We start from the raw sequence: 144,179 nt of genomic DNA, 5'->3' as shown, positions 1-144,179 counted from the left end.
AGTTTCTGTTTCTTACTATGGAAAAAACCTCACTAATATACCCACACATATAGCTACCAAAATGTCAGCTCTGAGAGGGCACGGGATTTTGTACATCGCTGAATCCCCCGTGCCCAGAACAATACCTGGCATGTAGTAGGTTCTCAATACATATTTCTTGAATAAGCAGACAAACAAATGAACAAAGGAACAGTTGTAGAGGAAGGGAGGTATAGAGGGAGAGATCTGTAAACACAGACATTTTTCAATACAGCCTGGACAATATTTTCACATGGATATGGACAGAATGCTATGGGGGGCGGGCAGAGGGTGAAATAATGCCTCCTGGGGAATGTCAGGAAAATGTGGCAGGGGAGGACACATGGGAGCTGGGTCTTGAAGGATGAGTAAGAGTTTGCCAGAGAAAGAATGCAAGGAAGTGGGATAGATAGAGATAAACACAGACAAAAGCACATTGTTCTGAAAGAGCCTGGCATTCTTGGGGACCCGGAGAAGGCTCATGTGGAGGTTCATACCCAGAAGTGCAGGGTTCAAGGTGAGAGAAGAGGCCAGAGAGGTAAGTTAGGGGCAAATGGAAAAGGGTCATCTATACCCAGCCAAGACATTTGAACTGACTCCTGTGGGAATCACAGCCAAGAGAGAATTGTTAAGCAGGGGTCAGATGTGCTTTTTAGGGAACTCATTTTGGCTGGAGAAAGAAGAGTTTCTCTTAGTTCACAAGCCATCTATTCTGTCGGTATCTACATTTCTTTACGTCTATGTCTCTCTCTCTGTGCGTTCGTCTCTTCCTTCTATCTCTCTCCATATGTTTTCATGTCTCGCAGTCTCTCTTCCCTGTCTATGTATTTCTTTCCATTTTTTTCTCAAGACACCACCCCTTGAAGATGTCCCTCAACTGCCTCCATCTTATCTGTCCCCAGACACCTTTCGGATTCCATCTCCGGGACTCATTTTCTCCAGGACACCATCCCCACCCAGGCTTGGGTGCTTCACAAACAAGAGGATTGCCTTTTGCACAGCTAGCTCTTCAGGGGCTTTCCAGTGTATGGACAAGGCATCTGGAAGAAGGGGAAGGGCCTGAGCCACCCTCTACTGGGCCCAGAGGGGTTGCCCCCAGGCCTGCATGGAACCAACAGGCTGGGAGCACTACACTCCCCTCTCAGGCATCCTGTTACTGCTTATGACACGGTTGGGGCCAACGGCTCCCAGTGCCAATCCAGCCTCAGCCAGGAAAGCCTACTGCCCAGTTGCTCAGACCTCTGACCTTCTGCTCTGCAGTATTTCCTAGCATCTGCTCACCTTCCCCAGGGACTGGACAAGGAGGTGAAGGAGGAACAGCCCCTCCCCCCAAGCTGAGGCTGGGACTCCTCTCCCGGACAATCCCATCCCCTGGGACATGAGGGTCAAGCTGCTCTTGGAGATATGACCTCAGAGATGTGCAGCAAGGGCCCTGGCCGAATTTATCACCACGGGGCTATAATTAGGTTTGTTAACATACAGTGGAGTGTAGTCTTGTTGACTAGGAACTTAATCACGTTACTATTGAGTTCCTGGACGCATTGCTCGGGGGTGACTGTTTTACTTGTAGAGTTGTAGCCAAGCCCAACGGGAGGAAATTAGCTTTGGACACAAGTTTGGAGGGGGGTTCTTTTTCCTCCTGACTCTGTCTCCCTCTCCCCGCTTCCATGTGAAAATATTTAGCAAACAGTGACAATGATGAAAAACAGTAGGAAACAAAATGTTCTACATTAGTATAAAACATGAAAAATGCAGCAAGGACCCTTAGCGGTACAACATGTGTTATGCTGGCTGGCAGTCCATTAGCTCTGATAGACATTTCACTTACCTAAGTCAAATATAACAGTCTAGTATTCATTAATATAAGAAGGGGCTGTGGAATCAGAGCTACCATCTGGCTGGGCCGACAGAATAATCTACAACTCATGATTAGGTCTAAGGAGTGGGGTTTCACTTTAATCTTTCTCATTGCTCGAAATTTCCATCTGCGCAGTTCGGCACATCATTTTTCTTCAAGACAAATGTGCTGTTTTTCATGTTCCAAAATTAGATCAGAAGAAAACGATTAATCATGTCACGGCCTGGGAAAGGAAACAAAGCTCCGATATTCTGCTCTCCCCTCACCCCTCCCCACCCGCCCCTCCCCAGGCCCCCGGACCGTTGAAAGTTTCTCTTTTTTCCCCCAACCTCTGGGTTTTCAGCACAACTTTTGGAGACGCCACCGCCAGCCGAGAGGAGGAGGGTAGGATTGAAGGGAAAGGGCGCCGGCTGGGCTTAAGGGGAGAGTCAGTGCCGGGGGGCGGGGGGGGGGGGGCCCTGGGTCCGGGCCCCCCCCCCGCCCCGCCCCGGGGAGTCACCCCGGCCCGTCTGCACCGCCCGCCCCTGGGAGCCGCCGAGTCCGGGCACTGGGCGCTGCCGCGGGCCCAGAGTGACAAAAAGGGCTGCGCGCCTCCCTCCCGCGTCCCTCCCACGGCCGCCACAGCCCTGTCTGTCAGCCGGCTCGCAAGTCATAACAAATCCCTGGCGCGGAGCTGAAGCTGAGCATTTGCCGGAGCGTCATGGGGATGATGAATGACCCGCAGGCCTTTGAAGTGCTCTGCCAGTTCAGCTGGGTCCGCGGTGCTGACAGAGAAATATACACAACAGCGTAACCAATAATGAGAACATTAAACATTCCTGCGCCGTGACAGGCTGACAGAAAAACCCAGGCTCGCATCAATCATCGCGCAGATAGAACCTTGACAATTGGCCCCTCGCTGATACCTGCGGTCACCTTGCCCTCTCCCCGGCCTGCCCTCGCCCTCTCCTCTTCCTCCCTCACGTTTTCCTCTTTCTTTCCCTCCTGACTCCCCCACGCCTCTTCTCCAGGCTCTGGCCGGCTTCTCTCCCCTCTCTTTCCCCACTCTCTCTCCCCCACCTCCCCTCCCCCGCCCCTCCTCCTCCCTGTTCCCTGCCCTCCCGTGACTGCCTTCTGGGCCTCCCAGAGGTCAAGTGAGGTTTGAGCCACTTCCATTTGGTTAGGTCGCCCCTGCCTGAAACCATGAAGAGATGCCGCTTCTGGGTAAGAAGTGTGAAGTCTTCAAGTTTATATTTAACAATCTGTCAGTTTTAACCAGATGCAAAAAATAATAATACAATCACTGTACATAAAACCTCATTTGGAAATATTAAAAGTCTAAAGCAAGGTCCTTGGGGAAAGTGAGGACCACATGAACCCCCTTCTCCCTCCCCTGCAGGGGGAGGGTCTCTCTGGGTTCTTCCTGTGTGACCTCTGCCAGGGAACCTTCTCTTTGGGCCAGCCTCTGCCACTTTCTTTTCATCTGGGCTTATCTGACAGGATCTGATTTCTGATCTGTCTGAAAGGGAAAAAACAGCAGAGAAACACAAAGATCTCTTCCTTTTCCTCCAACGGGAAATGAAATCTGCCCAGATAAAGCATATTGGATGGACCTTCACCCAGCTGCCTGACGAGCCGCTGGAGACCTCTTAGCCACTCTCTGAACCCTCCAGGGCTCCCAACAGAACTTGGTTTGGGCCACACTTTCCTGGGCTGAGCCTCTATTCCTGCCTTGTGAAGGTGGAGCATCCCCCCACTCCACACATACAGATTCCCCTGCCAGACCCACTCCCCACTGGTCAGCAGGGGCCCATGGTGAGAGGCCAGGGTCCCAGTCCCACCACAAGAACTTGGGCAAGTCCGGAATGTTCCTGGACCTCTATTTCTTCATCCAAACATGGGAGTAGAAGTCTCTATTTCAGGGCTCTTACGGGTCTCTCTACCTTCTCCAGATGCAAAATGTTATTTTCCTCCTTTTACTCTTGGAGGATATTTTTGTGGGGTTTTTTGTATTTTGTTTTCATTCTTAGCTTTGGGGGAGAGAAGACATTCCCTGACTTTCCAGAAAGTCATGAAAAACTCCCTACAACCTCCACACACAGGTCCAGAGATGGTGAGCAGCAGAGGGGACAGGTCACTTCATGGTCAGCCAGGGACCAAGGGTGTTAGGAGGAGGCTGGTGGGAACCTGGGGGTGGAGGTAGGAAGGCCTATACACTTCAAGTACATTTGCAAATTGGTTCAGGTGAGCCAGCTCAGGTGCGAAGAAGGCCACCTCTGTTCCCACCACCTGTTCTACTTGCTCTGCTTACCCTGGCCTACAATGACCTTGCCCTCCTTGAAATCCTGTGACCCCTGGCTCAGATGAGCATCTTGCCTGCCCAACTAGACTTGAAGCTACTTGAGGCCTGGGATGGCGCCATGCTCTGCTCTTCTCTGGGTCACCTGGGAACAGGATGATGTCTTGTTCTGAAATGCCTGCCCCACCCATAGCCCCCCTTCCCTAAGGTACCGCTCCTACTAGGTCTGCTCAAGGCGAAGGCCTCACAGGAATGTCTGCACTATATAACCCTACCCTTTGCTACCTTTGATCATTCCAGTAGTGAATGCCTATCCCTGCAACCAATCAGATTCTCTTTTCCTTGAAAATCTGAACTCAGCCACCGGTGGTGCTGGGCTCCTGAAAGTCAGGTAGTGTTTGGGTCTGAGGAAGCCACTATGAGCCATGTATGTGCTGGGAGAAGCCAGCTGGGGGGGGGTGGGGGGAGCTGATCTTCAAAGTGAAGTAAGAGAATGAGCAGGTGAGCAAAAAGAAGCAGGTGAGAAATGCCAGGTAGACCCAGAAGACAGTATAGCTTCAATTCCTGACTTGCCTATTCCTGTCCCCTGAGTCCTGGTTGTACTGCTTCCTGCCCTGGGATGCCTATGAGATAGCTGACCGCTGGAAAAGACATGTGACCCAGGCCTGGCCAGTCATTCTATCCCATCATTCTGCCTATACAGATGGGCCCAGAGATAGGCATGGGACCCATGTCAGGCCAGTCAGAGTCCTTCCCTGGGATTTCATATCTTGATTCTGAAAGAGAGATGTTCTCCATTCCTTTTGTTTATTTATTTATTTTTGGCTGCATTGGGTCTTTGTTGCTGTGTGCGGGCTTTTCTCTAGTTGTGGCGAGCGGGGGCTACTCTTCGTTGTAGTGCATGAACTTCTCATTGTGGTGGCTTCTCTTGTTGTGGAGCACGGACTCTAGGCGCGCAGGCTTCAGTAGTTGTGGCACGTGGGCTTAGTTGCTCCGTGGCATGTGGGATCTTCCTGGACCAGGGATCGAACGCGTGTCCCCTGCATTGGCAGGCGGGTTCTCAACCACTGCACCACCAGGGAAGCCCTCCATTCCTTTTGGATTGGGAGTGGTAAGGTTAGGACCCCAGAGCTGCCAGCACCAGGGCTGCTGCTGCCTGGAGGAAACCAGCTGACTGCAGGAGCGAATGAGGCCAACCAGGGCAGTGGGGCCCACTGAAGACAAGTCTGATGACTTCTTCAGGTCCCTGTATTTAGTCAAGCCTGAAGCCCACTCTACCCTTGACCATCGCAGCAGGTGAGCCAACACATTCCCTTTCTTGCTTAAACTAGGTTTAGATTTGTTTTTGTCACTTGCGACCCAGAGAGAGCCCTCATACTGGGGAGGTGTCAATTCAGGAGGACTCACCTAAAATCAATAAATGCTTCTACTCTTTCTTTACATATATGTCCATGAATAAGAGTCTGCCAAGGCCCAGAACAAGGAGGGCTGCAGTGAGCCTTTTCTGACCTTTTATACCCCTTCAGTCCTCCCTGTGACCTTGGCCCTCATGCCAGGCGGCCAGCCTATTCCCAGGCCAAGCTCAAGCAACTTGCACTTCTAAGTCTGTCAGGAATGGCACTGCCCTAACACTGTGGAATGGTGGCAGATCATCACCACCTGCAGTAGAGGCACGCTTCCATGCTAGCATAGCTTCCCCTTTCTTCTGGACAATACTTCATCTAAGCACGAACAAGAGAGGGCAGGGGCCCCATCTCTGGCCCATCCTAGAACCCCATCTGCTCAGCACGGTGATGCGTCCAGAGGTGAGCACAGGTCCCAAGCTTGGACAACAGAGTCCTTCCCAGGATTTTTTAACTAGACCAGGGATAGATAGCCTTTGTCCTCCAAGGGTATGGATGCGAGGCCACAGCTTTGGCAGCTGTGCCCCTGCTGTGAGGAGAAGCTGGGTAGGAGAAGCTTCTCTGTGCCTTGGTAGAGAACCAAAGCACAGAGAAGATAAGCAACTTGTTCAAGGTCACATAGGTGGGAAGAGGTGGCTTCCGGCCCTGGTCTGTCTGGCTCCAGAAATGGTAAATAAAGAAAGAGGAAGCAGAAGGAATATCCGCCACGCCCTACAGTTCATAGAGCAGCACGTGTTTTGCACATACGCCCGCGGCCCTAGCCCCCTGTGTACACGTTTGATGGACCTGCCTTATATTTATGAGCAAAAACTTAAGTTTAACTTTGTAGCACTAGGCTCTTTGTGAAGGTATTTTTGTACCAAATCCTATGACTATGGTGGCACCTAAGAGGCCAACTGACACAAATGAAGACAAAGAACTCAAGTCAGGATCCCTCAGGGGCAAAACCAGGTCTAGAACTCGGGTCTCTTGACTCCCTCTCCAGTGCTCTCTGCACTTCCGTCTGATGCAGAGAACTTACCAAGCGGTTACCATGTGCTACAGCATCATGTTTTCCCCTTTCCCTTGGGTCCTTCCCAGTGGTGTGCTGGTAAATGTTTAATAACCGTCTCTTCAGAAAACAAACAAACCAACAAAAAACCTGACTTGTAGCAACTGCCATTTTCCATAGTGTAAATACTCTACTATGGTCAATTTCAGTGTTCCAACATGATGTCCCTGAATGCAGTTGGGAGGACTCCAGCACACCACTGAACCTCCCACAGTCAAGGAAAGTTTCCAGAGCAGCTGGTGCTAACTGCAAGGACTTTCCAGTCAACCTAATAGTCTTCCTGCGATTTAGCCTGAAATCAATGTGTCTGCCATCCACGGAGGCTCAGAGTGAAAGGGTTGCTGATGGCAGAAGAGGAAAGTCTGTCTGTAAGGGCTTTTGATGCCAAACAGACCAATACACCAAAGTCATTAGCTAGAAATGTAAATGGTTCAGAATGAATTAAGGAAAATACGTTGCCATGGTTTAGGGAATGGAATCTGGAACCTGGAGCCAGATGGTATGTTTTCAATCCTAACTAGCTGTGTGACTTTGGATACGTAACTTAACCTATCTGTAAAATGGGGATGGCACCAGGGCCAACCACATACGGTTATGAGGATTCGATGAGAAATGTGAACACAAAGATCTCAACACGGCACCTGGCACATAATAAACTCTAAACAGATGTTAGCTGCTATTACCATTTAAGTTGGGTAGAAAACAAATCATGATCAATAAGTAGGGATTGATTGCTGGACTAGAAGCTCCTTGAGAGCAAGGACCTGGTCTATCATGATCTCTGCTGTATCCCCATACTTAGAACAATACCTGATACATTTACTGAGGAAGCACTCAATTAATATTAACTGCATGTTGAGTACAGCATCTAACAGTCTTTAAATATTTGTATTTCTTTAGTTCTTGCTTTAATCGCACCCTCTGTTTTAAAACAACCATCAAAAAAAAAAAAAACCATCAGTAACCTGGCTAATGTTTATGTTCAGTTTCTCTAAAAAGTCATTACACTTTTTAAGTCTATTTGAGTGGAAATAAGGGCCTACCTTCCCCTTCGTTAATCACACTCACGGAAATCTGTTGGTTTGGATTACAATCCAGACGGTAAATTCACTTGGTTGCAGGACAACTAAATAAAGGCAAAGGGGCTCCGACTTCCAGCATTAGCCTTCCACACGCCAGGCCCTGAAGTGACAGACATAGCTCATCCCAGCCCGGGTCCTGACCCTCACCCCCGCCATCCACCTGGCAGGCCCAGGGATGACAGGCGGAATGTTCTGGACATGGATGGGGGCTGGGTGGATTCTGTCTTCCACTTCCGCTCTGGTCTCTTCCTGTGCTCTCCTCCCCAGGGCCCTGTCTCTGTCCCCTTCCCCGCCCTCCTGAGCAGACCCCAGCCACGCCCTCCACAGGCCTCCCCTCCCCACTCTCGGCTCTCTCCTCTCTAGCAGGCTGGTTTGTTAGGGCATGAAAAATGGCTCCGTGGAATAAAGATGTTTCCCCCCTGATGAGCACATTTGCAGAAGGTATGTCACAGATCCCAGGCTGGGGTTGGGCGGTCTCTCAAGAAAGTTGCTTGTGCCCCCTTCTTTCCCTCCCTCCCTCTCCCCCTTCTCCCCTCAGCACCCTCCCCCTCTTTGCTTACTTATTGGAAGAGTAATAAATATTGGGCCGACGGGCCCTTCTCACAGCTACAAAGCCTACCTGTAAGCGAGCTCAATAATTAGCAGTCTTGAAGATGATATATGACTTTCATTACCCTTTGGGACTGGAGACTAAATGAGGACAGAGCTAATTGCCGTGCAAAGCAGTTTGGCATGAATGAGAAAAATGCAGGCCCTGTCTCCTGCCAAAAAAAGGGCCCTATTGCTGCTCTGATCTCAAGGCTGGTTTCTGCCGCAGGAGTTCACTCGGTGTCCATAAATCATGGGCCGCTCACAGCTCAGCTGCCCTTAGTCGTCAGCGGGCTGTGCGGTGAGTGACAGATCCCAGCCCACTGCACTGGAACTTCAACTCTCTCCTTTCTTCTCCTCCTCCTCGTCCTCTTCCGCCTCCTTTTTGCACTGACCAGAAAATTAAACCCAGACTCCTCAGCTTGGGGAGGCCTGGGCTGGGGGTGGCGGCTGCTGACTTGCTTTGGGTTCTGGATGCCCGGGCCCAGCTGCTCACTCCCTACACACTGTTTCCCCCTCCTCAAAACGTGCCCTAGACCCCGAGGCCAGCAGAGGATGGCTCTCTCCATCCTCAGGAGGAGGCAGGCCCCTCCTGCAATGCTCCAGGCTGAGCCTCTGTCCTTGGTTTGCCATCGAGACAAATGTGGCCTCTCTGCTGGCCGCATGTCTCCCTCTCCCCCCACCACCCTTTCAGGAAGTGCTTCCCTTCCCTTAAAGGGGAAGGACTGACAGCAGCCACATGTGTGTCTGCAGCTGACAGATGCGCACAAGCCATGGAGGGCGGAGCTACCCAAGGCAGGGCCACTGTGATGGGGGGATGGGACGCCTCCTAGAAACAGTCTCTTCTCTACCCCTCAGCCCCACTCCTTGGTCACTTCTCAAGGAGCCCTGCTGCTGAGGGTCCAGGTGGGAAATGCTGAGTGTGCAAAGCACCATGCCTGTGTCCCCTTCCATTCACTTCCCTGGGGTGGGGGGAGGGTGTCCCTCCCTTGTGGGCAGACACCAATTTCACCGTCAGAGTCGTGGTCCCTGGATTTTCTAGGGCAGTCACATAATTAATTCTTAGTGTGGCCAAATTATATTTGACACTTAATTTATAACTCAAGGTTCCATAATGCAAAATCCTCTCCTGGCAAGAAGGGTGACGTGCACAGTGAGTGTGTGTGTGACTTGACAGCCAGGGTTGGAGGGGTGGCTCTCTGTAACTCCCAGAGGGGAGGGGGCTGACTTTTATTGAACAGCTACTTTACATCCAGGGATTCCAGAATTACTTTCTTGATTCCTCATTATCCCATTTATTTCCTCATTCCCTTCACAACAACTCTATGAGGAAAGTACTACTTATTGCCTCTAAAGTGCAGACAAGGAAACCAAGACCCAGCAAGGTTAATTCACCCAAGGTCATCCTGTTAGGGAAGAGGCCAAGCTGGGGTTCATGATCTTGGGAGTCTCTCAATTCTTTGTGCCATTCAATTCCTCCTTTAAGGATAGGGACAGGGGTTCCCCAAACTGGAAGCCTCAGCTGCTTCACAGAGGTGGGAGTCAAGGCCAGACTTTAGCTGCGTGTCACAGAATGCCCTCTACAGCAGCTTAAACAAGTACAGGTTAATTGTCTCCTATAACAAGAAGGCCAAGGCAGGTCATCCAGGACTGGTGCAGCTCAACAAGGACTTCAAGAACCCAGACTCTTTGTATCTCCCCATTCCATCATCCCTGCATTCTAGCTTCTCGCCTTCTGGTTACAAAGTGGCTGCTGTACCACCAAACATCATGTCTTCAGTCCAGGGAGGGAAAAGGGGTTAGAGAGAGGGAAAAAATGAATTCTCCAGTCAAAACTTTGTCTTTTCACTTGGGAAGAGGAGCCCTTCCCAGCAGACTTCCCCACGGGAAGGTGGAAACCAATGTGCTAGAGACCAATGGCACCAAAATGGAAGCCTTATCATCTTATTCATACATCCCACACTCTTGCCTGATAAAATCTTTGACAGTCAAATTGATTTAGGCTATTATAAGGGGGTTGTTCCTTTCCCATCTCCACCTGCAGCTGGGGCAGGACAGGGTGTCCCCCCGACAGTGCCCCAAGCCTGTAGCACCCATGAGAAAGTTCTCATCACTGTCTCCTTATCCAATTAGGGGCAGATTCACTTGCTGGGAGCTGCATCTGTCAGTAAGCAGGCAGGAGACAGTTAGAACCTAAATCAGGGCCACTGGGGTTGGCGGGTTGCTACACAGTAACAGTAACCAGCTTACTGCCCATCCCACCGGATTCCACAGGCCATTTCTGTGCTCCTGGCGGCTGCTGTCACTTGCAGATTTCTGATATCTCCCAAACCTTTCTCAAGAGGCTCCTCCATGTGGATGGGAAGGATGGTGGGAGGTTTCTGAGTGCTAGGGTCCCACCTCAGGCCCTCCAGGTGCAAACTGGGTCACATCTCCCTTTCCTCCAGACCCCAATGGCTTCTCATAACCTTGAGAATAAAACTCAAACTCTTTACCTTGACCTACAAGTAGGGTGACCTGTTATCCCAACATTATTATTAGTAGCACCCCTTTCGGTCTCAAATGTGTCTTAGTCTGGATGATAAATTATGTGGTCACCTTATCAAGCAGTAGGCTCTGCACGTTCCCTGTCTTTGTCCCCAGGCTCCTCTCCTCCGCTCCCTCTGGCTCACACACCTCCCTCCAGCCAGGCAGAGGGTTCACTGAAGGGGCCAATGCCTCAGGACCCCACCGGGAACACACTGTCCCTGCTCCCTCTCTAGCCTAGTTCTACTCAGCTCTCAGGTCTCATTTCAGTGTTCCTTTTTCAGAGGTGTCTTCCTTTACTTATCCCCCAGGAACCTTAATTCTATTATACCAATGCTGTTATTTTTCTTTATTGATAGAATCATCCATTTGAATGACATGTTTGTTTAATATCTGTTTCCTCACTAGACTGTAAGCAGAGACCCCTGCATCTCCAAACCCTAGCAGAGGCTGTTGACCCACAACTGTCAAATGAATGAATGAATGAATGAATGAATACATGATGTTTCTCCCAAATGCATACCTCCACCAGGTTCACTGCGATCGTCTGCAGTGAGAAGTAATTCTGGCACAACTGGAGCTTCCCAGCAACATAACACATCACTCTGAGCTGCCCGTCACAGGAGGAGCTTAAACAAAGGCCATCATAGAGTGAGAGATACTGCACTGTAAGGCTTTCCCTGCACCTGGTTCTCATACCCCCTCAGGCAGGATATCAGCCAGATTGCCGCCAACTCCACAGCGCTATCTACAATGCCTCAGTGAACATGTCCATGCCCCTTATGGATCTGTGAGAAAATTTCCCTGGAATACAGATTTCTCAGGTCATTAGGGATTTTTTACCTAATATACTTAATTGGATTAAATCCCCCCCACCCCTTTTCTTGGTCTGTACAAGTTCTAGAATTTTAGGGCCAATTATCTGTCCTGACAAGTGGGGCCTTAAACCAAATTTAATTTGATTTTAAAAATACACCTTTCTTCTATTCCAAGTATCACGGAAACTTTGCCACCTGCTATGGACACAGCTTTATGTGCTACTGTCCACCCTTAGAAAAAAAGGCCTCAGAATGAGCTGGATGCTGTGGAGGTGGCCTGGGCAATGTCAGCCCTTGCTTACCTCCTGGCATGAGTGACAAGAGCAAAAGAGGAAAAGCAGAGAGTTCTGGGAAAGGCCGGATGGCCTGGAAGTGTGATGGTACTGGCTCTCCTGGAGGCCCATGGAAAAATTCACAGTGCAAAACACCAGGTCGTGCTCCTCCAAGGCCTGGCCTGGGCTGGGCTGATAGCAACAACCAGACCCATCCTATGCCCAGAGAGACCAGCACTCGAGCCAGGAACCACAGAAGGGTCAGCCTGGGGCCTATGGGATTTCTGTGTAAGGGAAAGGAGAGACAGGGCCCCTAGATCAGCCCCAGCTGACTCAACACAGGAAAACCATTCTGCTCCCCACCCCGTCTTCCCAACCTGACTACAAAAGGCAACGTCTGCTGACCTCATCTTCAGGCTGTACCCAGGCCAGCGCAGGCCTAATGGACTCTGGTGTGGGACATCCAGAAATTTGGCAGAGTGATTGTATGAGCAGCCTGGAGTCTCACCTGAGCAGACAAAAGGAGGGACCCTGTTCCAGGGGGCCAGCCACAGACAGCTTCCCAGACTCCAGCAGAATGCATTCAGACGTGCAGACAGACGTGCAGACAGACGTGCAGTCAGGGATAGCAGATACATAGCTACGGGCACAGAGATGCTCACCCTTTCATATAAACTGACCCTTCTTCTTCCAGCCAACCCCATAACACACCTCAGACTCCTCCAGAACTGCTAGCCTCCCGGTTTGACGGCACTATTGCTGAAAGCCAAAGGGCACTGAGCGCCCTCCACTTCCAGCCAAGATAGAACAACAGGGAATGGATTTACCCTCCCACGTGAAACAACTAAAACACTGTACAAAGTATATGAGACAATTTTCGAGCCACTGAACATACAGCAACCGAGATGGGAAATCAGCGAGGTGAGCCATGCACTTTCCCCAAATTACTGCCTTGAGAGAGCTTCCAGGATACCACAAAGGGAGGAGGAATCCCAGACAGAGCTTAGTTAATATGATGAGTTAAGGAGATGGAGCTAAGATGGTCTCTGAGGAAACCCGGGCACCTGGCGTTTGCAGGATAGAGCCCTGGAGAGGAGAGGGTTGCACAGAGAGCAACCCAAGAGATGAGCACCTCCCCCTCAGGTACTCAGCAGAGTACTGAGCAGTGCATGGTGTATAAGGATGCTACCCGAGGCCAGGGAAAGAACTACCAGAAAAGATTAGAAGGCCAAGAATATTTTTGGTTTCCAATAGGCATTGGGTACTTAGACGGGTCTAGTCTCAGCAGTGAGACAAGATTAGCCCTAGATTAACACTACTCTGGTTCTACCTATCAAATCTTAAAAGCAAGACTCAGAATGATCAAACTGTTTCCAAGTAACATAATGGCATCTAGAACAAAGCTCAAGAAGACTTATAAGAACACAAAGCACGCGAGAAACTAAAATTCAAAATGTCTGGCATCGGGCTTCCCTGGTGGCGCAGTGGTTGAGAGTCCGCCTGCCAATGCAGGGAACACGGGTTCGTGCCCCGGTCCGGGAAGGTCCCACATGCCGCGGAGCGCCTGGGCCCATGAGCCATGGCCGCTGGGCCTGCGCGTCCGGAGCCTCTGCTCCGCAACTGGAGAGGCCACAACAGTGAGAGGCCCGCGTACCGCAAAAAAAAAAAAAAAAAAAGTCTGGCATCCATCAAAAGTTACCACACATGCAAAAAAGTAGGAAGTGCAACCGATGAAGATAAAAATCAATCAGTAAAACCTGGAAATGATGCAGATATTAGAAGTAGCAGACAAGAGCACTAAAACAGTTATTATAACTGTATCCATATATTCAAAAGCTAGAGGAAAGAGCAAACATGTTGAGAAGAGACACAGAAGACATAAAAAAAGACCCAAATCAACTCTAGAGAAATAAAATTGAACTAATCATCAATAAACTGTGGAAAAACTCAAGCAGCCTTATATATATATATATATATATATATATATATATATACACACACACACACACATATATATGTATATGTACACATACATACATATAATATATATTATGTGAATATGTATATGAATATTATATGAATATATCCCTAAAGGAAAGGAGAAGGGAAAGAAGAAATAATGGCCAAAATTCTTCATCAACTTACTAAAGCTTACTCAAGAAGAAACAGATATCCTGAATATTCCTATATCTATTATAGATACGTATTGAACTGGCATTTTGTAGTTATAAACTTCCCAGGCACAGAGACTGCACTGGTGAATTCTTTTTTTTTTTTTAAATAGATCTTTATTGGCATATAATTGCTTCACAATACTGTGTTAGTTTCTGTTGTACAACAAAGCGAATCAGCCATATGCATACACATGTGCCCATATCCCCTCCCTCTTGAGCCTCCCTCCCACCCTCCCTATCCCACGTCTCTAGGTCATCACAAAGCACCGAGCTGATCTCCCTGTGCTATGCTGCTGCTTCCCACTAGCTAACTATTTTACTTTCGGTTTCACTGGTGAATTCTATCAAACATTTAAGTAAGAAATAATACCAATTCTACACACTCTTCCAGACAACTGAAGAGGACAGAATACTTCTGAACTCATTCTATGAAGCTAGCATTACTCTGATACCAAAGACATTACTAAAAAAGAAAACGATTGACTAATATCCCTTGTAAAACTTGATACAAAAATTCTTAACAAAATTTTAGCAAATTGGATCCATCAATACGTAAAATATTGATCCATCAATATGTAAAGATAAACCCAGGAAGGATGCAAGGTTGATTTAACATCCAAAAATCAATTAATGTGATACACCACATTAACAGAAAGAAGGGGCTAAAAACCAGTTGATTATCTCAATAGATGCAGAAAAAGAATTTGACAAAATCCAACACCCACTCATGATGAAAATTCTCAAGAAACCAGAAACAGAAGGAAACATCTTTGACTTGATAAAGGGCACTATGGAAAGTTCACAGCCAGCATCATAATTAACGGTGAGAGGCTGAATGCTTTTCCCTTAAGATCAGGAACAAGGTAAGGATGTTAGATTATGTCACTCCAATTCAACATTGTACTAGAGATTCTAGACAATCCAATAAGGCAAGGAAAGATTTCTAAGAAGACATCTTGGAAAAGAAGAAGCAAATTGTCTTTATTTGTATATGACGCGATAATCTATATAGGAAATCCCTTGGAATCTACAAAAACCTACTACAACTAATAGGTAAGTTTACCAATATTACAGGATACAAGATCAATTTCAAAAAAAAATTGTGTTTCTATATACTAGCAATAAACAATTGGAAATTAAAATTGAAAAATATCATTTACAATAGCAGCAAAAATATGAACTACCTAGGGATAAATCTAACAAAAGATGTGTAAGCCCTGTGTACTAGAAACTACAAACCACTACTGAAAGAAAAATAAACAAGATCCAAATAAATATAGAGAAATACCATGTTCATAGGTCAGAGATGGTTAGGATGTCACTTCTCCGCAAATTGATGTACAGAATCAAAGCAATCCCAATCAAAATCCTTGCAGGCTTTTTTCTAGAAATTGACAAGCTGATTCTAAAATCCATATGGAAATACAAAGACTTAGAGTAGCCCAGAAAACTTGGAAAAAGAACAAAGTTGGAGGTCTAACACTACCTGATTTCAAGACCTATTATAAAGCTACAGTTATCAAGATAGTGTGATGGTGACATCAAGGTAGACAAATAAATCAATGGAACAGAAAAAGACCCACAATAAGTGAATAATTAATCTTCAACAAAGATGTAAATGTAACTTAGTGGAGAAAAGATAGTCTTTTCAACAAATGATGCTGAAACAACTGAATATATGTAAAAAATGAAATTCTTTTACATTTTTTTACATATATGTAAAAAATGAAATTCAATCAATACCTCAAACCATGTGCAAAAAATCAGATCAATTAACACCCATCCTTCTGAAACTATTTCAAAAAATTGCAGAGAAAGGAACACTTCCAAACTCATTCCATGAGGTCACCATCACCCTGATACCAAAACCAGACAAAGATACCACAAAAAAAGAACATTACAGGCCAATATCACTGATGAACATAGACGCAAAAATCCTCAACAAAATACTAGCAAACCAAATCCAACAATACATAAAAAGGATCATACACCATGATCAAGGAGGATTTATCCCAGGGATGCAAGGATTTTTCTGTATCTGCAAATCAATCAGTGTGATATATCACATTAACAAATGAAAGAATAAAAACCATATGATCATCTCAATAGGTGCAGAAAAAGCTTTTGATAAAATTCAACATCAATTTATGACAAAAAAAAAAAAACTCTCCAGGCTCTTCCTAGAATAATTCATATGCACACATTTTTCATCTACAGACCTCACATTAAGAGCTTATGTTGGGTGGGATGAATTGGGAAGTTGGGATTGACATATACGCACTATTGATACTATGTATAAAATAGATAATTAATGAGAACCTACTGTATAGCACAGGGAAATCTACTCAATGTTTTGTGGTGACCTAAATGGAAAACAAATCCAAAAAAGAGGGGATATATGTATATGTATAGCTGATTCACTTTGCTGTACACTAGAAACTAACACCACATTGTAAATCAACTATATTTCGATTAAAAAAAAAAAAGAACTTATGTTGGACGCATTAAGGGAATCCATGAAAAAAAAAAAAAAAAAACCTCTCCAGAAAGTGGGCATAGAGGGAACCTACCTCAACATAATAAAGACCATATAGGACAAACCCACAGCTAACATCATACTCAACAGTGAAAAGCTGAAAGCATTTCCTCTAAGTTCAGGAACAAGACAAGGATGTCTACTCTCACCACTATTATTCAACATAGTTTTGGATGTCCTAGCCATAGCAATCAGAGAAGAAAAAGAAATAAAAGGAATACAAATGGAAAAAGAAGAAGTAAGACGGTCACTGTTTGCAGATGACATGATACTATACACAGAAAATCCTAAAGATGTTGCCAGAAAACTACTAGAGTTCATCAGTGAATCTGGTAAAGTTGCAGGATACAAAATTAATATACAGAAATCTGTTGCATTTCTATACACTAACAATGGAAGGTCAGAAAAAGAAATTAAGGAAACAATCCCATTTACCATCACATCAAAAAGAATAAAATACCTAGGAATAAACCTACCTAAGGAGGCAAAAGACCTGTACTCCGAAAACTATAAGACACTGATGAAAGAAATCAAAAGTGACACAAACAAATGGAAAGAGATACCGTGTTATTGGATTGGAAGAATCAATATCGTCAAAATGACTATACTATCCAAAGCAATCTATGGATTTAATCCAGTTCCTATCAAATTACCAATTGTATTCTTCACAGAACTAGAACAAAAAAATTTTTAATTTGTATGGAAACATGAAAGACCCCAAATAGCCAAAGCAATTTTGAGAAAGCAGACCAGAGCTGCAGGAATCAGGCTCCCTGACTGCAGACTATACTACAAAGCTACAGTCATCAAAACAGTATGGTACTGGCACAAAAACAGAAATATAGATCAATGGAACAGGATAGAAAGCCCAGAAATAAAGCCACACACATATGGTCAATTAATCTACAACAAAGGAGAAAAGAATATAACATGGACAAAAGACAGTCTCTTCAATAAGTGCTGCTGGGAAAACTGGATAGCTACATGTAAAAGAATGAAAATAGAACATTCTCTAACACCATAACAAAAATAAACTCAAAATGGATTAAAGACCTAAATGTAAGACTGGATACTATAAAACTCCTAGAGGAAAACATAAGCAGAACACTCTTTGACATAAATAGCAGCATTATCTTTTTGGATCTGTCTCCTAGAGTAATGGAAATGAAAACAAAAATAAACAAATGGGACCTAGTTTAACTTAAAAGCTTTTGCACAGAAAAGGAAACCATACACAAAATGAAAAGACAACCCACAAAATGGGAGAAAATATTTGCAAACAATGCAACTGACAAGAGATTAATCTCCAAAATATACAAACAGCTCATGCAGTTCAATTAAAAAAAAAAAACAATCAAAAAATGGGCAGAAGATCTAAAAAGACATTTCTCCAAAGAAGACATACAGATGGCCAAAAGGCACATGAAAGGATGCTCAACATCACTAATTATCAGAGAAATGCAAATCAAAACTGCAATGAGGTACCACTTCACACCAGTCAGAATGGCCATCATCAGAAAGTCTACAAATAACAAATGCTAGACAGGATGTGGAGAAAAAGGAACACACACACATTGTTGGTGGGAATGTAAATTAGTACAACCACTATGGAGAACAGTATGGAGGTTCTTTTAAAAAATCAAAAATAGAACTACCATATGATTCTGCAATCCTACTCCTAGGCATATATCTGGAGAAAACCATATTTCGAAAAGATACATGCACCCCAATGCTCACTGCAGTGCTATTTACAATAACCAAGACATGGATGCAACCTAAATGTCCTTCGACAGAGGAATGGATAAAGAAGATGTGGTACATATATACAATGGAATATTACACAGCCATAAAAAAGAATGAAATAATGCCATTTGCAGCAACATGGGTGGACCTATAGATTATCATACTAAGTGAAGTAAGCCAGACAAAGACAAATATCATACAATATTGCTTATATGTGGAATCTAAAAAAAGGATACAAGTGAACTTATTTACAAAACAGAAGTAGACTCACAGACATAGAAAACCAACTTGCAGTTACTAATAGGGAAGAAGGGAGAGGGATAAATTAGGAGTTTGGGATTAAAATATACACACTACCATATATAAAATAGATAACTAACAAGGACCTACTGTATAACACAGGGAACTATACTCAATATCTTGTAATGACCTATAATGGAAAAGAATGTAAAAAAAGAATATATATACTTACGTATACGTATGTAAAAAAATTAGATCAAAATAGATCATGACTTACATGTAAAATCTAAAACTATAAAAATTCTAGTGGGGGAGGGCGTCCACGCTGGGCTCACTGCCCACTGACCAGCAGGGCGGAAGCTGTCAGGGAAGGACGTGGAGAGCCACGGTCACCCGCACTCAGGTTCAGCAGTCGCTGCCTCCCACCTCCGGGAGTCGGGACCCAGAGGGAGACAGTCTGACCCTGTCCACCCGTGGATGGATGGCTGCCAAAAAGAAAAAAAAAAAGACATTAACACATCCCCTCACCCAGGCTGGCAGTTCCAGGGGATATTTGCAAAACGTATGGCCTTTTTACTTTCCTTCCTCGTCTCTAACTCCTTTCTGTGCTATAAAAGAAACTGGCATCCAAACCCCGATAAGGTGGTTTATCAGAGACACTAGTCTGCCATCTTCTCGGTCTGCCGGTACTGACTTCTTTTCTCTCTTATTCTCTACCTTGCTAAGGAGAGATGAGAAACTAGGGTTTCCTGTACAGTGTGAATTCCAGAGAATCCTGGAGTTTTCCATAAATACACTCCTCCAAGGCTATCAAGTGATATGTTTTGCTTTCCAGTTTGGTGTGATCGTGATGAAATGCCTACTGTTTTGTTTTATTACATCACCTACTCCATTCCTTCCCTAAAATGTGACAATTAAAAGGTGGAGCCCCAAAGAAAAAAAAAATTCTAGAAATTTTTGTCACTTTGGGTAGGCAAAAATTTCTTAGATATGACATTGAAAGCATATACATAAAGAAAAAAATAATAAATAGGACTTCAACAAAGTTAAATTTTTCTACTCTTCAAAAGATACTGTTAAGAGAATAAAAAGACAAGTCATAGATTGGGAGAAATGTTTACAAATCACATATGATAGAGGTCTTATATCCAGAACATACAAAGAACTCTCAAAACTCAATAAGAAAACAAACAGCCTAATAAAAAAATAATCAGCAAAAGATTTGAACACTTTCCCAAAGAAGTGAAAAATAATGAGAAATGAGAAATAATGGTCAATAGGGAAATGCAAATTAAAACCACAATGAGACACCACTACACACCTATTAAAATAGTTCAAATAAAAAAGATTTGTCATACCAAGTGTTGGTGAGGATATGAAGGAACAGGAACTCTCGTACATTGCTACTAGGAATGTAAATTGGTATGACCACTTTGGAAAACAGTTTGACAGTCTCTTTAGAAAGTTAAATATACACCTAGCATATCCAGCCCACTCCCAGATATCTGCCCAAGAGAAATGAAAGCATAGGTCCATATAAAGACTTGTAGACAAACATTTATAGCAGCTTTATTTGTAATAGTCAAACCTGGAAAATAGTCAAATATCCATCAACAAATGAATGGACAAACAAGTGCTGTGTTAAAAGAACAAAGTACCAAAGAGATATATACCCATGTTCATGGCAGCATTACTCACAATAGCAAAAAGGCAGAAGCAACCCAAGTGTCCATTGATGGATGAATGGATAAAAAAAAATGTGGTATATACATGCAATGGAATATTATTCAGCCTTTAAAAAGGAAGGAAATTCTGATGTGTGCTACAACATGGATAAACACTGGGGACATTATGCTAAGTAAAATAAATCAGTCACACACACACACACACACACACACACACACACAATACTGTATGATTCCATTGATATGAGGTACAAAGAGCTGTCAGATTCACAGAGACAGAGTGTAGAATGGTAGTTGCAGGGGCTGGGGAGACGGGTGAATGGAGAGGTACTGTTTAGTGGGGACTGAGTTTCAGTTTTGCAAGATAAAGAGTTCCGTCGATGGATGGTGGTGATGGTTGCACATCAGTGTGAATGTACTTAACACTATTGAACTGTACACTTAAAAATGACTAAGATGGTAAATTTTATGTGTATTTTACCACAATTAAAATTTAACTTTTTTTTCAGTGCCAAGAAAAGGAAGAGATTCCTTATACCTTGAAAGAATCCTACAAAGCTTCCTGGAGGAAATGTCATTTGAGTTAGACCCAGGAAGGAGAGTAGGATTTACCTAGAAAAGAGGAATTGGCCATCCCAGGCAAAGGACAGCTCAAACAAAGGAAGGGGGGCTGGAGTGGGCTGAAGGGTGTGGGGTCAGAGAGCCAGCAGCCAGGAACCTGGGGTTGGAGGGATGAGGTTGAAAAGTAAGACGGGACCCACCCCACGAGGGCCTCCCAGCCTCTGTTAGAGAAGAGAGACATTTGTAAACATCAGCTCTGAACAAGCCAGACCCACAGCACCATGGCTCCATCAAGACGGCCATTCGGAAGGAAAAGACTTGGGGTCGGCTCTGGCTAGTCGTCGAAAAATAAACATGTCCCTGGACATTCAGGAAACGCTCTGCGAGGCTGTGTCCAGGCAGGGCTGTTTGCTTATTTGTGACTTTCCTGCTTTCCATCACCCTGTCAGCGGCCACCCTGCCCCCATCCTGACCCTGACACCCGGCTGGCCGGGCCTCCGCCATTGGCTTCAGAAGAAAACTGGTCCCTAGGAGGGGAAGGAAGGCAGGAGGGGCAGCAGGAGCGCACGTGTAGGGTCAGCAGTAAGTGTGTGTGTCAGAGTGCATTTGCACACAAACTGGTAGCACTGTGAGTGGCACAATGTGTGTGTGTACATGCATATGTGTCACACCAGAGTAGATGGGGGCCTGGGTGAAGCAGTGTGGACTCTAGGCCCAGATGGGCTGGGTTCAAATCCAACTCAGGCAAGTGACTTAGTCTCTTTGTGCCTCAGTTTCTACATCTGTTAAATGGGAAAAATAATATTACCTACCTTACAAGGTTGTGGTAATGACTGAAACCAATTCATGAGTGAAAAGCACTTGATCAAATGGTGCCAGTACACAGGAAGTACCTAATAAGTGCTAGCAAGTATTATTCAAAAATAGACGTGTGTGTGTGTGTGTGTGTGTGCGCGCGCGCGCGCGCACCAGTGCGTGTCGATATGGGTTCTGAGTATGGAAACGTGTGCAGCTTTGCAGTGAATGGGCATGAGTGCCCTTGAGGGCGCACATGATAGGATTCGGGGAAAAGCAGCCACACCCAGTCAGGGGCTGGTCCCCTGGGTACTGCTTCCCAGCCTGGCCCCCAGCTCTGAAGAGCCTGGAACCAGCCTCCCCATGGAGGCAAGCAAGGCCTTTGGGCAGCTCCCTTCTCCACAGCCCCCTGCCCTGGGGAGCAGCTCCCACGCTGGGCTGCCTTCTTCCTGCCTTGAGCTGCTCAAGCCTCCTTTGTCTTTCCACTTCCTCAGCCTGCAGGAGTGAGGGTATTTTTTTTCTATCAAAGGCCACTGACCCTAAAAAGGAATCAAGCAAGGGTCAGCTACAAAGTCAACTTAATCTGGGGGCTGTTTTTCCTTAAAAATACCGAAGGATCTCAACTCTTCTGCTTTTTAAATCAAGAACAATAAGTAGCACCAATTCTAAAAAGAAAAGTCCTCAACTTTATATTATATGAAATTGCTTTATAAAGGGTAAATCACTTTACAGATGTGAGGAATTCTTCTCTTTTAGAGGCACAGCACAACCCACCAGCGCAGTGAAGGAACTAGTAAGAGGGGGAAGAGAGACAGAGAAGAAAACCCCTGATCCTGGCTGGAGCTGAGAAGTTCAACCGGGATGAGAACTTCAGATCCAGCCTTCAGCGTGAATCTAACCAGTGTTGAGCCAACCACAGCTATCTGTTCTTGAACTGCTCTAACTCTCAAACCTTTAGAGGCTAAATTCTAGATGGAAACAGTGGGCTTTGGAATCAGGCTGGCCTGGATTCAAATCCCAGCTCTGCTGTCACCAATAGGGCCACCACGTTAAACACCATGTGTCGTCAATTGTGTAACCCAGGGACCTACTTACCAGGTTTGTGAGTTGGGTTGTAGTGGGATAAAGGCTGACCCCCAAAAGGATATGTCTATGTCCTTTCTGAGCACCTGAGAGTATTCCCTTATATGGCAAAAGATGCAACTAAGTTAAGGACCTTAAAAAGAGGAGCTTATCCTGTATTATCCAGGTGGGCCCTAAATCCAATGCCGAGTGCCCTTATGAGAGAGCAGCAGAGGGAGATTCGAGACAGACACGAAGAGGTGATGTGAAGATGGAGGCTGAGATTTGGAGATGGAATAGTGATAGTTCTTTCCTCCTAGAATTTTTTTTGAGGATTAAATAATGAAATGACCATACAGCTAGCTGTGGAACTTGGGGATCCTGTCGTAAGATTTGGGGTGGCAATATTAACCCCTCAGTTGTGCCCCAGGAGACACAGAGTGAGCAAGATACAGGATCAGCAACACAGTGAGAATTTTGAGATTTATGTCTGCCTTGGAGGTCTCAAAACCTAATTCTCTGCTGTCCATACCTCCTGGCAACAGTCTAAAGCTACCCAGTTTCCTTGTCTCTAATTGTCCACCAATATCTATTCTCCCTCTTCTTCCTTTTAGTAGCAGCAACTGCTCTCCAGCTAGAGACTTCATTTCCCAGACTCCCTTGCAGCAAAGCCTGACCCTCTAAGTTCTGGCCAATGGGAAGGGACAGGAACTGATGTGTGTCCTCAGAAGGAAGCTGCTTGCCCCTCCTCCTTCTTCCCATCCTGAAATCTACAAGGTAGATTGGTAGAGTCTCTTTCACAGCCAGGCAGATGAGGACAACTTCTAGACATATGCTGTCTGACCCTGGAGCCATTAGCCACATGAGCCTAAAGTAATTTAAATTTATTAAGATAAAATAAAATTTAAAGCTCAGTTCCTCAGACGCTCTAATCACGTTCAAGTGTTCAATATACACATGTGGCCAGTAGCTACTGTACTGGACAGCACAGGAAAAGAACATCTCCATCATCACCAAAAATTCTACTGGACAGCACTGTCATGGAGGATACAGAGCAACAAGACAGAAGGAACCTGGACCCTTGGACAACTCTGAGGAGCAGAGTCACCCTGCAGCCTCCCCTGCTCCAACTGCCTATCATCTTACATTTTTACAAGAGAGAAATAAATGCTCTATCTTTATCTGTCACTACAGGCAAACCAACATCCTAATACATACTTCTTAAAAAATCAATCCTTTTTCTATTTAAGTCAGTAGAGATAGTTTCTGTTGCTTGCAACCAAGAATGTTGACTGTTGCCAAAATGAGTAAAATAAGAAATGTAAAAGAGGGGCTGTTGATGTGGTCTGGGGGAGCACTGAGGGCTTTCTTGAGAAAGTGCTATTTACGCTGAGACCTCGGCCACTTGCTCTGTCCGCACTAATGGGACCAGATTGAGCTCTTTGAGTCATGCAGTGCCCAAGCCAAAATGGTACACAGGATGTAAGAGAGGATGCTCCTCTCCACAAACGTACCTAGGTTTATTCACCCACAGGAAATGGCTGATCCCCATTCTGAGGCAGGGAATGGACAAGATGAGCCATATCATATCAGCCAGCAAGGACTCTTCAAAGACCACTAGGGTGGCGTCAAAAGGACTCGGGAACCAACTGAAGTGTTCCCATTGGACAAAGATGGGACAAGTAAGACATCAATAATAAAACTAACTGCAGTGGATTGAAATTCACCAAATATATTTAAATCTATGAGTTCATAATGATACTGAAAGCAAACAAACAAACAAACTCAGGAGGATGATAGGAAACTAACTCATTCTTTTAAAGACTGGTAGATAAAAGGATAAATCCAGCTTTATCCTGCCTTTCCTATATGAATTGTACCACTGGGAAACCAAATAGTAGATGAGGAGAAGTTTCTCTTTGCAACAAATGCAGAAGGAATAATGATAGTTTTTGCAGCCCCTTATGAATTTATGGATCTAGACATTGAGTATCACAAAAAGAAAGACAACCAGACACTATGTGTCTCCTGATGGAATAACACACCATCACCGACATAGCCTTGCCAAAAACAGAAAAAAACAAACAAACAAAAAAACTGAACCTGATCAAACCTCGAGACCCAACTTTCAGTTTACAGGAAATTCAGAGTCCAGAGGAGCTTGCTAAACATATAGTTGGAAAATTCAGCCTGTGAGAAACTTTTCTGAACAAAAATCCAGTTTCTTCAACAAACCAACTTCAAGGAAAAAAAAAAAAAAGAGGAGGAACTTACGGATTAAAAAAAGACTCAGATGGGGCTTCCCTGCTGGCACAGTGGTTGGGAGTCCGCCTGCGAATGCAGGGGCCACAGGTTCGAGCCCTGGTCCGGGAAGATCCCACATGCCGTGGAGCAACTAAGCCCGTGCACCACAACTATTTATCTTGCGCTCTAGAGCCCATGAGCCACAACTACTGAGCCCACATGCCACAACTACTGAAGGCCGCGCGCCTAGAGCCCATGCTTCTCAACAAGAGAAGCCACTGCAATGAGAAACCCACGCACTGCAACAAAGAGTAGCCCCCACTCGCTGCAACTAGAGAAAGCCTGTGCACAGCAACCAAGACCCAACACAGCCATAAATAAATAAATAAATAAATAAATAAATTGATTTATTTTAAAATATATATATATCAACTAATCACAATGTGTGGCCTTATTTAGATCCTGACTCAGACAAACTAAAACTTTTAAAAATAAGACATTAATGGAGCATTTGGAAATCTGGATAATAACTGGATATTTGATGATCTTAAGGAATTACTATTCATTCTTTTAGGTATAATAATGTTATTTTCAGATGAAATACGATGTGTGGGATTTGCTTCAATATAAGCTGGAAAGGGCAGAAGTGAACGGGGATGTGAATGAAAAAAAAATGGCCATGAGTTGATAATTGTTGATGTCGGATGATGGGTACGCAGGAGTTCATTATACTATTCTCTTTTGGGATATTTAAAACGTTCCATTTGACATTTTCTTAATGAATCCTTTGGTATCATCATCTGTTTGAAATTTTCTAAAAGTATATTAAAAAAAATAATTTGCTACACACAAAATCCCAGGACACAAACCAGAACAACTGGACGGAGGCAGATTTTCATCTCTGCTGCCTTCTCTGCCCCACGCAGAGCCACCAGCCAAACCACCGGTCCCAAGCCTGTCCCATGATGATTTTTATCTCAGGGACCTCAATAGCCTTCCCTGCCACTGGGTCTTTTTGGTGTTGTTTTAATAATTACTTTACTGAGATACAACTCACACATCCCACAATTCATCCGTTGTAAGTGTTCAATTCAATGGTTTTTGGTCAAGTCACAAAAATGTACAACCGTCACCAAGTTAGTTTCAGAACATTCACAGCATTTCACATACACGTTCCCAAAGCTCTGAATACCGTCAAGTCTTGGTCCTTTCTCTCCCAGAAGGTTTCTGCAACTTTCATGCCAGTTTTCCTGCCATGATGCCAGTTCTCTGTCTCATTTATCCCCCGACACACACACAGTAAGTGTCACGTCACTGGCCGCCCCACCACAGAATGGTGGCCTTCCAAGCCCAGGCTCAGCATGAGAAGAGACCTGGAGGCATGAAGCTGTGAGCACTTGGGGTCAACAGGAGACCCGAAGTCATTCAGAAGTGAAAGAGGAAGCAGAGGATGGAGAAATCCAGGCGGGGCTGAGGAGACTGCACCCGAGTGGACCCCTAGCACTGCACGGGATGCAGGTGCCCCTGCCCAGAAGGAGGGGCGCCTCCCCCTCTGCCCTCCTCCCAGGTGGGAAAGCCATCACCACCCCTTTCCTGTCCTCCCGCCCCACTCCTGAGGCCTGCAAATCACACGAGCCACTAAGCCCGTCCAGTCACACCTTTCAAAGCAGTAGTTTCCTTTATTCAAAGACAAGAGACATTTCCACTGGGAGCAGACAGGCCAGGAGCCCTTTCTCCTTCCTGTCCTCCCTTCCCAGGGAATCAATCTTCTTAAACCTTATTCTCCCAGAGACCATCTGGATGAAAACTGCTCAGGAAATTCAGTCGGGTACTAAGCCCAGTGCTCTCATCCATCTTGCCCTGTCACAGCCCAGCGCTTCGGCCTTAAAGAATCCTTACAGCTCGGGCTGCCATGGGCCTCCTGGCCACAGGAGCAAGCCCTGCCTGCACGCAGAGCCACACCTTCCAGACATCTCAGGAACTGTAAACCACCTTGCAGTTTTCTCCAGCTCTCACCCTCTCTCTGGACCCTTGGTCCCACTCTGCAGTGCCACCCAATTGTAATGTCCAGAGAAGTAAAGTGGTACAGCGGGAAAAGTTCACAGAGGCACAGGGCTGGAAGCTTTCTCTGCTGTGTGACTTTGGCCAAGTGACCTGACCTCTCTGAGTCTCAGTATTCCCATCAGTAAAACTATGGTTAATGACGCCCACCTTGGGGAACTGTGGTAGGGTTCAAATGAGATAATGGACTTTAAAATCACTTTCCTCCTCATTTATTCTGCTCTGGCTTTCTTGCTTTTTCCCAGACTCTCCAACCATCCTCCCACCTCAGGGCCTTTGCCCTTGCTATTCTCTATACCTGGAAAGTCTCTTCCTGAATATCTATATGCATAGCTCACTTCCTTCCGGTCTCAGCTCAAAATGTTACCACAGGGCTTCCCTGGTGGCACAGTGGTTAAGAATCTGCCTGCCAATGCAGGGGACATGGGTTCGAGCCCTGGTCCAGGAGGATCCCACATGCCATGGAGCAATTAATCCCGTGAGCCACACCTACTGAGCCTGCGCCCTAGAGCCCACGAGCCACAACTACGAGCCCGCGTACTACAACTACTGAAGCCCGCACACCTAGAGCCCATGGTCCGCAACAAGAGAAGCCACCACAACGAGAAGCCCACACACTGCAAGGAAGAGTAGCTCCCGCTCACCGCAACTAGAGAAAGCCCCTGCGCCGCAACGGAGACCCAACGCAGCCAAAAATAAATAAATAAATAAAATTACATATTAAAAAAATGTTACCATGTCAGAGAGGCCTTCCTAAACCAGCCTATCTAAAACAGACACCAGGGAAGTGGGTAGGGCGAGGGCGGCCCACAGACCCCCGGCTCATGGTCCTGTTCTCCCCACAGTTCACCATGGATGACGATATTGCTGCACTCCTGATCGACAACGGCTCTGGCATGTGCGAGGCCAGCTTCACGTGCGACGATGCTCCCCGGACTGTCTTCCCCTCCATCGTGGGGGAACCCCGGCACCAGGGCGTGATGGTGGGCATGAGCCAGAAGGACTCCTATGTGGGTGATGAGGCCCAGAGCAAGAGAGGCATCCTGACCCTCAAGTACACCACCGAGCAGGGCATCATCACCAACTGGGAGGACACGGAGAAGATACGGCACCACACCTTCTACAACGAGCTGTGTGTGGCCCCCAAGGAGCACCCCGTGCTGCTGACTGAGGCCCCCCTGAACCCCAGGACCTACCGTGAGAAGATGGCCCAGATCATGTTCAAGACCTTCAACACCCCGGCCATGTACGTGGCCATCCAGGCTGTGCTATCCCTGTACACCTCTGGCCGCACCACTGGCATCGTGATGGACTCCAGTGACAGGGTCACCCACACGGTGCCCATCTACTAGGGGTACGCCCTCCCCCACGCCATCCTGCGACTGGACCTGATTGGCGGGGACCTGATGCACTACCTCATGAAGATCCTCACGGAGCATGGCTACAGCTTCACCAACACGGCCGAGCGGGAAATCGTTCATGACATCAAGGAGAAGTTGTGCTACATCGCCCTGGACTTCAAGCAGGAGATGGCCACCGCGGCTTCCAGCTCCTCCCTGGAGAACAGCTGCGAGCTGCCCGATGGGCAGGTCATCACCATTGGCAATGGGCGGTTCCACTGCCCTGAGGGTCTCTTCCAGCCTTCCTTCCTGGGCATGGAATCCTGTGACATCCACGAAACTACCTTCAATTCCATCATGAAGTGTGACGTCGACATCTGCAAGGACCTCTATGCCAACACGGTGCTGTCTGGCGGGACCACCACATACCCAGGCATCGCCGACAGGATGCAGAAGGAAGTCACCGCCCTGGCTCCCAGCACAATGAAGATCAAGATCACTATTGCCCCTGAGTGCGAGTACTCCGTGTGGATCGGCGGCCCCATCCTGGCCTCGCTGTCCACCTTCCAGCAGATGTGGATCAGCAAGCAGGAGTACACTGAGTCTGGCCCCTCCATCGTCCACCGCAAATGCTTCCAGGTGGACTGTTAGTTGCGTTACACCCTTTTCTTGACAAAACCTAACTCGTGCAGAAAACGAGATGAGACTGGCATGGCTTTATCTGGTGTGGTTTTTTTGGTCTTTTTTGATTTGTGTGTGTGTGTGTGTGTGTGTGTGTGTGTGTGTGCGCTTGACTCAGGATTTAAAAACTGGAACGGTGAAGGTGGCAGCAGTTGGTTGGATGGAGCATCCCCAAAGTTCTACAAGGTAGCCGAGGGCTTTTTGCGGAACGCGGGTCTCTCACTGTTGTGGCCTCTCCCGTTGCGGAGCACAGGCTCCGGACACGCAGGCTCAGCGGCCATGGCTCACGGGCCCAGCCGCTCCGTGCTATGTGGGATCTTCCCGGACCTGGGCATGAACCCCGTGTCCCGTGCATCGGCAAGCGGACTCTCAACCACTGCGCCACCAGGGAAGCCCCCATTAGGCATTTCTATTCTCACTTTACAGAGAAGGAAAGAAGTTCAGAGAGGGTAGTAACCAGCCCAAAGCCACCCAGCTGGGAAGAATCAGATCGAAACTGGACCCAAATCTGCTGGTTGTAAAGCCCTATTTTAACCACCATCTAGAGGATGCACGTAAGCCCCCAGCATGCAGCCAGGCACACAGATTCCCAATTTGTGAATTTTCTTCTCCTTCCTTGAGCTTCAGGTCTAGAGACAGATGAGCCCAGCTATGGGGGCTGAAGGGACAGGAAGCCAGGTGGCCCTTGCGCTGGGCTGAAGCAGCAGCAACAGCCCTCACCTCACTCCCGGCCAAGCACAAGCAGCCCGGGCTGGCTTCCTGCTCCCCACAGTTTGTAAGAAACCCCTTCCGAACACCTCCTCCCCAGCCCGGGCAGGCTGGGGTCATCCCTGCAGAGGAAGTTCAGCCAGGTCAGGCCTACCCCTTTCCCACAGCCCCTCCATGGCTTTTCCACTCACCTCTGGGCTCAGAATCCCCCAAGGCCCCCCACCCAGGGCCTGTGGGGTTACGCTGCCATTGGCGTTGCTCCCTTGATAGGGGACAGCCTAATTCATGTCTGACCCACGCCAATAAATCAGGAAGGGGTGCGGGGGTGGGGACATTCATAAATCTATATCAAACAGCCCCCAAATTATGACAGATGACATGGCAGTCATAAAATTGCACAAGCAAAACTCACCAAGTCATTAATTTCATGGCCGTAGAAAATAAACAGACACATTTTTTCGCGGCCCTAATAAATTTTTAAAAACTCAAAGAATGGTCCATCTGCTTCGAATAATTTTTAATTTCCTATTCTGTCTCATTCCCATTAGCTATTCCACTGAGATATTTGCTAAATTCTTTCATTTACCTCCTCCCATCTGTATTCAATTACCCTATTCCCAAATAGAGTGAGTTTTTGTTTCTCCTAAGCACAGGACAAAATACCCCTGCCTGTACCTTAAAGCAAATGTTATGTGTGTTTTATTATCTGTTAGACCGTACGAGTCATTCTAACTCGATTGCCTGTGCGGAAAGTCTTGGAGAGCAATCTGATTTTGATGTTTTCTGGCTTGGGTGGAAAACACCTGCCCGATTCTCAAAGCTAATCTATTAACGTGGTAAATGCTGTAGCAGATGTTCCTGAGTGAGCGAGGGGCCGTAATGGGCTGTGACCAGACCCAGAGTATCGGGCACAGAGTGGAGATCAGAGGCCAGCAACACCACTGGGGGCCGAGCTGTCACATTTTCCGGCCGGCCCCCAGGCTCTGGCTGCCTGGTGACTCCCCACCGCCTCCCAGGGCTCTCAGCAGCCACTTGAGATGGAAGGACATTTCAAGGTCATCTGGTCCACCCCCAGCAGGCCCGTGTTTTTTTTTTTTTTTTTTTTTAGGCCTGTGTTTTTTATAGGAGGAAGACTGAGGCCCAGAGAGGAGGTGTGATTGCCCAAAGTCACACAGCATACTGAAAAAGGAGAACATCCTTAGCGTCTCTAGTGGGTGCAAGGAGCTGATAAGGGAAGAGGAGGGGAATTCTGTGAGCAACTTTCCCACCAGTGCCTTCCACCTGGGGAAACAACATCACTTAGGTCTTTTCTGTCTATCAGTCTTCGCAAGTCATCTTTCCTCATCCTGCAGGAGCAGTGACAGATGCAGAGAGTAGGAAGTGAGCTGAGGGGCTAAAGCCTTGCTCGGGGGTGGGTTGGTTTCAACACAGTGATGCAGTGGAACCTGCAAAGCCCCAGGAACGTGGAAGTCCAGGCCAAGCTGCAGATCTGGGAAGGAGCTGGGGTCTCCAAAGCCTCACACAGCATAATCCAGGTAGCCGCACTATGGGGGCCCACATCCCTGCAGCCCTCATTATTTCCACGCATGCTGGTGGCTTCTTACTATGGGTAGTTTCTCTGCTGCCTGAGAGCTTTCTCTGGCCTAGGATTCGGGAGACCCTCAGGACAGGCCAGAAGTGCAGGGATTTGACACCTTCAGAAGCAGCCTTAACGATGATTGGGAGTTGGTGTATATATCCCCCCCACCTTCTCCCCTCTTGGATGGGACAATTCTGAGACAAACCTATACCAGTGATTCTCAACCAGGTACAATTTTGCACCCCCAGGGGACATGGAGCAATATCTGGAGACATTTTGGTTGGATGGTTGCTACTGGCATCTGGTAGAGGCCAGGAGGCTGCTAAACATCCAACAACACCCAGGACAGCACCCCACAACCAATAATTATTCAGTCCAAAATGTCAATAGTACTGAGGTTGAGAAACTCTGTTCTCTACGCTCTCACAGAGGTCCTCAATGGGATTGAGCCCCAGATGCCCATAGCAATGACCTGCTCATTTAGACACACACTCCTGACTTCTCTCCCCTCCTTGGACCCCTTCCTCACTCCCCTTCCAGAACTTCCTGAGACCACCTCCCACAAAACTACTTTCACGCGAATCCTCACCTCAAGGTCTGCTTCTTGGGGGACCCAACCTAAGATCATCCATTACTACAGTCATGAGGACAACCTTGGAAAGGTCTTGAAGAGTTGGGTTCCTATTTCAGTCATTTACACACTTACTGCACACATTCAGTCCCAGGGATACCCACACTGAACGTAGCTTCTTGAGGACATGTACATGGGGGCACACCAGACCAGCTTGGTCAGGATCGTCCTTTGGCCTTACTCTCGTGGACCAGCTGATTGGAGATACGCTCACTTCGCAAAGAGATGTGAGACTTGAATACAGATTCAATGCAATCCCTGTCAGAATCCCAGCTACTTCTTTGTAAAACTGGCAGGCTGATTCTAAAATTTACATGGAATTACAAGGGACCAGGAATAGCCAAAACAATCTTGAAAAAGAAGAATGAAGTAGGACGACTCATACTTCCTGATTTCAAAATTTGCTACAAAGCAACAGTAATCAAGATAGTGTGGTACTGGCACTAGGATAGATATATAGATCAGTGAACTAAAATTGAAAGTACAGATATACCCATATATCTATGGTCAACTGACTTTTGACAAGGGTGTAAAGACTATTCAATGGAGAAAAGATAGTCTTTTCAACAAATGATGCCAGGACAACTGGATATCCACATGCAAAAGAATGAAGTTGAACCCTACCTCACACCATACACAAAAATTAACTCAAAATGGATCAAAGACCTAAATGTAAGAGTTAAAACTATAAAACTCTTACAAGAAAACATAGGGTTAAATCTTCGTGATCTTGGATTTGGCAAAGTATTCTTAGATATGACCCTAAAAGCATGAGAAAAAAGAGAAAAAAAAAATGATAAATTGAACTTAAAATTGAAAACTTTGGTGCTTCTATGGACACCATCAATAAAGTGAAAAGACAACCCACAGAATGGGAAAAAAATATTTTCAAGTCATATATCTGATAAGGGACTTACATTATTAGGTATCCATGAATTTAGAACTACTATTTTCTCCTGGTAAATTTAAATTTCATACATTGACCCTCTATATCTCTAATGATGCCTTTTTGCCTTAAATTCTATTTTGTGTGATAGTGATATAACTATGCTAATTTTCTTTTGGTTAGCATTTTTCTGATTTTTTTTCACTGTTTTACTTACAATTTTTTATCGCTTTTAGACGTGTCTCATGTAAGCAGCATTTGGCTATTCTTTTTTCAATCCAATCTGAGAGTATATAATTTTAACTGGAGAGTTCAGTCTATTTATATTTATAGAGCTTACAAATATATTTGACTTTATTTCTAGGATCTTGTTTTTGTTTTGTTTTTATTTTAATTTGTCCTGCTTCCTAAGGATTTATTTTCATCTTCTTTGTTGCATTGTTTTGAAGTTTTTTACTCATCCCATTTCTCCCCCTTCTACTGTGTAGAGGATAGGCATTCTATTATTTTTTTTTTTATTGGTGACTTAGTATTTTGAAATTATTACCTAACTTAACTTAGTCTAAAGTTAATCAATATCTTACCCTTCTCCTGAACAATGCAAACTGCTTTGAAAGCTTTAATTCCATTTATTATACTTATGGTCCAGGATTTTAGTTCCATCTCCTGTTTAACCCCACAGAATAGACATTGTTTTGGACAATCAGTGTGTTTGTTTAGATTTACCCATATTTTTATTATTTTCTCAATTCATCATCACTTCTGGTATCTGAGACGTTTTTCCTCAGATCATTTTTCTTCTCAAGCTCATTCTTCAGAAACTCCTTGAATGGGGGTCTGTTGTTTATAAATTCTCTCAGTTATAGTAAACGGACATACCTTTTATTGAGTTTCATTTTATTGTGCTTCATTACTGTGTTTTTTTTTTACAAATTGAAGGTTTGTGTCAACCCTGCATCAAGCAAGTCTATGTGTGCCATTTTTCCAACAGCATTTGCTCACTTCATTGCTCTGTGTCACATTTTGGTAATTCTCACAATATTTTAAACTTTTTCACTATTATTATATTTGCTATGGTTATCTGTGATCAGTGATCTCTGATGTTACTACTACAACACATTGGAAGGCTCAGAAGATGGTTAGCATTTTTTAGCAATAAATATTTTTAAATTAATAAATTTAATAAATTATGTACACTTTTTTGACATAATGCTATTACACACTTAACAGAACATAGTATAGTGTAAACTTTTTTTTTTTTTTTTTTTTTGGCCACGACACGCAGCTTGTGGGATCTTAGTTGCCCAACCAGGGATTGAACCTGGGCCCTCATCAGTGAAAGTGCCGAGCCCTAACCACTGGACCACCAGGGAATTCCCAAAACATAACTTTTATATGCACTGGGAAACAAAAATCTTTCTGTGACTTTCTTTAATGCAATATTCGCTTTATCGTAGTGGCCTGGAACTGAACCTGCAACATCTCCAAGGTATGCCTGTAAGTGAAAATGTCCTTATTTCTACCCTTATTCTTATTTTTTGCATTTTTATTGAGATATGATTCACATACTATAAAATTCACCCTTTGAAAGTGTACAATTCAGTGGTTTTAGTGTACTTATAAAATTTAACAAACATCGCCACCATCTAATTCCAGAACTTATCATCACCCAAAAAGAAAGCCCATGCCCGTTACCTGTCACTCCACATTCCCCTCCAGCCTCTGGCAACCACGAATCTACCTTCTGTCTCTATCGATATGCCTATGTTTTCAAGGTTCATCCATGTTGTTGCATGGATCAGAACTTCATTCCTTTTCATGGCAAGTAACACTCTACTGTATGGATATACCACATTTTGTTTATCCATTCATAAGTTGGTGGATATTTAGGTTGTTTCCACTTTTTCACTATTATAAATAATGCTGCAATAAACATTTGTGTACAAGTTTTTGTATGAATATACGTTTTCAATTTTCTTTAGCACATACTTAGGATCTACATTTATCCTTAAAAGATAAATTATCTTTTAAGAAATTATTTCAGTCTTATTAGGGGCTGGGGTATACAGTCCCTAGTTGGTGTGAATTTTAAAAGCCCTTTAAAGTCATCATTATTCTGTTTTTCATTGTTACTATTCATACTATTATAACTAGTCACCATTAGTCTAATTTCTTCTAATTAGAGAAGTTGTGAACAACGAAGTTTTTTCCTGTTGGGTATTTTTAAGATCTTCTACTTCTCTTTTTTTTTTTTTTTTCTATTTGTCTTTGATATTCTTTAATTTGATTATGACGTATCTGTGTATGGACTTCTTTTTATTTACCCTTTTTGGGATTCACTGGAATTCCTGAATCTGAAGATTCATATTTTTTAATAATCATAGAAAATTCTCAGCTGCTATCTCTTTGAATAATACCTCTCCCATTATTCCTATAATCACTTTCCAAATATCTGATTAGACATATATTAGAGCTTTTCACTGCACTCTCCATGTCTCTTAACCTCTTCTTCATAGTTTCATTTTTCTTTCTGTACTGCATTATGTATAATTTTTCAAATCTATCTTCCTGTTTACTAATTCCCTCTCCAGCAGTGTCTATTCTATTTAACTGTTCCATTGAGTTTTAAATTTTGTATGTGATATATTTAAATTCCTAGAACCTCTGTCTGGTTCTTTTTCAAATCTTCCTGGTCATGTTTATCATCCCTTGCTTCATCCTTGTCTTTCTTGTGCCACAGAAGCTCAAGGTGTGGAAGTTGTAGGCTGCCCAACAAGGTAGAAGTCCTCAGGGTGTCCAGCAGTCTTTACTTCCCTGGACTGATGTTTCCAATTTGTTCCTGGCCTCTTATGATTCCCTTATTTGCTTACAGGCTCTTCCATTAACAGAAAAGAATTTCAAATTTCAAAAATATTTTTTTCTAGCATCCTTAGATGTTCTGTAGCTGATATATTTATACACCTTTCATCATCATATAGATTTTAAGTCCCTTTGTTCCTTTTCCAACATCCATGCTTTCAGAGACTAACTATTAAGCACCTACTATGTGCCAAGAATTGTGCTGGGGATTCAGGAGAGAACAAGACATAGCCTGTCCCTGCTCTTAGGGTTGCTTCCAGTCTATGGAGAAACCAGACACTTAACCAGGCAACTGTAGCCCACAGTTAATCAGTGCTCTGACAGGGTAGGTGTTAGTAAACAAGGCCATGCTGAGATATATGGAGGCCAGGAACACTCTAATAATCATATTGATTCTCTTTAAGTAAATATTCAACATTTATTTAAGGGGGAGGAATACAAAGCAAAACTCAAGCTCTTTTCCCACATTAGAAGGCTTTAGCGAAGCCGTCTGTTTTTATTCAAGCACATGTTGTTGCTGGAACATCCATCTTTTGTGGGGAGGATCCAGACCCGACCCCAAGCTACTCAGAAAATCAATTATCCCAACCACATACAGTAGCCTCCTAGAAGGATGTTCTGGTAAATTACATTTCCACTGATGTTTTAGTTGCTTCCCTAGCCATCCTTTAATTCTCATGTTCTGAGTAACTACTGCTACATAACGAATCACTTCAAAATAGCGGCTTAAAATGATAATGATATGTCATGGGTTGAATTATGTCCCCCCAAAAGATATGTTAAAGTCTTAACCCTCAGTACTTCAGAATGTCATCTTATTTGAGAAATAGGGTCATTGCAGATGTAATTAGTCAAGATGAGATAATACAGAGTACAGGTGCCCCTAATTAAATGTGACGGTGTCCTTTATAAGAAGAGGGAGATTTGGACACAGAGACACAGCAGGAACACAATGCGAAGATGGAGGCAGAGGCCAGGGTGATGCACCTACAGGCCAAGGAAAGCCAAGCACTGCCTACAACCACCAGAAGCTAGGAGAAACACAGGGAACAGATTCTCCCTCAGAGCTCTCACAAGGAACAAGCCAATACCTCGATTTTGGACCCTAGCCTCCAGAACTCTGAGAGAATAAATTTTTGTTGTTTTGCCTAGTTTGTGGCCATTTGGTATCTAGGCAGCCCTAGGAAACCCATATATGGTCTTGTCTTCCACTCATGAATCCGGAGGTCACCTGGACTGCAGGCAGCTCTCACTCTGGGTCTGTCATGCATTGCAGGCATTTGGTGGCTGAGACTAGGGTCATCTCAAAGGCTTCCTTATGCACATGTCTGATATCTGGGGCATGGGAGACTCAAACAGCTGGGGATGGATGAGTTGGGGCCCCTCAGGCATCTCTCTCACTCTTTGTGATCCCTGCACAAGGCGGCTTCCGCAGAGATGGACTTCTCACAGGGCAGCTGACAGCTCCCAGAGCAAGTTTCCAAGAGAACCTGGGAGATGCTACCTGGCCTTTTCTAACCAGCCTCAGAAGTCAGAGAACATCGCTTCCATCACATTCTGTTCAAGGAGGCTCGCCCCAGTTCAGGGCGAGGGGACACAGACCCCACCTCCTGATGAGAGGAGGGTCTAAGGATTCAGTCACATTTTTAAGCCACTGCACCAGCTCAGTCAGGGGCACATCAGGCCTGGGGGAGACAGCACTGTCTGCCTCCCTGACAGGCATGAGGAGTTAGCCAGGTGAGCAGGGCATGAGCCAGGGAGAGGAGCCACCCCTCCTGCCCCAGCCCGGAGCTCCCAGCTGATGCTGGAGTACCGCTGCCTTCATCCTGCTCACAGCCTCCAGGCCTGGTGGAGCCCAGGGCTCCCTCATTCAGCTGAGGCTCCACGCCAGGCCCTGGAGGTCAGACTCTGCCCAGAGAGCACCCAAGGCAAAGGCGATCCCTGGGCTCCTTGCTGCCCACCACCCACAGGTGCTTTGTTTTCCTGACAGAGATCCTTCATTTTTTTTTTTTATGAATACTTTGGTTTTTGAGTTTTATTTTTTTTACAGTAGGTTCTTATTAGTTATCTTATACATATTAGTGTATACATGTCGATCCCAATCTCCCAATTCATCCCCCCTCCACCCCGCCACTCAGAGATCCTTCTTTTCATCCTTAGTCTGGGGCCATTTCTGTCCCTGCCATCCTCACTAATCTGGGGCAGACAGGAGGCCCCTCAGAGAGGGCTCCCCACACACACATCAACCCCCGAGGTTTGGGAGCTCAGTCTCGGGGTCTGGAACAGTGACTCCCTCCCCAGCTAACCCCAGCTGTGGCTCCCCAGTTCCCTTCCTTCTGACGGCTCCTTAAAAATCTTCCCCCACCCCACCCTCTTGGTCAGGAGACAAATGTGTCCCTCGTATTGCTGTTAGTCCAGGAGGCCACTTTCCCGTCAAGCAAAATACCCAGCCTTCTGATGACTTGAAAGCACCTAGTCTGGGACACACATACACATACACACTAACGCTGCTCCCCTTTCTCCAAAAGGCCACTGATCTCCAGAATAGGTGAGACAAAGGTTCACCTGAGGTCACATCATCTTCCCTCCACCTTCAGAGCCGCAACCAAACCGTCAGACCAGTCTGGGTGGGGCAGAAGCACCCACTGGCGGAGCGCCTGCTCCGGGTCCGTGCTGAGCCATCCGTCCCTGCCGACCGCCCTGCGAGGCAGGTGCCCCAGTCTACTCCATTACACAGTGAAGAGGCTGCAACTGCGGCATGGGGGCGGGGGCAGGGTGATGGACTAGCTTGTGTCTGACTTGAGGTTCACTGTCACGTTTACCTCAACGTTTATCTCTAAAACCTGTCCTCCTTCTCTTCTCCCTTCCTCTCGCCCTCCTCCTCCTCGACTTCTGCCTCTCTCTCCCTCTCCTTCCATCCCTCTGTCTGTCTACTTCTGTCTGCGTTCTCTCTCTCTTTCACTGTAACCCACACACAGGAGTCTAGGGCTGCTTAGAGGCCAGAATCACTCCAAAATGGCCTGAGCCTTCCACTCGTCCTTGGTACCAGAATATGGCCACACTTGTTTGGAAAACTCCATGAAGGAATGGACAGTGGCTACCTGTCCAAATACGAAGAAGGGAAGGGAAATATTAATAATAAGCACCTCTTCAGGTGATAGATTCAGGTGACCCAAGGATCCCACCTTAAGAGAGTCTGCCCTGCAGCATGATCATCTAACGTGAAACTCATTCTCATCTCAGATGCTTTTGCATTTTGAAAAAGCCTTCAGAGAAAAGTTCCCAATGGTAGGACTCAAGGGTAGTCCCCAATAGTGGCCTTTTTGCACCACATCAGCCGGTCATTGGCTACAGTCTGCCCAAGTCAGGGAAGGCAGGGTGGGCCGGCCTTCCAGGGGATGCCTCTCGTTTGGCTGAGGGCTCGTCTCCAGCAAAGGGGCAGCTGGGAGTCATTAGCAGCAATCCTCCAGCAGCTGGGGGATGGGGAAACTAGCAAGTTAGAAGGTAAACAAGCAGGTCTCCTCCTCAGAGCCCGGAGGCATCCCCAGCATTCTCAGCCACAGAACACAGTGTGCAGGAGCAGAGGCCCGTCCCTGCCACAACCTCAGTTTCCCGGTTCGTAAAATGGGTATGCAGGACCAAGGGGTCCTTTCCAGCTCTGCATGTCCAAGCTTCTGTGATTCCAGTTCCACCTCGCCCCAAAGTTCCAACCAGGCAGTCCCCTTCAGGTGATGGATTCAGGTGACCCAAGGATCCCACCTTGAGAGAGTCTGCCCTGCAGTGTGATCACCTAACGTGAAACTCATTCTCATCTCAGATGATTTTGCATTTTGAAAAAGCCTTCAGAGAAAAGTCCCCGATGGTAGGACTCCATGCACATGTGGCGCTAGTTAAGAAAGCAGAAGGCTTCCTGGCACCTCAGGTCATATCACAGACCTTCAGAGCTGGAAGGGACCTGAGAGAGGCTCCCTCAACCCCAGCCATACAAAAGGGGAAACTGAGGCTCAGGGTGGAGAAGTGATTTCCTCACCATCACACAGCAGAGCCAGCGGCAAGAATTCCCGGCCCTGAGCCTTTCTTAGTGCTCTGGGAGGAGTCCTCAGAAAGGAGGGCTCAGACCAGGAAACGCAGCTGCCTCAGGAGGGTTCCCCAGAAGCAGAACCTGAGTCAGAGATTCCCATTCAGATGATTTATGGGGTGGGGGGGAGGCCCTGGGGAGAAAGGGAGTGAGGGAAGCAGGATAGGGAAGGGGTAAAAGCTAAGCCAGAACACAGTCTCAGCTGGGGTCAAGCCGCAGTCCCACCAAGGATATTGGACCCCTAATAGCATCACAGAGTTTGTCCTACCTTGAGGCTTGGGGTGGCCTTTTGCACCACATCAGCCGGTCATCAGCCATCGTCTGCCCAGGTTGGGAAAGGAAGGCAGGGTGGGCCGGCCTTCCCGGGGACGCCTCTCGTTTGGCTGAGGGCTCATCTCCAGCGAAGGGGCAGCTGGGAGTCATTAGCAGCAACCCTTCAGCAGCTGGGGGACGGGGACAACAGCAGGTTAGAAGGAAAACAAGCAGGGCTCCTCCCCGGAGTCCCGAGGCATCCCCGGTGTCCCCAGCCACAGAACACAGTGTGCAGGAGCAGAGGCCCGTCCCTGCCACAACCTCAGCTTCCCGGTTCATAAAATGGGTATGCAGGACCAAGGGGTCCTTTCCAGCTCTGCATGTCCAAGCTTCTGTGATTCCAGTTCCACCTCGCCCCAAAGTCCCAACCAGGCAGTCCCCCTACCCCCAGGCTCCCCACTAGGCAAAGCAGTTTAAGACTCAGTGAGACCAAAGTAGGGTCTCCATTCAGTCAAGCCTGAACCCCACGAGGCAAGTAAAGGCAACAGTTTCTTTGCACGTGTACGTCTCCAGCCTGCAGAGCAGGCCTAGGGAGTCAGTATTTCTTGAAATGTAAGTACCGAGACCACACTGGGTTGTCAGTAAATTCATTATCCCATTACGCAGAACTGAATTATTCAGCGCTCTTGAGGCCGCCTCAGGAACATGCCCCAGCACAGTCAATGCGGCATTAGACGGATGGATGGAGTCAGGCCCAGGGCATGGTTGGTGCCGGGGTGATGGATCTGGGCCCAGACAGGCTGCCAGGGCTTGCAGGCACAAGGCTGCCTGGCTGGCAGGACCTGGGCACTGGGTGTTCCTGGGGTCTGTAGAGGGGGTTATGCACGTATCCACAGTCCTCCTCACCCCTTAAGAAATCGGCAGAGTATATCTTTGGAGCCCACCTGCTCCAAAGGGCCCAGGGACAGAAGATCCAGGCTCCACCTCTTCCTGGCTGTGTGACCGCCAGAAGGTCATTCACCTCTCTGAGCTTCAGTTTCTTTATCTGTAAAAAACACAGTGATGATGCTGAATGTTCCCAGTATCCATTCTCCCTTTTAAAGATAGAACTGATTTTTTCATTGAACATATAACCCTCTAGAATAAAGACTATTTCCAGGCCAAAGTGTGGTCACGTGACTAAGTGCTGCTCAAAGGGATGCAAGTAGAATATCTTACGAAACTTTCAAGAAGTGTCCTTAAAGGAACGAGGTTAGTTCTATTTTGTCCCTTTCTGCTTCCTAAAAACTGGGTTGAAGGTGTGATGGCTGGAACTCAAGCAGTCATCCTGTTTCATGAGAAGACACCACATGATGAGGATGGCAACACAGCAGAGGAGAAGCCTGAGTCTCAGTTGACCCTGGAGGCTCCGTACAACCTCCAAGTTACATCTGTATAAAATAGAAACCAACTTCTTTTTTGGACTTTTCTGTCTCTCACAGCCAAACTCAACCTTACCTTGTTGGGCAAGTCCAAGGGTGAAATGAGTTATTACAGGAAAAGTGGCCACCTTAGTAGGTATTTCCTCTAGGATATGTCAGTGGTTAAGAACTATTAAGCCCTGAAACCAGAGAACCTGGGTTCAAATCCCAACTTTACCACTTATAAGCTGTGCAAATTTAGGAATGTTGCTTAACCTCTCTGTGCTGCAGCTTCTTCACCTGTAAAATGGGGATAAAAATGGTACCTTTCCCCTCACAAGGTTTATGTGAAGATTAAGTGAGTTAATATGAAGTTTAACTGACACACAGTAATTGCTATACTGACACAGTAATTGAAGTGACTGACACACAGTAATTGCTATATAAATATCAGCCGTTAGTATTTCATTTTTGTAGATCTAGGGGGATTCCCTATGTAACTCAGAGACCTGGGTCCCTGTAACATCTCCCAAAGCTCATCTCAGTCTAGATTTTCCCCTCAAAGTGGCTGTGCTCTCAGGGTAGCAACGCCAGAGGTGTTCTGAGTTTCAACCATGACATGAACAGTTTTGCTTGGGGTGGGCGGCAAAGTCTGGGATCCTTGTTTGGAGCCCACAAGAGGGATTGCTCTTTGGAATCCAGGTGAAGTTCTTACTCAGGAAGCGAGAAAGAGAAACAAAAGCCTGAGATGGGCTGTGTACCCTGGGCAGGTGTCTCTCCTCTCTGGGCCTCTGGGGAGTGGATTAAACCAGAGGTTACAGCTCATGCACCAGCAGCTCAAAGACCAATGTGGAATATGAGGGAACCTCTTTGGGTTTGAGGCAGCAGGGAGCGGTGGGGATTGGGGCAAGGGCACATGACCCGTGGGGGATGGGGGGGAGCCACACAGCACCAGCCAACCTGCCCTGCAGCAAAATGGGCCCAGTGGGGGCTTCCCTGGTGGCGCAGTGGTTGAGAGTCCGCCGCCAATGCAGGGGACACGGGTTCGTGCCCTGGTCCGGGAAGATCCCACACGCCGCGGAGCGGCTAGGCCCGTGAGCCATGGCCGCTGGGCCTGCGCATCCGGAGCCTGTGCTCCACAACGGGGAGAGGCCACAACAGTGAGAGGCCTGTGTACCGCAAAAAAAAAAAAAAAAAAAAAATGGGCCCAGTGTTGTCAAATCTGCTGCTCTTTCAAAAGAAATGGAAATCAAATCTGAATTCTTTGTGAAATTTTCTGATGGTTTAGTGTTGGCTCCATTCAAATAAACAAAATACTGATCGAGGCAAACAAAATATGTCCCCAGGCCAGCTCAGGGGCCACCAGAAGTAAACAAGCACTGAGAAGTCTCCCATGCAATGCAACTGGAATCCTTGAGTTCCAGGCTCCATGTCCTGGTGTCTCCGGGGAAAATGGGCATATGCTGAGTGTGGGGATAAAAGAAAGGGGCTTGTCCTCCCTGGGGAGGTAGGCGCCCTGGGCTGAACCCAGGGAAGGTGAGCCTGACCCCTTGCTCCCTCCCCGCTGGGTTCAGGATGGCAGTGAGGTGGACAGAGGCAGGAGGTTGCCCTGCGACCTCAGGTGACACTCTGACTCCCAGAGCTCCACATTCCTCCTCTGAGAAACAGACTGGGGAATCTTCAGCTCAGGCACAAGGCAGGGGCCCTGGCCCTCCTGCCCCTGCTGAGGCCCTGCCCTGTGGGGATCTCTGCACCCACGGCTTTGGGGACACCCAGGGGCCCTTGGGATCTGTGTGTAGATTGAACTGCTGATCTTGACTCTTCTCTCCCTGACCCATAATAGGGCTACACAGCCACATCCTTTGCCACGTGAGCTCACAGTGCCACCCCATAGAGAGGGCAGAGTACACACACTTGCCCCCTATGCAGAGCTTGGCCGAGTGATTTGTTGGGGCCGCTGGAACGTGAGCAGACCTGACTGAGGCAGAGGCTTTCAAAGTACCTGTGTGGTTGGCCTCTTGCCCCCATGCTGTCCCCTGGGAAAGAGCACCCCCAGGTAGCTGCTGGTCTCAGAATGATCTGGACCCACAACCCCAAGCAGAAATAGCCCAGCTGATCCACTGACCCAGCAGTGAGAAAAGTAGGTGTTTATTTTGGAAGTTGCTGAGACTTGGGGCTGCCACACAGCAATGTTGCAGCAGAAACCTGACCGCTATGCTGGGAGGTCGTGGGCTTCCCCAACCTGGACCCAGCTTGCTGCACAGAAGCTCCCACCCTGTCTGGTCATCCACTGTCCCAGAAGCCCCTGCACCCCTGGCTCTGATGCAAATAGAGAGACTCTCCTTGGAGTTGGGAGACCCCAGGCTTTGTGCCATACAGAACTGGAGACAATCCCCACATCCTGCCTATGAGACCCCAGATGTCCCCTGTCTGTAAAGAGTGGGTGATCATGCCTGCCTCACCAGGGACTGGGGAGGCTTGATAAGACACAAGTCTGCAGCAGGGCAAGGGTGGGGTGCACGGTACTGGCATTTCCACTTGTCAGGCGTGGGAGGGATAGGGCATCTCCTGGGAGAAAACTGATCCCTGAGGAAAACGAGGCCTTACCTTTGGAGAGCGTGATTTTGAGTTCAGTGTGGAATCTGTCACTCAACCTGAAAAAAAGCAAAAGGGGTTATCTCAGCACCAACTCTCAATCACCCCTGGGCACAGACCACACTGCTAGAGTGCCTGTATCAGTTAGGAATGCTATGAACTTCAATAAAGAATAAATAGCTAATCATTGCTTAAACACAAAGGGCTCCATTTTCTCACATAACAAGGAGGCTAGAGGTAAACAGTTGTTGGGAGTGGTTTAATGTCTAGATAATGTCTTCAAGGACCATCATCATCCTCACTGTTTGTTTTTTTTTTTAATTCTTAACCTTGTTGCCTCAGGGCCACAAGATGGCTGCTAAAGTTCCAAGCATTTCATCTTTACACAACCCTATTCAGGGTAAGAAAAGGCTAAGCAAGAAGAGGGGATTTCTTATTATCAGGGAATAAAAAGTCCTGAGAAGCACCTCTTTTTCCCTGGCAAGATATCCCTGGATATCTTGAAAAAGGGACTGGGGTGGGGAGGGGGGTTGTGACAGCCTGAGAGGGATCACAGTCCATCCCCCAGAGCTGGGCACATTGTCGCCTGAACAATATTGGGCTCCTGTTGGCAAAGCAGAAGGAGGGGGTTGGCTCTGCAGTGGATGGTAACACTGTGTGCTGGAGGTGGGAGAATCGGTCCCACAGAGGCAGCACTCCTAACTGCAAATCTAGAAGCTGCTTTGTGGCAAACAGCAGACTTCACTTTGCTGCAAATAACAGAATCCACTTTGTTGCAAATAGCCAAGTCTACTCTGTGGCAAACAGCTGACTCTGGGAGGGCCAGAGCGTGGGTGCAACACAGCATCACTCTCCTTCCAACCATGGACTCACATGCCGCATCAGGTCTGGTACCTGCAGGGGAGGCTGGGACGTGTGTGTTTGTCTTCTTTTGGGGAAGGAAGGATTCACAATGTAGGCCAGTGTCTCAAGAAGGAGAGAGAAGAGATGCAGGGGAACTTTCTTTGCTATTTCTCAAAAGGACGCCCATGAAGTCTTGACCATTTGATGGCTCCTGAGTGTCAGCTGAGGTGTCTGGCAAAAGCGATGATGCCCAGGAGTGGCTTTGACAGTGGCACCCTGCCCATCCCATCAAGAAGAAATGAGCAGGGCTTCCCTGGTGGTGCTGTGGTTAAGAATTTGAAAGCCTCTGCCAGCCAATTCAGGGAACACGGGTTCGAGCCCTGATCCGGGAAGATCCCACATGCCGCGGAGCAACTAAGCCCGTGCGCCACAACTACTGAGCACGTGCACCACAACTACTGAAGCCCATGCACCTAGAGCCCGTGCTCCTCAACAAGAGAAGCCACCGCGATGAGAAGCCCATGCACCGCAACGAAGAGTAGGCCCCGCTCACTGCAATCAGAGAAAGCCCACGCGGCAGCAACGAAGACCCAGCACAGCCAAAAATAAAAACAAATAAATAAATTTATTTAAAAAAAAAAAAGAAGAAGAAGAAGAAAGGAGCAGGTGACACCATGAAACACACACCTAAGTCATCCACTGGGGAATCCCAGAGACACCCAAATGCCAGGACCTGAGTTGAACCAGAGAAATTGGATCACAGGTAAATCTCTGGCGCATGGTGGAAGCCTCTCAAGAGAACTCGATGAACTTCCAGGGGATATAGGAGCTCTGGACTTGGGCCAGTGGTGAGATGACAAACTCTTATGTGAAGCTGAGACAGGGACAGGTTCACACCTGGCTCTGCCACTTATATGTCACCTGACATCTGGGAACCTCAGTTTGCACATCTGGAAAACGGGGGCAATGCTAGCTTCTTGAGAGGGTGGCTGTGAGGAACATGCCCACTGCCCATTCTGTCTATGCAGTAGCAGGGAATCCTCTGTATTTAAATACCTAATGTGACTTCCCTGGTGGTCCAGTGGTTAAGACTCCTCGTTCCCAATGCAGGGGGCCCAGGCTCAATCCCTGGTCGGGGAACTAAGATCCCGCATGCCGCGTGGCGCGGCCAAAAATAAAAACAAACCAAAAACCTCACAGCGTGGTTCTCAAAGAGGGGGGACGGGAACTTGGCAGGGTTATCTTCATCCTGACAACCACACTGAGAGGCTGCAGTTTGTGGCAGAATTTGACCACTCTCCCATGATCTCTACCACCAATGTTACTCTCTCGGTCATCAACTCAGGTGGCAAGGGGAACTTTGCAGATGGAACTAAGGTCACTAACCAGCTCACCTTGAAATGGAGAGATTATCCTGGATTAGCCGGGTGGGTCCCCTGGAATCACGTGAGCCCTGAAAAGCAGAAAAGGAAGGCAGAATGATCTGAAACACCAGAAGTATTCGAGGTGCCTTCTACCTGGTGAGACCCTGAGCGGAAGATCAGCCAGGCCTGGCCTGACTCCTGACCTACAGAACCAAGAGATAAAAAATGGCATTGTTTTAAGCCGCTCAGCATGTGGTGGTTCATTACACAGCACAGAACACTAAGACAGAAGGATCATCCCCATTTTTCTAGCTGAGAAACTCGGAGCTCACACAGCCACAAAGTGAGTGGTGGACCAATGTTTGAACCCAAGTCCCTCAGACTCCGGAGCCCATGCTGTCACTTCCCATTCGGCCTGTCCAGATGAGGAAACTGAGGCATGAGAGGCCAGGGCACTGCCAGTGCCAGCTCCACAGCATCTCAGCACAGAGGAGGCGGGAGCAGGCCGTGGCCCCTGTCCTCCCCCGCTCATCTGAGGGGCCCCAGAAGCTCCTGATTCACGGTCTGTCTGCATCAGCCCACTCGGCCCACCACGGCCCCCGGAGCCACTAGAGTCACAGCATTGCCCCCCGAAGTCTTAGGTGAAAAGCTCGGCAGACCTCACCCAGATGTGGTCAGACTCCAGGCTGCAAGTTTGTCTGTGGAGACAGGAGGCCTAAAGAAGGCAAGCCCTGGACAGAGGCTCACAGGCACCTCTGAGAGAACCACAGCTGCCGGGGAAGAGCCCACAAGTGCAGGAAGGGGACTGAAGGGCCCAAAGGTAGGAGGAGGATTCCTGGGGCAGGGCCTGGGGACTGGGGGTGATCAGCCAGCCAGTGAGGCCTCTCTGGCCCCAACAGACTCCACTCTTATGTCCTAACTTCTCTGACCCATGCTCCAAATCAGAAGAAACAGTTGTCCTATGGGCCAGGTCAGACACAAAGATCAAAGATGTATTCAGTTTTGCTGACATGGAGCATAAAAAAAAAAAAAAAAAAAGTCTAACCCAAGTGTTTTAAATTGTGAGATTTCACATTAAAAGCCAGATTTCCAACCTCTTTTGAAAAATCAGAAGCTCCAGCCACAATATGCTCTTCTTCCCACATGGCCACATGAGTGGGAGCTGAGGGGCCGCCACACCTGATGGGGCATCAGTTCTGGAACACCACAGTCCCCACTGCTTCCTACCGCCCTCCCCTCACCTGCCTGCCTGACCCCTGAAGATATCTAAATTCTAATCCTTTAGGCCCAACTTGACTCCATAACCTTACTCTTCTGCCCCTACCCCGCCCAGTCCTGGGGGGATCCTGGGGGAAGGCGCCCAGCCTGTGTGATGTTAGCAGGGCTGGGAGAAGTAGGGGTTGGGGGTATTAGGTTAGTAACTTAGGGGCCTCTACCAGATCCATTTTTGTGAACAGCTGTTTCCAGTGACCCAGTCTGGCTAAGAATTTGGCAGGGGTCAAACCCCCTGACTTCCTGGTGTCGACCCAACAGCACGTATGGGCATGCATCCTCTCTGCCCTCATGACCAGCAGGTGCCTTGGTGCCTAATGGGGCAGCTGCACTTGGCCAAAAGGGCAATTGAGAGAGGCAGAAATGATCCTCCCCCACCCCTGGAGACAGCTGCCCACATCCATGTGGCCCTCTGGGGAGGCCCAGCTTCCACCGCCGCCACTCGGGCCACCTCCAAGGAAAAGAACCCAAACCTACTTTGTCTTCAGCCCCCTGGTCTTCTAGGAAAAGGCCCTGTAACAGATTCGGAGGCGACACTTTGCTCCCTTCATTGCGAACTGAGACACCGGCGCTGTAATGGAAGAGACAAGAAATGAGTAGCGAATGGGGGAGGGAGGTGGAAAAATTAAATTTTGCGTGATCAGCAAGCGTTCAAACAATCGCTCGCCAACTGAAGTGGGTGCCACGTCTATAAGTCATTCTGTTTTATAGACCATTAGGATCTCCAGAGAGAACCTGCATGGAGACCACTGCTTTCTGTTGAAATTAAAATGTCAGAGAAAAAGAAATAGAACAAAACAGGGAATCTGCAATTAATTACCAGGCCATAAAAATTCAATAATCAGGAGGCAGAGCAGCCGCAGGCCCAGAGGTATCAGAGCCAGCATAACAAGAATGGAATACATTAATCTTTTCAAATTAGTTTTTTAATCTGAGGGGGATATATGGTGACATGCCTCCCCTCCCCGCCCGCCTCCCACCTCCACGGGCTCCGGCCTGAAGCCAGGTGGGGGGAGGGAGGTTCTGGTGTGAGCTGGGGGCCTGCCCAAACCCAGACCCCCAGACAGGAAAGAGAACGCCAGTTTGCAGCCCCGGCTGAGCCCAGCGCCCCAGTGCCGCCTGGCCTGGTGGAAGGGTCTCAGCAGAGGAACCATGAAAGCACTTCTGGTTTCCCCCGGGTCAGAAGAGCTCATTGTGTGTCCACGCTCCTGCGTGGCCTCCCGCGGGCCCAGAGCTCCCGCAGCTCCGGTCAGTCCCGGGCTCTGAGCTCCGGGCTTCTTTAGTTCGCCCTGTCTTCAGTCTCAGCCAAACTGCTCCCTCACCAACCTCCCCCAACAAGCCTGTCCCTGAGCCTTGCTGGGGCTGAGCCTCGCCTAGAAAGCCCCCGGTGGGGCTCCAGTCTGCCCAGTGTGGTTGCTGAAGGCTGGTGTCAGGGGACAGCCACGGAGCAACGGCCGATGGAATCTGGCTCCTTTTAAATGTAACAGCTATAGCCCACTAAGTCCCAGGCCCTGTGTGAATCCTTCACCTGGATTTTCTCATTTCATCTCCCAAGAGGTCAGGACTGTTAAGAACCCCATTTTACAGAAGAGAAAATTGTGAAGCCGGGACACACAAGTTCCCTGTGCCCTGTGGTCTCTGAGCCCAGCTTCACTAACACAAGCCAGGACAGCTTCTTTCGCCTCGCCCCATTCGGCACACAGTCAGTGTTCCCATCACTGTTCACTGGATAGCATCCCTGAGGAACAGCCCTGCAAGGGGACTTCACCTGCCCTCTGATCTTTCCTCCCCAAGATATCTTCAACTTATGATAACAGCAGCTGCCACTTCTTGAGCAGCTACTGTGTGCCAGGCTATGGGATCTGGTGCCATTAATAGTAGGACAGTGGTCCCAGTTTTACACAAAGGAAACTGAGGCTCAGAGACTGATGGGCCCAAGATCTCACACCCAAGCCTAGCTGGTACCCAAGAGCATGATTCTAACTAAGGGTGTTGTCTCAGCACCCCATCAACCAGATCTGACCCAGGGCTCCCAAACCCCAACTCCCCCAAACATACATTCCTTCAACTTGACATCCTTGGTGACCTCCCCCAAGAGGCCCTCCCTGATCCTCTCGGTCCCTCCCAGGGTTCCTTTAATTTCTATCATTTGTACCTGTTAGTATCCTGTTATACCGACGTTCTACTCGCCCACCCATATGCCCCTGGGGGTTCTCAGCAAAAATGGTAGCGATGAGGAAGCAGCATAGCCGCCGGCACAGTTCCGAAAGCGGCCACTAGATGACGACTGACCCACTTGGGCGGGGCTTGCAGTAAGGCCATGAGGCCGCCAGATGGTGGTCGAGGCCGCGGCTCCGAGGGCACTGCCCGGGCAAGTTGGAGCCGCGAGGGCCCGCGGGTCCCAGGGCGGTCCCAGTAGCCCTAGCGCAAGTGACCTGGACGCCGCTGCCTCCTGCCCGAACCATGACCCAGCCCGTGCCCCGGCTCTCTGTGCCCGCCGCGCTGGCCCTAGGCTCGGCCGCGCTGGCCGCTGCCTTCGCCAGCGGCCTCTTCCTGGGTGAGTAGGGCCGGGCCTTCAGCATCCTCGGCAGAGGCCCCGCGGGCGGGCGGACGCAGGAGCAGAGCCCGTGAACCCGCGAGGCTGGCTGCGGCTGAGGCTCACCCCTGGCGCCCTGGAGCCCCAGGCCCTGACCCAGCACCACCCCTCCCCGGCAGGGAGATGGTTCCCTCCATGGCGATCCCGGCGAGAGAAGCGCCTGCTGCCCCCTGAGGACAGCCCCCTGTGGCAGTATCTGCTGAGCCGCTCCATGCGGGAGCACCCGGCGCTGCGGAGCCTGCGGCTGGTCAGCAGGGCCGGAAGCGGGAACGGGCGCCCACCTCGGGCCGGGAGGGACCCACGTGGCTGCGTGACCTTGGGCTGGTCGGTGGCCCCCGTCCGCGCAGGCCGGGCGTGGTTGGGCGTTCCGTGAAGGTCCGCCCCTGGGCCACGCCCACAGCCACGCCTCTGGGGGCTCTAAACCTGGGGCTCAGCTGGGTGACTGGCAGGGCTAGTGCGACCCTCTCCTCCCCGCAAGCAGCTGACCTTGGAGCAGCCGCAGGGGGATTCCATGATGACCTGTGAGCAGGCCCAGCTCTTGGCCAACCTGGCTCGCCTCATCAAGGCTAAGAAGGCACTGGACCTTGGTAGGGCACGCGGCTGGGGTCACTGGGGGCCGGAGTCACCGGGCCGTCGCCCCACTCTGGCCTGAGCCTGTCCGTGTCCACGTCCTCAGGCACTTTCACAGGCTACTCGGCCCTAGCGTTGGCCCTAGCGCTGCCCCCGGCCGGGCGCGTGGTGACCTGCGAGGTGGACGCAGGGCCCCCGGAGCTGGGACGTCCCCTGTGGAGGCAGGTGAGTGCCCCACACACCTGAGGCCTTCGTCGGGCCCCTGGAGCCCGGCCACTCCCAGCTCCGGGAGAAAGGACATGCTGACTCTGACCCCGCTCCTCTCGCACGCAGGCCGAGGTGGAGCACAAGATCGAACTTCGGTTGAAACCCGCTCTGGAGACCCTGGGTGAGCAACGGAGTGGAAAGGGCCTTGGCGCCATTTCCCAAATGGGACCACCCGGCGCGAGGTAGTGACCCGGTCCAACGGGCGGGCTTAGGCAATGACAGCCCCCACCCCCCCGCCACCCGGTACGCAGCCACATGCAGAGTGGCAGGCAGGGGCCCTCAAGTACCTGAATGGTCACAGCGCCTGGGCCGGCCTGGGCGGGGTCTTCCGGCCGCTGGGGCCTGCGGACTCAGCTGCATCTGCCCCTCCCTCCCCCGCAAGATGAGCTCCTGGCAGCGGGCGAGGCCGGCACCTTCGACTTGGCCGTGGTGGATGCGGACAAGGAGAACTGCACCGCCTACTACGAGCGGTGCCTGCAGCTGCTGCGACCCGGAGGCGTCCTCGCTGTGCTCAGTGTAAGGGACAGCCCCGGGAGAGAAGAAAGACCCTCTTGAGCTGGGTCCGTTTTTTCCTTGGGCTCCTCCTCGCCCCCCTGCCCCAGAGCCCCGCCTAGTACAATCACGTAAGCTCCTGCCCCCAGGTGTTCGAACTGAGTCCCCAGGTTTTCCACTTTCCCCTGCTCAGGTCCTGGGTCTCCAGCTCTCACCCCGCCTCCCGCTCAGGCACCCCCCAGGCCCCGCCCCCACGATGCCCCGCCCCTCCGCAGGTCCTGTGGCGTGGAGAGGTGTTGCAGCCTAAACCGCAGGACAAGGCGGCCCAGTGTGTGCGAAACCTGAATGAGCGCATTCTGCGGGACGCCAGGGTCCACATCAGCCTCCTGCCCCTGGGCGACGGCCTCACCTTAGCCTTCAAGATCTAGGGCTGGCCCCTACCGAGTGGCCTCAAGGGAGGGGCCCTGGGACCCCCAGCCATTGACACCGAGTTTTAAATCTGACAATAAAGTGAGGCCTGGGACACGACGATCTTCTGAGCCTCCATATGTGCTGAAGTGGGGTAGGGAGTGAAGGCCCCACACTGGCTACATCTTCAACAAAAGGAAGCCTTGAGGCCACAGATGTTCATCCCCTCCCTGGCACACTCCTGAGGACACTCTGGCACCAGGGCTGTAGCCTGACCACAGGAGCTTCCAGCTGACTGGAAGCAGGATTATCAAAAGTTTTAATTGGGGCTTCCCTGGTGGCGCAGTGGTTGAGAGTCCGCCTGCCAATGCAGGGGACCCGGGTTCATGCCCCGGTCCGGTAAGGTCCCACATGCCACGGAGCAGCTGGGCCCGTGAGCCATGGCCGCTGAGCCTGCGCGTCTGGAGCCTGTGCTCCGCAACGGGAGAGGCCACAACAGTGAGAGGCCCGCGTACCGCAAAAAAAAAAAAGTTTTAATTGACCTGCCCACATGCAGTTGGTCAGAAACCCCAGCTCCTTGTGGAGATTTGCCTCCACAGGACCTGAGGGCTGGAAACCTGGTAGAGCCCCTGTGGTCTCCCTCTGACACCTCTTCCTAAGAGGGGCAAATGACTAAAGTTCCTGTTCAGTGCAGCTGGAACCGGTGGAGACCAATCTGGGATCTGATGGCAGGAAAAGGGCCTTGCTCCGTGTAAGTGTTGTAGGTTACGCCAATTCTGCTGGCCGTTTGCCCAGTTGTCACAGAACTGTCAGCTTGGCCTCACCTCTGCAGTGGAGGCCCTGGTCAACATCACCTGAGACCAGGCCACTTGACTTAGGCCTGAGGACCTCAAGGTTGACTGGAGTATGTATCCTCTCCTCCCCATGAAGTCCATGAAGAACATGAGACACTGAGTGGGATCACTGGCCAGAGGTGTGAAGCAGACAGGCCAATAGGTAGGAGGCAATTTTTAACAAGTTCCCCAGAGGAAGATGAAGAGAAAGTTAAGCTTTCCAACACAAACATCTATGAGCCTATGAGCCCAGGTGGAGAGGGAGCCAGGTGCTTCACTCTGTGGTTTAAACCTCCACAATCCATAGGAAGATCTTATCTCCACACCACAAATGAAGATCAGGCTCAGATATGAAGTGTCCTTTCCACCAACACTGCCTCAGGCCTCAGGCAGAAATGGTATCAGCCTAGAATTAGGTTTTGCCACCATCTGTTAGGCCTGGGTGGTGGAACTGAACCTGGAGGCTGCTGATTAATAAATTAATCATCTATTAATTTCTAACATATCAAGGCCACAGGAGCCCCATGAGCCCACAGCTGGCAACTTTCATAACCCTACAGTATTTGGGATATATACTTGCATTTCAGACAACCCTCAGGAACCTGGCTGTAAACTATCCTTCTCTCTCCTACTTATAAAAGTATATAAGAAGCACATGGGTGAATAGGTCCATTTTACTCTTAAGTATCCTGAAAACACAAGAGCTGCTTTCATACCTAGCTTGCAGACACCCTTTCCTGTTTTTCTTCTTACCTAGCAATAGGTCCTGCCTGATTCAAACAAACTGGTTCAAATTCCAACTTACTGCCATTAAGTTATGTGTCTTATTCCATGGGCCATTCCAGCCAGTCCCTTAGGACAAACAGATCAGAAGGGGCCTTTGTGCCCCCCCATTCCACCTGTATGGAAAGCTTGTTTGGGTTGCTAATCTCTCATCAGATTCTTCTTGACCTGGAAATTTTCAGCATGTATCACTTTTTGGGTAATAAGTAAGTACTACATTTTCTTATCTGTTCTCTCTGACTTCAAACTATACCACAGATCTAGTATTATGAATTTGTTCAACAAAACCCTTCTCTAACCTTTGATGGTATCTTTCTAACACTTCTGCCATCAAAATTCCTCTTTCCTACTTTTCCAACCAAATCATCTATTAATTTCTATCATTCAGCTCAAGTCCAGATTAAGGCCAATGGCCACATAGCCTGAAGGCACTCTGGTCACAAACTTAGGCCCAAGTTTCTCAGTGCCTGCCTGAAAAGAAACGAGTAATGACCTCTCACTGGGGCCCATACACTTCCATTCTACAGACCCTCTGGGTATTGACACTGTCTGTCTACGCCTTACTCCCTTTCCCTACACCTCGTCCCATCCTACCTAACTAGGGCCTGGATCATTTCCAAAGCAATAACCCAAAGGGGTGTGGTGGGTGTATACAACCTTCAGCACCATCCCTTCATTTCTCTTTTTTCATCACTTGCTAACTCTTCCTGGAGTTCACGATGATCCAATGTAATTTTTCAAATTTACAAACTGAAGATATGAAGGCATATATCTTCTTACTTTATTGTAGTCTAAAAATCTCATGGAGTTACTCTCGGGTCAGAGGACTCTGTGGCACAGATTCATGAAAAGAGCAAAATAAATGCTCACTGGAAAAATAAAGTACTAGCTAGAAACAAGGAAGATTTGACCCTAGCTGCCAAGTTTTTAACTCTGCAAATACTTAAGAGTCATTAATTATGTATACTTGTTTTATTCATAATTTGTAATGTTTTGGGATACCAAAAGTAATTCTAATGATGGTTGAAATTAACAAAAAATTTTAACCTCATCTTAAAACATCCACTGATCCATCTCATTCAATGGCAATATTCAACGTTAAAAGAAACATAAAAACAAACATGCACACAATTGCACAGTTTTCATAAAGGTCTATTTCATTATTGGTGGGTAGCGCATTTAACAGTTAAATACATTTAAATAATGTATAGGTGACTGCACGACTGCAGCATTGGTAACTAGATAGATAACCAATTCAACTAGAAACCAGCTAACAAGTAACTGCCTAAATATTTAAAATACAGCTCTTGTTTAGATCATCCTTTGTTTTGATCACCTTCTTGGGTGGGGGTGGGGGGGAAGCCTGCTGGTCACACTGGAAATATATTAAGGCCAAATCTTCTGATGTCCATTCCCAGAGGTTTCTTTCAGCTGGATTAAGCCTCCAGCTCCAGGGCAAGCCCAAGTTTGTGGCCTCCAGCATTAATGCTCTTCCCATCTACCAGAGCAGACAGTGTAAGCTTCACACCTGTAAACAAAAGCAGACAACTATCAAGTGCCTGAAACACCTCATGGGAGTCTGCAGTCACGCCACAACCTGTCACTTTTCCTCAGCTTGTCAGATGACCTACTAGTGTCAGCCACCAGAGGGCGCTTGGGAGTATCTGAGACACCAGACAATTCATTTGCACATCCACAGTAAGGAAGGAATCAAGTCCCAGAGCATAAGAACTTCATAATAAAGCTCAAACAGCTCTGGAAAATACAATCATGTTCAGTACACTATCCAGACTAAATGACAACCATAACTGGATCCTGGAAAGGAAAAGCTACAATTAAGAGACACTTGGGACAAGTGCAGAAATCCAAATATATACTATATATTAGGTATAATTTCAAACTGTTAATTCCCTTAGCTGTGAAAACAGTATTATAGTTATGATGTCTTTATAATGATGCAGTTAAAAATGTCTTACTCTCATGATATGTATGCTAGGGCTGATGTGTCTATGTGCTTGGAAAACATTTAAATAATTCATAAGGATATGTGGGGAAAAAAGAAAAGAAGGATTATGTATAGAGACATGGAGAGATAATAAAAACAAAATAAATGTTAGTAATTGGTCAACGTGGGGAAGGTATGAGTGTTCGTGGTACCATTCTTTTCTTTAGGTTTCAAAACAGTCAAAAAGTCTGGGGAAAAAGTTCCAAGTGCTTTAGAACCTTGCTCTTCAACTGGTGGTTCAAGAACCAGCAACACTGGCATCACCTAAGAGCTTGTTAGAAAGTCAGAATCCCTCGCCCCAGACCTATGTATTTTAATAAGATTCCCAAGGTGATTCATGCACACACTGGTATTTGAGAAGTACTGCTCCAGAAAACACAGCAAGGCTCAAAAATACTATATAAAGTAAATGAGACTATAGAGACCAAACAACCAAAGCAATGAGTGAACTATGACTGGAGAAATAAAAATTACTACAAGACATTTCAGGTACAAGTGAGGAAAGTAAATAGAGAACGGATATTAAGTAATAATATGGAATCACTGTTAACTTTCTCAGGTGTGATAACAGTATTGTGGTTATGCAGGACAATGTTCTTATTCTGAGGAGATGCATGCTGAAGCATTTAGGGAAATGTCATGATAGCTGCAACTTCCAAACAGCCCACCATAAAAAAAAAAAGGAAAGGAATAAAAAACTGGCAAAAGGTAAACATGTGTTCACTGTACTTTCTGTCAATTCTTCTGTATGCTTGAAAGGTTTGGAAAAGAAGCAGCTGAATCTTGAGAAAGACAAACGAGTTGGAGGAATCAGGCTCCCCAACTTCAAACTATACCACAAACCTACAGTAATCAAGACAGTATGGTACTGGCACAAAAACAGAAATATAGATCAATAGTACAGGATAGAATGCCCAAAGATAAACCCACGCACATACTGACACCTAATTTATGACAAAGGAGGCAAGAACATACAGTGGAGAAAAGACAGCCTCTTCAATAAGTGGTGCTGGGAAAACTGGACAGCTACATGTAAAAGAATGAAGTTAGAACACTACCTAACACCATACACAAAAATAAACTCCAAATGGATTAAAGACTTGAATGTAAGACCAGACACTATAAAACTTTTAGAGGAAAAACACTCTTTGACATAAACCACAGCAAGATCTTTTTTGACCCACCTCCTAGAGTAACAGAAATAAAAACAAAAAGAAACAAATGGGACTTAATTAAACTTTTTGTGCAGCAAAGGAAACCATAAACAGGACAAAAAGACAACCCTCAGAATGGGAGAAAATATCTGCAATTGAAACAACAAAGGATTAACCTCAAAATATACAAACAGCTCATGGAGCTTAATATCAAAAAAACAAACAATCCAGTTAAAAAATGAGCAGAAGAGGAGCGCTTCCCTGGTGGCGCAGTGGTTGAGAGTCCGCCTGCTGATGCAGGGGACACGGGTTCGTGCCCCAGTCTGGGAAGATCCCACATGCCATGGAGCGGCTGGGCCCGTGAGCCATGGCCGCTGAGCCTGCGCGTCCGGAGCCTGTGCTCCGTAACGGGAGAGGCCACAACAGTGAGAGGCCCGCGTACGGCAAAAAAAAAAAAAAAATGAGCAGAAGACCTAAATAGACATTTCACCAAGGAAGACATACAGATGGCCAAGAGGCACATGAAAAGATGCTCAACACCAGTAATTATTAGAGAAAAGCAAGTCAAAACTGCAATGAGGTATCACCTCACACTGGTCAGTCAGAATGGCCATTATCAAAAGCTAAAAACAATCAATGCTGGAAAGGGTGTGGTGAAAAGGGAACCCTCTTGCACTGTTGGTGGGAATGTAAATTGATACAACCACTATGGAGGACAGTATGGAGGTTCCTTAAAAAACTAAAAATAGAACTACCATATGACCCAGCAATCCCACTACTGGGCATATACCCTGAGAAAACCAGACGCATGCACCCCAATGTTCACTGCAAGCACCATTTACAATAGCCAGGACATAGAACCAACCTAGATGTCCATCGACAGATGAATGGATGAAGAAGATGTGGCACATATATACAATGGAATATTACTCAGTCATAAAAAGAAACGAAATTGAGTTATTTGCAGTGAGGTGGATGGACCTAGAGTCTGTCATACAGAGTGAAGTAAGTCAGAAAGAGAAAAACAAATACCATATGCTAAAGCATACATAAGGAATCTTAAAAAAAAAAGAAAAAATGGTACTGATGAATCTGGTTGCAGGGCAGGAATAAAGAGGTAGACATAAGAGAACGGACTTGATGACATGGGGTGGGAGGGCGAAGCTGGGACGAAGTGAGAGAAGTTTCAACATATATACACTACCAAATGTAAAACAGTTGGCTGGTGGGAAGCAGCAGCATAGCACAGGGAGATCGGCTCAGTGCTCTGTGATGACCTAGAGGAGTGGGATAGGAAGGATGGGAGGGAGGCTCAAGAGGGAGGGGATATGGGGAGATATGTATGCATATGGCTGATTCGCTTTGTTGTGCAACAGAAACTAACATGGTATTATGAAGAAATTATACTCCAAGAAAGATCTATTTAAAAAAAAAATCTAACAGTCTGTTTTCTAAAGTGTCTGTAATATTTTATGTGCATGCCAGCACTGTATGAGGGCTCTAACTTCTCCCTATCTTCATCTACACTTGTTATTTTCTAATGATTTATTATATCGATTCTAGTGGGTAGCAGTGGTATTTCACTGTGGTTTTAATTTACAGTTACTTAATGACTAATGACACTGAGCACCTTTTCCTGTGCTAATTAGCTATTTGTATGTCTTCATATAAATGTCTTTGCAAGTCTTTTGCCATTTTTTGATTGGGTTGTTTGTCATAGTTATTAATGAGTTTTAAGAGTTCTTTACATGTTATGGGTACAAGTCCTTTGTATGATTTGCAAACATTTTTCTCAGTCTATGGTATGTCTTCATTCTCTTAATACTGCCTTTTAAAGCATAAACTCAAAAGTTTCCATTTAAAAAATAAATAAATAAAAAGAAGCTGAGAAATGAACCTAATTTTGAAACCACTATCAGAACAATCCTTAATACTTACCAGGCCTCAGAGTCTGAGTGTAGCCCACTCCAATTAAACTAGAATTGTTGACTTTTGCCTAAGATAAAATGCAAAAACAAATGTAAGACAAATTTTTGAATGGAGGGACAAAGCCCCTGGGTGTTTCCCTATCATACAATTAATGACGCATTCACTTTTCCACAAGAGTTAATAAAATTTAATATTGTATTAAGCTAAGCGAAAACTAGGTGCCACTTAATCCTCATCCACTAAATTCAAATTGTCAGCAGGACACAAAACTCTTGCAATCTTTTGGGATGTGTCCACAGACCCCAAACTGTCCATATAGCACAAAAGCCTAAGCACTCTCATAAAAACTGTCCTTAAAAAACAAAAACAAAACAAAAAAAAAACTGTCCTTGTTGAGTCTAATCTAGCACATAAGACCATACCAGAATGTGGGTAATGGAAGTTCACCAGGCTCACTAACTACATGACATTGACACACACACCACCCTCAAAGTATGGCATGTGTATGTATAGTTTAATTTTGTGACTACGACACTACTTTCAGGGGTATTCCTAAATAATTTAAACCATGCATGTTCTAAATCTCCAAATGACAAGCACTTCCTCTGAAGAAAGAGACTGACTACAACTCCTTCACCTCACTTTCTCACACCTCTCATTAATGCCCTTGAGTCTTGGCTGTATATAACTAGACGGTGCTTAAGAAGGCGTTCCAAAGGGGCATCATTTACCAATCCAGACCCCTTCCCTCCTTGTACAATTCTAATATTTTAGGATTTTAGTCACAGACTTTCAAGGGCTGGAAGGAATCCTGGAGAGGAAGACATGGTCAGGAGAAGCTTCGAGCTCCATTCTCTCCCACTACTGACATCACTTAAGCCATACCAGAGGCCTAAGGCTGTAAATGGGGGCATCTCACCCTGCTCTCCATGGCCTAGGTTGCCTAGTCAGGTAACTTTGCTCTTCAGCATTTTGAGTGCTATGGTAATAAAAAGGTAACAAACAGCCTCTGGGATCAAAACAGACTTGGGGGATTCCCTGGTGGCGCAGTGCTTGAGAGTCCGCCTGCCAATGCAGGGGACATGGGTTGGTGCCCCGGTCCGGGAAGATCCCACATGCCGCGGAGCGGCTGGGCCCGTGAGCCATGGCCGCTGAGCCTGCGCGTCCGGAGCCTGTGCTCCGTAACGGGAGAGGCCACAACAGTGAGAGGCCCGCGTACCGCAAAAAAAAAAAAAAAAAAAAAAAACAGACTTGGAAATGATTTGATGTCTACACTCTTTTGTAATGTATATCAAAACAGCCCAATTGAGAGAGAAATGATCCAACTATACAGGCAAAAGTCACAGAAACAAAACTTGTATTCACTTGGCACTACAGCCAAGTCTTCATGAGCCACCAATGACCATGTGAGTTATTTGTCTAAGGAAGAAATGCCCCACTAGCAACCATCTTTTGCCAAACAAATTAAGAGCCCCAAACAATAAAATAGCTCCTACTATTTTAGGAGTCAACCATGAAACTAATGGAGCATTATGCAATGCTTCCTGGGTGATGCTTGATTAGGGTAACAGCAGCACTACTTAGGCGGACCATGCTAAATATTCAATAGTTTTCCAAACTAATCCCCAGAAGTCACTCACTGGCACATAGGTCCCAAGCTGCCTTCCCATTTTAGACTGTGAGAGAGCTGCATCTTCTGCTGGCATTAAACCTGTGATGGTGCCATAGACATATATTTGAAGAGAATAGCAATGTAGCTACTGCAGCACAGTGTGCTGTGTGAATCCTGAGGATTTTACTGCTACAGTGTAGTCAGAAATAGAGAAGGGAAAAATAAATGAATCACTGCCTTGCCAACAGGAAAAGCATTCCGGGTGCTTCTCATTCTCTCTGATTACAACTCTGCTAAGCTAAAACAAGAATGGGGCTAAAACTTAACTGCCTAAATTATCAAAACATATCGTCCTCAGGAATGAAGATGACTTTATGTAACAGAAATAACTCTCACGGAAGGTTTAACTCCTTCATTCTAGTACATACAGTGCCTGACCTGTAAGCAACTAACACACAGGAAGAGCTGCTGATCTGCCTGAAACTGGAGCCAGCGCTCTATACCCTCAGACACTGTACTCCCCCCTACCACAATCCACTATGACTGAAGGAAGAAATAGCAGAAAGAGTATAAGGACAGGACTAGGGTGGCCATGCAACCCAACCAACCCACAATAGAGGGGAGGGAGTTCCTGGGATGCAGGACTTTCAGTGCTAAAGTTGGGATAGTCCCAGGCAAAGCAGGATGAGCTACCTAGTCACCCTAGACAGAAGGGAAATCAAAAGACATGCAAGTCCAGTCCTGGCCCTACCTCTCTTTCCTTCCTTCCCTAGCTGTGGTCTACGTCATTCCTCTCTCCAAGCTTTGGTTTCTTCACTTGCAAAACAGCATGTGTACCACTGGCTGCTCAGATCAAATCTGAAGATATTTTGTAAACCATTAAAGACAAACACAAAGTAACAAAGTACTATTACCTTCCAACCAGAATGCGAACTGCCCAGGGCCCAAAATACTGGCTTCCCTGGGCTTGGACAGGCTTGGCCCTCAGTTATTATCTACACTACTTCAACAACTTTTGAAGTTAATTTAAACAAACTCCTGTGGCCTGGATAGCAAACATCTCTGTCTCAACAAAAAAAAGCAGCATTCCCGAGTTCTAGTCCCAATCTGTGTGTAAACTGGGAATTGTGTGAACCACAGTTCAAATATTCAACACAATCCAATATACCCAAAGATTAAGTCCCACAACCAAAATCCCATTCTAAGCCCACAGCAGTACTCACAGAAATGGAAGCAGTGGGATCCAACTGATATTTAGCTGCAATGCCAAAGCGAGTACAGTTGGTTCCTGATGTCCAAGCAAGGTTTACTGAAGTGTCAAGATCTTCACATACTTTCTGATAAATTGATCCTCCAAATTCTGTCCCATCATTGCTATAAGATATTTTAAATTAGTCAACGTAGACTAGACAATGTAATAATGTCTAAGGCACAAGGCTGATACTGTAGCATTACATTTAAATAAAAGCCATTGCTTACATGGGTCTCTAGTGTTCCACTGAAAACTTTAGTTTTACAAGGTCTTTTCGGGGCTTCCCTGGTGGCGCAGTGGTTAAGAATCCATCTGCCAATGCAAGGGACATGGGTTCGAGCCCTGGTCCAGGAAGATCCCACATGCTGCGGAGCAGCCAAGCCCATACGCCACAACTACTGAGCCTGCACTCTAGAGCCCACACACCTAGAGCCTGTGCGCCGCGAAAGGAGAAGCCACCGCGATGAGAAGCTCGCGCACTGAAATGAAGAGCAGCCCCCGCTCACCGCAATTAGAGAAAGCCCACGCACAGCAACGGAGACCCAACACAGCCAAAACTAAATAAATAAAAAAATTTTTTTTAATGTCATCAAAGGACTTTTCCCAACTTATGTCCAAAAACAGGGATTGGTCAAATCAATCATGGTATATCTATAAAAATTATCATGCAGCCACTAACCATCACTAAGAATACATAATGCTATAGGAAAATGATCAAAATGTATTAAGGTGGGGGAGGTTAAAAACAGCCTTTTTGGTATGCATTTTATATACACACATATAAAAAGATGAAACACCAAAGCATTAACAATTAACAAAAATTATATGTCTAGACGGTGGGATTATGAAACATTTTTGTTTTCTTCTTTGTACTTGTTATATACCAATGCATCATTTTTATAAGGGAAAAAATTATTTTTAAGTCCTTTCTACATATACATTTAATTTGGGTTAGGTAAAAACTCTATACATTTTAGGTAATCCTATCAAATGAGCACCTCACACATCACAGACAATGAAGTCAAATGAATGCACATAGAGTTTGGCAATGTCTTAGCCTTTTTTTTTGGCCATACCATGCAGCTTGTGGAATCTCAGTTCCCTGACCCGGGACAGAACCCGGGCCACGGCAGTGAAAGCTCCAAATCCTAACCACTAGACCACCAAGGAACTCCCATCTTAGCCTCTTCTAAAAATCCAAAGCACATCAAGCCTCATGTGAAATGAACATTTACTCTCTCAGCACCAAAACTCAGACTAATGGTTTTTACTGTACACTTCTGAAGGGCATTCTAGAAATGCCCAAGGATGATCTTTTTATGTTAAGAAAATTCCTTTAGGTTGTACTTAGATTCACAGGAGATGACAGGAGACATCAATACCACTTTGAGGTCCTACATCATAATATCCCACAAAAGAAATACTCACACATTAGTGTGTAGCTGGAAGTCCCCAGTCCTGTAGCCCACTGCAAAGTTATTTCTTGTCAGCTTTGATTTGGCACTGTCAAAGGTCATCTGGTACCCAGCAAGCCAGCCCTCATAACAAAAGACTGCTGAACCGTGGATTGCAGGTCCAGCAAAATCAAAGTCAACATCACAACCAAGGTTCATACATTCCCTCTTGTAAGAAGACTTGATTTTACCACTTTTCTTTCTGGAAAAAGAACAAACTGTCTTAAAACTGATGTCAGTGGGAAAGATTTACAGACATAACTTCTGCATAGAGGGCACAAAACAGATTTAAATGAACCTCACTGTAACTGGGGAGTACAGGCACACCTCATTGTTTTACTGCAGTTCACTTTACTGTGTTTCCCTCCCCCCCGCACCTGTTTGTAGCAGGGTTTGTAGCAATTGAGGGTTTGTAGCAATCCTGCACCAAGCAGATCTGTTTGGGTGTTTTTTTCCAACAGCATTTGTTCACTTTGTGTTGCTGTTCTCACATTTTGGTAGTTCTCATAATATTTCAAACTTTATTATTATTATTTTATTTGTTAACAGTGATCTGTGGTCACTGATCTTCTGATGTTACTACTACGACTTGGTGAAGGCTCAGATGATCGTTGGTATATTTTAGAAATAAAGTATTTTTTAATTAAGGTATGTACATTGTTTTTTTCCCGAACATAATGCTACTGCACACTTAACAGACAACAGTATAGTGTAAACATAACTTTTATATGCACTGGGAAAACAAAAAATCCGTATGAGTCGCTTTTTTACAATATTCACTTTATTGCAGTGGTTTGGAACCAAACCTGCAATATCTCCAAGGTATGCCTGTATAAGAGGTAGCAAGATAATCATAAGAGGTAAAAAAAAAAAACATGGCTCAATGAACTAAAAGGCACAAGGGGCGACTGGACCACCACCACCATAGGAAGACTGCTTTGCAGAACTGGTTATCAGTCACAAAAGCCTATAAAAAACATGTTAGGTACCCAAGTTAGTGTCACAATAAGAGGCAAATATTTGAAGGCAAGTCAACAACCATACTGCTCATGCTCCAAAGGCAGAAACAGAAATTCACCACCACAAGGCACCTGAATGTGCACCTTTCTTAAATATACCAAAGAAGAATGCTTTTCAATTTAAAGCAGATAAAAATGCCATGCTTACCCCGTGTTTGGTGAAAAGGTGGTATCAAATGTCAGTTTCAAACCTTGACAAATCTATTTCGAGAGAAAAAGAATTTGTTTTCAGCTTTATTTCTTTTTTGAAATACAAAAATAAAATAATTAATACTACAGCACATTTTCAAATGTTACCTGGTCTTCAATAGCGATTTCTGTTCCCAGAGTATTATCAGTGTTCCACTTTTCTGTGAAAGTCAGACCATACTCACACCATTTATATTTGGTCTCCAAGGTCCCGGTAACTTTACCAGTGTCTGTATTAGATGAACCAGATGTTGAGAATTCCTAAGAAGACAAGACAAACTTCAGGAACTTTCTCGTAAGCCTAGAAGAATCCACTTCCTAATTTACACACACACACACACACACACACACACACACAAAACCCCACTGAAACACAATAATTTCACTAATCCTCTTTTTTCTAGCTTCCCAAACACTCCTACTCTCTGCTACTGAGTATATACAACAGTGACAAATTAGCCTGTAAGTTACTGACTACATCTTACTACTGCTGACATTTCCAACCAATGGATCAAAAGTTACTTGTATCTGATTCTCAAGTGAACAACAAACTATACGACTTTTAAGGAAACTTCTGCTAAGGTGATTTTATTTGGGATTCAAAAAAAATCAGTGGGGGAGGATGGATGTTTTAGTACTGCTTCCAATCTGCCTGATATTGAATGAGACACTAAATAGGTCAGTATAGCTAATCACAGACCCCCTTCATTAAAATCTGAGTTTATACACAATTTACTATGAAATGGTTCCTGAAAATCCTTAAAAGGAAAGCACCCCACTGTAAGAATCTATGCCAGAAAAGATTTTTTTTTTTTTAATTCTTTGGTAACCTCAATATTCTGTTTCTGACATAAAGAGTCTTCATCAGGTTTAATGCCTTCCCAACCATCTTTACATTCTCATTAAAAAAAAAAAAAACGGGGAGGGAAATTATAGGAGATTTACTCTACAACTGATTTATATCATGCATAATATAAACTATACTCTGTACAACAGATGATATTAGTAGAAAAAACAACCTATGCAGTGATCAATTTGAAATGTACTATATAATCTTATGTTTGTAGCAAATATAAATAACTTGCCAATCCCTAATTGCACACCAACTGAAAAGGAAGGCATAATATGGAGAGGGCTTATCTGAAATTCAAAATCTGCTACAGATAATCCAGAAATCTAACCTTTCAGAGCTTAGTATACAGGCAAGCAACTGAAATCTTCCAAGATAAAATGTTAAAAATGCCCTTTGAGGGTTCTGATCTGACTGCTAATGATGGTTATACTCTTAAGGCCATTGGAAAGCCAAATTTAAAGATGGCTGATCTGAACTAATAAAGAAAAGCCTCCGACCTGAAATTGTGATACCTGCAGAATGAGGAAATACCAAAAACTCTATCAAAAGGAGAAAAGACCAATCATCCTTCACTTAGAAAACAGAGCATTTGTGTAACTATCGCTCTGCCGTGAAACAGACTCAATTCTTTAGGTCTTATATACAATCTCCTGAAATTAGATGCTTTCAGTAACAGAAATTTCAAGTCAAAGCTTGGCACTCATGCCCATACTAAAAAGCACCAAATTGTGTTACGGAAGAACACTGGATATGAAATTAGGAGTCCTGACATCCAGTTCTGGCTGGCATTTACTAAATGAGTAACACTGAGGAAGACACTTTTCTGGGTCTCAGTTACCTCAACTGTAATAACAAAACTTACTTCTGGAGGATTAAATTGGACTAAGACTTTGAAAGCTTTGCACATTTTCACATGCTCTACACAACAGGAATGCATTACTAAAACAATATAATATATATGGAGCCTGTTCTAACAGATAACTGAAATGCAAATGTGTATGAGTAGCTATTTTTAGTCCTGAGTGACAATGATTAATGATTCTTAAGGCCCCACCCACTGCCACCCATCAGCCCACAGACTGAGCCAGCTTATATACATGCCAAGTACATGCCAAGGAGTCCTCAAGACACAAAACCAAGAAGATCACACTGTGGTCTGGGACCAGAAATGGGTCAGATGATACCACTGGTGGAGCTTATACCCTCCCTTTCACTCCTCACCAAGATATTTAGGCTTCTACCTTCTGCAGTGGCCCAGACATCGTTGCAGTTCAGGTGAGAAATGCGACTGCGACTATTTGGGGCCAGGGACATATTACAAGATCAGTACCATGTTTTTGAATTACATACATTAAATGTAAATTAAAACATACCATATCTAATCAAGCTCTTATATATCCTTCATGTTCTTAAGCTTAATTTTATAAAATTCCTATCCACAATAAGCCCTTCCTTTCCAACAAAGATTTTGATTTATCAAACAATCTAGTACTAGATATACTGCTCTGACTGTTCCCTACTTTAAAGTTTATTTTGTCTCTCCAGCCAGCAAGCAAGCTTTTTAAACACAAGAATTGAGTCTTCTACTTTTAGAAGGCCTTTTGTGTTTCAGCAAATACACAGCAAGTGGTTTATAAGGGGCAATAGGTTAAGAGAGGGAACACAAAACAAACACTAAGTCACTGCTCTGTAACCTGTTACCTTGAGCAAGTAAGTCACTCAACCACACTAAATACTCAGGCTTCCTTTCAGACCAAAGAAACCAAAAAACAGATGCAACCAATATAAAACCCCAGAAATCCAAGTCTAGGCATTGAGAAACTACAAAATGATTAATTTAAATAAATACCAGTTATATGCACTAAGGGAGTTAACAACTATAGGAAGAATTTATCAAAATAACCAATAATATTCAATATGCACACACTATACCCATCCCCAAAACAATCCCCAAACAAAAACTTTTAGAAGAAAAAAATTACACAAAATTAAATTTTACTTTACTCTCTTTGAGGGAGTTTGTTAGGCAAGATCAAGACATCCAAACATCAAAATAGTAACCTCTTTAAAAATACTCAAATTTAGGACTCTCTAAATTCACAAAATACAAGTGGAAATCTTCCCCAAGGCGGGCTGCTAGAATATGACCATTACATAAACGATTAGTACACTCAAATTAAGTTACTGAATATTTTTATGCCCAGAACTCTTAATGTTTTCCACAGGCATTAAAAGAAGGGGTTACAAAAAAGTATAACAGGTTCCCTGCCTTTAAGCTTGCAACCTTACTAAGTAAACAGAATCCCACATGACCAGTGTCTTTCCTGAGTTCCTTGAGCATACAAAGTAATATGGCAAAAGACCACATGAAAATCAGAAATCATATCCAAAGCCAAAACAATCAAGATAAAATTCCCTTAAAACGAAATTATCTTTTGCCCCTTCTTTAAGATAAAATGTGTAGACATCTTTCAGTTATGACTATCTTATGGGTTGAAAAATTGTATAAAGGCTCGTCAGAACTTATCAAATAACTAACACTCACCACGCCACTGCATGACTTTGTTTTCACATCCAATTTCACCAACCCAAAACCTTCAAGTAGAGAGCAAAAAAGAACAAAATGATCTTTTTGTATAAAAGATGCATACCAACAGCTGACTACATTTAAAAAAACAAAAACCAGAAACATTTCACATATTCAGAGGGGGATAAAAATGTGTGTTGATATACAATATTTAAATGAAAACAAATTAAATTATTCTATGTAAACTAACATGTAAAGGACAGAACATCTCTATGAAGCTCTCCTAGTATGTTGGCGTGTATTTGGCACCCACCCTCAAAAACAGCTTCCAAATCATCTTATCAAAACATTTATTAAAACATGCTTTTCAAACCTAAACATCAGATCAGAAAATCAATTCAACTTAAAGATCAGAATAGTCAATAGTTTATTATGATACAGGCATTTAGAACATTTATCTCAAAGGCATACCTCGCTTTGGAATTAATAATCTGAACAACTGGGGAAATAATCTAAAGGATAGGGAGGGTGGGGTGTGGAACAAAATCTTTAACAAAACCCAAATTTATTTGCAGAAACCCATAACCCTTTATGAGTCACCACCATAAAAGCAAAAGCAGTAAAACATCGTAATTCTAGTCAACCAAGGCCTAAACTACATCCGAAGGAAATGAAAGCACAATTGTTTTTTTTTCTTAAAGGTAAATTCCCTGAACTAAAGTATGAAAAAAAGGAGGAAATTGGGATGGAGGGAGGAAATGTGGGATGGAGGGAAATGTGGATTGTTACAGTACTCTTTTAAAAGAAATGTTATCTTAAATGTAGCTAACAGAAGAATTACTGCAGCAAGATATTTACAATCTGAAGAAATTACTAATTCACTAAGCAATCCAAACACACATTTTCGCTTCAGATCTAAAATTTTTAAAACAGTTCTTACCAAATCCTTTGTTGAATATATCTCTGGCAGCTTTGCCAAGGTCAGCATATGATGGAGGAATACACATTGCTGGTGGGAAGAAACATTCCAGTGTTAACGTCCCTGTTCTCCCAGTCTGTCCAAGAACTAGCTTATGACCCACTGCTACCTTTAAAACCAAGCAGTCCAACTTAGTTTTGATACCACTAGAATCTATAATAACACTGTAGTCTAGTATGATCCATGAAGGAGGTATCAGCACCAAAGGCTTATTTCTAAAATAGATAATCACAGTTAAGTGTTTATACAAACTTGGAAAATTCCCTCCAAAATATATAAAAATATTTTCTATTCCTAAATTTACACAGTGCCTGTAGCCTCACTTCCTAGGATGAGACTAGTACAAAGAATCAAACACATACACACGTATATATCTGTACATACAGATATACCTGCCAAAATTCACTGGAATGTGATTTAACCAAATGAGATTAAAAAGATTAAAAACTAAGACAAGTCCCTCTCCCCCCTATTCAACCTTTAGTATCCTCACGGAGATCAAAACCAATATTCCGAAGTAGAAAGAGAAAGATAGGTCATACTTCTGAAACTTAAATATTGAAACATAAAAAAAAAATACAGCCATTTATGTTTCACTCAAGCGCCTACATCAACTAAATATCAAATGCACTTTAAACATATTAGTATGACACTCAAGTCCTCGGCCCACGCTGTGAGGCTTAAGGGCAAGCAATCTGAGGTCGTTACACCAGCTCATTCATCCTACATAGCACGTCCACGCCCTTAGGAGCACATGTAATGAATGACCTTGCGCCCTCACACGGGGGGTTACTACTTCCTCTAAAAACGTGACCGATCCAATCCTGCAAAAGCTGAACCCGATAATTAATAACTTTCTGCTTCTCAGTTCGTCAAAGCTGAACGTGAATGCGTCCACAGACCAGCTCCCCAGGCCTAGTCAGTCCCGCTATCCGAGATCCAACCACCCAGCCCCTCCTCCGCAAAGCCAGGGAAGTCAGACGGTGGAATGGATACCGAAAGGGGCGAACTTCCAAGCCCTTGAAGACAGAGGGGGAAAGAAGCTGCGGTTTTCTGGTCGGGAGGCTTCGGCTGCCCAGACACCGCCGCCCCATCCCGCAGAGATCGCTCTACTTACGCCGCGGGCAGGTCTGTCCGGAGGTCGCCATGGCGAGGCCGCGAGGAGAGGTGATCTGAGGGAGGGACAAGAAGTGCGGTCAGCGGGGCTCAGAGGCGAATCAAGGGACCAGAAGGGGGTCTCAGACAGAGGGGAGAGGGGCCGCAGGGCAGCGCGGCCATCTTAAGGAGTCGGGGCCGACCCCGAGTCCGGCTCAGGCGTCCTGCTTGGCCACCGGGGCCTAGGCCCCAAGGTCCGAGTGAGACGGGCGCGGCGGTACCTGGTGGTCTCCTGGGGGGAGGGGGAGGCACCGCTGCCGCTCCGCTAGCAGCTGAGGCCGCTCGGCTAGCTCTGCGTCCCGCTGCAGCTGCCGCGGCTGGAGGGCGAAGTGAAGGAGACACCGTTCCGCCCGCCGCAACCCTGTCCTTCCCCCGCCAGGACCCTGCCGCTGCCCCTGGGGCTGCCCACTGCGCCTGTCCCCGCAGCGCCACCCGCTGCTCACTCCAACCTGCTCCGAGATGGCCACGTGTTCCGAGAGCACCGCTGCCCACGGGGTGTGCTCCCTCGGTCCCTCGGCAGGGGCAGGAAAAGCAGAAGCTGCCGGACCTCAAGTCAGGCAGCTACGAGGGCAGCCCCTGAGGCGAGGGGGCGGGGAACGGCGGAGGCAGCGTGGAGGGGAACGCGCGGGCGAGGGATGGGGCAGAGGCCCCGCGCGCGCTCGTCACGGGCGGGGCGGGGCTTCAGGCGCGTGCCTGCGCGGGGCTCGGCGCGACTGGGCGCGACTGGGCGCGACTGGGCGCGACTGGGCGCGACTGAGCGCGCCGCCGCGCACCCCGGGTCAAGTACTTCTCTCCAGCTCCCTTCGGAGAGTTTCGTACACCCTGTGCTTGGCACACCCTGCAGAGCCAATCCCCAGTCTAGGAGGGAGTCAGCTGAGCGTTACCCCTTCTACACTGAGCAAGTGCAGCGTGCGCTTCTGAAAGACTCTCTCTCCTGGCCCAGGGAGAAACGAGTGGGGCACAGAGACGCACCTCCCGCCCCTTGCGCACTCCCTCCTTCGTCCGCCTCCCACCACCGTGTAATCGCCATGCAGGGCGGGACTCGACCTGAGAGTCTCTCTTGGGTTGCCGCTCCCTAAACAGACAAGCACGTCTCAGGGTGCCCCGCCTTGCCCCGCACGCCCCCCTTCCCCGGCTCACGCCCTAGGGTTCCTTTTCTGACGCCTCCGTCTCGCTTAGAGGTGGGACTGCTTTACACACTCAGGGAACTGGAGCTGTCTTAGTGAGTCAAGCCTGCTAGAAAATTTAGGAATCATGCTGACCAAGCATTAGAATGCTGCACTCAAGTTCCCTGGGTATGCAGGAAGAGTGAGGGAGCCAAGGGAATAAGAAAAAGTGAGGCGTCTACTGAGATGGAAATAGAGTCAATTTAGGCTCCGGAATCGATCGCCAATTATCAGCGATTTATCCCCTTTGTACCCCAGTTTATTTATAGGTTTAAATGGGATGAAGTGGTCTTTAATAACCATTTGGCCATAGACTATGCGCAAAGCCTTTTGACCCCTGACTCTGGCTCTGAAAGCCACCTCAGCTCAAATGCTGACAAGGTTCCATCTCCTAAACCAGGAAAAAAGGATAGCTAGACAGGCTTCCACAATGCAAAGCCGGATTAAAGCTGCAGCCTGGTGGATTTCCCTCCCACGAGCAAACCCCGCCAGCAATCTTGCCTAGTCATGGTTGGGATTAGTCATTGCAAAGGGTTAGAAGAAGGGAAGAGCCTTTGCTCTTAAAAGTTCAAGCACCAGAAGCACTGATAAATTCCTTCATTCAAGCTCAGACAGATTGGTCTGAAATCAGTCTGGTTCCACAGGGGACTGGTCTGCTCTGGCCATGTTTGATGCTACTGTGAGGCTAATGGCAGAGAATGCCATCCCATCACAACTGCAGCATAATATACCACCTCCCAGAAAAACCTAGACTCTGCTCAGCCACCTTCATTACCTGCAGTAGGGCTTAACATCCTGTGAACTATCTAGCATTTTTAACCCCCAGAGAATTTCACTGTGCCACAGAACACAGATCTGAGCCTTCACCCTCTACAACTCCAAGGAATGTACACAATATCTAATAACCAGCAGCAGAATCATGGCAATTTATTTCAAAGTTGGATTCAGTAAATATATCTGAGTGCTTACCTCCAAAGCCATTTAGACCGAAACATCATTAGTAGCAGCCACCGCTTATAAAGCAACTACCTTGTGTCACCCACAAGGGAAGCAAAGTCCATTCAGACACAGCTCTTGCTCTCAAGGCACTTACAGTCAAGCATGTGGAGAGGTGTCAAGAATTGGGAAGAGTCCAAGATTTTCCCTATGTGCAAGCTAGCAAGTTAGCCTGCCACAGTTTCATAGGTTCATAGATGCTGGCAGAAGACATGAAACTTGAAGGTCAGACAAAGGACTTTATTATGTATGGCTCAGCAGGCAGCATGAGCTTCATGTTCACATCAGTTCCCCTTGCCCTCTGTGTTCCACAGGGGTAATGCAGAGCACCGTAGGTAGAAACTGCACACCATGCATTTGTGTCACAGCTGAGGAATCCTAAGCTCAGAAAACCTCCTGCCTTATCAGGAGCTGCTAACCTGCCCAGTCTTTGCCCCAGAGACATACATTATTATACTTCTCTGGAAATAAAATCTGCCCTCTGCCTCCTGTCCCAGAGGGAGTTACTACCCCTGTCTCCCAAGGCTGTTTGCTATGCGAACATTCTTAAGAAGATAGTTTGAGATAAAAGCTGTCACAAGACATGTAGAAATACCATGGAGAATTGCCCTACAAAGTAGGATGGAGAATTCAGGAGTTGCAAGGACGATGCTAAACATAAGCACAGAGTACTGTGGGCACAGTTAGACTGAGGAGACGCTTGCACTAAAGTTTGAAAGTAGGAGTTATCAAAATTGGAAAGCCAACAGATCAAGGATGGAAAAGCAAAATTCTAGAAAGAGGCATATGCAAAGCCATACAGGGGCTTGAAGTGGCAAGAATCGCTTGGAAACCACAAGTAATTAAGTAAAGCTGGAAAAACCTGTAGAAAAATTTGCAAGATGGGGCTTCCCTGGTGGTGCAGTGGTTGAGAGTCCGCCTGCCGATGCAGGGGACACGGGTTCGTGACCCGGTCCGGGAAGATCCCACATGCCGCGGAGCAGCTAGGCCCGTGAGTCATAGCCGCTGAGCCTGTGCGTCCGGAGCCTGTGCTCCGCAACGGGAGAGGCCACAGCAGTGAGAGGCCTGCATACCGAAAAAAAAAAAAAAAATTGCAATATGAGTCTAAAGATATTTGCTGGAGTCGAATGACTAAGGTTCTGAAAGCAGCAAGTAAGGAGGAGTCTAGGGTGGCTGGGAGCAACATTTTTGGCTTGAGCAGCTGGGAGGACAACGGTCTCCCTCATTGTTGGAAGGGCTATGGGAAGAGGGACAAGTGTGAAGATAAAGAGGATGATTCAATTTCAAATAAGTATGAGGAGCCAGGGACCACCAACTCTAAATAGAGTTGTCCTATAAGCAGCTGTCCTATAAGCAGAAGTCTAGGAGACAGGTCTGGAGAGGAGACATTGACATGAAAATTTTAGTTTTAATTATGACTAATCATGGGTGTGATTAAAGTCAATAAGCAATGTGATAGGAATAAAGATAGAAGTCTTAGGAGAATTGGTTGTTTCAGGGGCAAGTAGCAGAGGAGCTAATGAAGAAAACTGACAAGACTGGCTAGGAGGCTAAAAGAAAACTCAAGTGGAAGTACTTTCCTGGAAGCCAATGTGGGAAAGCAGTGGGTGGAAGAGGGAGTGCTGAACAGTGTCACATCCTGAGGAGTGGTCAAGTGAGGTCAAGACCGAATAAGTATAATATTAGTTGCCATTACTGTGTCACCAATCACCCCAAAACTTAATAGCTTAAAACAACAAGCATTTTATTATCCGAAACTTCCCGTGGGTCAAAAATTAAGCTTAGCTGGGTAGTTCTCACTTAGGGCCTCCCATGAGACTGTAGTCAATATATTAGTTGGGCTACAGTCATCTGAAGGGTTGACTGTGCTAAAGGATCTGCTTCCAAGGTGGCTCCCTCACGTGGCTCTCAGCAAGAGGCCTCCGTTCCTCACCATATGGCTTTTTCCATAGGGCAGCTGCTTGAGCATCCTCATGACATGGCCCCTGGCTTCTCCCACAGCAGGTGATCTGAGAGAGAGATGGAAGCCACAATGTCTTATATGATCCAGCCTCAGAAATCACACTGTCATTCCTGCCTTATTCTATTTGTTAGAAGCGAATTACTAAGACCAGTCCACCCTCAAGGGAAGAGAAATTAGGCTCCTCCTTTTGAAAGGAGTATCAAAGAATTGTGGATATATTTTAAACTACCATAGTCAACACTCTGGTCACATTATTTACATTTCTTCTACACGGAAAATACACTAACTCCCTCCTAAAGCCTCCCCCAAACCTTCACATTTATAGCATCATCAAGAGGCTTGTCAGGTGTAGTTCCTTTAAGTACGGCAGCTCCAGTACAGTTCCTCTTAACCTGAAGATCTATGAACTAAAGAGAATCTGCCTACCCCTACACATACACATATCCAACACACACGGAGAAGGTTAGGCACAAGATAACTGCTGAAGACACCCCTGGTCAAAAAGGGGAAACAGGACGTACGTGGAGTCCACAGCAGTTCTGAAATCCAGCCAGGTCAGTTTTCAAGATTCCTTTATTAGGACTCAGTCCTAATCCTGACTGTGCCAGATGAGGTCACATGGGAAGAGCCAGCCCTAGATACACACTCCTTCTCTTCCTGCCCCAGGCTCCGCCCCACAGTGTGAAGGGTACACCGTAGCCTGCACAGGCAAGGTCCATCCTCCCTCACATAGCTCACTCCTTGACCACCCCATGGGCTTAGCGGTGTGTCACTGGCAGTTCAATCCATGCTCCAGAGAAAGGACTCTGAGGACAAAGTCCATGCAGGCCCCAGAAGCAGGCTCAGGACTCTTTCAACAGGGAAAACTAAGATCTTCTGTATCCAGAGCTTGGTCCAGGTATGGAGAGGGTGAGCATGGGCTTTGGTGGGCATGTTCCCTTGGCCCTGCAGACTCCTTACCCTAGAGGAATAGGCACCATCTGAGAAGGGTTAGACTGGGGCCCTCTAAAGTATGAGACTTGGGGTGGGGGCTCCTCTTGCCCGGGTGTTTGGGGCTTGGCACTGGGAATCTTTATACAATTGGAACAAACATTTATTGAGGTGAGACAAGAGAAAGAGAGAACCCTAAGCTGTCGTTACAGTTAGAATGTGGGATGTTGGGGTGTAAGGTTTAGCAGTGGAGCATTCTGGGTGGGGAGTGGCCATGGAAGGGTGGAAGTGAAGTTCACTGGAGTTGAAGGTAGTCCAGGACAAGAGGTGAGGCTTGGTTGTTACAGCTACCTGCCCCCCACACATCCAATACACAATGGTGGAATAGGCACAGTTTGTTGGCAGGGATACTGAAGTTACCAGAATGTTGCTAGAATAAGAGGTAGGAAAACTGAGTCAGGTGCCAAAGTCCTCAGGGAACACAGGAAGTTGGCCATAAAGGATGACCTCAGTAGAGGATGGTAGAACTGATGGCATGAACCTCAAAGGAGGTGATTTTATAGCAGGGTGGAGGAATTAAGAAAGTGGCCATCCTTCCTGTCCCCAGGTCCAGCCCTAGGATGTGGGAGGGTGTGGGAGAATGAGCAGTCTTCCCTGGGATCCAATATATCAATGGAAAAAGGTAGTTTTTTGCCAAGGTGAGCAGAGTGAAAGAGCACCAAGTGGTGAAACTAAGGACTTAGGGTAGTTTGTTTACAATGGAACGAGGTTCTAGAGGGCTCCATGGGATAGGGTGGCAGGAAGAGCAGCAGTGGGAGGACAAACCAGGAAGAAGGGAGCACAGACAGGATTGACATGAAAACTAAGGAGAGCACAGATAAATAGAGGGACTTAAAATATTTGGGGGAGTTAAGACCCACAGTTGGGGGTGAGGGCCATTTTAGGATTAACTGGGCTCAAAACTCAAGCCCTTAGCTGTGAAAGAAATCCCTGAAATTGCACATAAGGGACAGTGTGCCTGGTTTTGTGCATACAACATTGGGCTGTCATTCTTAGGCACACTGAAGCATAAAAACCACTGATCTAGGCTGTCTATCAAGTCCCTGCAGTCCCTAGGGGAAAAGAGGAGCATTCTAAAGCTCTCCAGACACATGCAGTGTAGACTCCGTTTCTGATTTAGTATTTAATGTAAGATGTGACTATTAAAGCAGATACTGGAGTTACAGCTTAACAGTCAGGACACAAATTAAGTGCAAGTTTCATGCAGTTCCTCTCAATTGATATACCAGTGGTTCTGGGTTTGTATAGAGACTGATATGTAATAAAAGGACTTTGCTATTTATCATCCAGTCCAACCTGTGGTCTTGATCAGAGTTCTAATTAAAACACTGATGAAACATTGTTTACTTCCTTGAAAAAGTTCACACCTTCCTATATGGGAAAGCCTAGCCCAAAGTGACAGGAAAAATGTAGAGTCTCCTGCTCAAGAAACTTCAGTGGTTCCCATTTGTCTGTAGGATAAGGTCCTTGATATAAGGAAGATGGGCCATTATCCTACTCTGCCTTCCATCACAGTCATGTTTCCCTCCTACCACCTGTACTAATTCAGGTCATACATTCCCAAATCACATTGTTTTTAGTATCATGGCCTTTGCTGTTCATCCCACCTGGAATGCTTTCCTGTGCCCACCATTTTTGAGTTAAACCCTCTGAACCCTTTTAAAGCCCAACTCAAATATACTCCCACCACAGTTTTTTCTGACCTACCAGTTACACGTCATTTTACTCCCTCTGAAATTCTATGGTATGTTTTACCTTATGGCATAAGGTATCAACATATATTTCCAATATTTTATTATGAAAATGTTCAAATACGCAGGGAAGTTGGAAGAATTGTAAAGTGAACCCCCATATATCCATTATCTAGAGTCTACATTTACCATTTTGCTATATTTGCTTTATCCCATATCTTTCCATCTATCCATTCATCAGTCCATTTCAAAGTCAATTGCAGATATCAGTATACTTCACTCCTAAATACTTCAGCATACATATAATTAACTAGAATTCAATATTTATGGTTTTTTAATTAAAATTTACCTACATGTTTTTAAAAAACACTCTGCCTTCCCTATCAAACTCTTTAATGGTGGGAACCATTTCTTACTTAACTTTATCCCACTCACCTCCCCACCCACCCATCCAGTAACTAATGATGATGACACTAGTAAGGATAAACACAATCAAAATAATCACAGCTAACACAATATCAAGCACTTCCTTTGTGCCGGTACTATTCTCAACACTTCATATGCTTTATTTAATTATTATAACAACCCTATGAACACAGGTACTATAAGCCTGTTACACCTGTTATAGATTAGAAACACAGAGGTCAGGTAACTAGCCCAGTATGCATAGATAGCTTTAAGTGGTGGAGACAAAATTTAAACCCAACTGTGAGTTAGGGCACATGCTCTTAACCATTCACATTGCCTCCCCATCGTCAAAGCCTTACCCCATGCAGGTAACTAATCATATTTATGGAATGTTCAGAGTCCACTGCTTTGTACCAGCCTTGTCATGGCCCATTAAGACAGACAGTTGGCTTGAAAAATTTTCCCTGGTAGGTTTGTGATGAGGGCATGAGCTTCCACAATGAAGGTAAATGGGGGAGAGGGAAGCTAGCTTGTCCATAGACTTGTCACTGGGTCACCTATGAGAATGTCTCATGACTCACATCCCACGGCTGCCTGCATCTACTGTGTGGCTTCCCTGTGTCTGTAGGGCTGGTGCAGGAGGCAGTGGAAGGAGTGTGAGGGAGAGTTCTGAGGCCTGGGCAAGTCACAAGTGCAGCTTGACTGGCAGCTGCCTAGACACTCAGTACAGAGGGAAACTGATGAGGAAGCCAGCAGGACAATGGGCCATTATTTCTGGCTGTAGGAGGTTGGTCAGTTTGATACTGGGTGACCCACCCCTCCCAACAATTTCAGTTCTCCTAGTCCTTTGATTGGAAGTAAAGCAATTGGATTTCAAATGACTCACATGCTATTTCTGGAAACTGGGGGCAATCCCAGGACTGGTTCCGGCTGTTAAGTAATCAGGGATTAACTTTAAGGGTCACCCTCTTGCTCCAATCACCACTACACACCACTGCCAGATAATACAACTCTAATTGTATGAATCCCCTCTTCAGAACCCCTCTATAAAGCAACCCAGGTTAAATACAGGTTAAAACCCTTCACCATATGGCTGATACCTAACTTTCTAAGCAAGCACAGAGTTTTGCTGAACAATAATCACACAGGGCATTAACAGAATTTACATACATAGAAAGAGCTCTGTAATCAAACAGGTGTGGGAACTGTTATATTAAACCAAGGTTAACCCATTTCTTTAAGTGGAACTTCACAGAGCCTTGAATTATTGTGCATGATGAGTCTCTGAAAGGAGAATGCAACAAATTTCCAGTTTTTTCAACAAGGATCTTGAGAGCCTAGTGTTCCATAGAACGTGTGCTATCTCAAATGTCACTCTCAACATAGCTACCCCTGAAATTTAACCAGTTTTTCTAAGGCTATCATGGCAGCCATGAAAAGGCACTCTTCACATCTGCTGCTATGAGGAGCATGGCAGATTCACTGCTCTGGCTGCTGCCCCTCTGGATCCAGTGAAGCCACACAAGCTGCTGCTGATGACCAAGCATGATGGGGGTATTCATGCAGGTCCATCCCTGCAAAACATGGGACTCGTTTAACAGGATGCCCCTTTGACCTGGCTGAAACTTTCTTAGAGCTACACTGCCATTTGAAACTCTTCTACCCAATCTTCTTCCTGTATCCAAATCTGAAGCTGCTACTGCTTTTTCTTCTTTATCTGTCTCCGGCATGTCCCTCAGTAAATCTCTTGCACATTTAATTCCATCTTGGCATCTGCTGCTGAGAGGATGTAAACTAGCATACCTGTCTCAAATGTGCTTATAAAGCCCTTCCAGATTCAGTTCCTCCTTGGAACCTCACATCACTTTTATGGAATCTGTTTCTATGGTCTGCATTGAGAGGCCTCCTGATACAGTAGGGAAGCTCATGGACTCTGGAAGACAGTATACCAGGTTCAAATCCCAACTCTGTCTGTCACTTGCTAGCAGTACAACCTTTAGGAATTTCCTCAGCAAGCTGTAAAATGGGGGATTACACCACTATCTTGCAAGGCTTACAAGGATTAAATGAAAAATTACACTTAAAGCACTGCGCATATAGCAGGTACTCAACAGACAGAATGACACTTACGGTTTATAGTCATTTGCGTTTTTTTCTACTTTCCTTATCAGATTTATAAAGTCTTGAGGATAGACAGTGTAATCTTCATCTTTAACTCCCCTTAAGGGCCTTAATCATTGTGGCCCAACAAATGGCTGTTAAACTGAGTGGAAGAAAATGGTTCCTTGCAGAAGGAAATGGGCATCTCAGAGAAAAGGGGCAGAAGAGCCAATTAGGAGAGTCAACCAATGGTACAGGAAATGTAAATATTCAAAATACATGTATAAAATAGGAAATGTTTATATAATATATATAAAATATATTTATTATATATAATATTGAAATATACAAAAGAACCATGATTTCAGAAATAACTGCCAAGAAAAGGGCCAGGAATTCCAAAGGTGTGCTCCTAGGCCCCTTTGCAGAGGTTGGCACTCTAAGTCTTGTAAACACAACCAGGAAGAGCTATTTTAGCAGTAAAAGCCTCATACCCAAGCTTAGTGTAACTAGGAAAAAATGGAAGAAAAATGAAGGAAGGAAATTGCAAAGATTGATAATGAACAATGGGTCAATGTAGGGACACAATTAGAACATACAGAGCCAGGGCTTTCCTGCCTAGTTCAGAGTATAGCCTTCTCCTTCAGTACATGGTGTCAGGCCATGTTCTTTTGAGGTTTTTTTCTGTTTTTTGTTTGTTTTCATCTTTATTGGAGTATAATTGCTTTACAATGCTGTGTTAGTTTCCACTGTACAACAAAGTGAATCAGCTATATATATACATATATCCCCATATCCCCTCCCTCTTGAGCCTCTCTCCCACCCTCCCTATTCCATCCCTCTAGGTCATCACAAAGCATCAAGCTGATCTCCCTGTGCTAAATAACAAGATTTATTTGTTTGTTTTGTTTGGCCACACTGCGTGGCATGTGGGACTTTAGTCCCCCAACCAGGGATCGAACCTGTGCCCCCTGCTGTGGAAGCTCGGAGTCTTAACCACTGGATCATCAGGGAATTCCCCAGGCCATGTTGGTTTTAGGATTTTCCCATGAACTCTGACTTGGTGGGGGAAACCACAGCACATCAGGGGTGGCCTCCAAAGTAACCTGTCATTGGTCTGTGCAGGAGGAAGCTACTAGAATCCCTAGATCTTCTGCCTGTATGCCCAGCTGTGGCTCTGGATCTGGGGAGGCTCAGGAAAGGGTGTAACCTGTCCCACGAGCCCAATGGTGCTCTCTGATGGGAGGGGAAGCCTTCACACTCACCTCAGCTCTTCTGAAAACCTCATTAGTCCCTTGGTACCCCAGCTCTAGGATATTTGAGCCAAGAGTAGAAAAGTTGTAGGTAGAAGAAATGCCTAAGGCCCTGCTGGGGGTACAGCCCAGCACTAGTGATCTCTTTGTTCCCCCAGTAGGCAAGTGTGTTTGTGCGTAGCAAGGTTTCTTCCCTTGTCTTCTAACAGGATGACCCTCCATGACGAGTCTGTGTTTTTCTTCATTTAAGGTCCTGATGCCCCATGAAAGTTCTATGGATATGATATGTATATAGAAGTGGGCATTTTGGGGGTTGGAGGTAGGAAGTCACTGGGATGGGTGCCTTTTAAGAGTCAGGGCTGCTGCTACAGCTCCCATTTAGTAGAAAGCTACCAAGCTCATGAGGTTCAAATCTAGAAGCCAAAGTGTACCAGGGACAACTCCTTCACTGCCCTCAAAACAGCATCCATTTTCTCTGAGCTTCCAGCAATTTTATGAGACAAGCTACAAGGACACACCATTTGAATGAATCACTCGGCTCTCTGCAGTGCCAAGGATTTCATGTATAGTTAATTCAGATTAACTAGGTCCAGCTGACAAGAGTTGGTTTGAATCATAAAGCATACTAAAAGAAATTCAGTTTTATACCTTCAGGAATCTAGTGGAACTATGCTAATAAATTGCTTCTCAGTATAGGTCTTAAGGGAAATCTGTTTTAATGAACAGATGAGAATATTTTCTAATTCAGTCCATCAATTGTGTATACGGAAAGGATTACTTGTCAGGTGTTTAAGGCTACTTGAAATGCTTGCTCTTGTTTATATGGCAGGACTTCAGTTGAACAAACTCTGTGTTTATAAATGGTATAAAATAAACTATCCAACTTGTTATTCCTTCAAAATTAGTGAAGTCCCAATTAACAGAGCAATGAAATCAAGTTACTGTATTCAGGGACTTCCCTGGTGGCGCAGTGGTTAAGAATCCACCTGCCAATGCAGGGGACACGGGTTCGAGCCCTGGTCCGGGAAGATCCCACATGCCGTGGAGCAACTAAGCCCGTGCGCCACAACTACTGAGCCTGCGCTCTAGAGCCCGCAAGCCACAACTACTGAAGCCCACGTGCCACAACTACTGAAGCCCACGCACCTAGAGCCCGTGCTCCACAACAAGAGAAGCCACCGCAATGAGAAGCCCACGCACCACAGCGAAGAGTAGCCCCCGCTCACCCCAACTAGAGAAAGCCCCGCACAGCAACGAAGACCCAACGCAGCCATAAATAAATTAAATAAATAACAAAAATAAAAGTTACTGTATTCATCACTCAGAAGGAACCACTCAGCTTTTGCATGGGCTATTCTTCCAGCTGGGGCAGGTGGCAGGGGGAATCCCTATTCTTTCAGATTTTGTAACACACATTTCTTCTTCTCTCCTTTTCTTCTACAAACATTTATTAAGCAACTAGTGTGTGTGAGACACTGTGCCGGAGGCTAATTAAAAATCAACAATTTCAGGCTTCCCTGGTGGCACAGTGGTTAAGAATCCGCCTGCCAATGCAGGGGACACTGGTTCGATCCCTGGTCCAGGAAGATCTCACATGCCATGGAGCAACTAAGTCCGTTAACCACAACTACTGAGCCTGCGCTCTAGAGCCCGTCCTCCGCAACGAGAAGCCACCACAATGAGAAGCCCGCGCACCGCAATGAACAGTAGCCCCCACTCGCCACAACTAGAGAAAGCCTGCATGTAGCAACAAAGACCCAACACAGCCAAAAATAAATAAATTAATTTAAAAAACCCAATCTCACACTATAGAAAGGGAGACAAACATGAACAAGTATTGTAAAGTGCTGTCTGCGCAAGAATTGCTATATGAACAGAGGACAGTGGGGTTATGAAGGGATCAGATCACCCTGAGAGCATCAGAAAGGCCTCAGAGTTCAATGGATTCTTAAAAGTGGAGGATGTGTTTGTGTGGCAGACAAGGAGGGGAAGGGCAGCACATAAGGAAAGAATGCTCAGGCACGATGCAGCATGGCACATTCAGCAAACTGCAAATAATATGACAAGAATGGGAATTACAACAGATGGGATATTAGGGGAGGAGGTAGCAGGAAGAGGGGTTTTCTAGCAAGGCCAGTCTGGAGAGGTCAGCTGAGGCCAGGTCACAAGCTACCAGACAGTGCCTGCTCAGGTTCTACCTCCTTCATCAAATTACAAATGTGAAATGATAGACATATAGAGTCCAGATCAAGGGAAGCATGTGCTGGCCGTCCTCAGTATTAGGCCCATGTCACAACTGGAATACCATATTTAGGATAATGATGGTGACAAACTAGAGGGCATCAATGAAGTGGAAGGGTAAATCTGGACCCTACTGCTTCACCTTGGCCACGGGCAGAAATCTTTCTCTAGTTGCGGCAAGCAGGGGCTACTCTTCATTGCAGTGCGTGGGCTTCTCATTGTCGTGGCTTCTCTTGTTGCAGAGCACGGGCTCTAGGCATGTGAGCTTTAGTAGCTGTGGCACGGGGGCTCAGTAGTTGTGGCTCATGGGCTCTAGAGCACAGGCTCAGCAGTTGTGGCGCATGGGCTTAGTTGCTCTGCAGCATGTGGGATCTTCCTGGACCAGGGCTCGAACCCGTGTCCCCTGCATTGGCAGGTGGATTCTTAACCACTGCACCACCAGGGAAGTCCTAAATTTGTGATTTCTTAATTGAAAAAATTTGAAAGCATATTTGTTGGTGCTTTTAATTCCAGGCAAAGCCAAGCGACAATGCACCAGTGGCTCACCAGTAAGACTGCATTTAAAATACAACTGCCTCAGAGCCAAGACCAGCCTTGTGAAAACACACTTCAGGATGGCATGGAACTGGGTATTGACCAAGAAGTCTGGACAAACACACTCTGCACTCTTAAAGACGTACAGCCAGGTCTTTCAAGACAGAAGACCAGTGTGAAGGGGCTTTAGAGATAAAATGTTAGGTATGTGGGTTATCTATTGCCACAGATCAAACCAAACCACACCAAAACTTAGTGGCTTAAAACAGTTTATGTCTATGACTCTGTGCATTGACTGGACAATTCTCCTGGTCTCCCTCGGGCTTACTCATGCAGCTGCATCAGCTGGTGGGTGAGCTGGGGACTGGGCTCAGCTGGGATAGCTTGGTCAGCTGAGCCTCTCTCTCCTTTCAAGATCTTTCATCCCAGTCTCCTTCAGGGCACAGCAGCTTCAGCCAGCATCCCAAGAGGTGAAAGTGGTAGTCTCCTCAGTCACATAACAGCAATTCCACCACATTTTATTAATTAAAGCAAGCCACAAAGACAGCACCTACGAGGGCTGGGGAAATAGACTTTGTGTCTTGATGGATGGAACAGTGAAGTCACAGTGCAAAAGAGTATAGCGTCTACCGTAGAGGATGTGGTGCCAGGGCAAAAACACCTGTATGATGTGGTGTGAGTGCAAAAGGGCTGAAAAGCAAAGCAAGCCTTCCCCAGGCTCCTGACCATGCAGAGACAGAACACTGGAAAAACTGAGTGGCAGAGTGGCCAAACTTTTGCAGGTTCAACCAAAGCCTTCACAGAGTGCAATTTAGAGTACAATCTAGCAAAAAGCCTTGACAGAGGCCAGCAAGAGAGCAGGGCTTACTGCTCACCCACACACCCTAACTCTCCAACAGAACTCACTTTTAGGGAGGTTTGGTTCAGGAATGGTAATTTGCCAAGTAATAGTACAACCTTTTACTCCAATAATACCTTTTTTTTTTTTTTTTTTAATATCTGGGACTTATTAACTCACTGCCTCCTTTCCAGTGCCTTGTGAAGTGAGAACAGGGACTCTTGTTCCTCTTTTAGAGATAAGGAAACTAAGGCCTGGAGGGACTACCCTCCAGTCCTCCAGAAGTTTGGCACAAGAGCCAGGAATCTCACAACTCCCTGTCAGGTCTCTGTCCCATGCCAGGGCATTATCCTTGTCCCTGCCACCTACTGAGACCTCCCTCTTCAACTCCCTTCTACAGAGGTGGTTCAGTCACTCCCCGGGGGTGTGATAGCATCAGCACCTAAGGCTCTGTGTAAATAAAGGGGACCTAGGTCCTCCATGCCATTCTGTGGGCAGAGGAACTGTCAGGCAAGAGCAGCTTTTCAGGGTTTTGGGAAGGTGACGTTCAAAACAGCCCTCCTCAACCTGCAGACTAAGCATAACTAAGGTAAGAGTCAAAGGTGGGTATCATTTTTCAGTTTCAAAGTACTTTTACAATATTAACTCACTGGATCCTTATAATCATGATGATGATGATGATGATGATATCTTACACTTAGGATGTTCCAGGTACCATTTTACATCCTTTGCATATATTAACTCATAAATCCTCATAATAACCCTATGAGGGTAAGTACTATCACCAACTCAAAACTGAGAGACACTAAAAATAGAACTACCATACGACCCAGCAATCCCACTACTGGGCATATACCCTGAGAAAACCATAATTCAAAAAGAGTCATGTACCACAATGTTCATCGCAGCACTATTTACAATAGCCAGGACATGGAAGCAACCTAAGTGTCCAGCGACAGATGAATGGATAAAGATGTGGCACATATAGACAATGGAATATTACTCAGCCATAAAAAGAAACAAAATTGGGTTACTTGTAGTGAGGTGGATGGACCTAGAGTCTGTCACACAGAGTGAAGTAAGAAAGACAAAAAGAGAAAAACAAATACCGTATGCTATATTCCATATATATGGAATCTAAAAATATATATATATATGGTTCTGAAGAACCTAGGGGCAGGACAGGAATAAAGATGCAGATGTAGAGAATGGACTTGAGGACACGGGGAGGGGGAAAGGTAAGCTGGGACAAAGTGAGAGAGTGGCATGGACATATATACACTACCAAATGTAAAATAGCTAGTGGGAAGCAGCCACATAGCACAGGAAGATCAGCTTGGTGCTTTGTGACCACCTAGAGGGGTGGGATAGGGAGGGTGGGAGGGAGATGCAAGAGGGAGGAGATATAGGGATATATGTATATGTATAGCTGATTCACTTTGATATAAAGCAGAAACTAACACACCATTGTAAAGCAATTATACTCCAATAAAGATGTTAAAAAAAAAAACAACTGAGAGACAAAGAGGCTTAGTAACTTCCCAAGGTTAACATGACTAGTAAGTAGAGGAGCTAAGATTTGACTCCAGGCGCTTGGCTTCAGAGCCCATGTCCTTAAACCACTATACTATTCTACCCTCCAAATACTGTATATTATCATCCCATTACATCAAATGAGGAAACTGAGTCAGAGTGGTTTGATGACCTGCCTAAACTCACCCACAGTCCCACTACATCAAAACTAGGAGACAAAAACAAAAAACAAAAAAAAACCTAGGAGACAAAACCAATGTCTTTCCTCTGTAAGCCAAGACCTATTACAGTGTGACAGCTGAGGTTATCAGCCATTTCTATTTTAAGTAATTTTCCTAACAGGAAGAATTATAAAGGGTGAGAGGTGGAACCCAGAGTGGGAGGCCAAAGGCAGTACCAATTTTGAATCTATTCCAAAACATGCTACCCTACAGCTAGGGAAATGAAAATGTAATGCATTTTATACATGATGATATTTTCCTTGAGAAGACAATGGCCACCTTTAAGAATAGAAGCAGAGGAAGGATGAAGCTGTGAAAATGGGAACTCTCAGTAAACTGACCCCAGGAAAAGTGGTTTGGCAAAGGGAGGGCCCAGGGAGGTTATGCTCCTAGTGCCAATGTATGAAGGCACCAGGTAGCGTGCAGGGAGAAAGGACACAAACACATTACTTTGCCCCCAGATGCCACTCATCCCCATTCAACTACTGCCCAGGAAAAGGCAAGCTTCCTCTTCCCTGCTGCCTAGAAGCCCAATCTGTTGCTTTCCATTTGGAGCCCTCCATGAGAATGCAGCTACCAATTCCCAGGACCTATCAAGTGGGATACCTTCTCCTCTGCCAAGCCCTGGTCCGCCCCAAGGTTTAACCCGAGTCCCCTGGGATGCTGCAACTCAGGAACTCCTGGCTTAGAGTAGCAGGGCTGTGCTAAAGGCTAGACTCTCTAGCTCTGGCCAATGAGAACAAACTATTTCATCAAGGCTAGGTCTCTCTTATTTCCAAGCCAATGCCCTTATCATCATTTCAGATATTTTCCCCGTAAGTGTCCTCAGTGGTCACTTAGGATTCAGAATACTGTCAATTGCTTTGTGAACTGGTAAGTTATCTGCTCTTGAATATCATGACAGAATGGGGTCAGCAGATCTATTTCTGGCCACCAGAGAAACAAGAGTTCAAGATGGAAAGGGGGAAGGATAAAACTGTCTCTGTTCACAGACAACAAGACTGACTATGACTACGCAAAAAATCCTAACGAATCTATAAAAGAACTTCTAGAACTAATACATGAGTTTGGCAAGGTCACAAAAGATCAATATTCCCAAATCAAATGTATTTATATACACTAGTAACATACAATTGGAAAGCAAAATTAAAAGAAGAAATGGGGGAATAAAAAAGCTAAGCATGATGCTTACAAGCTTCAGTGAACTTTCACATCCACTTAAGAGGAGGAAACGAGGGAGCTTTGTGAACACCTGCATTCTCACTACACCTGATTGTGAAATGCCCTTAGGGAAGGGCGCCCAGCCTTGTAGAAAGGGTCTTCAGGTGATTCTGATTGCCTCCAGATAGAGAACCAATTTGGAAGAATTTGCATTGCCTGGAAACCTGTTAGAAATGAAAATTCCTCCCATCAATGGAATCAAACTCAGGAGGTAGGATCTAATGAATTTTAACAAGCCAGGTGATTCTGATACCCACACTATACTTTGTTCAAAACAGCAACTTCCGTAGTTCATTCTGTGCCTAAGTGACAAAGGCACACAGGCTGCTGGAAGTTTGTAGCACCCTCTGCTGGTGCCCACCTGCAAAGGCCGACCTCTAAACTAAAAACAAGACTCTCATAACTCTAGTTTGACAGCCTGTGAATTTTTTATTCAAGTGAAGAAAAGAAAACTCCAGTTTCCTATTACAGCCACTGCTGCTTCAATCCACTGTAGCTCATGGTGCATTCTCCTATGGCTCTGCTGCAGCTTTCATTTCCTTGTGCAACCTTCATTCATCTGGGCTCCTAATAAAGGACCCAAAAGAGCTTGTTGAAACTGTCTCCAAGGCCAGGCAAGTCGCCCCACACAGAAAGAGGTGGGTGAATGAGGCCTTCTCTGCCTTAGCCCAAGGGCAGTGTCACTTTGGCTACAACGGTGATGTGGTACGTGAGTCACTCCCCTACACAAAACCAAAATTTCTCACTGGCTTCCTATAACACTAGAAGCAAAATCTAGTCTTTACCAGGACCTTTGAAGCCTGCAGGATTAGAGCCCTGGCTACTTCTCTAAATTCATTTCCAATTACCCTTTCCCTTCTCACTCTTAAGCCAAGTTGGCCTCATAATTGTTTGGAGAACATGCCAAGCCTGCTCCAGAGGCCAGCGCAGTTGCTATTCCTTCCACCCCTAGATATCCACATGGGTCTTTCCTCATTTCATTCAGGCCTCTGCACAAAAGTCACCTCTGCAGGCCTTTTAGCGCTGTCAGGCAGCAAATGCTCCTCTCTCTTTCATCCTGTTTTCGAGAGAGAGAGAGAGAGAGAGAGAGAGAGGGAGAGAGAGAGAGAGAGAGAGAGAGAGAGAGAGAGGGAGAGTGTGTGTGTGTGTGTGTGTGTGTGTGTGTGTGTGTGATAAAGACAGCACTTTTGCTACCTAAAGGGTCAATTCCCACCAGCCAAAGATCACCAGGAACACACATTAGTCACAGTTAGTTTTTAAAATTAAACTCCCTGTAGCAAGAGAGACTGAACACCATGGAGAAGAGTGGGGAATCTCAGAGGGTTTTAGGAGGGACCTGTACAGGATTTGGGCTTGTGTTAGGTGATGTTACAGAGTGTTCAAGAAAACAAGTGGGGTGCTATTCCAGATTGTGTGTTTTCAGAAAGCCTGGGCAATTCAGTATCTTAGTTACTAGTATTTTTTTTCTGGCTGCGCCACGCAGCGTGCAAAATCTTAGTTCCCCCCACCAGGGATTGAACCCATGCCCCCTACAGTGGGAGTGCGGACTCTTAACCAATGGACCACCAGGGAAGTCCCTCTTAGTTACCAGTATTAATCGGGGGGGGGGGGGTGTATTGTTATTTTTGTGTTGCATGGTGTTCATTCAGGCTTAATTATGACTGAAGATGGCCTTTCACAATCATGCAGAGTCCTCATCTGCTGTTGATATTCGGTAACATTAGGTTCAGTAGGGGAACACCACTGTAACTACGCTAGTTGACAGCTATCAGGGATGCTTTTTTTCTTTCTCATATATTTGTTTATTGTTTAGAAAGTAAGCTTCCTGAGGGCAGGAACTTTGTCACCAGTGCTTGGCATATAGTAGGTGTTCAATAAATGTTTGATAATTATTTTTTCAAAACATCTTTCATACCTCAGGTCCTACACATCTACAATACAGCCCTATATCTGGGACAGGTAAATTCGAGTCCTTGGAATGTCTCATAAGCGATGTCAGAGCCCATAGTAGCTGCTGGTAGGCAGACAGGTATTAACAGTTACATTTTATAGAACTTTAAAACAAGGAGAGCAACTAGGTCCTCTGGACTCTCCCTTAGACTAGATGGCACTTAGCTTTCATCAGGGTTCAGGGAAGATAATTATCATGAAAAAACACTACTCTCCAATGACAAAAGATGGCCAAGTTGAAAGACTATGCTACAAATAAAATAGGAGAAACACTCCTCAATCTAATAATCATCTTCCTTTTCCCATTCAACATCTTATAGCCATATGGGTTTTTAACAAAATATACGACATAGTCTGTGATTCAGTTAGTCTTCCATAAAGATTCACATGCTAATAAAGTTGTCACCATTCCACCATTCCCTTACCGCAATTTAAAAATAATTCTGCAGCTTACTTATGCAGAAAGGGAATTAAGATACCATCTTTAAACCTATCAAGTTGGCAAAAATACAAAAGTTCAGTAATACCTTATTTTGGCAATGATGTGGATCAACAGGCAAACTCATACATTGCTAGTGGAAAAATAAATTGGTACAACTTCTATTGAAGTCAATCTGACAATATCTAACGAAATTTAAAATGCACAAAGCCTCTGACAACAACTTTCCTTTTAGAAATTTATTCTACAGATAAACTTGCACACAGGCAAAGTAACATATGTTATTTATTGCAGTACTGATTGAATAGTAAACAATCTAAATGTCCATCTCTCTGGGAATGCGTAATAAATTAGGACCTCTGTGCAGTGGAGACAACATTAAGAGAAAAGCTCCCCTTGACACTGGGGAGATGGCCTGGTACCATCATCGAGAACTCGATGTTGCTAGAAGCTGGCCTGGCACTCACAGCTAGGCCTTATTGTTTTCCTGTTGAACATAAAAAATTTCCCAGAACACCCCAACATCAGACAAGGAGATCTGTGACCATGACAGATCAGGACAAAAACAAGAATATTTAGTAATGATGTCTGAACACAGATAAAAACACGAACATTACTATAACTACAAACATGACCAAACATCCCTCTATCCTGGCTGATATGAGTGACTGCTGTAACAGCAGCACTTATGAATTGTAACAGCCTCAATTCATTCCTCCTGCCTTATTAAGATTTATTAAAATATGCAATCATAGAATTGCTCCAGCAACCTGAAAGTATCCAATCCACAGCAAATATGAGCTGCTTCCTTAAAACTTTTCCCCAAAACCAACTAATCCAAACCCCAATCTGGTAAGTCCTTTCCAACACACTGCAACTGAGATGCCCTATAATTCCCCATGGTGTGTGTTCTCCCTCACTGCAATGAGCAATAAACTCAACTCATTCAACTAAGGTGTGTCCCTAGAGGGGAAGGGATTGGCACATGTTAAGCAAAATAATCAAGGTGTAAAACCATGTTTATATGTGCACATATGTGTATACGCTACAACTTGTGTAAAATAATGTAAAAATAATCTTTAAAAAAATATATTTGTATATGCATAGAATAGCTCTGGAAAAACACACTCGTTAAAAATGGTTGTCTCGGGCTTCCCTGGTGGCGCAGTGGTTGAGAGTCCACCTGCCGATGCAGGGAACACGGGTTCGTACCCGGGTCCGGGAAGATCCCACATGCCGCGGAGCGGCTAGACCCGTGAGCCATGGCCACTGAGCCTGCGCGTCTGGAGCCTGTGCTCCGCAATGGGAGAGGCCACAACAGTGAGAGGCCCGCGTACCGCAAAAAAAAAAAATGATTGTCTCTTGGAAGGAGAGCTAAAGGCTGGGGCACAGGGGTGGGAGAAGACTCTTCAGTATGTACAGTTTGTTACCATGTTCATGATTCATTTACTTGAAATTAGTAACTTTTAAAAAAGAGAGTAAGAATCACAGGCACCACTGTGGAATCAATAGTGAAGAAAGTTCAGAATCTTGCCTAGATATTTAGGCTTATCACATTTCTACATGTCTGCATGTGAGATTTCAACCATGTTGAAGTCCTCAAATTGCATCCTTACTGCCAAAATGCTCTCCAGCTAAGCCTCCAAAATCAGTCTTTGTGGAAAAATAGGATCAAATTTCATGTACTCTGATGTCTTATTAAAGGCAGCTGATTAGTCTGTATCAAAAAACCATTAGGTAGGCTCCCTGACCTCAGACTATACTACAAAGCTACAGTAATCAAAACAGTATGGCACTGGTGCAAAAACAGAAATATAGATCAATGGAACAGGACAGAAAGCCCAGAAATAAACTCATGCACTTATGGTCAGTTAATCTATGACAAAGGAGGCAAGACTATACAATGGAGAAAAGACAGTCTCTTCAATAAGTGGTGCTGGGAAAACTGGACAGCTACACATAAAAGAATGAAATTAGAACATTCTCTAACAACATACACAAAAATAAACTCAAAATGGATCAAAGAAATAAATGCAAGGCCAGACACCATAAAACTCTCTTAGACGAAAACATAAGCAGAACACTCTTTGACATAAATGAGAGCATATCTTTTTGGATCCATCTTCTAGAGTAATGAAAGTAAAAACAAAAATAAACAAATGGGACCTAATAAAACGTAAAAGCTTTTGCACAGCAAAGGAAACCATAAACAAAACGAAAAGACAACCCACAGAATGGGAGAAAATATTTGCAAATGACGTGACCAACAAGGGTTTAATCTCCAAAATATATATACAAACAGCTCAAGCAGCTCTATGTCACAATAACAAACAACCCAATCAAAAAATGGGCAGAAGATCTAAATAGACATTTCTCTAAAGAAAACATACCGCGTGGCCAAAAAACACATGAAAAGATGCTCGTCACTAATTATTAGAGAAATGCAAATGAAAACTACAATGAGGTACCACCTCACTCCAGTCAGAATGGCCATCATCAAAAAGTCTACAAACAATAAATGCTGGAGAGGGTGTGGAGAAAAGGGAACCCTCTTGCACTGTTGGTGGGAATGTAAATTGTTACAGCCACTATGGAGAACAGTATAGAGGTTCCTTAAAAAACTACAAATAGAACTACCATACGACCCAGCAATCCCACTCCTGGGAATATACCCAGAGAAAACCATACTTAGAAAAGATACATGCACCCCAATGTTCACTGCAGCACTATTTACAGTAGCCAAGACATCGACAACCTAAATGTCCATTGATGGAGGAATGGATAAAGAAGATGTGGTACATATATACAGTGGAATATTAGCCATAAAAAAGAATGAAATAATGCCATTTGCAGCAACATGGATGGACCTACAGATTGTCATACTAAGTAAGTCAGACAGAGAATGATAAATACCATATGATATCACTCATATGTGGAATCCAATTTAAAAAATGATACAAATTAACTTATTTAGAAAAGAGAAACAGACTCACAGATTTCGAAAACAAACTTATGGTTACCAAAGGGGAAACATCAAGGGGAGGGATGAACTGGGAGCTTGCGATTAACATACACACACTACTATATGTGGAACAGATAACCAACCAATATTCTGTAAAAACCTATATGGGTAAAGAATCTGAAAAAGAATGAATATATGTATATGTATAACTGAGTCACTTTGCTGTACACCTGAAACTAACACAATAGTATAAATCAACTATACTCTAATTTAAAAAAAAAAACAAACATTACGTACAGGTATTTTCTTCAGAGTGTGATCCAGGGCTCTTAAGGCTGGAATATGAACAGGTAGGTCATGGTGGTTTTGTATTTCTGGCTCTCATGGGGAGCTCTGTGAGGTGAGAACATACAGCATTTAAATATCATGCTACTCCAGCAGAGGTCTTATAGCTGTCATCTGTCTTTTTTCTAAGTTACAGCTGAGGGTGATCACAGAGCTCCTCTGAGGCATTCTCTTACCACTGCATCTCCTCACGTCTTCACCAGAGTCAGCTTCCACTCCACTTAATGCCTGGCAGGTCAGCATTTCAACAGGTTAGGTGCACGAGCATAACAGAGACAATTTTGGGGCTTCCCTGGTGGCGCAGTGGTTGAGAGTCCGCCTGCCGATGCAGGGGACACGGGTTCATGCCCCGGTCTGGGAAGATCCCACATGCCGCGGAGCGGCTAGGCCCGTGAGCCATGGCCGCTGAGCCTGCGTGTCCGGAGCCTGTGCTCCGCAACAGGAGAGGCCACAACAGTGAGAGGCCCACGTATCGCCAAAAAAAAAAAAAAAAAAAAACACAGACAATTTTGGATACAAGGTATATCATATCCTAGATTCATATGGCACCAGCCAGTAGCAGTTGGCAGCTCATTTGTTTGGTGTCTTGATCTTCCTCGGCTGGGGACAAAGGCCTCCTACAAACTGTGCCCAGTCCTGGTGCCCTGACCTACTATTTTGGGGTCGCTAGCCTTCCTTTCATCTCCAGTGATCTTCTGTGTACTTTCCATCATCTTTCCTCTCTCTTTTAGACTTAAACTTCTGCCCTTTACCAATTTCTGTTTTACAGAATTACTTATCCTGTCCCCACAATTTAGACCCTGGCAATAGGCATTCCCAATGCTTCCATTTAAAATAAAATCAAACACATATTCTGTCAGCAGTTCCCTAACACATACACAAATAAATCCATTTTTTTCACATCACAGAGCCCTCTAAGCCTTTCATCACAGCCTAGTGAATTTATCCATCAGGGAGGGCTAGGTTCAAGTTTCACATGCTTAGTGAATTCTTCTTGCATCCTCAGTCCCCAGTGAGCCCTTCCTCTCCCAAGCTACTATTAAATGAAGAGAGTGAATTTGTCTATTGCCTCAGTGGTTTCCAAACATTTACCTCCCCTAACCTCAACCCTGTTTTCAAAGGGAAAGCCTACTAGGAAAGCCAAACATGTAAAACACCAACTCTGGATGAAAATGGTACAAGCTCCAACTCTCTTCCCCAACCCCACAAGATGTTCACCCAGACGGCTTTAAAACTACTGCTCTATTCTGCCAATGAATGTTGCCAGTTCCATTTTTTAGGTCATCTTCCCTGCTAGATTATTAACTCCCTGGGAGTGCAGGCCCTGTGTTTCTGACCTAAATTCAACTAATATTTCAGCATTATAAACCAGGTACTGAGCCATTAAGGCCACAGTACTTTCATAATCTGGCCCTTAACACAGCTTATGAGGTAGGCATTTCCCCCTACATTTTACACATAAGGTTAAGTGGAGCTGGAAGAAAAGACCCAATTTAATCAGCAGCAGAGCTGCAACCCATACCTAGGTCCTCAGAGTCTAAATCCACCACATTTTCTATTCCACCAAGCAGCCTCTCAGTCTGTTTTGGACTATTCTTTTCCGGAGCTCCCGAGAGAGACCAGCTGGTGCCAGCACCAGAGAGGCTACAATTAGTAGTGATCACGAAGACAAATTCAGTTATGAATTAATAAACTCATAGGGCCCTGTGACAATACTTAGTGTTCTCACTATTCCATGGCTCTGGGCTGCTGGGCTACCCCTAACAACTGTTTTCTTTTCCTGTTCATCATTATCTCCAAAGCTAACCTGACAGGATGATGGCATCTTTCTACAAAATTTACAATTAAAATAAACCCAAAACCAATAAACAAAAACTTTAATGTGCCCAGGAATAAGCAGCTATTTGCTTTGCTTCCCTTTCCTCCTTCTCGACTTCATCTATAATTATTCTTATACCATCATGAAGATTACCTTTCTCTCCTAGTTTACAGAAGAGAAAGGAGAAAAGGCAAATGGCTTATCAATAGACAACCAAGAATTAGTAAATGCCAGGGACCAGGTATACATTAGGATTTAAAGTTGCAGGGCCCAATCATTTGCAAATGATAAAAATTCACTGCATAAAAAATAAACCAGCTGTATTAATAATGGAAAGGCATTTAAATAAGAGACTACAATCCAACTTTCAAATGTTTTATTTTTAGTGTTTTTAAACATTTTAATACAACAAAGATATAAAATAATATATATTAGTGAAATCTGGATTTAATTTAGAATCAAGATATTTACTTATATACAACACTGTGCTTCAAGGTATGGCTACCACAGGAACTTTCACATCTTCAAGTAATACTAGTATCTCTGCAGATTGGGTGACATTTAGGTAGCATTCTTAAAACAAAACATGCCCACTTTAGCCCAAGCTAATTTTGCTTCCCCCATTAAGTACCAGTTTCCACTCCCTTTGTTTCATATCAGAAATACTTCAACTGTCTTAACAATCCATAGATTCTTTGAATAAAAAATTATTAAAATTAAGCATTTTAAAGATGATATTACTAACTGGTAACATTGCTTGGCTAGTTCAGACAACCCAGTAGTTCAGATTGAAACAGACCTGAAATAACAACAAAATTAACATAGTATTCCTTCTCCTTCCATATTAGGCACAAAGCTCCCTTATGCTTAAACATGGAGTACACTGAATAAAATCCTTTGGTCAATTTAGGGTAGAACATATTCTAAAAAAACAACTTTTTGGGGAGCTGGATTATAGATTTCACAGATGTTTTCATTGAACTTGATGCAAAATAACTGGCCATATTTTAGATACTTGAAATTGGTGGCATTTGCTGGGGGTGAGGGATAGGTGAGAGGGGAAACAAAACCTACTTCCATAGTAATTTCAGCCATTCAAAGCTACTCAAAGACAGAGAAAGAAAATACCCTCAACCTCTTTCCTTTCTCATTGCTCACCTGTAGCAGTCTGACTTTTGGTGTTATTAAGAATTTTCCTCTACAGCAGTGTGGGGTAATTCAGATTAAAACATTTTACAAATGCAAACTGTCTTAACTGCCAAAGTAAAGATGGCATTAAAGCTGACATGCTTTGTTGGCTCTGAAACTATCTGAATGAAACCAATACTGTTTAAGAAAGCCATGGGACTATCGTAAAAAAAGAGTTTTCCTGTCTCAAATGCCTGAATACCGTAAAGAACTGACAAATGACTATTACCATAATTACTTTTAGTAAGGGGTAACTTAAGTCTACAAGAAGACTATCAAAGAATTAAACTTATTAGATTAGAGAGTTTAAAAAAAGAATATGGTTAATGTTCTCAAACATTATGGAACAAGAATCCTTAAAAAAAAGTTTACTATGAAACTGATGATGAAATTGCTTTTTACTAATACCATCAAAGCAGGTTAGTGTTATGATTATGACTTTGAATATATAAATAACACATTCCAAACAGCTTTCCTTAGAACACATGGTTTCATATCAGCTATAAAAGGATGTGATGCCTCTGTCCTTATGATTTACAAAATTATAAGATTTTTAGAATTCTAAGTAACAACACTCAGGCAGGTACAGGGTAGGGAAGAATGCCATGTGCAGTGTCAGAGTTACACTATCAGCAGGTCTCTAGCATGGGGTTCTTCCTGTGAACAGTCCACACTTATTTAACTGACTGGTTCCATGGCTAAGCTCATTGCTTTCTGATTTAAAGGGATACTAATAAATAGATCTAGCATATGGAAATTGTATTTTTATTCTAGCAATTCTGGCCACAGAGAACTATGGAGAAAATAGGCATGTTGAGAATTCTGCAGCCAAAAAAGGTTTCTCCCAAATTATCTGGTGATAATAGCAAACTTGCCTTCTTCTAAACCTGATTAGAAACTTCAATTACCCTTCAGTAATGCTGCTCTTCATGGGATTAAAAAAAAAAAAAGAAAGGAAAAAAAGAAAAAAACAGGTAACGCTGCCCCTAGGAAGACAGAAATTGCATGGAGGACTTTCAGTATAACCCCCAGTTTGCATCCCCAAACAAAAAACCTTGGTTCCTTCTATACTGAAATCTCAGTGTTTAATGATGTAAGCCTCTCACACGTTTCCAACTGTAGACAAGGTAAAAAATATGTAGATCTAAGGCATGTAGCTTCTCTACCTAGCCATATTCACACCCAAAATGTACATCCTACCTTCAATATGGTTTTAACAAGAAAAAAATACAAAGACAAAATCTGGAAATTTCTGGACAAAACAAAAAGCAACAAAACTATAGGTTTTGTATTAAAAAAAGAAATGGAAAAGAATTTTGTCTCAAAGTTTTCCAAGGAAGAGACCTGGAGATGATTAATATATGTAAACAATGCCCTGTAATAGTTATAACAATAAATTATAAATCTAGCTTACCTTTTCCTCAAAACAGATATGATAAATGTAAGTGTGGGAAGTTATTTTACAATCCTCATTGCAGTCTGCTATTAGGCACTCTCAGTATCAATAAGTCTGCAAAGTTAGTTGCAATTTTTTTTCTATTTTGTTCTAGAATAAAATCCACACGAAGGAAAGAAGATTGATGTTAGGAAATTTACCATTAAGTAGCTACTCAACATTCTTGACTTAATGTTGCCATGGATTTTTTTTCAAACATTTTCCCAAAAGCCAACACCAGTCCCTCCCTAGCTAAATTCAGTCCTCTTCTGTCATCTGGAAAAAAATGGGAGTTACATATCTTTTGACCTCAAGGGTCAAAGACTCTAACTGCATAGGAAACATCCTTCACCCTTCATGATTATGCAATTTCCTTAGATGAAATGTTGGCATTTTCATCCCCAGCATGTAAAAGAATCAACAATTATTGAAGATGTTACCAGATTCTAAAGTATGAGATTTAAAAGCATAATAAAACTTAAATTGCCTTGTGCCATTTTCTCAAGTGAAAAATAAAAAATAATGTTCAGAGTACACCCAAATTGGGATCACTCAGCACTAGCTGCAACTTGTTTGCATTATATTTGTTTCCTGCCCAATCCATTCAGGCTCCTCTGTAGCTTATATGGGGTAGGAATATGACTCAAAGTGCAAAAATAAAATATTTCACCATTTAAGGAGCAGGTTTCTGCTAAGTGGCCTAATTTTAGACCTCAATATGCCAGCACCTTTTTAACTCCTTGTTTTAAAACAGAATGTAAAAGCTACACAGTTAATATTCCAAGTGGCTAACCTCATCAGCTGGGGTTCAAAGTCTAATTCTAGAACCAACCTACTCTCAAAACTACTGTACAAAATCATTAAAAGTAAAGTGACACATGTAATCACAGAGGTCAAATTACTTAAGGTACTAAATTTCTAGTGTTGTAAACAGCAACTAAGTTATATCACTCCTGACTGCCAAATTAAAACTAAATAGAAAGAATGTATGTACACAATTGTTTTAAAAATAAAAAACAACAAAACCTTTTCATATCCAAATATGTCTGAGATGGCTTAGTTCTGATGGCCAAGAATGAGAAATTTCAAAAACCAAAAAGTTACACAATGCCTGCAACCTGTTATAAACTTCAGAAAGAGAAAAATTTGCATGCATACCTCCCTACTTAAGGACACAGAACTTTAACATCTGATAAAACACTCCATTATTTTGCTCATTAAATAACACCATTAAAAAGCATAAAATTGGGCTGTCATCTGTCTAGCTAATAGTCATAGCACAAAGTTATTCCAGGTACTTTCATCACTAAAATTAAGCCAATTTTATTTTTATGGATGCAGCCATTTTCCCCTCATGCATACTTACTGATGATCATACTGAACCCTCAGAACAAAATAGGAACTGCATCTTTTGTTGATTTTGGTGAAAAATACCAGCACTATATTTGTACTCTGTCACCTTATGTATGGCCCCTTTCATTCTCTTCTTGTTTCAGGGATCCTGGTATATTCAGTATACTTTTCTTAAGGATGGTTCAGAAGGCAAAAATTAATTTGTTAGTAAAAAGGATCACTTTCCAGAGTTGCGTTTTTTAGAAAGACACAGAGATTAGTTCAAAGAACAAGTACTGCTCACTTGGTAGGGGTTTTTCATTTGAAGAAAATAAGGAGCTTAAAAAATTATTATTATTATTTCTTGACTAGAGTCCTACTGGAAATTTAAAAAAAAATCTTTCAACCAGCAAATTGCTTAAGTTGATTTGCTTAAGCTCAATAGGTAAAGGTAAGAGACTGACTTCAATCATAACATTAAGTCTGCCTAAAGAGAAGGGGCAGAAGACATCTACTTAAGCTTTCTGTTCAAACAGATACCTAAGGACTCTTAATTATTCTTTCTTGTTTGCTATAATCACAGCCTTGCTCAGGACAGGGAACTTTACTTTGTCAACATACAGGCCAAAAAGCAAGACATCCAGGAACAACCTAGGGGGAGAAAGCAAAGTTACTCACTTTCAACGACGACTGTATATTTAATCATGAACACATTACAAAGACAGTCTTCATCCAATTAGTCTTTTCATTATTGCTGGTTTTGAAAATGGCCAACAATATTCATTTGGGACTGTACCATTAACATTGCATTCAAAAAAAGAAAACATGGGAAACCAAATTCTTGCTCTCCTACTCTGCTGATATGCTCTGGTATTGGCTAGAGTATGGTAGTACAAAAAGAGTCTCGTTGTGATATAAAAGGCAATAAACACATCAATGGAATAATGTTCATGGGCAGCCAAAATGAAGAAGATTCCAAAGAGGTTGAGAACCCAGGATAAAGTGTGCAAGAAATTCCAGCTTCTTGGTGTATCTGGGAAAAGGACAGAAAGACCATTTTAAAACCACACTTCTTCCAGTGTTTCTCAGTCATATGTTTCTTCCATCAGCCTGTTTCTCCCATTCTTCACAGAATTTGATGCCCTTCCCACAGCCTCCTCTGCAGCTAGTCAGTTGATATGCATAGAAGCACTAAAGATACTTACATTCAGTGACAAAGAAATTCAGCATAGTTAGGACGACTGTGTGGCCACTGAACATGTAATCTCCACAAGTGTGAACGCCAGTTAGGGTCATACCAAAGCCACTCCAAATGGCAAAGGCCCGGTGTAATTTCTCCCATACACTGCCATATACCTATAAAGAAAGCTAAGAATTAGTGCTTCAAATGCTTAGGGCAGCAGAGGCTCCTACAACTCCCATTGAAATTCAAAGGCTGAATGACTTAGAAATAAGATCTAAGCAAAAGCAACCAGACTCCCAGTCTAATTAATTCCAGACACCAAGAATGGGTGGTCAAAGCTTGGCTGTACTCAGAACTATTTTGGTAATTTAATGAAATCAATGCAATTCAAACTTCTCTACTTGGAGTTCCTTTATAATGAAAAGGTTACTACAACACAAAACTATTTCCAAGTTTTATACCCTATAATACAGTAGTATTTGCTTGGCTGTTCTTGTTAATAAGAAACAGGCTATGACAGCGACAATGGCTACCATTCAATATCCACTCTCCCTTCTTCACTGGTAATAGAATCTAAAATTTATTTGAAGAGGCAATGAACTCAACTAAAACATTGCATTTCCCACCCTCCCTTGCAGCTAGGTGTCGCTACGTGACTAAGTTCTGTACAATAAGATGTAAGTGGAAGTGTAAAAGATTTCTGGGAATGCTACTTATAAACGAAAGAGACAACAGCTTGGAGGAAGTCTTTTCTACCTTTCCTTCTTCTAGCCTACAACTCAGACATGATAGCTAAAGCTCTAGCGGTCATCTTGGACCACAAAGTGGCTTTGAGGATGCAAGCCAAGTGTTAGGACAGGAGAGCAGAAAGACAGAAGAATCATGGATTTTTGATGACTCCATAAATTTATCACACTTGACCTTGATGGAGTACCTACTTTCAGACTTATGAGAGAGAATAAATCATTGCTTGTTTATTAAACTATAGCCACCGCGAAGTTCCTGTTATTAGTAGCCAAACCTAATCCCAACTCCCACGCATAAACTTAAAAAAGCAATCCATTTTGAGGAAGAGTTTGAGCAATGGTCACTTTTTTTAAAAAGGCATTTAACACATAATAATATAAAAAACTGCTGCAATTTTATGTGCATTTACTATGTGCAGCATGCTGCTATATGCTTTTATGTCATTGCATTTAATTTCCACAAAAATCCTATGAACTGATTCAACTGTGCAGATGAGGAAACTGGCTTTAGAGAGGTCACACAGCTAGTAAGTAACGTAATAATAAGAGGTCACACAGCTAGTAAGTAACGTAATAAGGATGTGAACACAGGGCATCCAATTCCAAAGCCCTATGTCTTAAAGAACAAAAGAAACAATCTTATTAGAATCACTATTTCATTAGAAATCTCACCTGATTATACACTACCCAGGCTTTCCCTTTCTGCCTCAGTTGATGGTAGGGAGAGAAATTCATTATTAGAGAAAAGGAAAGGGAAGGTACTAAAATATACATGGTTTGGTTCTTTCCATGACCTCTAATGAGAATAGGGTTAGAGATATTACACTTGTGAAAGTAAAAAATCAGGCAGAGAAGAACAGAGATTGCTAGGAAAATGTCTCAGCCAAGGACAGGAAACAAGTGATGCCACGCAAAAGAAAGCAATAATTACACAACACTGTAAATCAACTATACTCCAGTAAAAATTAAAAAAAAAATACTGTATCACAAAAAAAAGGAAAGCAATTATTGCCCAATTACTCAAGTCTCCCCATCCTTTCCAAGCTTAAAATGTCCCAAATATCCTTTCAGAAAAATAAAAATTGAAACACAGCACAACAGAATGAATTTAGACACTTTGATGAGAAATTTGCTCTAAGTGTTTCTTTTCTTAAGGTGGTTCCATTGTCTAATTTCAAAAACAGGCATGTTCTTGGTTCTGTCTCCAAACCTACTACTTCTGGGAGTGAGATTTCAAGCAATTACTTTATTACAATGAAAATGCCCTACGGAGTTCACTGTAAGGGATTTGATTGCTAGTTAATATCACCTTAACTATCTAATTTTAATGACTGCTGCAAATACAGGTCAGTAAGTAGGTTATATTATAATTCAAAGCAATTAACAGTATTTAGGGCAGATTTGAATAAATATGTCCACATAAAACTAACTGATAATAAAAAACAGTCATTAGAGACAGAAAAAGGGCTGTCCATACTATAGTGGGATGGTATCTAATTTATTTATTTATTTTTTATAAATTTATTTATTTTATTATTTTTGGCGTGATGGGTCTTCGTTGCTGCGCATGGGCTTCCTCTAGTTGCAGGGAGTGGGAGCTACTCTTCGTTGCGGTGCACGGGCTTCTCATTGCAGTGGCTTCTCTTGTTGCAGAGCACGGGCTTTAGGTGTGCAGGCTCAGTAGTTGCAGCACACGGGCTCAGTAGTTGTGGCGCACGGACTTAGTTGCTCTGCAGCATGTGGGATCTTCCCAGATCAGGGCTTGAACCCGTGTCCCTTGTATTGGCAGGCGGGTTCTTAACCACTGCACCACCAGGGAAGTCCCTAATTTATTTTTGTAGCACATGTTGCAGCCCTACGCACATATACTTTCCTCTTTAGTGGCTGATCCACAATCAAATCCCTCAGCTACAGGAAATTCTCTTTTCATTATAATAAGCTTACGTATTTCTTCTTAAATCTCTTCTAATCAATTAGCATACTACAGTAATTGGGGGTAACTGTTCTATCCCTCCTTCACACCATGCACAGAAATTCAACAGATTTGCTAACTAAAGAATGTCACTTGCCACCTGGTTCTACAAGAATTAAGTCATTAGCCACTGCAGTCGCTGACCTTCAACATACCCTGAAAAGACTTCAGGACACAGTCAGGAATAAGGCACTCTATGCTATGTGAAAACTGACAGAAAAGGCCTTCAGGATAGTTAGATTTTTTCAGGAGAAAATTTTATGAACCCAATTTCTTGCATCTTCCCATACTTAGAAAAGCACTAAAATCATTAACTAAGACATTTGTTCCTCACGACTAGCAGCAACCTTCTACCAAGATGTGTGGCTTGATTACACGTACACCTTCCCCAAGATCACATATATGCTAACCTTCCCCCTTACGTCTTCAGAGTAGTTCCTCAGAGCTAACTGAGAAGCTGTCTCCTGGGCTATAGTCCTCAGTAAGTCTCGAAATAAACTCACAGCTCTCACGTTGTGCATTTTTATTTCAGTCGACAGATTAAAGACTTAAATTTAAAATATAAGACCATAAAAGTCTCAGATATCATCTTTCATTAATCAGAATGGCAGTGACTCCAAAAATTGTGCTGGCATGGTGATGGGAAAACTGACATGCACATAGTGGTGATAGTAGTGAAAAACTAGTCTTTCCTAGTGAAAATGTGAGCAATATGTATCACAATTTTCAGTGTGTATGTTCTTTAATTTCCTAACTCCACTTCCAGGAATTTATCTTAAGACAATTAAATAAGTGAAAAACCATAAATGTACAAGGATGTTTATGACAGCATTGTTTATAAATAGTAAGATTTGAAAATAACTTAAATGTACATCATTTGGAGACTGGTAAATTGTACAATGGAATACTCTGCAGCTATTAAAAAGGATGAGGTATAGCTATACATATCTCTTCAGAAGAAAGTAAACAACATACTATTAAATGAAATATAAGCTAAAGTACAATGTTTGCAATATAATCCTATTTTCTGTTTAAAAAGTATCTATCTATATAAACTTGTATGAATATGTAAGCATGGTTAAAAATAGTCCATGTGGTATATACACAACTATTAACTGTATTATTTATGGGGTGGGGTGAAAGAAGTGGGAATTTTGTGAGATTTTACTTTTTAATTTATATATTTCTATAAAATTTGAATTTTTACGGTAAGTTTATATAATTGTAACTAGAAAGAAGTACTTTCCCTTTTTGGAAAAGAAAAAAAGAAGAAACAAAAACAGCTTTTATCTTAAAAATAAAACATTTCCTTTACACTAAATCCTAAATGTCATTAACCCTTCCTCCTTTCTTACTAGTCGGTCTCCTTATACCTGGAGAAAGTTTGGTCACTCTGCAGCTCAGGACTGTATTTTTAGTTCCTGATCTCCTTTGGCTGCTTAATCTTCCCTTGCAGGTATTTCAGCTATTTATATTGCAGTAGAAGAACAGACACTTAATTTTGTTTTACACTTTACAAACAACATTAAAATAACAAAGGTGTTAATACATCATTTGAATATTTGGGAACACATAACTAAAGCATGGAGGCTTAGAAAAGTAGGCTAATAAATTCTCTTGTCCAAATTTAATGAGTCACAACAGCCAATTTTATATATAAAGCACAGGTGATCTTCAGGGTTTTTAAACATTTTATTTTTTACAGTAATTCATTACCCTGTTTTTTTTGTTCCCATCTGCATAATCTATCATCTCTCAATTTAACCAGAAGGTATGTCTACAGTATACCAAAACAAGCAACAAAGTATAAAACAAAAACAAAAGTTAGCCATTATTTAAATATATCTCAGAAAGAGTAAAGTTTAGAGTAGTGGGTACTACATTTTAAATGGAATATGGTCCAACTGCAACACTTTTTAAAGAGTGATGAGGACAGTGAAGGGGCCAGAGTTACGTCATATGAGTAACTAAAGATGTTGAGGATGGTGAGAAAGGGAAAATGATAATAGAAAGTTACTTTTTTTCTATAGCTCTACAGCATTGAACTAGTTAGTATCAATGGATAGAAGTAACAGGAAGGTAGATTCTGGCTTAAGATTTTTACCAAATTATTTCTAGAGGTTCATTACAGATACTGAAAATGCTGAAAAGCACATTTTAATGTTAAAAGCAAAGTCTTAGCCTTAGTTCGTATATGGCGCCATCAACACACCAAGAATAAGAGGAAAGAATGATAAAGAAGACAGTAGGCTACCTTTCCAGTGCACTGTAGGTGCTGTCCTGGCACGGAGAGGGAGGTCACAAACATGGTAAAGCAGCGAAGCAAGAATACAGTGCCCATCAGACTACAAAGCCTTCGCAGAAGTATTGACCTGTGAACAGTGACCAAAAAGGGAGAAAGATCAGAAGAAAACAAACCAAAATACCTCAGGCATCTAGTGTTTACTTAAAGGGAGAACAAGCAGGAAAACCATTAGATTCTTTGAAGAGGACAGAAATCTTAGAGACCATCTAAAGCACTGTCCAACAGGATGGTGGAAATGGACTATAACTGCACTGTCCAATAAGCTATATACATGTGGCTCTTGAGCATTTGAAATGTACAAGTGAGGAACTGAATTTTAATTTTATTTCATTTTCACTAAATTAAATTTAGCCACATGTGGCTAGCACCTGCCATGCTGGACAGTGCAGACCTAAGAGCATCATTTCACTGTTAAGAAAATATGGCTAAGAGAAAGTAAGAGTTATGCAAGAGAGAAGATAGTACCTATACTGACTCTTAGCTTAGTGTTAGTTTATTACTCATATATTGTCATAACTTATTTAATGAGAAGTAAAGTTACATATGTGATTCTAGGGAATTTTTTTGCTCATTAATGACACTGTAAATTGGTTGACAGTAATTATATAATAAACATTCTTTAATATCTCTTAAATTTAAGCTATAAAATACTGTTTTTTTAATACTAAGTTTTACATTAAGTATATCTCTAACAATTTTTTTTAATGTCTTAAACCAAAACAGACTATATGATTCTTAAGTACAGAGACTTTACTTAAACATTTTTGAAATGCTCCTCCCACCCTCAAAAAAAAGTACTCAACACAAGGTTAGGTAAGTTTCAAACTTCAGTGTGTACACCTGGGATGGAGCTCAGGAATCTGCATTTTATTATTTTTTAATTTTTTTCACTTCAAATATACTTCTGTTTTATTTTCTTTCTCCTCTCCTCAAGGAACTCTAATTATCTGTATGGTAAACCTTCAGGCTATCCCCTCAGTGTCCCCAAACATTTCATCTATTTTCTATCTTTAAAAAATTTTTTTCTTCAAATTATCTTCTGATTCATTAATTCTCTCTTCTGCTGGATTCAACCTGATGTCATACTCATTACTGAATTCTCAATTTCAGGGATTTAAAAAAATGTGTTTACTTCTAGAGTTTCCATTTCATTATCTGTTAAAATTATCTGGAACACAGTCAGCAGAGTTACTTTAAAATCTGTATCTGGTACCTCCATTTTCTGGATCCACAGTGGGTCTATTCTATTATTTATTGTTTCTCTTAAATTTTGATCATATTCTCTTACATACTTATGTACCCCTTTATTAGTTATTTACTTGAGTGCCAGATATTGTATATAAAAAATTTTAGAATTAAATTTAGGCCTATATTATCTTCCCAAAGAGAGATCTGATATCTCTTTTGGCAAGTGGTTATGGGCTTTAACAATCTGGGGTCACCTTAATGCAATTTTAGAAACTGAAATTATTTCAAGCTAGGTTTCAGTCCCTGCAGGGTTTCTTTCATTTCTGGTTCACTACCAGTTCTAGAGTGTAGCAGTTGTAATGTAAAAAAAGAAGAAAAGAAGGTAAGAAAGAGAAAAAGTAACACTGAATGGAAAGGGTCCCAAACTCAAAGCAGGAGGATTCTACCACTTCTCACCTTTCTTAATAGCCCTGCTCTCCAATATTTTGGGAAAACACAGGAGCCTAAATTGAATATACTTTCATCCAGAGAAGAATTAAATTTGTTTCTTCTGAGACCCAGTTAGCACTACTGACTTGAGAACACTCTAGCCCATTCCAAAATCCACAGCTTAATCTGGGAGTCTTGGTATCAGCTGCTCAACTTTGTTACATACCTAAGGCTTAGTCTCCTTATCTTAGCTCTGGCATTACAACCAGTGGAATGCTTTTTCAGAGATGCTTACTCATTCCTCTGATTGTACACCACAGATTATTTTTTCTGTGTTTTCTTTTTCATGTGTTTGTGTGTTTGGGGCTCTTGGAGATTTTCCTTTCTTCCTGCAAGTTCAGTGATGCAATCCTTTCTTAACACAGGATTTATGGTGAATCTTCTTACCATATGGTGGAAAGTCCAGAGCAAAAGTCTCTGCCTTCTTTTTTCCACGCCATCATTTTGTGAGCTTTTTGAGGAAGACAACATGGAATCTGAATTTTAACAAGAGCCCAGGTGATTCTAGAAAGTGCTACAAAGACCACACTTTGAGAAACACTTTGACTAATTCAACATCAAAACTTGCATTTAGCTGGTCACTGCTACACTTTGCTAAACCTACCAAGGTTTCCTATATAAGGTAAACTCTTTCTTGTTTTGAAGAGTGGATAAATTCAAATCTACAGGGTCTTGTGAGGCAAAGTTAAACCAGAAAGCAGCAGTGATACATGTGGGGTTTTTTTGGTTTTTTTTGCGGTATGCGGGCCTCTCACTGTTGCGGCCTCTCCCGTTGTGGAGCACAGGCTCTGGACGCGCAGGCTCAGCGGCCATGGCTCACGGGCCCAGCCGCTCTGCAGCACGTGGGATCTTCCTGGACCAGGGCATGAACCCGTGTCCCCTGCATTGGCAGGTGGACTCTCAACCACTGCGCCACCAGGGAAGCCCAGATACATGTGTTTTTAAACCACCTCTGGTTTTAAGCAATCCAGTTATAAATATTGTTGCAAAGTGAGAGAGAATGAAGTACAATATGGCCTAAAAGTGTGACAAGAATAGCAATCATCAACGCTTCTTTTCACCTTCAAAGCACTGAAATAACTGCTGCTTAGGACCTAAAGCTCATCACTGTAGTTTACCTCAACCATTCCCTGGTGAGGAGAAAGAATAAAAAATTCACGAAAGTGTCCCTATTCCTCTTCAGTGTCCAAAGACAATGGATAGCAGACCCACAACTTTATCAGATCTTTTTTTTCTTCACTATGCCTTTTTTTTTTTAGTTGAAGAATGGTTGATTTACAATATTGTGTTAGTTTCAGGTGTACAGCAAAGTGATACAGTTATATACATATTTATATATATACACACATATATATTTCAGATTCTTTTCCAATATAGGTTATTATAAGATACTGAATATAGTTCCCTTCTATACAGTAAATCCTTGTTGTTTGTCTATTTTATATACAGTAGTATGTCTCTGTTAATCCCATACTCCTAATTTATCCCTCCCCCCTCTACTTCCCCTTTGGTAACCGTAAGTTTGTTTTCTATGTCTGTGAATAAATAAATTTTGTAATAAATTATTTTCTTTTGTAAATAAATTAATTTGTATTACTCTTTAGATTCCACACTATGCTTATTTTTTTACTTAAATAATTTCCCCTCATTAAAGTAGGAAAGTAGCCTCCTCTTATGCTTCTCTCCTTTTTTTTAATGCAAAAAACTTCTTCCCTTTATATCTCTTGTAAAAGCACAAAAGAAGCACCTTCCCTGTTCAGCAATTTTCTATACCATCTGAAGTAAACTACACTTGCTAGATGTGCACGGTGTGCAAAATGACCTCTTTTTTAATGCGCCTCCTCCAAGCAGAGAATAATTTCTTCCACCCAAACATCTGACCAAAGACTGTCCCTTGGAGGAGTTTCTAGCCTTCTATAGAAAGTGACATTTCCGATTTGTTTCCAAAGAAAGGCAAGGCTAGACTTAGATTGTCGTGGTTGGCCCATGGCTGAATATCGCCATCTCTAATCCTTCCCTGCAAAATACCTTCAGAATATTACTAAATATGTAGGTACTACCTCAGGCTGACTCTTTTGTTGATCAAACCCAAACATTTTCCTATGTCAGTAATTATAATGTCACAATGACTAGAGAAGGAAAGTAACAAGGAAACAGCAAAGGAAGAAACAAGGTTTGATGACCTTTGCATAAGACAGTCAAAACACTTTCAGTCTTTTAATGGAATAAGACAGGTACCTGTGCTTGTGAAGAAGAAGAACCAGGAGCCAAATATAGCACAGAATCATGCCACATACTTCTGTCATGGCAAAGGCCCATGGAATTCTAGGAACGCTGGAACAGAAAAAAATTTAAGTTTTGGACTGACAAGAAGTATATGTATGTAAATGGCACCACCCTGTCAGTAAGATACACTAATTATGACCTTAAAATTGTTTTCTTTAACTTTTTTTTTAATTAATTAATTAATTAATTTTTGGCTGTGTTGGATCTTCGTTGCTGCATGCAGGCAGGCTTTCTCTAGTTGCAGCGAGCGGGGGCTACTCTTTGTTATGGTGCATGGGCTTCTCATTGCGGTGGCTTCTCTTGTTGCGGAGCACCGGCTCTAGGCATGCAGGCTTCAGTCGTTGTAGCATGCAGGCTCAGTACTTGTGGCTCGCGGGCTCTAGAGCGCAGGCTCAGTAGTTGTGGCTTAGTTGCTCCACGGCATGTGGGATCTTCCTGGACCAGGGATCGAACCCATGTTCCCTGCACTTTCAGGCAGATTCTTAACCACTGCGCCACCAGGGAAGTCCCTGTTTTCTTTAACTTCTACCTCTTTTAGAAGATGATATCTGGAGAACCTGGGGAAAAAACTGTTTCATAAAGTACCTCATTTACCAGGACCTCTTTGTTGTTTGTGATTCCCAGTCATGGTTCTCTGTAAAGAAATAACTTTTTTCTCCTTTCCCATAACATGGCAGACCTGTATACAGGACTGCCCCCAAAAGACAGGGGGGAAAAGGCTCACTTCTTAAATGGTGTGCTCATTTCAGAATCCAGACAGTCAGGGCTTGAACTCAACTACTCTTTTTTTTAGCATATTTTGTTTTCAAGCAAGTAAACAGAGTTTTTATTTTGTTTTACTCCTTTCTTTCTCTCTCTGCCCTCCTTTGTTTTTTTGGGGTTTTTTTCTTCTGTATGCGGGCCTCTCACTGTTGTGGCCTCTCCCGTTGCGGAGCACAGGCTCCGGACGCACAGGCTCAGCAGCCATGGCTCACAGGCCCAGCCGCTCTGCGGCACGTGGGATCTTCCCAGACCGGGGCACGAACCCGTGTCCCCTGCATCGGCAGGCAGACTCTCAACCACTGCACCACCAGGGAAGCCCCCTCCTTTGTTTTATATTTGTTTTCTTCTATCTTTTCCATTGTTGTCTTTCCTCACCAAATCCACAGCTCCTGTGATTACCCACTAGTAAAAGACATGTCACATTCTCAATTAAAAAGAAAGAAAGAAGGGGGCAGGGAGAAGAAGAAGATGAAGAAAAAAAGAAGAAGGAAGAAGAAGGAAGGAAAAGGAGAAAAGGAGGAGGAGGAAGAAAAGAAGGAGGAGAGTGGTGGAAGGGAGGAGATGGAAATGAATCAGTCCAAATAGGTCATCTCTGGGTGGTAAGATTATTGATAGTTTTATTTTTATTCTTTGTAAATTTACACTAAAAATTTTTATACAATGGCATGTTAATTTTATAACTAAGGAAATAAAGGTATTTTTAAAAAGAAGACATGAAGTCTGCAAGGTATTAACAGTCTACTCCAAACCTTATTCAGAGTAACTGAAGAGAGTCAATCGTCTTCATTCAGGGACTCATCTTTTACCTATTACCTCAGAAAATAAAGACTCCTCTTGTGAATTTTTAATCTATTGCTGCCTTATTTATCTGGCATTATGGGGGAAAGGGTTATTTCACATAATAGAAATTTTCAGATAAAAGATCCCTTTCAATGACTTCTAAAAATTTAAACTTTTTAAATGAACATTAAAAAAACCTATATATGTATGTGTACGTGTACATATGTATACATGTGTATATACATATGTATATATTTTAAATAGTTTTACAGTGTTTATGGTAAAAGTAAGTTTTCTGCCCCACCCCCAGCCTAAACCTAATTCTTGCTCTCCAGAGGCAGTCACTTTCATTCTTCTGTTTTATTTGACGTTATATCTTCTAGTCACACACACAAAAACACATACACACACATACACACACTCTCTCTTTCTCTCCCATGCTCTCAATATTATTTCATAATTTTAAATAATTTAAAATAATTTTTGGCTTTTACTTGATGGAAATGTTTAAGTATAGTTCATAGCTAAGACAATGGAACGTAAAGATTAAATCCCTTTCTCGTACAACTTCTTACAATTCTCCAGAGCTAATAACTTAAAAAAAAAAAAGTTTGTTCTGTTTCTTGTGTGCCTATCACCAATTCATCTTCAGACAATTCTATCAATTTCAATGTTTCCTTTGGAGAAATCTCTCCTAGAGCTCCTTCTTTAGAAAGGCTGCATTTTCTATTCCCTCTTGCATGGCTATTTCTTGGAATAAAACTTAACCCTCATCTTGGGAATTTCTCTTTTCTATATTGGATCCTCTGTTTCCTGAATCCCATGTCCTCCTCTTTCTCAGTTTACTCCTTAGTTTTGATGTAGTGTATCCTTGAATTATTTTCTCAGAGGAGGGATGGAGGATAAACTCGTTTTTTTATGTCAGATTTACTGAGGCTTAATTTACAAACAGAAAAATTCACCATTTTTAGCTATACAGTTCAAAGAGTTTTGACAAACACATTCAGTCATGTAATCACCACCGCAATAAAGACAACATTTTCATCACTCCAAATAGTTCCCTTGTGTCCCTTTCTAGTCAATTCCCTTCCTCACTTCCAGCTATGGGGCTACCACTGATCTGATTTCCGATTCCTATAGGTTTGCCTTTTCTAAAATGGCATATAAATGCAATCACACAGTATTTGTCCAAATACCTTTTGTATCTGGCTATTTTCACTCAGCATATGTTTCAGATGCATCCAAGTTATTGCATGTACAATTAATTCTTTATCTATTCTTTGTCTACAATTTCCGTATCCATTCACAGGTTGATGCGTATTCTGGGCTATTTCCAGGTTTGGGTGATTATGAATAAAGACCACATACAGGTCTTTGCATGGATGTATGTTTTCATTTTTCTTGGGTAAATACCTAGGAATGAAACTGTTGAGTCCTATGTTAAGTTTATGTTTAACTTAAGAAACTATCAAACTTTTTTCAAAGCAGTTGTACCATTTTGCATTTCTACCAGCAAAGTATGAGAGCATCAGTTGCTCTGAATCCTCGTCAGGCCTTGTCATTAGCAATTTTTTTCATTTTAGCAATTCTAGTAGCTGTGGGGTTGGAGAGTAAATTTTTTTGAGACTTGCAAATTTTAAAATATCCTTGGGTCTAGCCTTATGTCTATTTGTTAGTTTGCCTAGGCAGAACATTTTAGGTTAGACATTATTTTGTCTCAGAATGTTAGAGGCATTTATTCCATTGTCATCTCACTTCCACGGTTGCTAAGAAGTGTGATGCTGTTTGGATTTCCAATCTTTGTGTGGTATTTGTTTTGTCTCTTAAGAAGCTTTTAGGATCTTCTGTCTATACCTAGTGTTCTGAAATTTTTCATTTCATGTACTGGGTGCTCTTTCAATCTAGGAAGTCACATTCTTTGACTCTGAGAAATTTCCTTTTATTATAGCTTAGATAATATCTTCCTCTTCATTTTCTCTATGTTCTTCCTAAAACCACTATTTTTTCCACTGCTGGGCCAATTGGATTCATCTTACTTTTTCTCCTCTACTTCTTATCTCTGCTCTACATGCTGGGCAATTTCATCAAATCCATGTTCCAATTATCCTGCTGGATTTTTTTTTTTAATTTATTTTTGGCCGTGTTGGGTCTTCGTTTCTGTGCGAGGGCTTTCTCTAGTTGTGGTGAGTGGGGGCCACTCCTCATCGCGGTGCGTGGGCCTCTCACTATCGCGGCGTCTCTTGTTGCGGAGCACAGGCTCCAGATGCCCTGGCTCAGTAACTGGCTCACAGGCCCAGCTGCTGCGCGGCATGTGGGATCTTCCCAGACCAGCGCTCGAACCCGTGTCCCCTGCATTGGCAGGCAGACTCTCAACCACTGCGCCTCCAGGGAAGCCCATCCTGCTGGATTTTAAATTTCTACTTTCATTTTTTATTTTTCAAAAGTTTTCTCTGAATTTTCCTTTTTCATAGTCTACTGTTACTGTCTCATAGAAAGCAATATCTCTTATCTGTGAGTATATGAATGGTTATTTTTTTATGAAGTGTTCTTCTGCTCCCTATTTCGTGTTTCCCAGTTTGCTTTTTTTCTATTTGCATTGATCTGTTTTCCTCAAATGTCTGGTGATTCTTGACTGACCGTTCATATTTGACAGGGAAGTACTAATAATAATAATGTGATGCTCTGTGTGCATGGACTAAGGTTGTGAAGTATGGGTTTCACTGGGATAGAACAGAGGTCTAGTTGATGAGATAGGGATATCTCTCCTACCACAGTATCTATAGTCCTTTTCTCTTGTGCAGGTTTTCCAAGGAGAGGAATCTGTTCTCCTGCTTGGAAGACTGGGGCTGGGTATGACTGGGGCTGGGAAGTTAAGTCTGGTTACTTAAGGAAGGGAGCTGGAAGTCTCTGTGATCTAGATTTACAGTTAACCAATTTAATTACATTAAATCAGTTAATTTACAGTTAATCACAGAAAATACAATGAAAACAGGCACCTTTGTTCTCATCTGGGCATGGTGTCCCCAAGTCCAGAGTCCCTCACATTCAACTACTCTGGAGAATAAACCACCTGTCTTCTGTTGCAGTAGAACAGGTCTTAAAATGATTTTCAACCAGCTCTCCCATATTTAGCTCCTATCTATACCCAGTCTTGAGAGATGTTTGATGCCTCCTGTTTTGAGAGTTTTTCTGGAGTACTGCAGTACAAATAAACTCACCTCTTGGGCACCACTAGTCCCCACTCCCAACCTCACAAGAGACACTTAGCTTTCTACTTTCCAAATTTTCATTATTATCACTGCTTCTGCCTTCATGGGATTATTGGGGGCCCCCACCCCCACTTTTTCTTGTTTCTTTTTTAGTGAAGTGTTGTAAGGAAATTGTCAAATGTGTTTTCAATATCTCATATTTATTCTGATGCAATGCTTTCTAAAATGCATTATATATGTTATGCCTTTTTTTTCTGGATAGAATTTAATTTTCTTTCATAATTCAGAGTCATCACTGTGAACACTGATTATTACACTGGACATGGTAATGACCTCAGAGACTACTGAGAAATGAAAGGCATTGAAGCCCCAGATTAATGTGGTTTTTCCATTATTTATGTGTGCTTTTTATAGTGCTTCTGTTTTCTCTATTAGCTATCCTTCCTCACATATAAGTGGGCCTGCCTCTAGAAGCATCTCTATCTCCTAATTTTTTGCTTATGATCTGCTGAAGCTCTTGGAATTGTGTCAAGTAAGCTTCAGAAGCAGACTCTGAAACAAAGATCACTGTGAAAGTTATTAGAAATGTTCCTAAGGGAAAATATAGGGTAGTAGGGAAATGAGATCAGGAAGGCAAGGAAGCAAGGCAAGAGTGAGACATCAAGCAAAGCCCTGTGGTAAACTCAGGCAAGGGTAACTTTGGCTCAATCCTGCAAGGAATCTGGGAGACAGTGTACGTCCAACCTAAAAGTTGTCCTAATTAGGGCAAAGAGAAATGAAATATTTATACCCCACCTCATCAGTTATTGGTTAAGGGCTGCTGCTGAAGGGATGTAAATTTCCAAGTATGTTTGGCTCTCTTTTTAAGCAGGCAAAGTGTATTCTAGCAGCCCAAGAGCAGTTCTCCAACAAAGACATACAATTGCTGGATGTTGGGAGTATAAGTGTGCAAGAAAATGGAAAAGAGATCTGAGGGGATATAGGAGGAATGCTGACAGCACCTGCTACCATTCTCCTGTGAATAAAGTTTACATACTTAAGAGCATGGGGCTTTGTAGCTGGTGGAACTGTAGACTTGTTAGGCAAAATTTGGTTTCAAACCCCCACTGCAAATTGAAAACATATGTCTATACAAAACTTTGTATATGAATGTTCATAGCAGCATTATTAATAGTAGCCAAAAAGTGGACACAACTCAAACCTTCATCAACTAATGAATGGATAAGCTAAATGTAGTATATCCAAACAATGAAATAATATTCTGTAGTAAAGAGGAATGAAGTACTGATACATACTACTTATATGGATGAATCTTAAAAACATTATGCTAAATGAAAGAAGCCAGACACAAAATAAGGCGTCATGTTGTAATGGCCATTTATATGAAATGTCCAGAATAGACAAATCCATAGAAATAGAAACAGAAAGTAGATTGTGGTTGCCAGGGTCTCGAGGGAGAAGGGAAATGGGGTGTGACTGATAATGGATATGAGTCTATTTGGGGTGTTGAAAACGTTCTGGAATTTGTGGTGATGGTTGCACACCTTTGTAAATATACTAAAAACCACTGAATTGTACACTTTAAAATAAAATCCTCACGATCAATCATTTCCCTCTTTTTTCCCATTATGCCTTTCATAGTCATCTATAGAACCTTAGCATCCATTCTCTGATTTCTTGAGATTTTAGGTTTTGGTTCACTGTCACTCTCCAAAACTTCGCCTGTTGTGGTACATATCCTTCTCACTCCTCTTTTTACTTCTCCTCCTATGACCTTGTCTTTTACTCTACTTCAGCGACCCACCATCCACGGTTATAAACTGGATCTTGTCATTATCAAGATTATTCTTCATAATCTCAACGTCAAGAATTCTATACTAACCAACACCTCTTGTCTTTCCATCTTATTCCTTCTAGTACTCCAACTTCAATAATTCTGAGACCCCAAATCCACAGATCTTATAACACTTTCACCTATCTCACCTCATGAGGTAGTCCTTCACCTACCTCATATCCTCCTGTCCCTCCTTCTCTACCTATGTCCACGGTTAGTCATTATAATCACTCCCTTTCCTCTTTTTCCTTCATTGCATTGCCTAGCAAAACTTAAAGCCCACTTAAATCCAATTATCTACATATTCTATACCTGTATCTGTGCAGTTGAGTGAGGCTGGTAAAAACACACAATATCAACATGACTATTAACCTCAAGGAGGTCTTTAGTGCTGCTACTACATCACACAAGTCTATTCACTCTCATAGATGACTATTTTACACTTCATCCTTTCTCCTCAAACCTCCGACCTTCTCTCTCTTCTAAATCCCTGTTTTCAGAGGAAATAAAAACAATCATCAGAGGACTTCCTCATGCTTTACCATCACATCTAGCAACCTTATATCTGTTCCCATATTTTCTGTCTTCCCTTCTGTTATGAATTAATAGACCCTGTGCCTAAGACCAGCCTCTCCCACCCACTAGATCCTACCCCTTTTCATCTACTCAAGGATATTATTCCATCAATTATACCCTCTCTTTCCTCTAACAGTATCTCCTTCCCTCTAAACTGGGTCATTCCTATCATCAGTACAACAATCATGCTATATAATATAGTCCATCCAAAACAAAACCCTGGAGACTCCATATCTTTTCCTCCTTTCTCCAATACAACTCCATTTCTCTGTTGCCCTTATAGAAAAACTTTTAAGGGCTTGTAAGACTTGATTGTTTCCAATTTCTCTCTTCCCATTCTCTTCCCCTCTCACTGCTTTACCCAATTTTTTTACTTTGAAAAATTCTGATCATAACAAAAGAAAAGCTGAAAGATAAACACTTTATATTCTTCACTTAAATCTATCAATTGTTTACAATAATTAACATTTTCCCATATTTGCTTTACTTCCCTCTTTCTATACAAACCTAAATACACATACACACTCTTGGAGGAGACTAAACCCTTCCCAAAATAAGTTGCAGACATTATGACACTTCTCCCCTAAATACTTCAACATGTATCTCCTAAGAACAAGGATACCCTCTTCATAACCCAATACACTATTACACCCAGGAAATTGTAACACTGATTTAGTGTTAAACCGTATCATTTAATATGCCATCCATATTCAAATTTTCCTAACTGTCCCTAAAATGTCCTTTATAGCAGTATTTTTTTTTCTTGATTGAGGATTCAATTAAAGTTCATGTACTGAGCTTGGTTATGGCTCTTCAACTTCCCTTATAATTCCCTTGAAGAACTTCCCCCCTCAGTCAACCATTTTTTGTTTGTTTTATTTATCACTATGGGTTCATAGATTCTTTTTCTTACTCAGTATATTATAATCCATTACCATCATTACGCTTTTTTAAAAAAATTTATTTATTTTTGGCTGTGTTGGGTCTTCGTTTCTGTGCGGGGGCTTTCTCTAGTTGTGGCAAGCAGGGGCCACTCTTCATCGCGGTGCATGGGCCTCTCACTATCGCGGCCTCTCTTGTTGCGGAGCACAGGCTCCAGACGCGCAGGCTCAGTAGTTGTGGCTCACGGGCCTAGTTGCTCCGCGGCATGTGGGATCTTCCCAGACCAGGGCTCGAACCCATGTCCCCTGCATTAGCAGGCAGATTCTCAACCACTGAGCCACCAGGGAAGCCCTTATTATGCTTTTTGATGTTCCAATTGTCCTAATTTGATCAATGAGAGCCCCTTAAAACCAGCTCATATGTTCTTTTGATAGGTTTCTACTTCCTTGCTTTATGGCACAAAATCTATTTCAGGCTAATTTTATGCTTACCATGCCCCAGACTTGTTTCCTCTGCCTAGAGTACTCTTTCATCAGATATCCACATGCTACCCTTTCCTTTCTCTAAGGAGCCCTGGTCTGTTCCTTTAGTACAGATTGGTATTTAGAAACCATTGATCTGGATGCTCATGGTGCTTCACAGCTACTGAGTTTTTCCTACAAACCATTTCACATCAGTTCATAGAAATCTTCCTCATTCTTTTCTATGATTAAATAGTACTCTATTGTGTAGGTGTACCACAGTATATTCAACCAGTTTTCCATGGATAAGCATTTAGATTATTTCCAATATTTATAATTATTACAATTAATGTCGCAATGAATAACTCTGTCCATATGCTGTTTCATATTTGTGGAGATACACCTTTAGGTAAATTCCAGTCTCACATTCTCTCTTGAACCCATTATAATCAGGCTTTTGCCCTTATTAACTCTTGTCAAAGTCTATGGTCAATTATCCTCATCTTACTTGACCCCTCAGCAGCATTTGACACAGCTAATTATAATTTATTCCTGTCTTCTTAAATTTTTTTTTTTAACTTGGCTTGCATAATACTCTCTCACTCTCTCTGCCCTGACCTCCTCAGTCGTCGTCTTTACTAGTTTTGCCTTACTTTTCTGACCTCTAAACATTATACCTGTTCCTGGGCTCAATCTTCAATATTCCTTTCCCTTCTAAACTCACTTCCTAGTAGACATTATCTAATATCATGGCTTTATCTGCACTTGTAACTCCCAAATTTCAGCCTAGATCTCTCTGAACACTAACTCATCTTTCCATCTCTGACTTGACTTCTGATTTGGTGTAAAAGATACTTCAAACTTGACATGTCTAAAACCAAACCCTTACTTTTCTCTTCAAGTCAGGTCTTTCCACAGTCTTCCCACCTCTATAAAGGACAACTCTATCCTTCCAGATGATCAAGTCAAAAACGTTGGAATAGGGCTTTCCTGGTGGTGCAGTGGTTGAGAATCTGCCTGCTAATGCAGGGGACACGGGTTTGAGCCCTGGTCTGGGAAGATCCCACATGCCGCGGAGCAACTAGGCCCGTGAGCCACAACTACTGAGCCTGCGCGTCTGGAGCCTGTGCTCCGCGACAAGAGAGGCCGCGATAGAAGCCCACACACCGTGATGAAGAGTGGCCCCCGCTTGCCACAACTAGAGAAAGCCCTCACACAGAAACAAAGACCCAACACAACCCAGAATAAATAAATTAATTTAAAAAAAAATCTTGAAATAATCCTTGAATTCTCTCTTTCTCTTACACCTTACATGCAAATCCATAAGCAAATCTTGTTGCCTGTATGTACATACATACACACACACACATATATATACATATATGTATATCTACACACACACACACGTATGTACCACTACTCTTCTCATCCAATCCACCCCACCCCATCTTTGCCTAGACGGATTCAATAATTTAACTAACCTCTACTTTCCCATCCCCACCACCGAGCTATTCTATTAACAACAATTAGATTGACCTTTTAAAATGGAAGTTAGATCGCTCTACTCTTCTCCTAAATGCTTTCCAATGGCTTCCCTTTTCACTTAGAATGAAAGCTAAAGTCCTTACAATTGTCTACAAGTACCTACAAAATCTGGACTTCTGTCTCCTCTCAGATCTCACCTACAACTGTTCTCTCCATCTCTCACTTGCTGTTCCTTAAACATGCTAAGCCTACTACCAATTCAGGATTCCTGCACCTTGCTGTTTCCTCTGCCTAGAGTACTCTTTCATCAGATATCCACATGCTGTCTTCCTTACTTCCTTAGGGTCTTCTGCTGGAAAAATTGTGTACGATAGAACAGGGAAGGAGATATAGGGATCTAACAGCTTCTTAAACAGCTTCCTTATTTTAGCACCACCCTTTCACCCACAGTATCCAGAGCTTTGAGAAATCTGCAAGATAGTTTGGGTTGGTTCTCAGTTTTCCCAACTGCTGCTTTAGAATTAGGTTACTTTAGCTCTGCTAGTTGCCACTCACCCATCTGCTTTTCCTTTTTTTTTTTTAATATTCATTTATTTATTTGGCTGTGCCGGCTCTTAGTTGCAGCATGCGGGATCTTTTATTTGTAGCATATGGGATCTAGTTCCCTGACCAGGGATCGAACCCGGGCCCCCTGCATTGCAGTGCGGAGACTTAACCACTGGACCACCAGGGAAGTCCCTCACCCATCTGCTTTCAAACTCCCAAAAATGTATGGCTGTTTTCTCCTCTCTTATCTACCCTTTCCTTGTAAGTTTACAACTTAAGACCAACAAACAAACACAACTTCTTTACTATACTTTTAGTCAGGGCTCGAGAGAGAATAAAATGTTATATATATGTCATCCTGCCATCTTAACATGGACATTTTAATTCATTTCATTTTAAAAAAACCCATATACTATAAGGCACTTTCAGAAGAGTACAACGTTTTGTTTTTATTTTTTAAACATCTTTACTGGAGTATAATTGCTTTACAATGGTGCCTTAGTTTCTGCTTTATAACAAAATGAATCAGTTATACATATACATATGTTTCCATATCTCTTCCCTCTTGCGTCTCCCTCCCTCCCATCCTCCCTATCCCACCCCTCTAGGTGGTCACAAACCACCTAACCGATCTCCCTGTGCTATGCGGCTACTTCCCACTAGCTATCTATTTTACGTTTGGTAGTGTATATATGTCCATGCCACTCTCTCACTTTGTCACAGCTTACCTTTCCCCCTCTCCATATACTCAAGTCCATGCTCTAGTAGGTCTGTGTCTTTATTCCCGTCTTACCCCTAGGTTCTTCATGACCTTTTTTTTCTTCTTAGATTCCATATATATGTGTTAGCATACGGTATTTGTTTTTCTCTTTCTGACTTACTTCACTCTGTATGACAGATTCTAGGTCCATCCACCTCACTACAAATAACTCAATTTCGTTTCTTTTTATGGGTGAGTAATATTCCATTGTATATACGTGCCACATCTCCTTTATCCATTCATCTGTTGATGGGCACTTAGGTTGCTTCCATGTCCTGGCTGTTGTAAATAGAGCTGCAATGAACATTTTGGTACATGACTCTTTTTGAATTACGGTTTTCTCAGGGTATATGCCCAGTAGTGGGATTGCTGGGTCGTATGGTAGTTCTATTTGTAGTTTTTTAAGGAACCTCCATACTGTTCTCCATAGTGGCTGTATCAATTTACATTCCCACCAACAGTGCAAGAGGGTTCCCTTTTCTCCACACCCTCTCCAGGATTTAGTTTCTAGATTTTTTGATGATGGCCATTCTGACCGGTGTAAGATGATATCTCATTGTAGTTTTGATTTGCATTTCTCTAATGATTAACGATGTTGAGCATTCTTTCATGTGTTTGTTGGCAATCTGTATAGCTTCTTTGGAGAAATGTCTATTTAGGTCTTCTGCCCATTTTTGGATTGGGTTGTTTGCTTCTTTGTTATTGAGCTGCATGAGCTGCTTGTAAATCTTGGAGATTAATCCTTTGTCAGTTGCTTCATCTGCAAATATTTTCTCCCATTCTGAGGACTGTCTTTTCGGCTTGTTTATGATTTCTTTTGCTGTGCAAAAGCTTTTAAGTTTCATTAGGTCCCATTTGTTTATTTTTGTTTTTATTTCCATTTCTCTAGGAGGTGGGTCAAAAAGGATCTTGCTGTGATTTATGTCATAGAGTGTTCTGCCTATGTTTTCCTCTAAGAGTTTGACAGTGTCTGGCCTTACATTTAGGTCTTTAATCCATTTTGAGTTTATTTTTGTGTATGGTGTTAGGGAGGGTTCTAATTTCATACTTTTACATGTACCTGTCCGGTTTTCCCAGCACCACTTATTGAAGAGGCTGTCTTTTCTCCACTGTATATTCTTGCCTCCTTTATCAAAGATAAGGTGACCATATGTGCGTGGGTTTACCTCTGGGCTTTCTATCCTGTTCCATTGCTCTATATTTCTGTTTTTGTGCCAGTACCATACTGCATTGATTACTGTAGCTTTGTAGTATAGTCTGAAGTCAGGGAGCCTGATTCCTCCAGCTCTGTTTTTCGTTCTCAAGATTGCTTTGGCTATTCGGGGTCTTTTGTGTTTCCATACAAATTGTGAAAATTTTTTTTCTAGTTCTGTGAAAAATGCTAGTGGTAGTTTGATAGGGATTGCACTGAATCTGTAGATTGCTTTGGGTAGTAGAGTTATTTTCACAATGTTGATTCTTCCAATCCAAGAACATGGTATATCTCTCCATCTTTTTGTATCATCTTTAATTTCTTTCATCAGTGTCTTATAGTTTTCTGCATACAGGTCTTTTGTCTCCTTAGGTAGGTTTACTCCTAGATATTTATTCCTTTCGTTGAATGGTAAATGGGAATGTTTTCTTAATTTCACTTTCAGATTTTTCATCATTAGTGTATAAGAATGCCAGAGATTTCTGTGCATTAATTTTGTATCCTGCTACTTTACCAAATTCATTGATTAGCTCTAGTAGTTTTCTGGTAGCATCTTTAGGATTCTCTATCTACAGTATCATGTCATCTGCAAACAGTGACAGCTTTACTTCTTCTTTTACGATTTGGATTCCTTTTATTTCTTTTTCTTCTCTGATTGTTGTGGTTAGAACTTCCAAAACTATGTTGAATAAGAGTGGTGACAGTGGGCAACCTTCTCTTGTTCCTGATCTTAGTGGGAATGGTTTCAGTTTTTCACCATTGAGGAGGATGTTGGTTGTGGGTTGGTCATATATGGCCTTTATTATGTTGAGGAAAGTTCTCTCTATGCCTACTTTCTGCAGGGTTTTTATCATAAATGGGTGTTGAATTTTGTTGAAAGCTTTCTCTGCATCTATTGAGATGATCATACGGTATTTCTCCTTCAATTTGTTAATATGGTGTATCACGTTGATTGATTTGCGTATATTGAAGAATCCTTGCATTCCTGGAATACACCCCACTTGATCATGGTGTATGATCCTTTTAATGTGCTGTTGGATTCTGTTTGCTAGCATTTTGTTGAGGATTTTTGCATCTATGTTCATCAGTGATATTGGCCTGTAGTTTTCTTTCTTTGTGACATCTTTTTTTTTTTTTTTTTTTTTTGCGGTACATGGACCTCTCACTGTTGTGGCCTCTCCCGTTGCGGAGCACAGGCTCCGGACGCGCAGGCTCAGTGGCCGCGGCTCACAGGGCCTAGCCGTTCCGTGGCATGTGGAATCTTCCCAGACCGGGGCACAAACCCGTGTCCCCTGCATCGGCAGGCAGACTCTCAACCACTGCGCCACCAGCGAAGCCCATCTTTGTGACATCTTTGTCTGGTTTTGGTATCAGGGTGATGGTGACCTCATAGAATGAGTTTGGGAGTGTTCCTCCCTCTGCTATATTTTGGAAGAGTTTGAGAAGGATAGGTGTTAGCTCTTCTCTTCTCTAAGTGTTTGATAGAATTCGCCTGTGAAGCCACCTGGTCTGGGCTTTTGTTTGTTGGAAGATTTTTAATCACAGTTTCAATTTCAGGGGCACAACGTTTTACAAAAACAAGACAGCACTACAAACTTTCAAAAGATTTTTTAAAACCACAAATATAGGGCTTCCCTGGTGGCGCAGTGATTGACAGTCCGCCTGCTGATGCAGGGGACACGGTTCATGCCCCTGTCTGGGAAGATCCCACATGCTGCGGAGCGGCTGGGCCCGTGAGCCATTGCCGCTGAGCCTGCGCGTCAGAGCCTGTGCTCCGCAATGGGAGAGGCCACAACAATGAGAGGGCTGTGTACCGCAGAAAAAAAAAAAAAAAAAAAAACCCGCAAATATAAAAACTAATAGTTTTGAGTTTTGTTCTATTCTTATTTTTCATATAATATACTATACTCTTTTTTATGCATTCAGTATTTATAAAAACAGAATACTATCCATGAATCAGTTTGTATTTGTGATAGTTCTAATTTATCTGATGATACATGAGACCTCCCCATATTTTTAGAAGAAGCAAAACCCTGTTCATCTTTTTTTAAAAAAAAGTAAACAAATTCCATTTATTACATATAACATTCCAGGAAACCCTTTTAAAATCTGAAGTGCCCAAGGAGCTATAACATAGCTGTAGAAAAATAAATTAAGCAGTGGTTCTTGCTACTCATCTAGGCTTAAGGTCTAGTTTACTCTAAGAGAAAAAGGCAATTCTAAAGCATCTTTATATAGCACAAGATAAGGCAAATGGGAAGTATATATCAACCAAAACAACAATAAAGAATGTAATTATCATGAATATATCATTATCATTGCTAGTACAGCTATCTTCTACAAACTTGGCAACTAGCAACAAAACTTACCTGTCTAAGAATATATCCGGGAGTGGTGGATAGGTCTGCATGTCAGGCACTCGCTCGTGGACTATAACCATTATGAAAGATGTAAATCCGAACACTATAAAAACATATATACAACTCAATATGGTCTTCCAATACTCTGGGTCCAATCTTCGAATAGAATGTTTGTTTTTACCATTCACATACTGGTATTGATCAGAATTCAAATCAGTGATGGGTCCGTCACAGTCGTGTGAAGGTTCCCCATTACAGAGCCACTCTGCATTCTGAAGAGCACTAATGAAAGGGCTCATGGAACTCATGGGACTGTCACTGTTGTATCCCATCTCTTCTAAAACATCAATATGTATTTTCTGCAATTTTCGGACTGACAGCATTAACCTTTTAATGTCCCCTAAGACTTTGATTTCCAGAGGAGGAGACCGGAGATCATATTCAGTCAACGTTAGCAATGTGATTCCATCAAGTCGGTGCTTATTGCATAAAATGTCCACATACTCAAAAAAGCCTTCATCCTTCAGCCAAACAGCTACATGCTTGGTAGTCCAGCGGCGAATGCAGAGCTGATTAGGAAAAGCCATTTCCTCTTCCGCTGCCTGTCAAGGGAAAACAGGAAAATAAAACAAAAATTTCAGGGTGTCCTAAGAACTCCTTTGAAGACAAAATACACGTAAACACATCAGAAACAGTAATTCATCTACACTGCCCTATTGGCTTCCAGACGAGAGTAAAAGAAACAAAAATTATTCATTAATGAGTAGCTCTCAACAGATTAACATTCTAATAATTATATGCATATAACCCCAATAGCAAAAGGAAAGCTAATGACCGAACATTTTTGCAAAATGTTTTTTTGGTAATATTTTACAAATGGCTTTTCCACACCACAGCAAGCCATAACTTAATTAGAAAAAGCCTACTGGTGAGAAGAATTGAGAAAAATAACACTGTTCATAAAATGAGATATATAGAAAGATTTGTTATACGTAAAAATAAATCAAATTTCAGAAATCTTCATGCTCGTGGAATAAGTCTCCCCCCACCCCGCCTCCAAAAAAACACACAACCCCGGGCTTCCCTGGTGGCGCAGTGGTTGAGAGTCCGCCTGCCGATGCAGGGGACGCGGGTTCGTGCCCCGGTCCGGGAGGATCCCACGTGCCGCGGAGCGGCTGGGCCTGTGGGCCATGGCCGCTGGGCCTGCGCGTCCGGAGCCTGTGCTCCGCGGCGGGAGAGGCCACAGCGGTGAGAGGCCTGCCTACCGCAAAAAAAAAAAAAACACACAACCCCACAAAGGCAGATAGATAACTAACTGCAGGAAACCCCTTAGATTAAGCATATTTCTATCTACTATACAAATAATTTCTACAACACATATAAAGTCTTTACTAGATATTAAGTATCTATAAATATCTTAACAGCTCATTTCTTTCTATACCTTGAATATTCCATTACAGAACTGAAAAAGGAATTTTCTTCTTAAACTGTCATTGAGATTTAGTGATAAAACATTTCAATGTACCATAAATTTGAGGGGCCATATTTTATACTGCAATTACAGTATTTCCTTTTTTTTTTTAATTTTAATTTTTGGTCTCACCACGTGGTTTGCGGGATCTTAGTTCCCTGACCAGGGATTGAACCCTGGACCTCAGCAGTGAAAGCATGGAGTCCTAACCACTGGACCCCTGGGGAATTCCCTATACTGCAATTATAAAAGGCCAACAATGTACTATTTCAAAAAGTACTAATAATTTTTACTACTTTGATCCCACACAGTTCTGTTTATGTTCTTTTTCCATTTTAAAATGTTCAGTAACTTGGGTCTATATCAGGTTTATAAACTTTATCAGATATACGGGAGACAAAGGCCTACATGGAGAAAAAACCTAGTTCCCTAAAGTACTTTCTCAACTACTAAAGCCTGTGGGCTTTCTGGCATTTTCCAGATCTCTAAAGACCATATTTCCTTCTGAGATGATTTTTTAAAAACACAGTAAGGGGACTTCCCTAGTAGTGCAGTGGATAGGACTCTGCGCTCCCAATGCAGGGGGTCCAGATTTGATCCCTAGTCAGAGAACTAGATCCCACATACATGCCACAACTAAGGAGCCCACGTGCCGCAACTAAGACCTGGTGCAACCAAAATAGATAAATAAATATATTAAAAAAAAAACTCCACAGTAGGTAAACTTTAAAGCATTAAAAAAGAAGAAGAGAGGCTTCCCTGGTGGCGCAGTGGTTGAGAGTCCGCCTGCCGATGCAGGGGACACGGGTTCGTGCCCCGGTCCGGGAAGATCCCACATGCCACGGAGCGGCTGAGCCCGTGAGCCATGGCCGCTGAGCCTGCGCGTCCGGAGCCTGTGCTCCGCAACGGGAGAGGCCGCAGCGGTGAGAGGCTCGTGTACCGCAAAAAAAAAAAAAAAAAAAAAAAAGAAGAAGAACGAGAAAGAATGACACAACAAACACCCATGTGCCCACTACCCAGCTTGAAAGAAAAAAAACAGTTCCAATACATATGTTCTGTTTCTTAATCTGGGTATTAGTTATACAGGTGAAAATTCATCCATCTGTATACGTATGATCTACATTTTACATATGTTGAACTTGATTTTAAAAGTTTGCTTTAAAAGCAAAACAAAACATCAATACAAGTGAATGTCCTTCGCTGATAGCAACCCCTTCCTCTCCTCTCAGATGTAGTAATTCCTGATTTTAGTGCTTATCATTCCCTTACAACATGCATTTTTGGCTATGAAAACCTTTCTATGCTTCTTTATGCTAAGGAAAGTAAAAAGCTGCTACTTCTGCATTCTTCTATCCACACAAACTCTTGCCATGAATACCTATAATCACCTGACAAAGGCAGATACTCAACTACCCAAGTACCTCTTATACCATCAAAAGTATTCAGCCAACAAGAAACATGCCCATTAAATATTTGTTTCTTAATTACTAAAAAGCAATCCTAGTTTTTGAAAATCTTAAATCACAGTGTTTCAAAACAGAGCTTTTAACAGTATTAATCCACAATAGCTTTTCAGTCTTAAAAAATTAACAGTACATGCATCTGTAAGGACATGTTTTATATACTGCAGAGCTACAAAAAATCATACTCAACTTTTTTATTTTTACCTACAGTGTATCAGTGTCATCCCAAAGGCCAAGGAATTATGATTTATTCACTTTCAACTCATGGAATTTATACACATTGATATATATAATTTTATATCACGTATTACATATATATAGTTCCATTTTAAATGATTTTGCTATGTTTTAGTCCATATAGATAGCCAGATGGCTTCATCCTACACACTACATACATATCTTTTCCCCAAGGTATTCTCTGAATAAATCATTTCATCCCTGAATATCCAACAAACACATGCTACAAACTCTGCAACAATTACGATGTAATAAGTATGAGAAGCTCTTCTCATACAAGATAAGGCCAGATTCCTTCCGTCATTTTACTTCTATTCTGCTACCTTTCTCCTTTTTCTAACAGCTTACCACCAACGGTCTCCAAGTCACCCCATCCTTTTAGCCTTATTCTTCAGTAGTTTCATCTCACACACTGCTCAAAATGATCTCTTTCATGGTTTTTTTTTTTTGTCTTATAGCACCTTCAATCTGGCTAACAATCTGTTCTTTACACCCTCAATCTGGCTAACAAACAGGCTTTGATGCTGATGTTTTAGCTGCTAGAAAATATGAGTTATCATACAAGAAAGCCTCCTGGAAGTCTTTGAGCCTGCTGTGGCAATGCCCTAAAAGCATGACACATTGCACTGTTGTGCTTCATCAGGTCAGGGCACAACCGTTAATTGTGTGCTACTACATACTTAGATAACACTATGAAAACCTGCATTAAAGAGGTATATTAACAGATGATAAAAGGCTTCAAGGCAATTTAATATTTACATTGTACCACAGGAACTACAGGGGACAGGAGACTTTTAACGAAGAATATGAGAGCTATAAGTTTCATACAAATATACATAATGAAGAAATTAGGTAAGTAAATGTTTCAGAATACTTTCAGCTTTAACCAATAATTAATATGAATCAACTATCAGTTAAAGGGACTTCTGCTTCTGACCAAGATGCAATAAGAGAAACCAGATTTACTTTTCCACCTGAAACAGCCAAAAAATAGATTAAATATATGGGGAGAAAACCAGTTTCAAGACAGTGGGCACCAGACAACAAAGGAGATCCTTGAGAGTAGGAAACAAGGTGAGCCCTACTGCCCCAGCCATGAGTGGTACAGGATATAAACTGGGTGAGACCCAGCAGACTTGGTGACTTGCAATGGAACTGAGAATCTAGGGAAATCAAGATGGCAGTGTACCTGGGATAGAATACTAGAGAGGAGAAAGATACACAGACAGAGAACTTGTTATGGACTGAATGTTTATATTCCCCCCAAATTCATATGTTGAAATTCTAACCCCCAATAGGATAGTATTAAGAGGTGATTAGGTCATAAAGGCAGAATCCTCGTGAATGGAATTAATGCCTTTATAAGAGACACCCCAAAGAGTTCTCTTCCCTTCTGTCATCTAAAGACACAACTAGAAGCTGACCACCTATGAACTAGGAAGCAGGTCCTCACAGACACCAAATCTGCTGGCACTTTGATCTTGGACTCCTCAGCCTCCAGAACTGTGAGAAATAGATTTGTTGTTTAAGCCACCCAACCTATGGTATTTTTGTTATAACAGCCTAAGCAGACTAAGATGGAACTCCAGAGATTTGCAAAGGATCTCCCTTGAATAGGCAGCTGAATGCTGATCAGCACATATATGTGAGGAAACCAAACAAGACTGAAAAAAGAACCACCCAGAAAGATTAGAGGCAATAATGCCCAGTATTCACACAAGACCACTAAAAGTGCCTACTATAAACAACCAGACTGGAAAAAAATGAAAAATCTCATGATTCATGGGGCACTGGGTAGAGTACACAATAAGATCTTTCCATAGTAGTAAGGAAGAATTAACCCTAAAAACAGTAGTTCTCAACTGAGGGCAATTTGCCCACCCCAAAATATTTGGCAATTTCTGGAGACATTTGTGGTTGTCACAACTAGGGGATCATCTAAAGACTAGAGGCTAGGGATGCTGTTAAACACTCTACAATGCACAGGACAGCCCCTCACAACAAAGAATTATCTGACCCAAAGTGTTATAGTGCTGATACTGAGAAATCCTGCCCTAAACCTAAACATGTCTCTGGTCCAGCCAAACAAATCTTAAAAGCAGAACCAAAAGGATCAAACTGTTTTCAAGTAATTTAACTACATCCCACAACAAAGCAGAAGAATATTAATAGGAATAAGAAAGTATTCAGCACCCAACAGGTAAAATCACAATGTCTGGCAACCAACCAAAGATTACCAGGCATGCAAAGGAGTAGAAAAATTCATCTATAATGAGTAGAAAATCAATTGAAATTGACCCAGAACTGACACAGATAATAAAATTATCAGACAAGGAAATTAACATAGTTATGATAACTGTATTACATATGTTCAAAAAGTTAAATAGAGATATAGACATATAAAAAAGATCCAACTCAAACTTCTAGAGATGAAATTACAAGATATGTAATAAAAAACACACTGGATGGGATTAACAGCTGATCAGATATTGCATAAGTATAGTAAACTTGAAGACATAACAATAGGAATTATTCAAAATGAAACACAGGAAAAACAGAATTTTTAAAAATGAAGAGAATATTATTCAGCCTTTAAAAGGAATCTTGAAGACATTATGCTAAGTGAAATAAGCCAGACACAAAAGGACAAATATTGTATGATTCACTTGGTAGTCAAATTCATAGAGACAGAAAGTAGATGTTGGTTTCCAGGGACTGTGCAGTAGGAGACAAATACCCATTACTGTTTAATGGGTACAAAGTTTCCATTTGGGATAATGAAACAGTTCTGGAAATGGATGGTGGTGATGGTTGCACAACAATGTAAATGTACTTAGTGCCACTAAACTGTGCACTTAGAAATGGTTAAAATATAAATTTGTTATGTATATTTTACCATGATTAAAAAAATAAAAGAAAATAAAAAGAATATCAGTGAGAGGTGGGACAACTTCAAACATCTTAATAGATGCATAATTGTAGTCCCCAAACAACGAGAGAGGAGAGTGCAGAAAAAAATATCTGAAGTAACAATGGTTAACATTTTTCAAGATTTGGTGAAAACTATAAACACAAATCAAAAAGCTCAATAAATTCCAAACATTAGAACCACACAAAAAACTATACCACACCAAGGCTTCCCTGGTGGCGCAGTGGTTAAAAATACGCTTGCCAATGCAGGGGACACGGGTTCGAGCCCTGGTCCAGGAAGATCCCACATGCAGCGGAGCAACTGGGCCCGTGCGCCATAACTACTGAGCCTGTGCTCTACAGCCCACGAGTCATAACTACTGAGTCCACAAGCCGCAAGTGCTGAAGCCCACACGCCTAGAGCCCATGCTCCCCAACAAGGGAAGCCACCACAGTGAAAAGCATGTGGACCACAACAAAGAGTGGCCCCTGCTCCCACAGCTAGAGAGGGCCCGCACACAGCAACAAAGACCCAACGCAGCCGAAAATAAATAAAAAACAAACAAACAAGCAAAAACAACTATACCACACCATATCATAATCAAATTACTCAAAATCAATGACAATGAGAAAATCTTAAAAGTAAAAAGAGAGGATACACACATTATACACATAGGAACAAAGATAAGAATGATAGCAGATTCCTCACTGGAAACATTGCAAGCTAGAAGACAGTGAAACAATGTCTTTAAAAGACTGAAAGAAAAAAAAATGATCAGCCTATAATTCTATGACCGGTAAAATGTCGATCAAAAACAAAGGTAAAACAAATACTTTTTCAGACACACAAAAGCTGAATAATTTCATCTCGAGCAGACCTGAGCTACCAGAAATGTGAAAAGGAAGTCCTTCAGGTAGAACAAAAATGCCATCATTTGAAAATATGAATACCAGAAATGGTAGATATATGGGTAAATATGTAAGTAAAATATGTCAACAATAGCACAAAAGTTGGGAGAAATGGACTACTAAAATAAAACTCTTCCAGAAGAGGAGGGAATATTTCTGAATTCATTCCATGAGGCCAGTAGTACCCTGATACCAAAACCAGACAAAGACATTACAAGAAAATAAAACTACAGCCTGATAGCCCTTACAAACGTGAAAGCAAAAAATTTAAACATATCTTAGCAAATCAAATCCAACAATATTTTAAAAGGATAATACAACATAACCAAGTGATGTTTATCTCAGGAGTGCAAAGTTAGTTTAACACTTGAAAATAAAAATAATTCACCACAGGCTAAAACAGGGAAACCACACAATAACTCAAAAGACAGAAAAGCATTTGGCAAAATCCAGTATTCATTCCCAATGAAAAACTCTCAGCAAACGAGAAATAAAGAGAAACTTCATCAAGTTGATAAAGGACATCTTTGAAAAACCTATGGTTAACATTATACTTAATGATGAAAGGCTAAAGGCTTTCCCCTTAATATCAGGAACAAGGCTGGACTGTCTACTCTCATCATTTTGGTAAAACACTGAGCAATCTAGCCAGTAGAATAAGGCAAGAAGAAGAAATAAAGGGCATACGATTGGAAAGGAAAGAACAAAACTGTATTTGCAGACAATATGATAATCTATGTGGAAAATTCAATGGAATCTACACATACACACAAACACAAGTTACTAGAACTAATAATTTAGTTTAGCAAGATTGCTTAATATCAACATACAAAAATCAATTGTATTTCTATATACTAGAAATAAACAATCAAAAAATTGAAATTTACAAAATAATGCCATTTACAATAGCACCAAAAAATATAAAATGCCCAAGGATAAATCTGACCAAACATGCGAAAAATCTGTACACTAAAAACTGTAAAACATTGCTAAGAGAAATTAAAGATCTAAATAAATAGTGACATGGGTGGGTCAAAAGACTCAAATTTTTAAGAAAATAAAAATGCTGTGAAATAAAATTCATATTTTATGTCCAGACAAGAAGAATTCAAACATAAAAATTTTTTCTCTGCCCTTTGGCCTCCTCTCTCCCCACTACTGAGAACTGTGTATCTATATTACACATCAACCAAACCTCCCCCGTTGGCATAAATACCTGCTCAGCCATAAAGAGCAACATTCTCCTAACACCAGCCAGGCAACTCCTTAAAAGATAACATTCCTTCTTGGGACTTCCCTGGTGGCGCAGTGGTTAAGAATCCACCTTTGAATTTGGTAAATTGAATCATCCTTGTCACCTCTCTTTCTCTTATCCAACAATCAGCCTATCAAAAACATATCCAGGACTTCCCTGGTGGTGCAGTGGGTTAAGAATCTGCCTGCTAATGCAGGGGACATGCAGGGTTCAAGCCCTGGTCCGGGAAGATCTCACATGCCGCGGAGCAACTAAGCCCGTGCGCCACAACTACTGAGCCTGCGCTCTAGAGCCTGTGAGCCACAACTACTGAGCCCATGTGCCACAACTACTGAAGCCCATGCGCCTAGAGCCCATGCTCCACAACAAAAGAAGCCACTGCAATGAGAAGCCCACGCATTGCAATGAAGACTAGCCCCGGCTCGCCACAACTAAAGAAAGCCCGCATGCAGCAATGAAGACCCAACACAGCCAAAAATAAATAAATAAATAAATGTATTAAAAAAAAGAAAGATAACATTCCTTCTTGATCTTGTAAGGGGCCACACGACTTTTAGATCTGGACTGTGTAACTGTCAATAAAACGTCATTTAATGTACAGCCCTCTGTCTCAAAAAAACTTATATAACTATGCCTACACTTCTTATTGGTGGAACAGCTCTGAGAGCTTTCTGATGTGCTGTTCTTGGGTTACAGTGCTCAATTTGGCTCAGATAAAATTTTCCGTTTTTTTCTTAGATTGACTGGTTAATTTTTCATTGACATCCGTCAATTCTTCCAAAATTTGATCTATATATTTCATGGAATCCCAATCAAAATCCCAACAGACTTTTTTATAGATAAACTTATTTCAGTAGTTGATATGAAAATGCAAAGGACACAGAATAACCAAAACAACCTTGAAAAAGAATAAGATTAGATAGCTAATTACAAGACTTACTATATACAGTGTTTGTTTTCTACTGCTGTGTAACAAATTACTGTAAATTTAGTGGCCACTGGCATTTAGGGCCCCCTCCTATTCTGAAAACCAGCTTTTTCTCTGTTGTTTTTCTTTGTTGAATGCCCCTTGTACTTAGAATCTCTTTCTCCAGGAAAAGCCCAGTCCTTTGCTGGCTGATTAGGTCAGGTCCACTAAGATAATTTCCCTTTCTTAGTCAACTGTGCCATATAACATAACATAATCAGAGTGATAATCAGACTCACAGGTCCTTCCCACTATACAAAGGTCACTGGAGGTCATTTTAGAATTCTATCATACTACCCTAATCAAGACAAAGTAGTAATGGCATAAAGACAATGGTACAGAATAGAGAATCCAGAAATAGACCTACATACATATGGATATCTCATTTTCTACAGACATGCAAAGGCAATTCAGTGGAGAAAGGATAGTCTTTCCATCAAATCGTATTAGAACAAATGAATATCCACATGCAAAAAAAATTAATCCATACCTCTCACCACATATAAAAAATTAACTTGAAATGGATCACAGACCTAATGTAAAATCTAAAACTAGAAAACTTCTAAAAGAAAACACAGGAGAAAAAAAAAAAAGAAAACACAGGAGAAAATCTTTCTGACCTTAGGTTAGGTAAAGATTTCTTAGATATGACAACAAAAGCAAGATCCATAAAAGAACAAGTTGATAAACTGGACTTCATTTGCCTAGGTAGGTGACTGAAGGACTTTTATAGTTTGTAGTCTACAAATTTCTGCATTGTTTGGATCTTTAAAAGTAATGAACTTCTACAATAAAAAGACAGAAAAATATATAGAAGCGATACATATTTGTTGAAGAACATTTAAAATATAATTTCAAAATTACCCCCCAGAGAACTAATGCTTGTAATTTTTTATTTATCTTTCATCCACAGAACTTTCTATAGGAAAAATTTCTATTGAGAAACCATACCATTGGTAATTCTGTATCATTTTTACTTAACATTATTGCATGAGTCCTGTCTAATGTTATCAAACTATCCTTTGAAAAGGACATTCCATTGTATGGCTATACAATAATTTGTCCATTTCCCCACTGTCAGCAACTGTTCACAATTTTATTACTATTACAAATAGTATTGCAGTGCCTTGGGTTAGATTTATGGAAGTAGAATAACAGAATAAAAAAATCTGACATATTATTTAGACACTAACTCCTAGCTACGTCATTAAAGTTTGATCCACATCAAAAAGCTCTGTGTGCAAAGCATGGTACTTGTCCAAAATGTTAACTGGTACATAAAGGAAACATTTCAATTTGAGATAAAATTTAAAAGAAGTTTATTCTGAAATCATGAGCAATTAAGAAATTAGTTATCAAAGGTCAATGTTATTATCAAGGCACTGAGAGAATAGTCCACTCATGCAGAATCTTACCATCAAGAGGCATTACTCAAACTTAGTTCCAACTCATAGATAACAGATAAACTAAAGTAGCTGACTGTTCCGTACAGAGTGGAACAAAACATTTCTTATCTTTTGGATGGACTCTGGTGAGAAATTTTTGAAAACTATTTTTTTAATATTTATTTTTATTTATTTATTTATTTGGTTGCACCAGGACTTAGTTGCAGCAGGCGGGCTCCTTAGTTATAGCATGCATGTGGGATCTAGCTCCCTGACCAGGGATCGAACCCAGGCCCCCTGCATTGGGAACGCAGAGTCCTAACCATTAGGCCACCAGGGAAGTCCCTTGAAAACTATTAAAAAATGCAATTTTCAGCACATCAACTTGTTCATTTACTAGAAAATTTATTTCTTTTCTCTCCAAATTTAATTCATACTAATTAAAGATGTCAGCAGCTTGACAGCAAAAGAGCTCAGCATATTTCCCATGATCTTATCTCCATACTTAATACAATAAAAACAGCTTATCTGGTATTACTTAACAGTAGCATGGCTGTTCTTTAATCAATGAGCCTTTAACACATACCAATGGAGTGATATGCATTAAATTATCTTCACGATAATATAAATAACTCATTTACTTATTAAAACTCAGTTACCAAATTAAAACTGCAAATACTGTATATTAGGTTTAACAAACTAAGCACAATCAGCCCAGAACTGCAAAAGGAGACAATAACTATCAACAAACTTTTTCCCTATTCTGCCTCACTGAAGCTATTTGTTTTGTCCTATCCTATCTTTGTGACTGAACAGCTGCAGGACAATCTGGCCAACTACTGGAAATGATGACTTGACTACAAGGAGTATTACCATCTATGAATCACCATTGACTTAGTGCCTGTGACAAATATGATGAATTGGCACTCAGGATCCTTTCACAAATATGAAGAAATGGCACTCATGATCCTTTCCGATCTCCCTCTAGTTGTCTTTTGTACTACAGAGGTTAAAAAGGTAAAAATTATTCCCCAGGATCCCTAGCAACTAGGGTTCTAAATGTGAATTAGGTTCAGCCAACTAGATGCTCTGACATGGGAGGAAGGCAGAAAGTGAAGTAGGGGCCATTTTCCTGAAGTTTTGGGTATCCACAAGAAAGACTATTGAAATATTGGTTGTATGTGAGTGTACAAGTAATTCTCCAGTTTCTAGTCACTGACTTTGTGTCAGGAAGCAGCTGAAGTTGTAGAGTGGCAGTACTGGCTTTCTAATGCCTGCATCACAGCTATGATGTGTTCTGTGTGTGTGTGTGTGTGTGTGTGTGTGTGTGTTAAACTATACATAACTGAATATTTACTATTTTAACCATTTTTAAGTGTACAGTTTAGTGGAATTAAGTACATTTACATTGTGCAATCATCACCACCATCCATTTTTAGAACTTTTTCATCATTCCAAATGGAAACTCCATATTCATTGAACGATAACTCCCCATTGTCTCCTCCCCTGTGCTCCTGTCAACCACCATTCTACCTTCTGTCTCTATGAATTTGACTTTTCTAGATACAATAGTGGAATCCTACAATTTGTCCTTTTGTGTCTGCCTTATTTTCCTTTGCATAATATCTTCAAGCTTCATCCATGTTGTAGCATATATAAGAACCTCCCTCCTTTTTAAGACTAAATAATATTCCATTCTATGTATATATCACATTTTGTTTATTCATTCATCCATCAGTAGGCACTTGGGTTGCTTCTAACTCTTAGTTATTGTGAATAATGCTGCTATAAACATAGGTGTATACAAATATCTTTTCAAGTCCTGCTTTCATTTTTTAAAAAATATTTATTTATTTATTTATTTATTTATCTGGCTGCGCCTGGTCTTAGTTGTGGCATTCGGGCTCTTAGTTGCAGCATGCAGGATCTAGTTCCCTGTCCAGGGATCAAACCCGGGCCCCCTGCATTGGGAGTGCAGAGTCTTAACCACTGGACCACCAGGGAAGTCCCTGCTTTCACTTCTTTTGCGTATATATCTAGAGGTGGAATTGCTGGGTCATTTGGTAATTCTGTTTAATTTTCTCAGAAATCACCATACCATTTTCAAAGCAGCATCATTTTACATTCCCACGAGCAACACACAAGTGTTCTAATTTTCCACATCCTTACCAACACTTGTTATTTTTTTTAACTAATTAATTATTTCTTTTTGGCTGCGATGCATCTTGGTTGCTGTGCTCACAGGCTTTCTCCTGTTGTGGCAAGCGGGGGCTACTCTTCGTTGTGGAGTGCGGGCGTCTCATTGTGGTGGCTTCTCTTGTTGCGGAACATGGGCTCTAGGTACGCAGGATTCAGTAGTTGTGGCGCTCGGGCTCAGTAGTTGTGGCTCATGGGCTCTAGAGCGCAGGCTCAGTAGTTGCGGCACATGGGCTTAGTTGCTCCGTGGCATGTAGGATCTTCCCAGACCAGGGCTCAAACCCATGTCCCCTGCATTGGCAGGTGGATTCTTAACCACTGTGCCACCAGGGAAGTCCCTATGCAGCTTTAAAAAAAATCCCATTAAAATTTTTTAATCCTAAATTAAAATCTTTTCATTGAGCAAACAAAAAACTATTATTTTCCCTTTATAGTTATCAAAAGGTAGTTTACTTTTTCTTAGTAAGCACTGTTTCCAAGTATCTGAATCTGCTATAATTACAAAAGTTTCAAAGACACAGAACCACTTCCTACCAGTTTTGAAACTCTAGCAGTGATCTTCTACCGTTTTACTATGTCCCACTGAGCAGCAGAATTTGGGGTAGCACATTTGAAATAAATTAAATTGTTTTTTCAGTTACATTATCATTCTATTGGCTGCACTTTAGCCTTGGGACATTTTTTTTGCTGCACAGACCATGCACTATTATATACCGTTATTAAAAAAGGTTGTCATGTATACCAAAGAACACAAACCTTTTCTGACTCCAACTTGCCTTTAAACTAAGACTTCCACTATCTGGTTGTACCTAATTCTCTACCACATTCAGAACTGTCTCAGTTCAATGAATAAGAATCAGTTCAATGAATAAGAATCAGACAACACTGTGCAGGTTATATCCTCAGTTGTAGTAAAAGTTTTTACACAATGGTCAAAATTTAGTGGTAAGTTTGATGAAAAATCCTTAACCTGGCAAAATGTCAGAGCACACCAGTAAAGAAGCCAAGTGTATAAAATTCAAATTTTTATTCTAATCATTAAAATAATATTTGGGCAGGCTAGTAGTGGTCTGACAGATTGACTGGTAAAAATCTTCATTTTTAAATATGCTACACCCCCAAATCAAATCAACATAATAGAAAATGAGAAACTTGCTCAAGACTTCAAACTCCATTACAATATTGTGCAAATATACTGGATTTGGCCCCAAAATTTAATGTATGGTCTGGCAATCTCTGACTTTCATACCAATGTTGTATTGATGAAACTGACATAGATTTAATTTAGTCTCAAAGTTCCACACTAAAGCCAATTTGCAGGCATTTCCAATAACTCAGTGACACAGCTTAACTTAGGAACTTTAGGAAGACCCTAAATTAGCAGAATTCATGGTTCTCACCTCCTACTATAATTTCTTACCTGTCAAGAACTTTAAGAGAACAGAAAAAAGGGTCAAGATAATAGATATAGGGCTTCCCTGGTGGTGCAATGGTTAAGAATCTGCCTGCCAATGCAGGGGACACGGGTTAGAGCCCTGGTCCGGGAAGATCCCATATGCCGTGGAGCAACTAAGCCCGTGTGCCACAACTACTGAAGCCCGTGCACCTAGAGCCCGTGCTCCACGACAGTGCAGCCACTGCGATGAGAAGCCCTCACACCGCAACAAAGAGTAGTCCCCACTCACCACAACTAGAGAAAGCCTGCGTGCAGCAACGAAGACCCAGTGCAGCCAAAAATAAAATAAATAAAAATTCCTCGCCCCCACTGCCAAATCTCAGAGCATAAAATAAATAAATAAATAGATAAATAAATCTCTTGTCCTCAGCCACAATTCAAAAGCTACACTAAGCCCACAATAAATATTCAAGACAAATACAAACATAGGTCTCTGCCTCCACAACAGTCTTCTAAAGTACATGTCATAAAACTCTGTTTAACAGTGAAACACCGTGCTGAAACTATTATGACCAAGTTTTCCTAGTTTCTACCATCCTAAACAAAAGCCAAGATAGACTCATATTATGTTACATTCTGCAGTGAGGTGATTTTATTACTAGTAGGGCCCATCATTTAGTGAAGTAACAAAACATTTCAAATATGGAAGCCTGAAGTCTAGACTCAGCTAGGTTAAGATCCACTTAGGATGGTGCTATGTGTATGGGAGGAGGGGGTACAGGTCTGTCACAAATCCATATCCACATATTCAAATGGCAAATTACCAGTGACAAAGGCAGCATGTAAACACTGAATTGTTCTCAAAGGATACCTGGCCCATGCTCCTCTAATTTCTAGTTAACCTCCTGATTTCTCAAAGCCAAGAGAATCATAAGACCTAAAGTAAGAATCACTGTTATGATTAATGGCTGTGCTAGGTACATCCTACTATTAACACCATAGTATTACATCAGGCCTGGAGGTAAGAATTTTGAAAGAATAACTAGTTAATATGGTTATTCTTATAAGACAAAATAATGATGATATTCATTAGAACATCTGTGATTCAACATTTTCCCAAAAACAATGTTCAAATTTCATTTCTCAGAAAAGTCATGAAAATGTCTCTAAGTCAGCTATCGCAAAGTTCTGAAAAAGCATTGAAGATCTTAGTGATTAACAAAATAAAAATGTTTACAAGTAGTTGTGCAAAGTAAAGAGTCTTTGCAGAATGGCGATGATGCTACTGAAATCAAAAGTGATTATCTAAATATATCTGCATCTTCTGCCACAGCAGTCATAATGGCTTCTAATGGAGTAATATAGATTTTCTTGCCTTAGAGAAACTGCTCTACCATAAAACTGATTTTATTTACAACTAAGTGGCTGTGAAAACTGTCAAGGCAAAACAAAGACAAACTATTAGGGACGCTAATGTATTAACTGTACAAATTCATGTAACAGTTTCTTTAATTTTGCAGTAACATTAAGATGTAACCTTAATAGAGAGTTCTTATATTTCGGTTCAGTTCAGCAAATTTTTACAGGCCAAGACTTTTATTTAGAGCTAAGTATGAAGACAAGGTCTCTAGAGAATCTCAATCTAGTGAGGGTAAGCAAACATAAATTAACAATAGTAATACTATATATACTTCTTCAACTAAAGGATGTTTGTACTAATTTAAAGAAAAAGGAGTTAATCTTTTAACATCAGCTAAAAGCAAAGTTAAGAATTCATCTCTCCTTTGAAGAAATAATTATTAGTCTACTGAGCATTTGAAGATATGACATATAGTCAATACACATAAATTAACAGCTTACTGCAATCAGTAAATTATCATCTCATGAAGATTTAACCGTTGGATACCCATTTAGACTAGAAATACTTGATTAAAAGTTTGTTTTGAAATGCCAACAACTTTGCAAACCTATAATAGGATAAAAGGTTGTAAAAGTAAAACAACATATGAGACGTGGCTAAAGTCAACATTTCACAAAGATGTTATAATTTAACAATTACAAAAGAAAATTAATCTATTTCAACTAAAGAGTATAAATACTGCAATCATTATTTTTCTGGCATAACTATGGTTTTGGTACGATGTCTTCTATAAAAGGCATCTGTGTACCCACCTATCCCAGTTCTGTTAACTGACAACTACAAGCATCCTCTATTCTTAGTCTTCTAGATAACTCTACTAAAAGTATTATTCATACAATATCTGCAAAGCGTTGGTCCTGCAAATCTGTCAAGGTACCCTCCTTCCAATTTTCAAGACACAACTCCAATTCTGGAGTTACAGGTGAGAGGAACATCTGGTAGCCTCCTGGACTGTGGTGATTTCACATACAGTTTTATGTACCTTTTTAACCCAGACACTTGTATTGACCACGTCTTTACCCTGTGGCCAATACGTGTCAACTCAAGCTACCAAAGTGAAATCAGTTGATACTGAGTATCTGTAAAATCTAAGTGTCCAAATTCTTGTTTCCAGTTTAGTTTTTTTAATTTAAAGGTAATGTATTAAATCTTTTTTTGTGAAAAAAGATTGTCTAAACTTGTCTGGTACTTAAGATAAACTTAAATGTAAGAAAAATACAAAGAAAAAAAAAAGAAACACATTATTACTGTTAGAAGAAAGCCAAATGATTATCTTTATTTACAGAATCACTCCTTTCACTATCTTTTCCAAACATCACTTCCTTTTCACTACTTCCCCTAGTCCTTTGGGCAAATCAGTGTTTAACATCAACCCTCCCACCCCAGATTCTTAAAAGTATTCACTGTCCACAAATGAGAAAGCCCCATGACCCAAATATATTACCCTAGTGATCGTCCATGCTTTGAAAGACACCTGTGAAAATGTCAAAGCCCTAAATTAGAGCCTCCAAGGGCTCCTTTTCTTTCTTGACCCCATTTCTCTTTTTCTGGCCTTTAAAGCCAGACGACTTGCCACCCGATAGCCCTTTCCTCTTCAAGCCTAAATCCTTCCCCTAATTACCACCACCCACTCTGGTCAGCGATCTTGTCAGTCCCACCCCGGTTCCCTCTCTCTGGCCAGGTGGTAACATCGACCCTGGTCCGGCTCCTCTGATTCCGTGCCCCCAGTGCCAAATCTCAGAGCATCTCTTCCCCCGGTCGCATATTCCCGCGGTACCCCTTCGGTCTTTTTGCCTCACTACCCGGCTTTCCAAAACCTTCAAGTCCCTGCCTCTTCGAGGCCACATCTCCCTCAGCCTCCCACTCCCTCTCGCTCTCCCCTCGACCTCTCCTTACCCCTCTGTCTCGGGCCATCGTCACGCCCCTCAGGCCCTCGGCTCAACAACCTCCATTTCCCTCAGATTCCCTGCTAAAGGGGACTCTCCACGCTCCCTCAACGGTCTCCCGGGGCCCCTCCGAACCCCTGTCCGTGGCAGCCCCCGGCTCCATCCCCGACTCTCCACTCACCCTTGGCTGCAGGCTTCTCCCAAAGCCCCTCTTCCCCGCCTCAGCTCCTGCTCACCTCAGCGGTCCGAGTCGGGCTCCCCAGACCCACCTCCGAGTCGGCGTCTGAGCAGCTGTCGGAACCCGGCGCCCTCCGAGCCTCGCCGGCGTGAGACGCCTCAAGAAGCGGCGGTGGAGCCCGGGTAGGAGAGCCGAAGTGGACCCTGGGGCGGTGGCGGCTGCGCGCAGGCATTGCCCCGGCCGGCCCTCGTCTCAACCGCGCCGGCAGCCGCTCGAATCCGAACCGGAACTGCTTCGGGAGGCGGGGCCCTACCGGCGGGAGGCGGAGCCCTAGGGCGGGGGCGGGGCCAAAACCGGAAGGGACGCGGGACTCAAGATGGGCGCGAGGGGAGAAAGGAGGCTAGAAACCGCAGCAAGGAAACCCGAGAGCGCATGCGTCAGGCCCAAAGCCGAAGTGTGAGAAGATGAGGGGCTAGCAGAGATGGGGCGGGGCCTATGGGAGTAGCAAATAGTGTTTGGGGGCCAGAGGAGGTTATCCTAATTCCTTCGGAGGGAGCCAGCTCCTCTCCAATAGCCAACCTCCAATCATTGTTACCATTTATTGCCCCTTTATTCTCTGAGAGTCCCTATGCCAAATGCCATATAAATAACTCACTTAATCCTTGTGCCACCTCTACAGAGTATTACAACACAGAAGGGCCAAGAAACTTGCCTGAGGTTGGGCAGTTAATATGTGCCAAAGCCAGTATTCCTACTCAAATCTGCCTGACTTCAGAACCTATGCTCTTCTCACCTTACTATACTGCCCCACCCTGAGGGAAGCCCCCAGCCCAGGCCTAGCATTGGCGTAAACCAAGTCCAAAACCACCTGCGACCTGGGCTCCAGCCCCTTCTTGGCCTTGGTTTCCCAGGCTGTGCAAGGCAGACTTCAGTGACTCTGATGGGGGTGGGGACAGGCTCTGGGGTGGACATGAGTGCAAACTGCTACCATGGAATGCCCTGGTGTGGCCTTTACCCTCGAGGCAGACTCAAAGCCAGAGGCAGCTGGGAGCCTCCCCACTGCAGCTCATGCCCAGGATCAAGCCTTCATGAAGTCATCTGAGAGCCGGCAAGACATATCACTTCTTCATCCCATAACTAGCTCTGGCAGAAGGACAGATACAGACTTTTCTCTGTTTCTGTTGTGAAGACAAAAGCCCTTATAGGCAGAGGACTCTCCCTTCCCCTCCCCAAAATATTTCTGATGATAGCCCTTTGGTTCTTCAGAAAGTCTAGGGGAACTTTCATCTCCCTTCTCCCCCCCTTTGACATATGCAGCCCATTTTAGCCTTCTCTTTTGAGAAATCAGCCATTTTCATAACAGAACCACTGTTCAAACCTTCCCCCATAAACCCTGTGGGCACCCTTTAAATGAGGTCCTCCATGCCTCCTCGCCACTTTTCTCCGACTCTATAACTCAGGAACCCTCCCCTGAGCCCCATAATCCAGAAGCTCATCCAATAGCCATACAGCTCCCACTTAGTTTGTGACCCAGGCCTGAAGAACTTTTCCTATCACAAATCCTTGGAGGCAATCACCTCCTCTGCACCCCAGATCTCTACTTTAACTCAGTCCTTGGAACCAAATAGCCTTACACAGGAGTCTAAATCTACTAAACATCTATTATGTGTTAGATGCAGAATATCCTTTGTTTCATTTAATCCTCACAATTCTTACGTCAAAGGTGAAGAAACTGAGGCTGAGAGGTGACTTGCAGAGGTATGTCTGATTTCATGTTGTCATGGAATTTGGGGTTAGGGGGTGGCCTGGGGAGGAAAATGTCCTGTTCTCTCTAGAGGCCCCTGTGACTTGCTGAGTCACTTGCTGCTGTCTCACCTGTCCCTGCCAATCTCTAGGAAAGGAATGACACTGGAGAGGCAGAGAGGAGTGACCGCAGAGACAGAGGGGCAGGTGGGCCGGCCCATGGCGGAGGCCTCGCTCCCACAGCTGAGGGGAGATGCCGAAGTCACGCCTTGCCCCACTGTCCTGGAACTAGAGGAGCTCCTGAGGGCAGGGAAGTTTTCTTCCAGCCGCGTGGACGAAGTTTGGCCCAACCTTTACATAGGAGATGCGTGAGTGGTAGCTGACTGAAGGGATAAGGGGGTGGAGACAAGGAGAGACAGTTCCTGGGATCTTCACCAGAGATGGGGGTGGGGTGGGTATAAGGGCAATAGTTCTTCTCTGAGCTTCCCAGGCTAGGGACTTTCTCCAGGACCCCTCTGTACTGGGGACAGTGCAGTGAGCAGGTGCAGCCACCAGGGGGAGCAGAGACTTTGCCTGCCTGAAAGAAGGGAGCTCCCAGAGGTTCCCGGAGTCTTCTGGCACATCCGGAACAACTGGAGGGTCTAGGGCGGGGGAAGGACTGGGGAATGGTGATTTGGGGTATGAGATGAGCTGGACAGAGAGCTTGCCTTTCCGGTTCCAGCCTCCCTCCTCTGGACACAGAGTGGGTGAGGAAGGCTGACTGAAGGTGAATCAGGGGAGGTGTCACCTTTAAATATTTGCAGATTAGAAGCAGGTATGAGGTAGTGGCCAGGAGAGGCCAGATATGCATGGTAGGGCATGGGGCAAGAAGGGAGGTGCAGCTGGGTCCCAGGGCCGAAGCAATCCTTTTCCTTCCTGTCCTGGCCAAGGCAAGGGTGGATTGCCTCAGGGAGCAAAGAGAGGCTAAAGCTAAATCCCTTGACCACCAGCTCCCCTACCAGAAAGCTCCTATGGGGGGGCTGTGAGCCGCAGACCCCATGGGTTCCTTCTGGCTCCTTTTGGACCCTAATGGATTCATCGCTCTGAAGCGGGGGTCCAGACAAAGCCTTCCTGGACCTCACTGCTCCCCTTCCTCCCCTCCCCAGGGCCACGGCAAATAACCGCTTTGAGCTCTGGAAGCTGGGCATCACCCACGTGCTGAACGCTGCCCATGGGGGCCTCTACTGCCAGGGCAGCCCTGACTTCTACGGCAGCACTGTGAGCTACCTGGGGGTGCCAGCCCACGACCTCCCTGAGTTCGACATCAGTGCCTACTTCTCCTCTGCAGCTGACTTCATCCACCGTGCCCTCAGCACACCCGGGGGTAAGACTTGGGGTCTGAACCCATATCGCATCCTGCTCAGTCATGGGGGGATGTCCAGTTTCCCCTTAAACATCAGTGTCCTCACACCCCTAGTTTTTAAAGGGCCATCAGGTTTTTAAAACTCTCTGCTCAGTGTTCCAGCACTTTATCCAACAGCATTGCTTCACAGATAGGGAAACTGAGGCCTAGAATACAGGTC

At 43.3% G+C, this 144,179-nt stretch overlaps 3 protein-coding genes and 1 pseudogene across 9 annotated transcripts in view; 3 read left to right on the top strand and 1 right to left on the bottom strand.

Annotated features, from left to right (window-relative positions):
* The first annotated feature begins 27,804 nt into the window (after positions 1-27,804).
* On the top strand, positions 27,805-29,040 carry LOC101277920 (actin, cytoplasmic 1-like; annotated as a pseudogene).
* A 20,761-nt stretch (positions 29,041-49,801) lies between these two features.
* COMTD1 (catechol-O-methyltransferase domain containing 1) lies at positions 49,802-51,936 on the top strand. Its single transcript, XM_004273069.3, has 7 exons — positions 49,802-50,040; positions 50,199-50,326; positions 50,561-50,666; positions 50,756-50,874; positions 50,983-51,037; positions 51,299-51,432; positions 51,684-51,936. The coding sequence occupies exons 1-7, from the start codon at positions 49,947-49,949 to the stop codon at positions 51,834-51,836; spliced, it is 789 nt and encodes a 262-aa protein (XP_004273117.1). The 5' UTR covers positions 49,802-49,946; the 3' UTR covers positions 51,837-51,936.
* A 2,453-nt stretch (positions 51,937-54,389) lies between these two features.
* Positions 54,390-123,803, bottom strand: VDAC2 (voltage dependent anion channel 2). Of its 3 annotated transcripts, XM_049697237.1 has the most exons (12): positions 123,211-123,803; positions 108,307-108,402; positions 73,656-73,731; positions 69,523-69,577; positions 68,367-68,435; positions 67,445-67,494; positions 64,155-64,307; positions 64,006-64,058; positions 62,813-63,040; positions 61,356-61,506; positions 58,530-58,587; positions 54,755-54,960 (listed from the first exon to the last, which is right to left on the bottom strand). In XM_049697237.1, exons 1-12 carry the CDS (start codon positions 123,786-123,788, stop codon positions 54,869-54,871), a joined length of 1,659 nt encoding a protein of 552 aa, XP_049553194.1. In that variant the 5' UTR covers positions 123,789-123,803; the 3' UTR covers positions 54,755-54,868. The 3 variants fall into 3 exon arrangements, with proteins under 3 accessions (XP_004273119.1, XP_049553194.1, XP_049553195.1); XM_049697238.1 differs by lacking the exon at positions 61,356-61,506; XM_004273071.3 differs by lacking the exons at positions 73,656-73,731; positions 108,307-108,402; positions 123,211-123,803 and adding an exon at positions 69,782-69,941 and having other exon boundaries at positions 54,390-54,960.
* A 17,443-nt stretch (positions 123,804-141,246) lies between these two features.
* Positions 141,247-144,179, top strand: part of DUSP13 (dual specificity phosphatase 13) — a 14,369-nt gene continuing 11,436 nt past the window's right edge. For 2 of the 5 annotated variants that reach the window (XM_049697243.1, XM_049697242.1), the window contains exons 1-2: positions 141,255-142,632; positions 143,763-143,980. The gene's annotated coding sequence lies outside the window, so the exon portion shown is untranslated. Of the gene's footprint in view, positions 142,633-143,762; positions 143,981-144,179 lie in introns of all 5 variants that reach the window. The other 3 variants (XM_049697241.1, XM_049697240.1, XM_049697245.1) reach the window with 3 other exon arrangements.

Source organism: Orcinus orca, chromosome 14 (assembly GCF_937001465.1).
Source record: "Orcinus orca chromosome 14, mOrcOrc1.1, whole genome shotgun sequence".
Taxonomy (NCBI): domain Eukaryota; kingdom Metazoa; phylum Chordata; class Mammalia; order Artiodactyla; family Delphinidae; genus Orcinus; species Orcinus orca.
This window is presented reverse-complemented; position numbering and strand designations above follow the sequence as displayed.

What these genes read in the sequence shown, in the direction of transcription:
- VDAC2 (XM_049697237.1), bottom strand. Translation starts at nt 123,788, where the DNA reads ATGGCTTTTCCTAATCAGCTCTGCATTCGCCGCTGGACTACCAAGCAT. An exon ending in ACCTTTTCACCAAACACGGG is followed by an intron (nt 63,041 to 64,005) that starts GTAAGCATGGCA and finishes TTCTTTTTCCAG; the next exon opens with AAAGAAAAGTGGTAAAATCA. An exon ending in ATCCCACTGCTTCCATTTCT is followed by an intron (nt 58,588 to 61,355) that starts GTGAGTACTGCT and finishes ATTTTATCTTAG; the next exon opens with GCAAAAGTCAACAATTCTAG.
- COMTD1 (XM_004273069.3), top strand. Translation starts at nt 49,947, where the DNA reads ATGACCCAGCCCGTGCCCCGGCTCTCTGTGCCCGCCGCGCTGGCCCTA. An exon ending in CGCTGCGGAGCCTGCGGCTG is followed by an intron (nt 50,327 to 50,560) that starts GTCAGCAGGGCC and finishes CCCCGCAAGCAG; the next exon opens with CTGACCTTGGAGCAGCCGCA. An exon ending in GCGTCCTCGCTGTGCTCAGT is followed by an intron (nt 51,433 to 51,683) that starts GTAAGGGACAGC and finishes GCCCCTCCGCAG; the next exon opens with GTCCTGTGGCGTGGAGAGGT.